General features: G+C 43.3%; 1 protein-coding gene, 1 long non-coding RNA gene and 1 pseudogene across 3 annotated transcripts in view; 2 read left to right on the top strand and 1 right to left on the bottom strand.

Annotated features, from left to right (window-relative positions):
• The window catches only part of LOC143998238 (uncharacterized), a 6,920-nt gene extending 2,521 nt beyond the window's left edge, over positions 1 to 4,399 (top strand). The window contains exon 2 of the long non-coding RNA XR_013277799.1: positions 3,796 to 4,399. This is a non-coding gene — a long non-coding RNA (uncharacterized LOC143998238). The remainder of the gene's footprint in view (positions 1 to 3,795) is intronic.
• Positions 4,400 to 43,416: 39,017 nt separating this feature from the next.
• On the top strand, positions 43,417 to 44,088 carry LOC143996475 (cofilin-1 pseudogene; annotated as a pseudogene).
• A 13,900-nt stretch (positions 44,089 to 57,988) lies between these two features.
• Positions 57,989 to 128,669, bottom strand: LOC143996474 (acyl-CoA dehydrogenase family member 11-like). Of its 2 annotated transcripts, XM_077491533.1 has the most exons (9): positions 128,367 to 128,665; positions 96,908 to 97,007; positions 93,108 to 93,233; positions 92,820 to 92,981; positions 90,072 to 90,236; positions 74,466 to 74,607; positions 62,086 to 62,207; positions 60,338 to 60,444; positions 57,989 to 58,567 (listed from the first exon to the last, which is right to left on the bottom strand). In XM_077491533.1, exons 1-9 carry the CDS (start codon positions 128,504 to 128,506, stop codon positions 58,561 to 58,563), a joined length of 1,071 nt encoding a protein of 356 aa, XP_077347659.1. In that variant the 5' UTR covers positions 128,507 to 128,665; the 3' UTR covers positions 57,989 to 58,560. The 2 variants fall into 2 exon arrangements, with proteins under 2 accessions (XP_077347659.1, XP_077347660.1); XM_077491534.1 differs by lacking the exon at positions 90,072 to 90,236 and having other exon boundaries at positions 128,367 to 128,669.
• Between the last annotated feature and the right edge of the window lie 3,569 nt (positions 128,670 to 132,238).

The raw sequence follows: 132,238 nt of genomic DNA, 5'->3' as shown, positions 1-132,238 counted from the left end.
AAATGGTGCATTTTATAAACAGCTATATAGATCAGATCAAAATGTGGAGGAAAGTGGGACAGAAGGACTGTTCCAAATCAGGGATAGTTGGGAGGGGAGATATGCTGTTAATAAACCTTGACTAAACAAAGCCATTCTAGTAAGCCAGTGCAGAGGCAGGAGGCCATATTGGAAACTGGCAGCTGCCTTTTATTTCAGTCATCTTTAATAACACATATTAGTTGTGGTGTTTAGTGTAATGGTAGAAGTCGCATTAAGTGATAATACATATGAATGACTGGCGTGTGTAACCCCTCAAACAGGAATTAGAAGTGACTAACGCCTCAGACAGAGGAGCAGTGCGCACTGCCTGGGACTCCTATTCCTGGGTGCAGAGTAGGGATGCCACATCATCCCTTTAATCCAGGACACATATGAATTACACAGATTCAGAGGCTGATTTAACCACTTAAGGACCAAGCCTCTTTCTGAGATTTGTTGTTTACAAGTTAAAAAATGTTTTTTTTTGCTAGAAAATTACTTAAAACCCCCAAACATTCTAACAACCTAGAGAATAACATGGCAGTCATTGCAATACTTTCTGTCACACTGTATTTGAGCAGCGGTCTTACAAGCGCACTTTTTTGGGAAAAAATAAAAAAAAATGTAATTACAAAATAAGACAACAGTAAAGTTAGCCCAATTTTTTTCATATTGTGAAAGATAATGTTACGCTGAGTAAATTGATACCTAACATGTCACGCTTCAAAATTGCACCCGCTCGTGGAATGGTGACAAACTTTTACCCTTAAAAATCTCCATAGGCGACGTTTGAAAAATTCTACAGGTTGCATGTTTTGAGTTACAGAGAAGGTCTAGGGCTAGAATTATTGCTGTCACTCTCAATCGCAGCGATACCTCACGTGTGGTTTGAACACCATTTTCATATGCCGGCACTACTCAAGTATGCGTTGCCTTCTGCACGCAAGCTCGTCTGGACGATGTAAGATAAAAAAAACAAACATTTTCTTATTTATTTTACCTTTTATTTTTACACTTAAAAAAAATAAATAAATCATGTAAACATCCCTTGTAATTGAAAAAAGCATGACAGCACCTCTTAAATATGAGATCTGGGGTCAAAAATACCTCAGATCTCATATTTAGACTAAAATGCAATAAAAAAAAAAAGTTTTGACTTCGCTTCCGCCCAACAATTGTATGGACAAGGGTGGGGGCCATCTTCCCCTCACTTGTCTCCATATTGAGCCAGAAAGAGGACACAATCGCCTCCACCGCTGCCGACGGTTCTGGTAAGCGGCGGAGGGCACCGGATCGCGGCAGGAGTGGGGGGCCCCTATCCTGCCACTGATAAAAGTGATCTTGCGGCAAATCTGCCACAGAGACCACTTTTATCTTGTAGTGGACAGTCCGCTGTAAATGAAAAACTGCGGCGGGCGGTTTGTAATTGGTTAATGCAGATAAGGCACCAAGTGAATTTAATTACCACCCTAATCAGCTACAGAACCTATGTGTAATTAATGTGTGTCCTGGATTAAAGGGATGATGTGCCAACCCTAGTGCAGAAGTTTGTTTAGGAAGACACACAGCATCACCTAGCAGTAAACTACAGAACCCAGCAGTGGCAGGGGAGCTCAGTGTGTGGAGGAGAAGTAAGCAGAGATTGCTTCCAGCAGGTAGGTGGAGGAGCTGCAGATCTGGATCAGAGAGCTGGGAGAGGAGCTGAGGAGAATGCAGAACAAGCTGGACACAGACAGGAGCAAGATACACAAGATGAGTGCTGAAGTGGGACACCATACAGGGACACCACCAGCTCGGAGATTTTTTTTTATTATTATTTATTTATTTTATTTTACCCCTCTCACCCTGAGATTCGTTGGAGGGGGGGGGGGGGGTTCATCTCTCTCACCATAAAATCCGGGGAGTCACACTTTTTTTTCCCCCCCTACGCTTACCTTTTAGATCCAGAAAGTCACCCTGTTTTTAGTCCTCCCACCATGAGATCCAGGGATCCCTCATATTTTTTTTCTTTTTTCTACCGCTTTCTCTCTGAAATCCAGGGTATTCCCCTATATGTTTTTTTTTCTATTCCCACCTTGAGATCATGGGGTCACCCTGTTTTTTATTCCTTTCACCCTTAAATCTGGGGGCCCCTCTGTTATTATTTATCACTTTTTAGGTCCCTTTCACACTTGTATGACTTTTCCTGCAACTTTGGACATCAGAGTCACATGACAAGTCATACCCCATGATTCCCAATGATAATCATTCATATCTGTGCGACTTCAAGTTGCACTGACTTCAAATTAATCCCTGTACTACAAAGCAAATGTTTAATATATCCCGGAGTAGAGACATAATCGTTCAACATAACATATGACTCTAGAGCAATAAATCTCAAGGCTAACATGAACTGCTTGTAGCGATAGCGAACACCTTTGGTTTATACCACAGATAGATAATGGCTACGCCTCTAACCCTGAGTTCCAGGGGTTCCCTCGTTTTGTTTTTTTACCCTTAAATCCTGGAAGGGGGGGGGGGGTGATCATCTGTGGGGTTTTTTCCCCCCTCTCACCCTAAGATCCAGAGAGTCCTTCTGTTTTTTACTCACCTCCTCTCTCTTTTTCCCCTTCTCACTCTTCGATTCAAGGTGGCTACCCTGTTTTTTTTTTTGTTTTTTTTTTGCCATTCTGGGCCTTAAAACCTGAAGGTCACCCTGTTTGTTTTTTTGTTTTTTGTTTTGTTTTTTACCCCTTTCACAAGGAGATTAGGGAGGCATATCAGAGATCATCTGTGGGTTTTTTTCCCCCCTCTCACCCTAAGATCCAGAGAGTCCCTCTGTTTTTTACTCCTCTCCTCTCTCTTTTTCCCCTTCTCACTCTTCGATTTAAGGTGGTTACCCTGTTTTTTTTTTTTACATTCTGGGCCTTAAAACCTGAAGGTCACCCTGTTTTTTTTTTGTTTTTTTTTTGTTTTGTTTTTTACCCCTTTCACAAGGAGATTAGGGAGGCATATTTTTTTTATCCCTCATCCTAAGATCAAGGGAGTCTCTATATGTTTATTATTTTATTTTTTTGCCCCTCTCACTCTTTGATTCACGCTGGGTTCACACTGGTGCAATGCCAGACATTGCATGTGATTTGCACTGCATGCCTTTGCACATCACATGCGATGTCTGTGCGGTACGAATTCCGCCATACACTTTGTATGCCTGAAATTGCATTGCATTCGGACCACAATTTTTTATTTTTTGGTCCACACTGGAATCGGATCACATGGGTGTTCAGACCCATGCGATCTGATTCCACAGTTAGCACTGCGTCTTGCAAACCGATTTGGGGTGTCATTAAGTTTATATTGACACCCGCAGCGGCTCGCAGAGAGCAGTGAGAACTGCCTGTGATTCAGATGTGATGCGGGAACCCGCACAGGAATTACTGTGGTTCCTGCATCGCACCAGTGTGAACCAAACCTAAGATCCCATACACGCTATTCGATTTTCTGCAGATTTTTGTCTTCAGATTTACTAAAACCATAAAATATGAGGTCAAACCTTAATTCTGCATACACACGAGCGGACTTCTCGTCGGACTGAACTCCGAAGGGCTTTTCAATGGAGTTCCGACAGAGTTCCGCTGAAACAGACTTGCCTACACACGATCACACCAAAGTCTGACCATCTATTACACAGTGACGTACACCAGGTCTGATGAGACTATAAAACGGAAGTTCAATAGCTCATGTGCCGCCCTTTGGGCTCCTTCTGCTAATTTCATGTTTACCTTGTGTTAGTAGATGTTTGGTGAGAGATGATTCAAGAATGGCCAGATGTCGGATGGAGGAGTCTTTGCCCAGTCGGAGTTCTACCAGCGTCTCCAGAGAGGTGGCCTGGGATTGCCACCTGATGCGGATAGCGTGGAAGGACTCCCCTTTGTCTTCATTGCGGATGAAGCCTTCGGTCTGGGTGAGCACCTGATGAGGCCATTTCCCCAAAGGACCCTCACCGTGGAGAGGAGGGTTTTTAACTACCAGCTGGCCAAAGCAAGAAGAGTTGTGGAGAATGCCTTTGTGATAATGGCCAGCCGGTTACGCCTGTTTCTGACAGCCATACTTCTAGCGGAATACAAACTTAATCATATTGTCCTAACATGCTGCATCCTGCACAATTTTTTTAAGAAAAAAATCAAGAAATGATCCTGCATTAGTTGGGCCTGAGGCCAGACTTCCAGAGAATCCTCTGACGGGCCTGGATACTGGCCGTACTGGCTTGGCCCCTCAAAGCGCCCGTGAAGTTTGGGATAAATATGTAAATTATTTTTTAGATAGGGGGGCCATTGCAATGCCAGACAATGTCAATTTTTTTATGAATAAAGAAAAAAGATCAGATAAAATCTAGAAATGTATCTATTGCTTGCTTTTCTTTTTGGCTGTAACCTAGGTTCTCCTAGTGCACTTGTAGTGCCAAGTGTATTTTCCTTTAGTAAGTAAGCCCCATTGTCACTGTCAACACCAAATAACTTACAAAACTGGTATTGAGCATTGAAAGAAGCCACACATTGTTGATTAGCAAACTTTTTAATCTGTGCACATTCAAATGTGCGTTTATAAAAAAAAAAGTAAAAATATATATATTTTAAAAAAAAACATATTTATTTATTTTTATTTTAAAAAACTTTTTTTTTTTACAAACAGGCATTTTTCAAACATACACAATTCTGGAACTTACAAAGTTCAACATTGAAAAACTGAAGGAAATATCAGTCATTATAGTGTCAAAAATGTTTTGATATTGCCTTCATCGGATGGGGTGATGTCACCCCTGTAAAAGCCAAATTTTGAAGATGCACACAAATTGGGATTCCAAATGGGTAATGTCAACATGTGCTATCTCCCATCATGGGGGATCAATGGATGTGTTTTGTGAGTGCAATCCCTTCCTCTCACCTACTAGCGTTATGAGGAAGGGGTTGCACCCACAAAACGCATACATTGAGATCCCCCGATGGCAGATAGCACATGTTGACACACCGTGTGCATCTTCAAAATTTGGCTTTTAAAATTTTTAAATCTTAAAAACAGATTCTAGTCCTTTAAAAAACAAATGAAGAACATGATCGATTTTATTTTAGGGGAAAAGGGATTCGATTCTCCCCAAATTATTGATCATGTTCTTCATTTCCTGCTGCATATTGTCCAGCCGATTGCGCATGATGTCCAGGCTATTGCACATGGCATCAATCTCCCTATTCCAGCCCATGATCTGGCCAATCAGTCTTTGGGCGCTGTCACTTGTAAATGGTTCCCCTTCCACAACCAGCTCACCTCAGCCACTTCTTCCACCTCTCCTTCCTCCACATCCTGGGGGGGGGGGGGGCGCTGGTGCTTGAAATGGTTCTGCCGCTTCCCCTTCCACAACCAGCACATCACCTAAAATGATGAAAAAAACATATATTTAGAAATATGCAGGCATACATAGATCCATAGATTACCTGAAGCTGGGGTGTCATACACTCGCCTGGTGGGGTGCACATCTCGCCTCCTTCGTCCACTTCCTCCATATCCTCTGGGGGTGGTGGTGCTAACTTTCCATTCAGGCCAGCGAGGTCGGGGGTCCCTGGCAGGGCTCAAGTCCTGTGAGAACGCATGGGAACGGAGTTCCTGTACTTTTTCCACAACAGGAACTCAGTTCCCGTTAGCAGATGCATCCTGCAAGACTTTGGAGTATGCGAGCTGTGTGGCAGGTGCTACACCAGCAGCTGCCGACACAGCTTGCAATAGTAAGTGCCGCACACCAGGGGTGGACTGACCATTCAGGCATTGCCAGTAGGGGGCCCCATGACAGCTTCCTCTTTGATCTACCTGTCAATCACAGCTAGCTGATGGGTAGATCAGGTCCCTGCTGCTAAGAGATTGTATTTTGTCAGACCTCTCATGATGCACTCCACCCTACCAGCCCCTCATGATTTTCTGTCTCCTCATCCTCCACCCGTCTCCTGCATATTTGCTCTGTGTGTCCCGCTGAATCCCCCCCCTCCTCTAAATTCAGTGCCATATGATGAGAGGAGGAGCACAGCTATTCTGCTCATAGGACATGCAGGGAGAGAGGTGAGCTGAGGGAGGAACATCAGTATGGGGTGGTAAGCTGAGCACAATACCTGGCAAAGTTTAATGCCAGTAGGGAAGTTTATGTGAAATATGTGAAGGGTTGGAATAGCAGCGAGTGTGTGTTGGTGCCCTGCAGTTTGCAGCCCCCCAAGCTAACATACATCTCCTAAGCAGGAACACATCACTATCTCCCCAAGCATTCTGTCCAGATAATGTGCAGTTAATTTATGACCTTTCCGTTTAACCCTGTGTTATCCAAACTCTGTTCAATGAAAAGTGTAAACTCACCACATAAATACACTATATACAAAATAAATTTCCCCAATAAAGATCAGAACATTATGTTCACATTTGCATGGAAGCACAATTAAATGAATGCTGATTATTCAGAGAATTACCGTATTTATGTTTATTGAGGTTTTTTTTTGTTGTTTTTTTTTATGTACTAACAGTTTAGCTTCATACACACAATACGAAAATTGGATGAAAAATACCACTTTTAAAGTGTTCGTGCAAATGAGCGTATATTTTTTTGGGGGGGGAGTGTATCTTGGGTGGGAGTTCCGCCAGGACTTGACCCCTGGTCCCTGGGATCCTGCTGTCTGAGTCTTTTCTCCCCTATGAGAATGAAACAAAAGATATACTTAGCACACAGATATTTGAGTCCAGAAATAGCAATATGAAACATTTCTTAGAAGTGGTGTACAATTATCTGTTTGGGAAGAGATCCAAGCTGAAGACATGATTAAAATTCCCTTTTAAACAAACTGCAATACTTACTTTTTTTGGCCAAGTTTCACAGATGGAGACACCCCAAGTATCCCCTGGAACCCCTGTGCGGGTTACCTTAAAAAAAATTCTCTGGTGTCCCACACTACTGCTCCTGAGTCCAGATGTGTAAACAGCTGCCAAGTGTCCTCTCCTTACATTCCACTGAATGAAGTTTGCTATTCATTCTAGTTTAAAAGACATCTAGACAACAATGTCCTAAACTTCTTTTAATAAGACAAATTACCAAGACCAAAATGTTGTTTAAACCCTATATCAACTAAATACACTGTATAATTTTTCAAACGATGTTTCCTATGAACGCTTACTGTGTCCACAAACATGAAAGTAGCCATTTAAAACTGTACAACAGTAAAGAAAATCACATGGAGCAGCATGCAAGTTAATAATCAGAATAGGAACATGCGACAAATACTTTTTTGAATCACTTTCTTTACTCTTCTCTACTGATCCAGCACCCTCAGTTTAAGGTCAGACCAGCATTTCCTCGATTGGTCTTTGGAGCGGCATACCCCAAAATTCTGCTGCAGGGTCTTTGCAACTTTGGACATGATTTTGGCCTTGCGCAAATTTGGCTGGGTGTACAGTCCATGCTTCCCATCATAATCCTACCTCCGCAAGATTCACCATCTCCACCATCTCTTCAAAGGCCATATTGGAGGCCTTAAATCTATTCTTCCCGGATCGGGACGTTTCGGGCTCCGGGCGTTCCTCGTTACTTGAAGAATTAACCAGCTGTGTCTCTGCCATGTAGCTCCTACTATGCACCGTAGAGAGAAGGGGTTTGGAATATTCGTGAAAAGAACGTATGGGGCGGGCGACACAGGTGGAGTTTCACACATGCGCGCTGTATATAAAGCTAACACGCATATGTGTGCGGAGGAAATAGGAGCGGAAGTTGTGAGCAACCGAAACAAAGTTCATTTTTATGCAAATTTTCGAACATCAGTGGCCTATACTGCTTATAGATTGAGACCTATATTGGGATAAGATTATGAGAGTTTGGGCTAACATTAGTGTTTTTGTCTTGTGTATTGTCTTACAGAAAAAAGAATAATAAGAAGTTTAAGGACCCTGAATTCATGTCACAATTTATTGACAAGTACAGGGAGATGAGAAATCTGTGGGAGGTCAAGCACAGTTTCCCTCTGGGTGTGTTCTCCCTCCAGTGTCCCCCTGTGTGTGTGCTCTCCCTTCAGTGTCCCCCTGTTTGTGTGTTGTATCCCCCTGTGTGTGCGTTCTCCCTCCAGTGTCCCCCTGTGTGTGCATTCTCCCTCCAGTGTCCCCCTGTGTGTGTGTGTGTGTGCGTTCTCCCTCCAGTGTCCCCCTGTGTGTGTGCTCTCCCTCCAGTGTCCCCCTGTGTGTGTGCTTGCCCTCCAGTGTCCCCCTGTGTGTGTGTGTGTCAGTTCTCCCACCAGTGTCTCCCTGTGTGTGTGTGTGTGTGCGCGTATTCCCTATAGTGTCCCACTGTGTGTGTGTGTGCGCTCTTCCTCCAGTGTCCCCCTGTGTGTTCTCCCTCCAGTGTCCCCCTGTGTGTTCTCCCTCCAGTGTCCCCCTGTGTGCGTGTGCTCTCCTTCCAGTGTTCCCCTGTGTGTGTTCTCCCTCCAGTGTCCCCCTGTGTGTGTGTGCGCTCTTCCTCCAGTGTCTCCCTGTGTGTTTTCCCTCCAGTGTCCCCCTGTGTGTGTGTGTGTGTGTGTGCTCTCCCTCCAGTATCCCCCTGTGTGTGTGCTCTCTCCAGTGCCCCCCTTTGTGTGTGTGTGCGCTCTTTCTCCAGTGTTCCCCTGTGTGTGTGTTCTCCCCCCTCCAGTGTCCCCCATTGTGCTCTCCCCCCCCGTGTCTCCCTGTGCAGGTGTGGTTTGAGTGTGGGGACACATGGGGCCCCCAAATGCGGGGGTCAGAATGATACTCTTTTATATGTATTAACATTGAATTTGCAAGTCATGAGCTGAAAATTGTGTGTTCCTTTTTTATACACTGGATGAGCTCAGCCAGGAGGAAGTTTTGGAAAGTGGCAGGAGGAGGCCAGGTCCAGCGTTAGCCAGGAGGTGGCCAGGTCCAGTAGGAGCCTCACCCAATCGCAGGTGCCTCCCCTCCGCCTTCATACAAAAAGGCCCAGAAAGGGGATGGTGACAGAGGAGGCATCATTGCGCCTCATTAGAGAAGCTACAAATGTCCTAAGGAGCTCCCCCGAACCTGAAGAGCCCTATGGCTGCTATACAGCCAGCAGATTGCTCGAATTGAAGAAGGGCCAATGCCTCTTCTGTGAAAAAATTATTTCTGATGCCCTTCAGGGGCTGAGGGGCGAGTTAACTGCCAACAGCCAAATATATGAGCAAGCCCCTCCTCCTGCCACAAGTCCACCACCAAAGCCACAGCCTCCAAGGAAGACTGCAGGGAAGGGTGCAGTGAAGAGAAGAAAGTGATGACCTGGCTTCAGTCTGGTCTGACAGAAGACGCAGGCTGGTGTAGTACCACAGCCCGGAGATATATATGTCATCTGCTGTGAGTCTTGATCTCTGGGATTCCTGGATCAGATTGTGCTCCCTGTTATATGGACTCCTCAAGATCCCAATTTTCTTTTCCACAGCCAAAAGGCTTCACAAATTCCTAAAGTTTCTCCACCGTTGTCTTCATCATTATTTTGTTAACCAGAATAAATGGATATTTTATTTTATGAAAATACTTGCCTAGGTGTTTTTATTCAAATATATTTTTAAAAGACAATGTCAAATTAACAAGGCACACCAACCTCCTTGAGGTTCCAAAAAAATAAAATAAAATAATATATATATATATATATATATATATATATATATATATATATATATATATATGTAACTAGACACACAAAAAGAACATGAAAAAAAGGTTATTTTGGTAACTTGACACACAAAAAAAACAAAAATAAAATATAATGTTATTTTGTTAACTTGACACACAAAAAATAAAACATTATTAATGTTATTGTGGTAACTTGACACAAAAAAAAAAAAAAAATATGGAGATCAATAGAAAATAATTTTTAAATAATCATTAAAAAAAAGATCTTGATGAAATCCAAAATAATAAAAGATGACTCCAAAAAAAATTTGGAAAACATTATTATGGAGATCAAGCTTTTAAAAAATACAATATCATTCATGAGATCAGGAGAAATAATCCAGAAATCTGTTTGTGAGAACAGTGTGAGAACAGTGTGTGAATATGAGCAGCAAAACAACTTTGTTCTTCTAGCATTATAAAGAAGGCAATAATGTGCTGCATTTATAAACGATCACAGAATTTGCAGAGTGAGGAATGTGCTAGCTCCAATATGAACTCTAGTTTTACCAGACTGAGCGCTTCCGTCTCATACTTGCTTCAGAGCATGCGTCGTTTTTGGTCCGTCCGAACAGCATACAGACGAGCAGATTTCTCCAAAGCAACTGGTTTGAAACATGTTCTGATTTTTAGACAGCAGAGATCCGATGAAGCCCACACATGATCGGATTGTCCGGCGCACACAATGCATTACAGTGGAAGAGAGCTTTGTGTCGGAATAGAAGAAGAGAAGAAGAAGATGACGACGAAGAAGAAGAAGACTGGGCCAACACTAGTATAAGAGCTGGAAGAAGATAGCGGAGGAGCCCGGCAGAAGGCACCGGAGAGCGGGAGAAGACACCGTAGAGTGGGAGAAGAGAGCAGAGAAGTCAGAAGAGACCCCCGAAGTCGGAAGAATATCCCCGCAGCTGCCTAATAAATTACTTTAAAGACCTGTGTAGTGTGGTTTTTTTTATTGGCACTTTTTCCCCCCAGGAGAATGGGTAGGGGTCTGACGTACCCCATAGTCATTTGCATAGGTTGGGGGGGATGGGATCTGGGGGCCCCCTTATTAAAGGGGGCCCCCATATTCTGATAAGCCACCCGCCCGCAGACCCCAACAACCAACGGCCAGGGTTGTTGGGAAGGGGCCCTTGTCCTAATCGGCACCCACCCCCCATGTTGAGGTCATGCGGCCTGGTATGGCTCAGGAGGGGGGGGCGCTCGCTCGTCCCCACCCCCTTTCCTGACTGGCCAGGCTGGTGCTCGGATAAGGGTCTGGTATGGATTTTTTTTTTCGGCATGGGAGTTCCCCTTAAAACCCATATCAGACCGGAGTGCCCGGTATGCCCAGGAAGGGGGAACCCATGGCGGGTTTTATCTAAAAAAAAAAAAAATTGGTGTGGAGTTCCCTCTAATTATTTGGTAATCAATGTCGCATCCCTGCTGGGGCAAAGTTGGATCGACAGTCGCATGACTGTCTTGCCAAAATCATGGCTGCGAAATCACGGGAAAATCGCACGACTTGGAGTAGCACAAGTGTGAAAGGGGCCTTAATTTGTTTTTATTGACAGCACTTTTCTTGGACAGCAGATGTGAGGCTCAGACAAGTGCTCTCACTATTTAAGCAGGGAGAATAAGGAGAACAAGAGTGGTAGCGGCAGGAGGAGAACAAGAGTAGTAGCGGTAGGCATAGGGAATGAATACAGGTTCAGATAGAGAAGAGAAGAATGAGATTGGCAGCAGGTGAGGATAGATTAATGATAGCAGGAGGGCATAGCAGATGGGTGATAACTACTGGGCTTTGCTGGAACACCCATAAATTGGGCTTTATACAGGGGTGGGAGTCACAGCCCAAAATATAGGACATAAAGGAGTGCTTTTCTGTAAAATATTTAGACATATTGTTATTCGTCCTGAGACTTTTTTTTTTTTTAATGATTAAAGACTTATTCAACACTTTAGATGACTGAGGGCTGTTTCACACCACAAAAACACACTCCAGATCTGTTCCAGATGTGTTTTTTTTTTGTTTTTTTAACATGTTCCTGTGCAGTTTTGATGCACTCCAGGTGCTTTTTTTTCTTTTTTCCTGGTTATCGCTGTACTGGGGTCTGGTGCATTTTTTTATGTGTTCCAGTGCATTCCGGTGTGTTTTTGATTTTTTTTTTACCACATTCCAGTACAATCCATTGCATGTACATAAGTATTCACAGCCTTTGCGCAATACTTTGTTAAAGCACATTTGGCACCAATTACAGCCTCAAGTCTTTTTTTTTTGAGTATGATGCTACAAGCTTGGCACACCTATTTTTGGGCAGTTTCTCTAATTCTTTGCAGGACCTCTAAAGCGCCATCCAGTTTGATGGGAAGCATCGGTGCACAGCCATTTGCACATCTCTGGAGAGATCTGAAATCAGGTTCAACTCTGGGCTCTGGATGGGCCACTCCTTTGTTATCTTGGCTGTATGCTTAGGGTCGTTGTCTTGTTGGAAGATGAATCTTCACCCCAGTCTGGTTTTCATCAAGGATGTCTCTGTACATTGCTGCATTCATCTTTTCCTGACTCCCAGTTCCTGCTGCTGAAAAACATTCCCACAGCATGATGCTGCATGATGCTGCCACCACTATGCTTCACTGTAGGGATGGTATTGGCTAGGTGATGATACAAAGAAGGGGAAGGCGCACTGACCTAGTGCATTACCATAAAACAGCTTTATTTAAAATTGAATCAAATAGCAAAATGGCTACTCACAAACGAGTATTGATCACAGGCAAAATCAATACAATAAATCCATCGCACCAAACGTTTGGCGACTCCAGACCAGATGTCCGAGGAATTTGATGAGTACCTCTACGGAAATGGCTAACGCGTTTCGGGAGTGACCCCCTTTCTTCAGAGCCAAAGAGGGCTATGGTCTCTCGCTGGAGGCTGCCAGTAAATATATATAAAAAGGCCTCTAAGCCCATGAGGTAGAAAAGGTCAGAAAACTCCACCCCAGGTCAGGCAGGTCAGAAAGCTCCACCCCCCCCCCCCCAAAAAAAAAAAAAAATTAAATAAATAAAAAAAAAAAAATAATAATAATAAAAATAAAAATAAATAAAAAAATAAATAAAAAAGGGAGGGAGAGAGGCGACTGCAAGTGTCGCATCTTATGCGGAAACGCACGCGTGTGCTCATGCACACGTGTGTGGATATACATATGTACTCCTGTTCAATAGAATAATACTAACCGCCACATACGATAGAGATTTTTTGTGTTAATATCTGCCACATAGAAATTACTGATGATCTTAGTGGTACACTCGAGGGGGAAGGTGCTACACCGAATTTCATTTTATTTTATTTTATTGAAATACATTTAGTGCTGTACACAACCTGTATGTGTGCAAAGGTGATGTCCTCGTGGACGCTATCTGCTGGCTGGAGCGCACCTGGTTTCTTGTAGCAGGAAGTGCGGGTGGATATGCGTTCCACCCGCAACTTCCGGGCGCACCAGCATGGGCACTTCCGCTCACGCCGACTGGAGCGCACTTGGTCCCATGTGACAGGAAGTGCGAACGGATATGCGTTCCATCCGCAACATCCGGGCGCCCCAGCGTGAGTACTTCCGCTCAGGCGCACAAAGTGGACGTCCGAGCACGGGCGTCCATTGGCGTGACCTGGTCCACTCACGCTTCGGCGTCTAGCCAGACCCCTGAAGCGCAAGCTGGAACCAGGACCCGGAAACACAGGCGCAGAGGAACCCGCCCACAATCCAACCTCCCGTGCGAGCGCTAACCTCCTTGCTGGGACAGTCAAGGAGGTTAATAATAATATTAATAATAAAAAAAAAAAAAAAAAAAAAAAATTATATATATGTAAAAGTGGGAAACAAAAAAAAAAAAAAGGGGAGGGGGGTGTTACAGGGAATTACCAAATGCCACACCTACTCTCCAGCGAGAAGCCATACGCCCTAGTGAATGTACTACAGTTATAGAGTGGGAACAAATGACAAGGCATTTTTAAATACAAAAAATAAATAAAAAAAATATATATATATATATGTTAAAATTAAGAGTTGCAAAAAAGGATTTTTTTTTTCCATTCATTCATAAAAATTTATTCAATTTGCATTAAAAAAAAAAAAAAAATCTATCAATAATTAATTAAACACTAGTCTTATTTGCTCGATATATAGACGATATCCTCATTATCTGGAATGGCAGTGATGACGATTTAGAAGGATTCCTGACGCATTGTGCCAATAACCCCTTCGGAATCACATTCACGCATGTGTTGGATGAGATATCCTTGGTATTCCTAGACCTAGAACTGCGAGCTGACGAAGAAGGACAGATTTACTCCAAAACTCATTTCAAACCAAGTTCTGGGAATTCATACCTTCATGCCTATAGCCACCACCACCCAAGATGGATCCGAAACGTCCCTTTTGGTCAATTTTGCAGACTCAAGCGAACTTGCACTCTCAAACAAGATTATGAGACACAGAGCCTCATCCTTAAAAACAAATTTCGAGAAAAGGGATACAAGGAGAAGTACATCGATGAAGCCTACTCAAAGTATTTGCTATTGTACGACAAGACGGGCGAAGAAGTACAGACAACTACATCCCATAATTACAAACATCCTCAGATGAGTTTCTGTACTAGGTTCAACAATAGGGCCCCAGCAATACAGAGGATCCTTAAGAAAAACTGGAGGATACTTGAATCTGATCCTATCATGAAAACTAGCCTCCCCCCATGCCCGAATGTAGTCTTCAGGAGACCAAAAGATCTAAGGAGCATTATTGCCCCAAGTAGGGTGAAGAAGACCAAAACTAGAGGCCTAAACAGTATCTGGACTACAATATTTGATCAAAAGGGCAGCTACAAATGCGGGAGCACAAATTGTGCCAATTGTACGTATATGTGCCACAGGAAAAGAGACGTAATAGGCACTGATAACAAAGTCCACAAGGTTAAGCAGTTTATTAATTGTGGGACCACTTATGTCATCTATGGCATTCTGTGCCCCTGTGGCCTCCTCTATGTTGGCCGTACTTCACGCCAAATGCGAACAAGAATGAACGAACATAGAAGTAGCATTCAGACAGAAAAGGATAAGTATTCCTTACCAAGACATTTTAAAGAGACTCACGCCAGTAATGTGGATGGCATGAAGGTTTTCGGGATTGAAGCTATGCCAAACGATGTGGATAACGGTAAAAAACATCAGCTACTCTGCAATAGAGAGGCCTACTGGATATTCTGTCTAGGAACTATGGCCCCCAAAGGCCTTAATGAAGAAATTGAATTGCACAACCTGCTGTAAGATGGATAGCCCTCGCTAGCTGGGTGGGTGGGTAAGGCCCTATGTAGTTTAGGCAACTGTATAATTTAATACAATTTAATTTAATTTTAGTTTTAATTTCATTTTCAATTTATTCTATTTTATTTTATTTATTTAATTGTCTTTATTCTAATCAAATTCAATTTAATCCCTTTAACCTTATCTTGGCTACATGTGGCCCATTTGATCGGCTCTTGAGGGCAATATATTCCCGTTGAGGCAGCATCCATACTTAAATGATGGTAGACCCAGTTTTAGGTATAAGACCTGGTTACTCATTATGTATATGTATATATGTGTTTATATATGGCTTATCATGTATGTTCACTACATTACTATATACTATATATTTATATGTATATATATATTTTTAAATATATCCTTTTTTTATTTTTAGATATATATACATATACTTTTAATCCATCGTTTCTATCAACTATGCGATCAACTAGTTCTAATGCATTTCTCTCTTTTTTGTGTTTAATTAATTATTGATAGATTTTTTTTTTTTTTTTTTAATGCAAATTGAATTAATTTTTATGAATGAATGGAAAAAAAAATTCCTTTTTTGCAACTCTTAATTTTAACATATATATATATATTTTTTATTTATTTTTTGTATTTAAAAATGCCTTGTCATTTGTTCCCACTCTATAACTGTAGTACATTCACTAGGGCGTATGGCTTCTCGCTGGAGAGTAGGTGTGGCATTTGGTAATTCCCTGTAACACCCCCCTCCCCTTTTTTTTTTTTTTTTTTTTTATTATTAATATTATTATTAACCTCCTTGACTGTCCCAGCAAGGAGGTTAGCGCTCGCACGGGAGGTTGGATTGTGGGCGGGTTCCTCTGCGCCTGTGTTTCCGGGTCCTGGTTCCAGCTTGCGCTTCAGGGGTCTGGCTAGACGCCGAAGCGTGAGTGGACCAGGTCACGCCAATGGACGCCCGTGCTCGGACGTCCACTTTGTGCGCCTGAGCGGAAGTACTCACGCTGGGGCGCCCGGATGTTGCGGATGGAACGCATATCCGTTCGCACTTCCTGTCACATGGGACCAAGTGCGCTCCAGTCGGCGTGAGCGGAAGTGCCCATGCTGGTGCGCCCGGAAGTTGCGGGTGGAACGCATATCCACCCGCACTTCCTGCTACAAGAAACCAGGTGCGCTCCAGCCAGCAGATAGCGTCCACGAGGACATCACCTTTGCACACATACAGGTTGTGTACAGCACTAAATGTATTTCAATAAAATAAAATAAAATGAAATTCGGTGTAGCACCTTCCCCCTCGAGTGTACCACTAAGATCATCAGTAATTTCTATGTGGCAGATATTAACACAAAAAATCTCTATCGTATGTGGCGGTTAGTATTATTCTATTGAACAGGAGTACATATGTATATCCACACACGTGTGCATGAGCACACGCGTGCGTTTCCGCATAAGATGCGACACTTGCAGTCGCCTCTCTCCCTCCCTTTTTTATTTATTTTTTTATTTATTTTTATTTTTATTATTTTTTTTTTATTATTTATTTATTTATTTAATTTTTTTTTTTTTTTTTTTTTTGGGGGGGGGGGGTGGAGCTTTCTGACCTGCCTGACCTGGGGTGGAGTTTTCTGACCTTTTCTACCTCATGGGCTTAGAGGCCTTTTTATATATATTTACTGGCAGCCTCCAGCGAGAGACCATAGCCCTCTTTGGCTCTGAAGAAAGGGGGTCACTCCCGAAACGCGTTAGCCATTTCCGTAGAGGTACTCATCAAATTCCTCGGACATCTGGTCTGGAGTCGCCAAACGTTTGGTGCGATGGATTTATTGTATTGATTTTGCCTGTGATCAATACTCGTTTGTGAGTAGCCATTTTGCTATTTGATTCAATTTTAAATAAAGCTGTTTTATGGTAATGCACTAGGTCAGTGCGCCTTCCCCTTCTTTGTATTCTCTCTTTTTAGTATTTGAACACCCAATGTTCTAAAGGAGGGCTGCAAGACGTAGTGACTACACCATTTTCAAACTGTCTATATCACATCTAAAGACCAAGAAACCAGAGCGCAGGAGAATTTGCTGTTTTTGTATTGGCTAGGTGATGAGCAGTGCCTGGTTTCCACCAGACAGGACGCTTGCCATGTAGGCTAAAGAGTTCAATCTTTGTTTCATCAGACCAGAGAATTGTGTTTCTCATGGTTTGAGAGTCCTTCAGGTGTCTTGGCAAACTCCAGGCAGGCTGTCATGTGCCTTTTACTTAGGAGTGTCTTCCGTCTGGCCACTCTACCATGCAGGCCTGATTTGCAGAGTGCTGCAGAGATGGTTGTTCTTCTGGAAGGTTCTCCTCTCTCCACAGAGAAATGCTGGCGCTCTGTCAGAGTGACCTTCGGGTACTGGGTCACCACCCTGACTAAGGGCTCTTTCACACGGGGCAGATCAGTGATGATCCGCCCCGTGGACATCTGCTTGCTCAGCGGGGATCGCTCCGTCAATCCCCGCTGAGCAGGAAGATGACAGGTCTGATGACGGATGTAAAAGTAGGTTTTTCCTCCGTCACACTTTTTCGGATCAGAGTGGGTCGGATCTCAGCGGACATGTCACCGCTGACATCCGACGCTCCATAGACCTCTATGGAGCATCCGTTCAGGTCCGCCTGAAAAACTGACAGGCCCTTCTCCCCTGATTGCTCAATTTGGCCAGGCAACCCACTCTAGGAACAATCCTGGTGGTTCCAAACCTCCTTTCATTTATTGATTATGGAGGCCACTGTGCTCATTGGAACCTTCAATGCTGCACTATTCCCCAGATCTAAGCCTCAATACAATGCTGTCTCAGGGGTCTAGAGACAATTTCTTGGACTTCATGGCTTGGTTTGTGCTCTGACATGCACTGTTAACTGTTGGACCTTTATATAGACAGGTGTGTGCCTTTCCAAATCGAATCAACTGAATTTATCACAGGTGGACTCCATTCAAGTTGTAGAAACATCTCAGGGATGATCAGTGGAAATAGGATTTACCTGAGCTCATTTTTGCGTGTCACGGCAAAGACTGAATATTTATGCACATGTGATTTTTTTTTTTTATAAGTTTGCAAAGGTTTCAAACAAACTTCTTTCACATTGTCATTATGGGGTATTGTTTGTCAAATTGTAAGAAAAATAATAAATTTAGTCCATTTTGGATCGAGGCTGTAACATACCAAAATGTGGAAAAAGTGAAGCGCTGAGAATACTTTCCGGATGCAGTGTGTGTGTGTATGTATATGTGTATGTGTATGTGTGTGTGTGTGTGTGTGTATATATATATATAATATATTGTGAGGGGGTTAGCTCGGTGGCGGCTGTGTGTGACCCCCTGGATGGGTCCACAATGAAAAATCAGGCACAGCAGACATCGTTGTAGGTAAAAAACAAAAACAAAGGTGCGGTTTATTTATGTTACGTGCCATGCAAAATATAACAGCAAAACAAAAAGAAACATGAAAAGAAATCCTGGTCAGCTTGACCAGTTAATACACACGTAGATTCCCTGTCTAACAACTGGGTGCAGCCTTGTGCTGCCCTAGTCCCTATCTCTCTGTTGTAGAAGTTTGCCACATAGGCGTTAACGCACAGAACAGAACAGAACAGAACAGAACAGAACAGAACCCACACTCCCCAGCCTACACAAACACAGAACTGGTTCCAGGATGGAGCATCTACCTCAGCATGCTGGGGTTTTTTGTAGAGGTCTTAATGAGCCCACTTACTTCAGCTGGGCTCATTAACTCTTCCCCCGTAGGACTCCCAGCACTCCCTCTAGTGGTATAAGTTGGCATAAAGCCTGAATCTAGGGCATATATATTTTCCATCCTGGATTCAACCAGGTGATTTTGCCTGCTGTCACATACTCCCCCTTCTTGTTTCAACCTTGGGGTTGTAAAAAAAGCAGTCAGGCACGCATGAAAAAGCATCCACATTCCCCATTTTAACACCAGGGCGATGATTAACTGTAAAGTTGAATTCTTGTAGGGCCAAGATCCACCTATTTACCCTTCTATTGGTCTCCTTGTTTTGAGCCATCCAGTTCAAATGAGCGTGATCAGTCACCACGTCAAAGTGCTTACCTAGCAGATAGTACCGAAGGGAATCTAGAGCCCACTTCACCGCTAAACATTCCTTCTCAATCGTGGCGTAATTTACCTCATGGGACTTCAACTTCCTGCTGAGGTAAATGACTAGGTGCTCTTCCCCATTCCAGATCTGGGACAACACTGCTCCTAACCAAATGTCTGATGCATCAGTTTATACAACAAAGTCCTTAGAGAAGTCTGGTGAGTACAACAATGGCTGGCTACATAAGGCTGTTTTTAAGGACTGGAATGCTGCTTCATCCTCTGGGGACCATTTAACCATGACAGATTCTTTCCCCTTTGTCAGGTTAGTTAGGGGCTCAGCCTGGAAAGCAAAATGGGGAATGAATCTCCAATAATAGCCAGCGATTCCCAGAAATTCTCATACCTGCTTCTTGCTGTTGGGACGTGGCCAACTCTGTATGGCCTCGGCTTTATTGACTTGGGGTTTTATCACTCACCTCCCAATAATGTACCCCAGATATTTGGCCTCCTCCTGTCCAATGGTATACTTCTTTGGATTGGCCATAAACCCAGCTTCTTGGATAGAGTCTAAGACTGCTTGCACTTTTGGCCAGACCCAATCTGTGCTATGGATAATCACATCATCCAGGTAAGCTGCAGCATACTTTTGGTGGGGCCTCAGAATCTTGTCCATTTTCTGCTGGAATATTGCCGATGCATTCTATAACCCAAGCAGCATTCTCTTATATTGGAACGCCCCATCTGGGGTTACAAACGCAGTTTTCTCTTTGGCCAACTTGGCCAGGGGAATTTGCCAATACCCTTTGGTGAGATCAAGAGTTGCCATGTATCGGGCTGTTCCCAGCCGGTCGATTAACTCATCTATACGTGGCATGGGGTAGGTGTAAAATTTTGTAATTTTATTCAATTGTCGAAAATCGTTACAAAACCACCACCTACCATCAGGTTTGGGCACTAGTACGATAGAACTGGACCAGTCACTCTGGGACTCATCTATCACACCCAATTCCAGCATCCTTTGAACCTCCCCACGTATTGCCTCTTGTCGGGCCACTGGTATTCTATAAGGTTTTAGTTTTACCCTTTCTCCTGGCGGGGTGATAATGTCATGCTCTACGCCAGATGTTTGTCCCGGTAGCTCAGGAAAAATCTATTTTTTTTGCGAAGTACTAACTCTTTAACCTTCTGCTGTTGGGGTTTCGATAAGGTGACTGTGATACCCAACCTCAGGAACTAAGCAATCAGACTGGGCCAGTGACAAATTCTCTGTGACTAGGGATTACCTATCCCTCCAGTCTTTCAGCAGATTGACACGATATACCTGTTCTGGCTTTCGCCTTCCTGGCTGTCTGACTCTGTAGTTCACCTCACTCCTTTTTTCAATTATTTTGTATGGACCTTGCCATTTGGCCAGGAATTAGCTTTCAACCGTTGGGACTAGCACCAATACCTTATCCCCCGGGGAAAAAGTACAGGTCTTGGCCCCATGGTTGCCCCACGGTTGTACACTCTCTGCTGTGCTAACTGCGTTTGAGCCAAATGTTCCCTTACGATTGGCATTACCTGTGCAATTATTTCTTGCATCAGGGTGACATGCTCAATTACACTCCTGTGGGGAGAACTCAAATTTTTCCAAGTTTCCTTGACGATATCCAGCAGCCCTCTTGAGTGTCTCCCATAGAGTAACTCAAAGGGTGAGAAACCCATAGAGGATTGGGGTACCTCCCTAATGGCAAACATCAAATAGGGTATTAGACAGTCCCAATTCTTCCCATCTCTTCCACCACCTTCTTTAACATTTGTTTTAGGGTTTTGCTGGATCTTTTAACCAACCCATCTGTTTGGGGGTGATAAACAGATGTACGTAATTGTGTCACTTTGAACAACTTGCATAGTTCTTTCATAACCCGGGATATAAAGGGTGTACCTTGGTCCGTAAGCAGTTCCTTACAAATACCCACGCAGCTAAAAACTAGAGATAGCTCTTTGGCTATGGTTTTGGCCGAGGTATTTTGAAGAGGAATCGATTCTGGATAACGGGTGGTATAGTCCAATATAACCAAAATGTACTGGTGCCCCCTAGAGGACTTCATTATCGGACCTACCAAATCCATTGTGATCCTCTCAAAGGGGACCTCAATGATAGGAAGAGGTACCAACGGGTTACGGAAATGTGGCATAGGTGCCGACAGGAGGAACAATAATTTTCTGTTTCCTTCATGAAACCAGGCCAATAGAGTCTCTCCAATACTCTCTCTCTGGGCCAATTCTAACACAAACTTCCTGTAAGGTTTGGGCACCACAAGTTGCTCATTGGTTTCTTCTGCACTTTGAGCCACTCGATGCAGCAGGTCCCTTTCCACAGTGAAGTGTAAGTCTTGTCTGGGTTCACTAACTCGCCATCTATTTTCACCACATTTTCCTGTGCCTTTATTAGGGTGGGGTCTTTTAACTGTTCTGTGGCAAAATTTTCCCTGTGAACCTCAAGATCCGGAAACTCCACAGACGGCATGTTTTCATCTGAGGATGTTGCCTCCTCCCCAGTTTCTCAAGTTTCTCCCGCTAATACCGACAATGAAAATTCTGGAGATTCCTCACCACTCTCAGAGGAATTCTGGTCATCATCTTCCTAGTCTATAGGGGCACAAGTGGGGGGCTCAGGACAATCCCAGAACTTTTCAAAATCCCTTTCCACAATGGCATCGTATGGTAAATGAGACACTAACCTCACCTGATGAGAGAGGTTACATTTGTGTGTCTCAAAAAACACTGAAGTTACAGGATACTCTCGGGTGTCCCCATGCACACAAATTACAGCCACCTTGTTATTCCCAGAGACCTCTGTAGTAACAAATTCATTTATCAATGCCACCAGGCTACGTGAATCCAGCAACACATCAACATTTCTACCATTAATACACATTTTACATAAATGTTTCTCAGGTCCCGAATGGCAGTGCATGCAACTGTTGCAAAAGCGACTGACGTCTCTCCCTTATAAAGTCACATTGCATAGGTTCATCCACAACTGGGAAATTGGCTGCAATATATCCCTCTTGCCGTCAGCGGTAGCAAATAATCTTTTTTGCTGCCTTTTGCAGCCTTGGCTTCCTGGGATGCTCCCTCCAGACATTAGGTATAACTCCCACCCTCTTACTCTCTCACTCTCTCCATCCTCACCCCTTGGAGTCATCTTACCTGCCACTGGGGATGGCTTGGTTTTAGGGTGGAAAGTCCGTGAGTCCCTGGAAGAGGCGGTCAGGTTCTCTGTAGCCAACTACCTCTCAACCAGATCCACAAGCTTATCTGCAGTTTCTGGGTCTCCATGGCTTACCCACTTTTGGATGGCAGTAGGAAGAGCTCTCAGGAAACGATCCATAACAACACGTTCCACAATCTTTGCTTGGTCAGGCTCTAGGTTGTAATAAGCTTTCTGCGATTCCCCAGTTAACAGAGGGACCACCAGTCAAACCCACTGCTCCTTAGGCCACTTTCCCTTTCAGCAATCCTTTCAAATGTGGTCAAAAATACCTCTGGATCATCCTCTCCAGTCATTTTTGTCAGTAAACAGTGGAACCACTTGCCTCACTGGTCTGCGGACGTTGCTGCATTAATGTCTTCATTTGTTGTTGGAGACTCTGATCTTGCTTCTGTAACAGGTCTATGAAGCGGGCCTCAGATTGCTGCTGGGCTTGTTGCTGAGCTTCCAGACTCTGCTGGTGAGCTTGCTGTTAGGCTATGTTGTTGAACTGCAAGGCTCTTTTGCAAAGCCGCATTTGTCTGCTGCTGATTTGCATTTGCTAGAGCCAGCTGTCTCAGTATCTCCTTCATGCTGGCCTTAAGAAAAAAAAAAAACTGCCTGCATTCTCCACCAACTGTGAGGGGGTTAGCTTGGCAGCGGGTGTGTGTGACCCCCTGGATGGGTTCACAACAGAAAATCAGGCACAGCAGACAGCGTTGTAGGTAAAAAAAAAAAAACAAGGTGCGATTTATTTATGCTACATGCAGTGCAAAATATAACAACAAAACAAAAAGAAACATGAAAAGAAATCCTGGTCAGCTTGACCGCTTACTACACACGTAGATTCCCTGTCTAACAACCAGATGCAGCCTCGTGCTACCCCAGTCCCTATCTGTTGTAGAAGTTTGCCACACAGGTGTTAACTCACCGCACAGAACAGAACAGAACAGAACAGAACAGAACAGAACAGATGCCACACTCCCCAGCCTACACAAACACAGAACTGGTTCCAGGATGGAGCATCTACCTAAGCATACTGTTTTTTTTTGTAGAGGTCTTAAAGCGGGAGTCCGCCGGGACTCCGCGTTTTTTTTTTTTTTTTTTTTAAAGCCAGCAGCTACAAATACTGCAGCTGCTGACTTTTAAAATAGTGACACTTACCTGTCCAGCGCGCCCGCGATGTCAGCACCCGAAGCCGATCTCTAGATCGTCTCTCGGGTCCTGCCGTCGCCATCTTGGGTATGGGAATCAGGAAATGGAGCCTTTCGGCTTCATTTCCCGGTTCCCTACTGCGCATGCGCGAGTTGCGCTGCGCAATAAGGACGGTCCCCGCTGCCTCTGGGATCTGTGTGTTTCCCAGCAGGCAGCGGGGCACTTGCGGAAAGGGGCGGGCACTTGCAGAAAGGGGCGTAATCTACGCCCCTTTCCGCAGAGAGCTATCCCGGAAGTGGGTGCAGATACCTGTACTGTACAGGTATCTGCACCCCCCTCCCCCCTGAAAGGTGCCAATTGTGGCGCCGGAGGGGGGGAGGGTTCCGATGAGCGGAATGTCCACTTTAGGGTGGACCTCCGCTTTAATGAGCCCACTTACTTCAGCTGGGCTCATTAACTCTTCCCCTGTAGGACTCCCAGCACTCCCTCTAGTGGTATAAGTTGGCATAAAGCCTGAATCTAAGGCATATACATTTTCCATCCTGGATGCAACCAGGTGATTTTACCTGCCTGCTGTCACAATATATATATATATATATATATATATAAATATATATAAATTAGGGTTGCCACTTCATCCCTTTAAAACTGAACACATTAATTACACTGGTTCTATGGCTGATTAAGGTGGTAATTAAACTCAATTGGTGCCTTATCTGCATTAAATTTGCCTCAGATCATGTGTACTTCATCTGTGTTCAGGTTTAAAGGGATGAGGTGGCAACCCTAATAAAAAAAATATATATAAAGAAGGGCGGTATGGTGGACTGAATTTATGGGAGGAGCCCGGAGGGTATTTATACAGCCCACTTGCCCATGCTCTTTGTTGGTTCAGTGTGTGATACTACACGTCACTGAGCGGATTCTTCCCAGCTCATCTCATGTTCGTCAGTCTTTGCATTTGATCGCAAGTGCATTGCGTCTTCTCTGTACATTGTCTTCGACGGCGGTTGCCACTCACTGTCGCAGGTAGTATTCAAACCTTTTCGTATCATGTGCAATCTTGCAATTCATTATGCTTCCTATCCTGCATCCCTTTCGTAAAAAGACTGCCTCCAAATTGTTGTTGCTCATGTCCCAACATCATTCGGCACAGGTGTAGTACATCCATTAGTTCCTTCTGCCAAACATACAAGTGATTTGTAAATCCAAGCCTCCGAGCCACTGTGGGTCATTGTCTGATATCACTCGCCATCAGTGGTGGCTGTTGCTCAAAAGTTTGGGGGCACAAACAAACTGAAAAATACTGAAACCCCCCCATCAATTACAGCCACTTGTGCCTGTCATATGCAGCCACTTGTGTGCCCGTCAAATGTAGCCACTTTTGCCCATCATATGCAGCTCTGGCAGCACCTCCAAATCATCGCAGCCCCCCCCACAGATGCCCACACTGGACCACCAGGGATGCCATCGGGACCACCAGGGATAACAGCAATGGATAGATGGCCAGGGATGACCAGGGATGCAATCCATGGCCACGAGGGATGCCAGTCATTGCCAACTATTATTGGCTGCCAGATGTCTCCTCATCAGTGATGCCCAGCAGTGCCACCCATCAGTGTCCATCTGTGCCCATCCGTGCCACCCATGAGTGCCCATCATTCCTGCCTATGAGTGCCCATCAGTCCCGCCTATCAATGCCCATCAGTGCTGCATACCAGTGCCACCTCATTGGTACCACTTCATCAGTGCCCGTCAGTGCAGCCTTGTCAGTGAAGGAGAAAACGTACTTATTTACAAAATTTTATAACAGAAACAAAAAGGGCCTGGTATGCACTGGGGGAGGACCCTACGACATTTTTTCCTTGAATTTTGGAATTCCATAACATAATATTATTGAATAAGTACATACCATGCATTTGAAGAGTTAAAATATGGAATAAACCAAACTGATGTGCATTGGTAAATAATGCTGCTGAGTACAATGCACACTTTCAGGAGATAATGCTGCCAGTGGAATTTGAACTCATGGCTTGAACCTTTGAGGGAAGCAGGGCATATCACTATGCTACAGAGCTGAGCACATACCTACAGAGAAAATATATTTACTAATGTTTGATTCTATACAATAATGTTTTGCATTTCAGGCATTAATATTTTAGTAACAGCCATGCTCATGCTGATGTGGCATTGGCTAATAGGCATTTGCCTCTTTTCAGCATATGCTGCTGAGTCTAATGCAAGCTTTCAGTAGGTGATACCATCTGTGTGATTTTCAGCCATTTGAGCACAATTATATTCAGAACATACGTTTACTAGTGTTTGATGGTGGGACTACTTTATATTCTAGGTATAATAGTACTCAGCACAGTGACTTAGGCCCCTCTCACACTTGTGCGACATGAAAGTTGCGAGATTTTGATGCAACTGTAAGCAATGCCTGTGTAATCTTGAGGTCTATGGACGCAGGAGTCGCAGGGAAAGGTGCGCAATTTTCCCGCAATTTTGCATCAGCAATTTTGCCACGATTCCAGAGAATGCCTGTGTAAACTTGAGGTCACATCAAAGTCAGTATAAAGTAGTACAGGGATTACGTTGAAGTCACACAGATATGAATGGTACACATTGAAAATCATGGGGTATGACTTGTCATGCGACTCTGATGTCCAAAGTCGCACAAGTGTGACTCGGCCCAACTTTGCAAGCGATTTCAGAGACATTAGTGAGCTTTACTGCACAGATGTCTAGTTAAATCACATAGGTCATAACTGTCCCTGATTTGGAATAAAGTCTCTCTGTCTCTCTTTGCTCCTCATTTGTCCCTCATTTTGTTCTGATTTGTATAGTTGTATATAAAATGCACTTTTTATCTTTCAAAAAGGGTTTCCCGGCGCTAAACCTTTCATCTAATTTCTAAATTGCTTTGCTTGTGAATTTCCAAAGCCAATCTAAAGGAATATTATTGCTAAAAAAAAAAAACACTAAGAGGTTTAACTGATATTTTTTTTTAAATCATTTTCCTTTAAGAAGGTGTTTTAGGAGGTGTGTCCTACGCCTACCTACTTTTGCTAATAGGTGGCCCTTATGCCCATCTCAAAAAGTTGGGAGGTAAGAAATCGCCCTCTGAAGTCACCCAAAGTAGTGCAGGAACTACTAATCATTGTGGCGTTGCACCAATTCGGACAGTTCCATTGCTGACAGTAGGCGGCGATTTGGCCTGCAATTTGACATGTCAATTCAGAGCTATGTGAACATGGGTGAAGTTGCATAGATATTAGAGCTGCACGATTTGGGCCAAAATGAGAATTACAGTTTTTTTTGCTAGAATAAAAAGATCACGATTCTCGCAATGTAAAGTCTTTCACATTATCCCCAAATTGGGCTAACTTTACTGGTTAGTGTTTTTTTTTTTTTTTTTTAATTCATCAAAGTAATTTTTTCCAAAAATTTTGCATTTGAAAGACCGCTGCGCAAATACAGCGTGACATAAAATATTGCAACAACTACCATTTTATTCACTAGGGTCTCTAATAAAAAATATATACATAATGTTTGGGGATTCTAAGTAATTTTCTAGCAAAAAAAAAATGATTTCAACTTAAAACCAACAAATGTCAGAAAAAGGTTTAGTGTTTAACCACTTTCAGACCGGACCAATTTGCTGTTCAAAGACCAGACCACTTTTTGCGATTTGGCACTGCGTAGCTTTAACTGACAATTGCGCGGTCGTGCAACGTGGCTCCCAAACAAAAGTGACGTCCTTTTTTTCTCCCAAATAGAGCTTTCTTTTGGTGGTATTTGATCACCCCTGCGGTTTTTATTTTTTGTGCTATAAACAAAAATAGAGCGACGATTTTGAAAAAAACGCATTATTTTTTACTTTTTGTTATAATAAATATCCCCCAAAAATTAATAAAAAAACATTTTTTTCCCTCAGTTTAGGCCGATACGTATTCTTCTACATATTTTTGGTAAAAAAAATTGCAATAAGCGATTATTGATTGGTTTGCGCAAAAGTTATAGCATTTACAAAATAGGGATAGTTTTATAGCATTTTTATTAATATTTATTTTTTATTTTTTTATACTAGTAATGGCGGCGATCAGCGATTTTTTTATTGTGACTGCGACATTGTGGGGGACCCATCGGACATTTTTGGGACCATTGTCATTTATACAGTAATCACTGCTATATAAATGCAGCGATTCCTGTGTAAATGACACTGGCAGTGAAGGGGTTAACCAGTGGGTGGCAGTGTAGGGGTTAAGTGTTCCTAGGGGTGTGTTACTAACTGTGGGGGGGGGGTTGGGCTTTCGTTTAGTGAACACTGATCTCTGCTCCAATCACATGGAGCAGAGATCAGCGTCACTAGTTGCTAGGCAGAATGGAGAAATGCTGTTTACAACGGCATTTCTTCATTTGGCCGCTCCGTGAGACGATCGCGGGGATGCCCGCGGCGATCGAGTCCGCGGGTCCCGCGACCGGACTCACGGGGGTCCCGACCAGCGTGGGAGCGCGCTGCCGGCGGCGCGCTCCCGATGGCAGGGCGGCAAATTTAAAGGGACGTACATGTACGCCCATTTGCCTGCCCGTGCCATTCTGTCGACGTACATCGTCGTGCGCTGGTCGGCAAGTGGTTAAAGTGGTTGTAAACCCTTACAACCAACTTTGACCTACATGTAAGCCTAGATTAAGGCTTACCTGCAGGTTCAAGAAATATCCCCTAAACCTACACAGTTTAGGAGATATTTGCCAAAAGACAGGCACCGCTGTCTACGGCACATGTGCCATAGACATCGGCGCGCAGGCTCAGTGAGCGTGCCGCTGTCAACGGCGATATGCCGCGAGTGGTGGCTCCCGTGCGCATGCGCGGGAGTGACGTCATTGCGGCTCCACCGAATGACAGCGGCGGAGCAGCGAGACCCACCGAGAAGATGGATGCTCCGGACGACAGGGGATGGTTAAACATTCCTCACTTACACATAAGTCTATTTAATTTACAAATTGTTACAATGTTCTAGTTAAGTTGACTGATAAAGAATGTTCTAATTTTTGGCAGGCTGCCTGGTATTTCTCTTTCTTTCTTTTGATGGCTGTGGCTTCAGAAGATCAGAGAGAATTCTTTGCATAGGAAGAATCAGGAAACGCTTTTTTTTCAAGATCGCAAAGGGGAGAAAAATTGTGATAACAATTCTTGATGATTAATCGTGCAGCTCTAATAAATATGAACATAAATCATGGGGGACAACTTTTCATGTGACTCTGAGTTCCAAAGCTGCACGAAAAGTCACCCAAGTGTGAAAGTTATCTAATGAGATTAATTGATAACACCTTTGAATAAGGCCCCATTTGCACTCGTGCGACCTTAAAATTGCACAGCTTTGCCATGACTTGAAGCAATGTCTGTGTAATCTTGCTGTATATGGACCTCAAATCGCACCAGAATCATACCAAGGTAGTGCAGGGACGAATTTGCCACACTTTCAGGATGCACTAGTGACAATAGGGCCAAATTCAAAGGTGTTATCCTTGAATCTCATTTACACTGCTGCGACCTGAAAGTCACACTATTTTGCTGCCACTTTGCCACTTCAACTTGGCCCCAACTTCTGGGAATGCCTGTGTAATATTGCGCCCTATGTACCTCAAGTCACACCAAAGTAGTACAGGGACTACTTTGCAGTTGGTGCGACTTAAAGTAGCACAGATATGAATGGTTACCATTGAGAATCATGGGGTACTTCAACTCAGGGTGTCCAAATTTGCTGGAAAATTCACCCAACTGTGAAGCAAGTCATATATATTTTAATTAACCACTTTCAGACCGGACCATTTTGCTGGTAAATGACCAGAGGTCTTTTTACACTTTGGCACTGCGCTGCTTTAACTGGTAATTGCGCGGTCATGCAATGTTGTACCCAAACAAAATTTGCGTCCTTTTCTTCCCACAAATAGAGCTTTCTTTTGATGGTATTTGATTGCCTCTGCGATTTTTATTTTTTGCGATATAAACGTAAAAAGACCGCAAATTTTGAAAAAAAATGATATTTTCTACTTTTTGTTATTAGAAAAATCCAATAAACTCAATTTTAGTCATACATTTAGGCCAAAATGTATTCAGCCACATGTCTTTGGTAAAAAAAAAGTCAATAATTGTATATTTATTGGTTTGCGCAAAAGTTGTCACATCTACAAACTAAGGTACGTTTTCTGGAATTTACGCAGCTTTTAGTTTACGACTGCCTATCTCATTTCTTGAGGTGCTAAAATGGCAGGGCAGTACAAAACCCCCCCAAATGACCCCATTTTGGAAAGTAGACCCCCTAAGGAAATTGATAAGAGGCATGTTGAGCCCATTGAATATTTTATTTTTTTGCCTCAAGCGATTGAATAATGACAAAAAAAAATTTTTTTTTTTTTTTTTACACAAAGTTGTCACTAAATGATATATTGCTCACACATGCTATGGGCGTATGTGAAATGACACCCCAAAATAAATTCTGCTGCTTCTCCTGAGTACGGGGATACCACATATGTGGGACTTTTTGGGAGCCTAGCCGCGTACGGGGCCCCGAAAACCAAGCACCGCCTTCAGGCTTTCTAAGGGCGTAAATTTTTGAGTTCACTTCTCACTACCTATTACAGTTTTGAAGGCCATAAAATGCCAAGATGGCACAAAACCCCCACAAATGACCCCATTTTAGAAAGTAGATACCCCAAGCTATTTGCTGAGAGGCATGTTGAGTTCATGGAATATTTTATATTTTGCCACAAGTTGCGGGAAAATTACAAACTTTTTTTTTTTTTTTTTTTTTTTCACAAAGTTGTCACTAAATGATATATTGCTCACGCATGCCATGGGCATATGTGAAATGACCCCCCAAAATAAATTCTGCTGCTTCTCCTGAGTACGGGGATACCACATATGTGGGACTTTTTGGGAGCCTAGCCGCGTACGGGGCCCCGAAAACCAAGCACCGCCTTCAGGCTTTCTAAGGGCGTAAATATTTGACTTCACTCCTCACTACCTATTACAGTTTTGAAGGCCATAAAATGCCAAGATGGCACAAAACCCCCACAAATGACCCCATTTTAGAAAGTAGACACCCCAAGCTATTTGCTGAGAGGCATGTTGAGTCCATGGAATATTTTATATTTTGCCACAAGTTGCGGGAAAATTACAAACTTTTTTTTTTTTTTTTTTTTTTCACAAAGTTGTCACTAAATGATATATTGCTCACGCATGCCATGGGCATATGTGAAATGACACCCCAAAATAAATTCTGCTGCTTCTCCTGAGTACGGGGATACCACATATGTGGGACTTTTTGGGAGCCTAGCCGCGTACGGGGCCCCGAAAACCAAGCACCGCCTTCAGGCTTTCTAAGGGCGTTACAGTTTTGAAGGCCATAAAATGCCAAGATGGCACAAACCCCCCCCAAATGACCCCATTTTGGAAAGTAGACACCCCTAAATTTAGGGGTACACTAGTGAGACTAGGTAATAAATGGCGGGTGCCCTGAAACTATAAAAAAATAACTAACCAACCAGCGTCACCTGTAACAGTTATATGGTGATCACTGGTGAAAGGGTTAACTAGGGGGCAATCAGGGGGCTTTATGCGGTAGTATATGGGGGTCCCTGGCGCTATAAAAAGCTGCGGCGAACCTAAATACCTACCTGCCTAACTAGCGTCACCTGTGACACTAATACAGCGATCAGAAAAACGATCGCTTATTAGGCTGGGTTCACACTGGAGCGATGCGGGAACGCCACGAATGCGCGGCGGGTTCCCGCATCGCATGCCTCCCGGCGGCAGTTCACACTGCCCTATGCGAACTGCTGGGAGTGTCAGTGAAATGTTACTGACACCCCCAGATCAGTTCGCATATCGCAGTGCGATCTGCAAACTCGGATCGCATGGTGTGAACACCCATGCGATCCGATTCTGCTGCGGGCCAAAAAAAGGGTCCCGTGCGAATTTGCGGCGGGTGCGGCGGGTGTGGCGGGTGCGGCGGGTGCGGCGAATGGCTGAACTCGAATCGCACAGAGATCGGATGTGATTTGCACTGCAGTGCGGTGCGAATCACATCCGTTCTCAAACCGCTGCAATCTGAACCCAGCCTTAGTGACACTGGCGACGGGGGGTGATCACGGGGTTAAACCTTTATTGGGGGGGTTAGGGGGGTACCTTAGAACTAAAGGGGGCTAACCCTAACTGCCCTAACAGTTATTAGTCACAAATGACACCCGCCGGGTGATCAGGGGGTTAAACCTTTATTAGGTAATAAATGGCGGGTGCCCTGAAACTATAAAAAAATAACTAACCAACCAGCGTCACCTGTAACAGTTATATGGTGATCACTGGTGAAAGGGTTAACTAGGGGGCAATCAGGGGGCTTTATGCGGTAGTATATGGGGGTCCCTGGCGCTATAAAAAGCTGCGGCGAACCTAAATACCTACCTGCCTAACTAGCGTCACCTGTGACACTAATACGGCGATCAGAAAAATGATCGCTTATTAGGCTGGGTTCACACTGGAGCGATGCGGAAACGCCGCGAATCCGCGGCGGGTTCCCGCATCGCATGCCTCCCGGCGGCAGTTCACACTGCCCTATGCGAACTGCTGGGAGTGTCAGTGAAATGTTACTGACACCCCCAGATCAGTTCGCATATCGCAGTGCGATCTGCAAACTCGGATCGCATGGTGTGAACACCCATGCGATCCGATTCTGCTGCGGGCCAAAAAAAGGGTCCCGTGCGAATTTGCGGCGGGTGCGGCGGGTGTGGCGGGTGCGGCGGGTGCGGCGAATGGCTGAACTCGAATCGCACAGAGATCGGATGTGATTTGCACTGCAGTGCGGTGCGAATCACATTCGTTCTCATAAACCGCTGCAATGTGAACCCAGCCTTAGTGACACTGGCGACGGGGGGTGATCACGGGGTTAAACCTTTATTGGGGGGGTTAGGGGGGTACATTAGAACTAAAGGGGGCTAACTCTAACTGCCCTAACAGTTATTACAGTCACAAATGACACCAATGCAAAAAAAAAAAAAAAAAAAAATGACATTGGTGTCACTGTGACTGGGGGGCAGGGGTAATTGGGGGGGTGATCGGGGGGTAAAGGGGGGGTGTGAGTGTGCCTGGCATGTTCTACTGTGTGTGTAGAGTGTTGGTGCAACTCACCGATCCGCTCTCCTCCGTGTCGGAACGGAAAATACCGACACGGAGGAGAGAATACATCACTTCCTCTCCTGTGTTTACATTACAGGAGAGGAAGTGATGTCACCGGGGATTTCCATTCGTCGAGAGCGATCGCGAGGGGGTGGCCATGAATGAATGGCCGCCCCCTCATCCCGGATCGCTCTCGAAGAAATGCCGACCGCCGCAGGCACCGGGGGGGGGCCCGATCGGGCCCCCCACCCGCGGGCAGGCAGGGACTTATATATACGCCCATATGCCTGCCCGTGCCATTCTGCCGACGTATATCGTCGTGCGGCGGTCGGCAAGTGGTTAAAGGAGCTCTCATTTATACTTGCATAGTCCTTACTGATTTACATCAGCAGAACAAATGCAAGAAGTGATGTGTGCACATGGGACGGAAGCAAATGTGTGGTGATGCCAAACAAATCAATGAACCCCACCCACACCAAATCTAACTACCACATCCACCCCCACATCGAGTAAGTACATCTCCTACACTTACCCAGAAAACAAGCAGCACCTCCTCTTTGCTAAAGAGAGACCTCACTATCTCTATCTAGATGGAGATCCTGACCAGCACAGGAACTTCCAGGTGCATACAATGACTCATTTCCAGGCCAGAAGGAGAAACCACGCTCTTTTGATTGTAGGTTCGAATATTTGATCACAACCACGATTAGCATTTTTTTTCCATTTATTTGCAGATATGCAAATCTGTATTTCTACATATGATATTTGAAGGTAAACTTAAGGGAGTTTGATAAGAAATGGTGTCCCTGCGATAACAGCAGGTGAATTACAAAGACAAAAGGCCCAGATTGAGCTCTGGTTCACACTGACAGCGGGGGGGAAGAGTTCAGCTGAACTCACAATTTCATTCCCACATGTCAGTCCCGACTGTGGAGGGGAATATCAGACATCTGTGCAGGTTTCTGCACTGATATAAATACAAATTGCACACCAATTACAACAGTGCAGTTGCCACTAATTTGACATGTCAAATCGCACCAACGTGAACCAGAGCTGACACATTCAAACACTGCCTATTCACCAGCTGAATTCATTACCTGCAATTCTCCACAGCTGTTATATATAAAGATTCAAACTATATCACTTCAGGTGTGCTGAAGCCTAGGTTTACATTGGAGCAATTTGTCAAGCGATTTGAGACCTCAAATTGCATGACAATTCACAGTCTATTAGTGGCAATGGCACTGTTCCAATCAATGTGACACGATTTTGCGGTGCTGCACCAATTTGCTAAAGTAGTTCCTGTGCAACTTTTGCTGCTTTCAGGTGTGACTTCAATAGAAATCCGTATGAAGCCACACATAGGTCTATCAAGTACCACCTGAAATCACGCTGACATTGCTACTTTGAAATTGGGCTACTTCAAGTGTAGCCCGATTGCAAAGTAGCATCAATGTGAACCAGGGCAAAGACTATTTTTTTTGGTGCACTAATACATATAGAAATGATAAGATATTGCACTTCCCCAAAACCACCACCCCCAAAACTAAAAGAAAAAAAAAAAAAAAACACACACACACACACACACACACACACACACACACACACAATGATGTACTTTTATTTTGCCAGCAGAAAAAAAATTATGTACATTTACTAGCTTCAAAAAAAATAATAATAATTCTACAGGATATATGGTGCTACATTTAGCAAAACATTTAGCAATTTGATTTTAAGGGCCCTGTTCATAGGAGCTTACAATCTAAAATGTGTCAAAACCTTAGAGTGGACACAGCTTTACTTTCAGTGTATAAAGGGCAAAACATCACATTTTTAGCTGCAAGATTATAGAAATATACTTAGTCATTCTTAAAAAGAATTCCAACAGAATATTAAAAAAGCCACTTATTAAAAACATAACACCCACCACCCCACAAGCCATACATACATTGGTGACCATGTTCTGCTGGAAGATGCATTTCTGTGTACATGATTAAGCAATGAGATCAAAAGAGTAGAAGGTCAGCAAATGCTCCCAAACCATGTTTGCATGGTCAGACAGGAACAATACACACACATTGACAGCATGGCCACAAAAAGCCACTTTTGATGGAAAAACTGCACAAGAATTTCAGCAAACAACCCTAGTTGGGCATTTGTCAATCTGCGCAATATGTTTCCCACACCATCCATCACAGTAAAAAAAAAAAAAAACCCTGACCTTCTCGGGCCAAACAAACCCCCCTACTGCAGCCCCTTATATAAGAGAGGTTGTATTGTTAGCACACTGACACACGCCCACAAGTATCTTTCAATCTGTCTCTTCGTGTATGTCTAAAGTGATTGCACCTGATGGGCAGGAACACATAATACTATTTGCACCTGTGTTAGCCCTTGGTTATGTGCATCAAATCTCCAACTACAGGCCAAAGATCAAAGTGTATTTGCATCCACAAAGCAACAGTTTTCTAAGCATATGTACCTGTGCAGTGTAAACCCTACAATTTTAAATGTTCAAGTCCCTGGGCATGATTAGTGCTAACAAACATTGGAGGTTATTTACGAAAGGCAAATACACTTTGTACTACAAGTGCAAACTACAAGTGCAAAGTGCCCTTGGAAATGCAGTCGCTGTAGATCCGAGGGGGACATGCAAGGAAAATAAAAAACAGCATTTTAGCTTGTACATGATTGGATGAAAAATAAGCAGAGCTCGATCCAATAGACTAGGCAGGCACCTTTTCTGGGGGGTGTGGCTAAGCGAATGGCAGCGTGAAGTGAACGCTGACTCTTCCCCTCCAGCGTCCCGCTTGATAAGCCGATGGCAGCCGGTTTGTGAACCCTTGCTCCCGCTATGCTCTTGCTGTGATCCCGCAGTTTCCCGCTGAATGGTCCCGCTGTGTTCCCGCTGTGCTCCCGCTGTATGCCGCTGTATGCCCGCTGAGCTCCCGCTGGATGGTCCTGCAGTGTTCCCGCTGTATGTCCACTGTGTTCCCGCTGAATGGTCCCGCTTGAGAAGCCGAAGGTAGCCAGTCTGTGAACTCTTGCCCCCGCTGTGTCCCCGCTGTGTCCCCGCTGTGTGTCCGCTGTGTTTCCCGCTGTGTTTCCCGCTGTGTGCCCGCTGTGCTCCCGCTGTGTGCTCGCTGTGCTCCCTCTGTATGCCCGCTGAGCTCCCGCTGGATGGTCCATTGTGTCCCTGCTGGACGGTCCTGCTGAGCTGGTATTTTGCTGCGCTGTGTCATGTTGTGTTGCCCCCCTGCTGGGATTTGATCAATCCGAAGCAGAAGTTGGTATTGGCGGCGAGGCAGGGGAGCAGAGGAGACGAAGGAGACAGAGGAACAGCTGTGAGAGAGAGTGGAGGCAGAGGTGGACGTAAGTGTTAATTAATATATGAGGCTAACCCTGGGAGCAACAGGACTGGTTGTGCAGCTACTATGCAATTAGTGTGTCACCTCTCTGCCTAGATCCATCCATCCATCCATTCATCCCTCCCATCTCTCCCCACTCATCCCGTCCACGGTAAAGACCAAAGCTCTGGAAAGACTTTGAGAATTTTGAGAAGTTAAGTGGATGGACAGAACTTATAGGTTTTTTTTTTTTTCTTTAAAAAAAAAATTTTTTTACATGAAAGTATATGGTGAGGTGAGCCTATGGTAAACTGTTGGAGAAGTGTTCAATTCACACTATTTTATATATTGAATTAAGAACTGTATTCTGAGAGGAATTTTGAGTGAAATTCACGGTGATCCTCCGTTAAAGAAACAGCTGGAGAGGGAGAGTGTTTTTTTTTTTTTCTTCTCTCACTCCCCTTATTATTGATTTCTAAAAGCTGGAAGTTGCTTCCTTATTGGGATGAACAGCATTAGGAAAAGGAGAGAGGAAAAAACTGTGCAAAAGGAGTCAGTCCAACAGGAGATTAAAGGCTTCTTTCCACACACATGAGCAGCTACAGCCCGGGCATCCACTTTAGAGACTAGGGAGACAGCTGGTATCGAGATCCCAATGGCAGCATCCCGGATGAGTCTCCCACTATCTCCGAACGCTGCGACGGATATAAATCAGGCGCAGGCAGGGCCTGTACCTGGGTTAGAGGTGGGATGCCGGGAAATATTGGAGGAACCCATAGGGGATATGGATTTAAGATCAGTAATGCAAGCTCTCCCAACTCATCAAGAAATAGAGGCCCTGAGAACAATTATGCAGGCTCTCCCAACGCGCCAAGAAATTGAGGCCCTGGTGTCCAGATTGGGGGAGGGACACAGAAGGGAGATGCAATCAATACGGTTAGAGGTACAAGCTTTAACAGCAAGGGTAAATGTGGAAACATCAGCCTTTAACAGTATAGAGGAGAGGGTCTAAACTAGAAAGAGAGCAGATAGTGCAGACATCCAGTGTACAATTAAAATTTGAAGCAGCAGAAGATCGAAGCAGGAGAAATAATCATAGATTTAGAGGCATCCCAGAAAGTATTGAGGATGAGCACCTACACAGGACTGTTGTTTCTATATGTCATAACCTGGGGGTTAAAATGGCCCCAGGAGAAATCAAATTTGACAGACTTCACAGAGCTCCAGGCCCACGCGCAACAGACTTGTCCAGACCGAGAGATGTAATTGGGTGTTTACGCAGATATGCTCATAGGGTGATGATCAGTCGGAAAGCATAGGATGTAGGCCCGATAGTTTATGAGGGTGCCAAGATCAGTATTTTACCGGACTTATCAAAAGCTACTTTACAGTGGAGGGCTCAATTGCGGCCAATTCTGGAGAAAATAAAATCTTCGGGGGGTACCTATCGATGGGGATATCCAATTTCCCTGACGGTTAAAAGGGATCAACATCTTTTGTGATTTCATCTCCACAGGATTTACCTGCTTTATTCTCTTTCCTGGAATCCGATTGGTGTGAGGTGCAAGATTGGCTTCAACCTATAAAGAAAAGACGATCAAAAGAGGGGGCTTTAAAAACTGGTGGTGAAAAAGTTTTGATGGGTAGTAAAGAAGCAACCGCACAGCAAATAGTTGATGCAGGCTCTTTACCTTAGGTCAACGGGTTACAAGAGAATTAGGGTCACGTATATATACTGGGTGGTTCCCCTTCTAATGTTAAGGGCCAAGGTTCAGTATGGACCCTGGATAATTTAATTTAATCTCATTACTTGGCATAATATATATATATATATAAGATGATATAAAATAATATGCATATGATATGTTATCCTCCCCCTTCCAAATTATTATTATTATTTTTTTATTTATTTTTTTCTTGCACAAACATTAGTTAATAAAATACATTTTGGTGTTTTTTTATCACATAATAAAATATGGAGATTTGATATTATGGATCTAGGGTTCACATGGAGTTGGTTTGTTATAGGATTGGGAGGTAGTGAGGTAGGGGGGGTGGGGATTTAGGAGGGTAAGCGGGTGGATGGAGGGTTGATATAAAAGTTGTTATTATTATCACTGTTTTTGGGTTCATACGAGCCTGGTCTGTTATTGGACTGGGGGGGTAAAATGGTAGGGGTATGAGGGTTGGGGTGGGGATTTAGGTGGGTGGGTAGGTGGAAGGGGGGTGAAATAAAGATTGTAATTATAATATACACTATAAAGGATACACTAAAAATATACAATTATTTTGGCTTAAGGGGATAACGATAGAGATAATTCAATAGATAATAGATAATTTAATATAAATTATTATTATTATTATTTTTTTTTGTTGAGGAGAGGAAAGGGGGTCTTAGTCCCTATATAGTAGGGTATGATTCGTGGTCTAGAAAGAGGAAAAAGGGAGAAAAAGGGAAGACATTTTTGTATTTTTTTTTTTTCGGGGGACTATAGATGGACTTGAACCGGAATACATGTCAAGGATACGGGAGAATTATATATATTGTGTATTGTATAATTTTGAACAGAAGGAGAGGGAACTGATGAGTAAAAATTAGGATTAAATTACTGTAGTTGCTGGAGTTGATGTGAATATAAAGGGATTTTCTGGAGGGGAAGTAGCGTTGTATGCGCTCCGTATTTGCTAGCCACCCGCCCATACCTTACACCTACGGGAAACTGAGAACCCATAGGTAGGTGTGTGGGAAATTATTCCCCATAGGGGGTCCTTTTTCTCCTTTTTTTTTTTCCTTAGCCCAGACAAGATGGAGGGATTACGTATAACATCACTTAATACCAGAGGACTTAATGTTCCTGAAAAACGTAAAATGTTACTAAATGATTTAAAACGTTCCAAAATTGATATTGGCATGGTACAAGAAACACATTTGAAGGAGGGAAAATTTCCCTACCTTCAAAATAGAAATTTTTCAAATGTGTATCATGCCATAAATCAAGAGGCTAAAACCAAGGGAGTGGCTATTTTAATATCTAATCGAATATCGTGGTCCCTGTTGGACAAGTGTCAAGAACCAGGGGAGAGATATTTATTCCTTAAGGGGCTTATAGGAAAGGTTAAAGTAACTCTTGCTACAGTTTACGCCTCAAACACACATCAAGATGGATTCTTGAATAAAGCTTTATCAAAATTTATGGAATTTAAGGATGGGATTCTCATTATTGGGGGGGACTTTAATGTCCCTCTAGATCCCAAATTAGATACTTCAAATGGTACATCGTCCGTTTCTGAAATAATTAGGAAAAATATCCTCCGTAAAGTAAACGAACTTCAATTGGTTGATGTATGGAGGGCTTTCCATGCAGATGAAAGGGATTATACATTCTTCTCAAATCCCCATCAACGGTATTCACGCATCGATTTCTTTTTGCAATCTCAGCAAACATTATCGTTAGTACAGGACATACGTATAGGAAACATAACATGGTCTAACCATGCGCCAGTCACGATTAATATTCTCTTGAAGGAAGCTACATATAAAACAGACTGGAACTGGAAATTGAATGAAAGTCTTTTACAACGTCCTGAAATCCGAGAAGAGATGGTTAAAGAAATCGATTCGTATTTTAAAATTAATGATAATGGAGAGACCAAAATGGGGATCGTGTGGGAAGCCCATAAAGTAGTAATTAGAGGAATTCTAATAAAACATGGATCCCATATAAAGAGAGCAAGAGAAGAGGAAACAGGTAGATTATTGGAGAAGATAAGGGAGATAGAGATACAACATAAGAGGTCAATGGAGAAGGATATGGGGATAGAACTAGCACATTTAAGAAGACAGTTATCTGATCTCCTCCGGTATAAGGCAAGGGCTATTTTACAACAAGAAAGGAGAGTAATATATGAATCAGGAGATAAATGTGGTAAAGTGTTAGCAAGGAAATTAAAAAAGCAACGACTCCGCTCATATATACCCTATATTAGAACAAAAGGAAATCTTAAATCCTTATTACCGAAAGATATTGCAGAGGAATTCAGACAATATTATACTTCATTGTATAATCTTCCAGTTCCCTCCCACTCCTCTTCATCATTAGAGGAATATCTCAAATCTTCACATTTAGCGAGATTTTCATCTTCAGCGCAAAGAAAACTTGAGTTACCAATAACAACAGAAGAAGTAATCTCGGCAATAAAGATGTTGAGGCAAGGAAGGGCTCCTGGCCCAGATGGATTTACTCTGCAATATTTTAAAAGTTTTCACTTGCAACTTGTCCCCTATATGGTTAAAACATTTAATATACAAGGAAAAACCGTGCCTCCACCTGCAGAAGCGTTAAGGGCACATATTGTACTTATTCCAAAAGAAGGAAAGGATCTATCAATATGTAGTAGCTATCGTCCAATATCATTACTAAACACGGATTATAAAATATTTACAAAGATACTTGCATCTCGCCTAGAACCGTTTATGAAGCAGTTGGTTCATTTGGACCAAGTGGGGTTTGTCCCCACACGTGAAGCTAGAGATAGTACAATTAAGGTCCTGAATTTAATTCAATATGTAAACCATAGGAAGTTGCCGAGTATCTTTGTCAATACAGATGCAGAAAAGGCCTTTGATAGGGTCAATTGGCCCTTTATGTTAGGAGTTTTAAAACAAATGGGCCTTGGGGATCGAATGTTGGACTGGATAGCAGGAATATACTCAAAGCCACAAGCATTGGTGAAGGTTAATGGGATAAACTCTGAAATCTTCCCAATATCTAATGGGATGCGTCAGGGATGTCCCCTGTCACCTCTTTTATTTGCATTGTCACTAGAACCTTTGTTAAATAGAATTAGACGGAACCCCGATATTAAAGGTATTTCTATAGCGGATCAGGAATATAAACTTTCAGCATATGCCGATGATTTATTATTCTCACTTTCTAATCCACAAATATCATTACCCAATTGATTAGGGGAAATTGTGCTCACAAATGCACTTCTGGAAGAATGATCAAACATTCCCATAGACACACTAAACCTTGTGGACAGCCTTCCCAGAAGCTGTTATAGCTGCAAAGGGTGGGCCAAATCAAATTTTAACCCTACGGACTAAGACTGGGCTGCCATTAAAGTTCATGTGTGTGTAAAGGCAGGTGTCCCAAAACCTTTGGCTAAATAGTGTATCTGGCAAGATTTACAATGGTGGTGGAACCCGCCTACACATAAATACTACATTTAGACATAGTTTCAGGACCTGGGAGATGAGACAACTGCTCTACATGAAGCAGCATGTTGGGGATTTGAGCCCAGGCACTCAGGGATGCTAAGCAGAAGTTCTAACTCACTAAGCCACAGAGCTGCCACATGTGGTAACTTCCTACACATAAATATACATAAATACTGCATTTCTTTGGACAGGTGAAGGAATTACATTACTCAAGAGTTATTCTTCTTGATTTATTCTGTGATATTTGGTGGTTCTTGATGGGTGGGTGTAGAATAGTGATGTTACCCTCACATTTTTGGGAATTACATTTCAAAGTCTGATGTTGGTACACATATCACATTTTTTGGGCTCAAATTATGAATATTTGGAAATAATAAAAAGCACAGAAAATTGTGATTCATTTTAAATTTGTATTAGCAAGGTATTGTTTGTGCTTTGTGAAGACACCTGAGTCAGTTTGGGTAAAGATTGTTGTGAGATGGAGAGTAACAAGTGAAAGTGACAGAGAAAAATATATTTTACTAAAACATCAAAACATTCCACATTCTAGCATTAAAAACAAAAATTAAAAAAAAAAAAAAAAAAAAAAAACTAAATATTTTATATAGTAGCAACAATGTTGCAAAGGAAATTTCATTTCAGAGAAAGATATATTTCATCTCAACATTAAAAGTTTTTTCATTGTGAAAGTTACAATTGTTCCGTTAGAATCAATGGTTAAAACTTGCATTGGACTATAATAGAGCAGATTTTCACTTCCAAAAAATGCTCTCTAATTAGCGCTCATTTCGGTATTTACTATAGCGCCAGGTAAAAAAGACATTGGAGCTAAAACGAGAGCTATTTGCAGGTCTTAGATATGTCCTAAACCTACACATCCTAAGGAGGTGGCCCTCCATTCCCTGGTCGTGGTCCGGGCTCTAAGGGTATATCTGTCTGCCACGGCTCCCTTCCGGAAGTCTGACTCTCTATTTGTTTCGGTAGGTCTGAAAAAAGGGATAGCGGTCTCGTCACCACCATTTCCAGGTGGATCAGACAGAAGGGGCAGGTGCCCCCCTTTCCTGTCATGGCCCATTCCACCAGGGCAATTGGGACCTCTTGGGCTTTCCGACATCAAGCGTCAGTCGCTCAGGTGTTTGAGGCGGCAACTTGGTCGTCCATTCACACTTTACATAGTTCTACAAAGTGGATGTAAGCGCATCGTCTGATGTCTGCTTTGGCTGCAAAGTTTTGCAGGCGGCTGTGTAATGTTGCAATTTTACACTCTTTCTTACCTTTTTGTATATTAATGCACTTTGCTGCATTTGTTGACCGCAAGTTCTGATGCAGTTAGTTCAAATGGTGACTCCCCTGTTAGGGAGCACCGCTGGTTGTGGGTGAATTTATGTTGCTGTTCCCACCCCTCGTTATGACACTGCTTAGGGACGTCCCTACGGTCAATATTACTGGAGCTGTGTCCATCAGTGAACAAAAAGAGAAAATAGGATTGTTGTACTCAACGTAAAATCCTTTTCTCTGAAGTTCATTGACGCACACAGCACTCTCCCCTCCTATTGTTTTACATTATACTGCTTGTTGACATACTGAGCTGCAGGAAGCAGGCTGAGGGGTTATTACCAGAGGGACCCCCCCCCCCCGGGTGGAACTGTAAAATTCTTTTGTTTTTCACATGTATTACATGTTCTGCCTAGTCCTCTCCTGAAGGTGGTGTAATAACCCTACGGTCAAGATTACTGGAGCTGTGTCCGTCAATGAACTTCAGAGAAAAGGATTTAACGTTGAGTATAAAAATCCTATTTTCTCTTTCATCTCAGCATCCTCACCCTCGTCTAGACCTTTGCGGCCGCTCAATCTCGTCTCAGCAACCCAACACCCGTTCAGACCCTTGCAGCCATCTAAAATCGTCTCAGCAACCTCTCACTCCTTGAGACCCTTGCAACCACGCAATTTCATCATAAAAAAACAAAAAACCTCATACTCATCAAGACCCTTGCAATCAAGCAATATCATCCCAGTTCATTTTGGTGTGCGTCTGTCAAGCAGCTGCACGGCCTTTCTCAGCGGAGAGTCAGTGACACCAGCTGTCTTTTCTTCACATCTCCTATTCCATCTTCACTTCATTCAGCCACCTCTACCCCGAGTGAAAGATGGCCTCAGGTGTGTGTTAAAGTCCTTATAATATTCAATGCTATGAAGCTGCACAAATCTTTAGAAGATAAAAGTAAGCGTATTAAGGCAGTCCTATTTTGCTTAAGTACTGACAAGAAAATGATTATCCCGGAAGAAGGCAAGGAGATCTTGGTTGGAGATGTTTCCGAGACTGCTGACCCTTACAAGTGCTTTGTGGAAATGCTACCACCAAATGACTGCCGATATGCCCTCTATGACTGCTGCTATGAGACAAAGGAGAGCAAGAAAGAGGAGCTAATCTTTATATTCTGGGCACCTGATTGTGCTCCATTGAAAAGCAAAATGATATATGCCAGTTCTAAAGATGCAATCAAGAAGAAATTTACAGGCATCAAACATGAATATCAGGTAAACTGCCTTGCTGAAATAAAGGATCGTAGTTGCCTTGCTGATAGACTTGGAGGTAGCAACACCTCTGTAATCTCTGTCGAAGGATTGCCCTTGTGAAGACCTCATTGCCTCCCTTCCCAATGTCTGTGCCACTTCATAAAGGGGCTTCCATGTAACCATAATCCCTGACAGTCTCCTGTTCCCAGTCCTTGAAAGCCTTCTTGAAGAAGAGAAATGTTCATTCTACAGGCAGCCTTCTAGAAGCCATTTACCTGCATACATGAATCCAGTATAGTTTTTTTTTTTTTTTTAAGTTATTTAATTTTTATTTACAGAGGTAGCTTTCTTTCTAGCCACATTCTGTTCTTTTTCTGTGCTTGTCGAGTTATTTTGCCAAATGCAGCCTGGCATTTATTAAACACTCCCACATTCCTGTATCTACAAGACGACAATTCGGCTTTGACCTAGATGACCAAAAATGTTTGGATCAAACTGCTGCCCCTAGCACTTTGTGGCTGATCATATTTTTACCTTTTATGTAGAGATGGCTTCATTGTACTGTTGTGTAAATTGAGTGCACCTCAATAGTCCACTTTCAGCATTCCTTATTTTATCTGGCATCTGCAAGGTAAATTAGTATTTTTTGCTGAATAATGTAACTTAAGCCTACAACTTTTTTTTTTTTAACTTGTAAACATAGCACACCTGTTTGCCCCGACCCAGCATTCCATATTTCATTTTAAAAATGGATGGCCACATTTAGTGTATTTTGCCAATTCCCTCAATGCTGTGACCCTCATCTGTTTTTAGGGTCTTATGGATGGGTTGTAGACATTTAGGTGGCTGAAGCCTTTCTCTTCACCTCTACAGTTCTTCCCATCAAAATTACATGTTCATTGCAGTCTCAACTTCCTTTTGTTTTGCGTTACTAATATGGAAGTCATATTGGCAGATAAGCATTAATAAAATAACAAAAGTAAAAAAAAAAAAAACAATATCGTCCCAAATAATCCGTGTATGCAAGCCTTAACCACTTCAGCTCCGGAAGATTTGGCTGCTCAATGACCAGGCTATTTTTTGTGATACGGCACTGCATCGATTTAACTGACAAGTGTGTGGTCGTGCAACGCTGTACCCAAATAAAATTGAAGTTCTTTCTTTCCTCACAAATAGAGCTTTCATTTGGTGGTATTTGATCATCTCTGTGGTTTTAATTTTTTGTGCTATAAACAAAAAAAGTGTCACTTTTTGCTATAATAAATATCCCATTTTTTTTTTTTTTATAAAATGTTTTCCTCAGTTTAGGCCAATATGTAATTTTCTACATTCTTTTGGTAATAAAAATCGCAATAAGCGTATATTGTTTGGTTTTTGCAAACGTTATAGCATCTACAAAATGTAGGATAGATTTATGACATTTTATTATTATTCTTTTTACTAGTAATGGCAGTGATCTGTGATTTTTATCGTAACTGCAACATTATGGCTGACAGATCGAACACTTATGACACATTTTTGGGACCATTGACAAATACAGCAATCAGTGCTATAAAAATGCACTAATTACTGTGTGAATGTCACTGGCAAGGAAGGGTTACATTACCCACTAATCAAATAGTAATCAAAAACTAATCTAATAGTAGGACCCACTAATCATGGGGTACTTTGTCGCAGTAAGTGGGCTTAAGCACCATGTACCAATACAGTGTGACCAAATACCCATATTTTTTGATAATGTTTTTTGAAAATGTCTAGGTGTTTTAACCACTAGATGTCCTGCTGTTTACTTCCGTGATGCGCGCTCCCACGAGCGCACATTGGGGAAATTCTGTGCTGGCCGTGTCCCTTGGACACAGCCAGTCACAGATCGCTGTAAATGGCCAATCACAGTGGCCGTTTACAGAGCGATCGCCATGTCGAATGAGAGATGATCTCATATGTAAGCATATGGGATTATCTCTCATCTCCGGCTCTCCCTCCTCACACAGACAGCGTGTGAGGAGGGAGAGATGAACGCTGCAGCGGCAGTGAGTAAAAAGTGCCCACAATGTCACTGCCGTCTGACCCCAGTGCCAGCTGTCCCCAGTGCCACCTGTCCCCAGTGCCACCTGTCATCAGTGCCATCTGTCCCCAGTGCACCTGTCAGTGCCATCTGTCATCAGTGCCACATATAAGTGCCATCTGTCATCAGGGCCACACCAGTGCCACATGTCATCAGTGCCACATAGTGCCATCTGTCATCAGTGCCACATCAGTGTCACGTGTCATCAGTGCCGCATATTAGTGCGATCTGTCTGTTAAGCCCTGGTTTACACTGATTTGATTCTGATGCATTCCATAACTCATTGATTTGCATGTCAAGTGAGATAACGTGGCTTTCTATGGAGGTCATTCACACCTATGCTTTCCAAACATGATGCGATTTCCAATTGGGTGCTGTGTGTATTTGGTGCGATGCAGTTTGTTTTTGCACACCTTAGATTTGAATGGATATAGCAGTGAAAATGCATAGATGTTCAAATGCAGTGCCATTTTGGCTTGAGATACAGTACACCTGTACACCTGGAGCTCCTGATGATGTCAGTGTGACAAAACCGGTAGGGCGTGGCCATAAGGACATTACCTTTCTTCAGTAAACCGCAGCGGCCGGCGGTGGGAGTTTCTTATACACTGCAAGCACACCAGTTGTAATATGTGAGTAATTTTCCTCTTGTAATAAATATATTATAAAGACATACTGCACTATGGTTTTCCCTCTTTTTCTATGACCCATATGAATAAGGGCTTTCACCGTGGATGAAACACCACTGTGGAGGCAACTTTGCCCCAGTGGGGGTAAGGATCTGGTGAGCACAATAGAACTTAATTTCACCAAAGCGCACCGGGAAGTTGCTCTGGAATTTGCACATGTCACCACTTGGAAATTAAAACTTTGGCCGGGAATTGTTTTGCATAATATAAAGCATCTGTCTATATTGCCTCACTTATAGGAAAGGAAATTGGAAGTTTTGAACTTTTTGCACATTACAATTCACCTGCTTGTTATTTTTTTTATTATATATATTTTTTATTTTTTTGGTACAATCACTGGCACGGGTTATAAAAGTTGACTGATGATTTATAACGTTTAGAATGGCACATGAATATATATATATATATATATATATATATATATATATATATATATATATATATATATATATATATATATATATATATATATATATATATATATATATAATATATATTTTTTTTTTTTTTTTTTACAGAAGGTGCACTTGAAATTTATACTAGTAAGGGGCCCTTGCAATAAAGGGCATGCACATATTAATCATTTAATCATTTCAAAATGTTAGCCAATTCACAGCACTAATGGTTATAGGACTTTGTAAGTTGAAACTTATTATTGATTTAAAGGTACAGCGCCGATTCTACCCAATTTTCTTTTCATATCTCAATAGGCCTCAACCAACTGGGGGGGGGCATATTAAGTAGAGGCAGCTCTTACCCATCATTATTACAGCATTATCCCACTATCATTCCATAACGCAATCTCATCTTTTCTTCTCTAAATTCCCTTATCCCCTGAAGTTTTAGTCCCGTGCTATGTCCCCATATCTCAGTGTAAAGTTATATTGCTGCTGCCCAGCTCTGCCTATTTGCCATGTACAGATGACTCACCTGCAGACCCTGTGTTTATATGTAAATAACTTGCATTGATATGTAAATAGCGACGGCATTAGTATGTAAATAGTTTCGGACCGCAGCAATAATATGTAAATATAAGAGGCATTCATTTTTATATTATCATTTTCCATGTCCCCCTGAGGTCATATCCACCATCATTTCTGCTGAATGCTGCCCACTGGGAAGGTAAAGGAGCACGCTCGAAACACCTGCCTACAACTATAGTCATTAAGTCTAACATCAGCCTATTCTACAAAGGTAAACAAATTGGAGGTGGAACCCTTTTTCAAAATAACATGGTGTCACAGAACCCTGAATTTTGGTGCATGTACATCTCAGCCGATGCATGAGGGTGTCATTAACAATTAATGGCACTGCTGTGTATCTGCTAAAGCAGTAGTCATCAACCCTGTCCTCAGGGCCCACAAACAGGCCAGGTTTTATGTATTACCTTGGGGAGATGTAGACTAGAATACTGCAATCACTGAGCAGCAAAGTATATCACCTGTCATGTATTTCAGTTATCTTGAAAACCTGGCCTGTTAGTGGGCCCTGAGGACAGGGTTGATGACCACTGTGCTAAAGGGCATCATGTTTCTGTGGGGCCAGGAAAGCAATTTGGCATGTATTTCCGAGACACACAAATGTGAACACAGGCTAAATGTCTCAGTTAAATTGGTGGTCAGTGTAAATCTTCTCATTACATTGGGGCTTGGTGTACAATCCTTTAATTCACACTAGTGACCACTGACCAGTGTGGATTGGTGGTCAGTGTAAATACCCCTTACACTGCTGGCCACTTTAGTGGCTGTTGATGTAAAATCCCCCCATTACAAGTTGTGTTTCCCACTAATGTCCTCATTGGGCTGGGATAGTGGAGAAAGTAATTGATGTTTATAATGTAAGTCCAATGCACTTTATTACTGAGATACAGTATCTCACAAAAGTGAGTACACCCCTCACATTTTTGTAAATATTTTATTATATCTTTTCATGTGACAACACTGAAGAAATTACACTTTGCTACAATGTAAAGTACTGAGCGTACAGCTTGTATAATAGTCTAAATTTACTGCCCCCTCAAAATAATTCAACACAGCCATTAATGTCTAAAACACTGGCAACAAAAGTGAGTACACCCCTAAGTAAAAATGTCCAAATTCGGCCCAATTAGCCATTTCCCTCCCCAGTGTCATGTGACTCATTAGTGTTACAAGGTCTTAGGTGTGAAAGGGGAGCAGGTGTGATAAATTTGGTGTCATTGCTCTCAATCTCTCATACTGGTCACTGGAAGTTCAACATGGCGCCTCATGGCAAAGATCTCGCTGTGGATCTGAAAAAAAATTTTTGTTGCTTTACATAAAGATGGCCTAGGCAATAAGATGATTGCCAAGATCCTGAAACTGAGCTGCAGCATGGTGGCCAAGACCATACAGCGGTTTAACAGTACAGGTTCCACTCAGAACAGGCCTTGCCATATTTGACTAAAGAAGTTGAGTGCACATGCTCAGCGTCATATCCAGAGGTTTTCTTTGGGAAATAGACGTATGAGTGCTGCCAGCATTGCTGCGGAGGTTGAAGGGGTGGAGTGTCAGCCTGTTAGTGCTCAGACCACGCTGTACACTGCAACAAATTGGTTTGCATGGCTGTCGTCCAAGAAGGAAGCCTCTTCTAAAGATATGCGCAAGAAAGCCTGCAAACAGTTTGCTGAAGTCAAGCAGCCAAGTGTGTCTTTCCTACAGTCAAGCATGGTGATGGGAGTGTCATGGTCTGCAACTGCATGAATGCTACAGTTCATTGAGGGAACAGTGAATGCCAACATGTACTATGACATACTGAAGCAGAGCATGATCCCCTCTCTTTGGAGTCTGGACCGCAGGGCAGTATTCCAACATAACGACCCCAAACACCTCCAAGATGACCACTGCCTTGCTAAAGAAGCTGAGAGTAAAAGTGATGGACTGGCCAAGCATGCCTCCACACCTAAACCCTACTGTGCATCTGCGGGACATTCTCAAATGGAAGGTGGAGGAGCGCAAGGTCTCTAACATCCACCAGCTCAGTGATGTCGTCATGGAGGAGTGGAAAAGGACTCCGGTGGCAATCTGTGAAGCTCTGGTGAACTCCATGCCCAAGAGGGTTAAGGCAGTGCTGGAAAATAATTGTGTTCACACAAAATATTGACACTTTGGGCCAAATTTGGACATTTTCACTTAGGGGTGTACTCACTTTTGTTGCCAGCGGTTTAGACTTTAATGGTTGTGTGTTGAGTTATTTTGAGGAGACAGCAAATTTACACTATTATACAAGCTGTAAACTCACTACTTTACATTGTCGCAAAGTGTAATTTCTTCAGTGTTGTCACATAAAGATAGAATAAAATATTTCCAAAAATGTGAGGGGTGTACTCACTTTTGAGAGGTACTGTATATCCCATAAGGGTTTCATATTATCGCTGTTTAAAGCCTTAGGGCCTAGAAATGTGCCTTAGACAGACCAGTGGATCTGACCCTGAGAAGGCTCTTGGATCCACGTCTCTATTATACAACCACCTTTTAAATGTTTGTACCTCTTTGTTATTGGTATGCGTCTATAGAAAATACCAACCTTAGATTGTCTTTCTAGGTGTTCCTAGACCAGTAATGGCGAACCTTGGCACTCCAGATGTTTTGGATCTACAGTTCCCATGATGCACAACTACACTGCAGAGTGCATGAGCATCATGGGAAATGCAGTTTCAAAACATCTGGGGTGCCAAGGTTCGACATCACTGTCCTAGACCATTTGTTACTCCCCCTCACCGCCTCCCTTCCTATAGATGTCTTAAGTAGTTAAATTGTTGAACAATTGGAGAGTGACAAGGACTGTTTGCCACGCTCCTGTCTTCTTTTCTAATGTTAATTTTTATTTTATAAAAGACTTCCAATAAAAACAATTGAAACTAAAAAAATCCTCCACTACATTGGTTGTCAGTGTAAATTCTTCATAACATTGGTGATCAGTGTACATTTCCCTTTAAATTGTTGGTGAGTGCAGAATTTCCTTTACAGTTGTGGTCAGTGTAAATCATCCTTTAATTTGGTGGTTAGTGTAACTGTAAATCCCCTTGCTAACATTGGTGGTCGGTGTAGAAGTGTCACCTTAAATTGTTTGTCAGTACAAATCTCCTCAACAATGATTGTCAGTGCAAATTCCCCCTTACATGGAGGTCATTGTATATTCCCCTTTACACTGGAAGTTGGTGTAAATGCTCTAATTACATTGGTGTCAGTGTAGCAATCCCACTTTTCTATTGGGTGGCGTAAAATCCCTCGTTACATGGTAAACAGTGCAAATTCCTCCTCACATTGATGGTCAGTGTAAATCCCCCCACATTGGTGGTTATTGTAAATTCCCCATTACATTGGTAGAATCCCTCACTATATACTTGTCAAAGAAGCAGAAGTCATGTGCTGTAACCTCTAGAAAATAAACAGTGAGCCATAATGTGTGCTGTAACCTCTAGCAGCCAGTCAGTGAGCGGTAATGATACACTGTAAGCTCTGGCAACCAATTTCAGCCTGATCTGATTCAGTAAACTGATTTTGAGTCTAGCTGCTATTTGTTGTATGTCTCAAAGCATGTGAAGAGTGAAATTGCATGGAAGAGGGGGCCCAAGAATATGTTTTCCCAGGGTCCAGTAGATATTAACCTCTTGCTGCCTGCGCTATAGCTGAATGACGGGCACAGCGCGGACCTGACTTTACCCTTTGCGCGCTCCCAGCGTGTGCCCTGCAGGGCGCTCGCTGCACGCGCTGTGATCGCAGAGTCACTGAGACTCGGTTGATCACCGATCCAAATAAGGGGTCAATCCTGGCCCCTTACCAAGTGATCAGCTGTCAGCCAATGACAGCTGATCACATGATCTAAACAAAAGCTCGGTAATAATTTTTTTTTTCTCCTCATGCTGACATCGTGAAGAGAAAAAAAAAAGCCGATCACTGGTTTATGTTCAAGGGACATCAGTCCCAAAGAGGAAGGAGGCACATTTGCCTCCTCTGTGCACACCAGTACCCCCACTAGTGCCACCTGCCAGTGCCCATTAGTGCCACCTATCAATGTCCGCCAGTGTTGCCAATCAGTACCACCTAGCAGTGCTGCCCATCACTGCCACCCATCAGTACCCATCACTGCCACCTATCGGTGCCCATCAGTGCCGCCTCATCTGTGTACATCAATGAAGGAGAAAAATGACCTGATTGCAAATTTTTATTACAAAATATATATATATATATATATATATATATATATATATATATATATAATTTTTTTTTTATTTTTTTTTTTAAATTCGGTCTTTTTACATTTTTTTTTACAAAAAATAAAAAACGCAGAGGTGATCAAATACCACCAAAAGAAAACTCTATTTGTGGGGAAAAAATGATAAAAATTCAAACTGTGTTTGTATGACCGCGCAATTGTCATTCAAAGTGCATCAGCGCTGAAAGCTGAAAATTGGTCTGGACAGGAGGGGGGTTTAAGTGCCCAGTAAGCAAGTGGTTAAAGACGGCTCTGAAAGGATTGTTTCCATCAATGAATATAAAGACTCTAAGGTGAATCTACAGTCACATATTTTTCATGTTTCCTGTGTCAGCATGAAGAAGATATTGTGGTTTATATTCTGTATGTGAAAAATTGTGTAGTGCAAGCTAGAAATAAAGAAACAGCTGGCTCTCAGCCCTTCATTCTCTGTACTTAAAGGGGTTGTAAAGGTAAATTTTTTATTTTCTACATAGGTTCCTTTAAGCTACTGCATTGTTGGTTCACTTATCTTTTCCTTCGATTTCCCTTCTAAATGTTTTTTTTTGTTTGTTTTCTTTGTCTGAATTTCTCACTTCCTGTTCCTCCCCAGTAAGCTGTTCAGTAAGCTGTTCTGGCTGACTAACCACCAGCTCAGATGATGGTGAGAAGTTTACTGAGGAGAAACAGGAAGTGAGATATTCAGACAAGGAAAAAAAACATTTAGAAGGGAAATCAAAGGAAAAGGTAAGTGAACCAACAATGCACTAGCTTAAAGGAAACTATGTAGAAAATAAAAAAATTACCTTTACAACCCCTTTAATTGCTTGTACTCTTTGTTCCTCAGTGGCTCACTGGTTGATCATTTCCTGCTTGTCAGTCAAGCCCACAGCCAGTCCTTTTTGGCCATTTAAACTGCCTGGTTCATTTCGTCAATGCCTTCGCCTTGGTCAATATACAGTACCTACACAGAAGTGATTTAGCTTAAAACTATCAGTTAATAACAATTAATACCAAGTTCTTTGTAAAGCAATTATGAATATAAACCTGTACTACATTCCACCCCTTGATTTATAAGGAACTTAGATCATAGACATAATCTTCAACCTTACGTATAGGTAAAGCCTCAATAGTAGATGTTATACATTTTACTAATACAGATAAAAATAATCTTAACTATAATGAAAGTTTATATTGCTAATAAAATAATCCATGCAATATACATGTAGCGCTGGTATCCTTGTCTACTAAATTATATTAGCATTTATAATGAAAGTCTATGGACGTTTCTATGGCTTAGGGTTTAGCGCCATCTAGCGGCCAAACACTGAGAGTGGACTTGAATGATTTTTGCTTTCACAAAGCACTGAGCTAATTACAGGAAGTGACTGTTTTTTACTTCTGAAGAGTTGACCTTTTTACCCAGGATGCCGAGTGACCTACCCATGGACACCCTCTCTGACAGTGCATGCTGGGTAGGACATAAATGGAGCCCGAGGGCCATCTTAGGTCTCTGGAGAATGCATGGACTGCCTATGAGGACTTGTGAGGAGGCCTCCCGGAGGAATCGGCCTACTGCCATTACGGATCGCAACCCTGCTCGATTGTGTAAGTGACCTGACGGTGCCAGAGACACTCGTTTGAGTATCGGAATACCGGGTCCACCTATTGGAATGGGGCAGAGTAACGGAGCCAGCTGATATAGAAGCAAGCTGCAAACACCAGACCAGAGCTACCATACAGAGCTTCCAATCCAGTTGGTGAGCGGGTTGCGGCCCACAGGTTATTAACTTTTGCACCTAGTCAGACTTATACACAGGCCTCACTGGGATCCATAGTCCTACGGAGGAGGAGTAAAGCAACTGACACTAGGCAGGCATAAGGCCTATCTGCTATTGCATCTAAAGTCTTGTATCATAGTTACAGAAGCAACACCAGGATTATCTTTTACTCAACTTTAATTACTTTACCCCTTGGATTACAAATTATAAGATATTACAATAGCTAGCACAGTGTTTCTCAACTCCAGTCCTCAAGGCGCCCCAACAGGTCATGTTTTCAGGATTTCCCTCAGATGAAATGGCTGTGGTAATTGCTAAGGCAGTGAAACTGGTCAAATCACCTGTGCAAAATAATGGAAAACCTGAAAACATGACCTGTTGGTGCGCCTTGAGGACTGGAGTTGAGAAACACTGAGCTAGCAGAAGACAAGAAGACTAAAGACTGAGTACTTTTAATGAGATCTCACAAATAGCTATAAAAAGTAGGGGAAGCCCCCTTGTGTTTATATTGTTTATAATTGTTTTTACCAAAAGTTGGGATGATAGCACAATTACTGTAATCACCCAATTTGCAAATATATACAGTAAAATATATCTTGGTTTAAGAGGTAGTAAACCCGCTGAATTTTTTTTTCTGACCTGCAAGGGAAAAAGGCACAATGAGCTAGTATGCACAGCATACTAGCTCATTATGAAATACTTACCTTCGAACGAGGCCCCGATATCTCTGACGATCCACGGCGAGGGAGCTGATCTGTTCCCTCGGCATGTCTTCTGGGTATCGCGGCTCCAGCGCTGTGATTGCCTGGAGCTGCGATATTGTCACTCCCGCTCGTGCGTGCGGGAGATTTCTTTCCGGTGTCTGCCAGGCTTTCAGCCGAAAATCCCCTGTGCGCATGCTCTGCTGCAGTCAGCGCCGCATAACGAGGGTAATATCTCCTAAACCACACAGGTTTAGGAGATATTTTTTTTTACTTACAGGTAAGCCTTATTATAGGCTTACCTGTAGGTAAAAGTTAAACAGTTAACAGTATACAACCACTTTAAGTACCCCGTTGTGTGGAGTATTGTTTTCTCCCAGCAGGTGGAGCCAGTGGATCCTGGGGTGACATTGCAGGTATATTGTGTTATTTTATATTGTACTGTATTGTATTGCACCACAGCTGTGTCAAGGGGACTGAGCCAAGTTATCAGGGTTTATTAGAGTGCAGGCCCAAATCAAACCAGCAGCTCCTTCGGGGGTCAGTGCTACATACATAACCACTTGTTGCCCCCATTGACCAAGCCAAGCAAATATTCCATCATTAGAGATAGAATGAAGTTTACCAACAGCTTTTCGGGCCTCTAATTAATAGTTAATTCTGACTCAATGGGGTTGATTTACTAAAACTGGAGAGTGAAAAATCTGGTGCACCTTTACATGGTAGCCAATCAGCTTCTAACTTCAGCTTGTTCAATTAATCTTTGGAGATAAAACATGGAAGCTGATTGGTTTCTATGCACAGGTGCACCAGGTTTTGAACTCTACAGTTTTAGTAAATCAACCCCAATGTTTCCACTACTATCTGAAATATGAAGTATTTCCACTACTATCTGAAACAATACTCATCCCCCAATTAAGACATATACCCCTCCTTTTGACAGCAATAATAAAATCTAGAGCAGCTCTGTTTTGTAGTACCACCAATCTCATTTGTCTAACCTCTTCTGTAAGAGCATCAATACTATCAAATGTTTTACACTACCCTTGCAACTCCATACTGAGAAAGAATAATCATAGCCAATCTATCTCCTTAAGTTACATCTCACGCCTTGGGTATATCTTGTATTTCTGAGGAACCTATGCTCATGTTCCAGCTCCTTACCCTCCCAGACGGATTATTAAAAACTATACAAACTTTTGGTACTATATGTCCAATATAGCAGCCATTTATAAGCATTCAGACCACATATAAAATAGAATTGATAGAGAAATGGAGTACAAGTAGTTTGGTGAATATCTGCTTGTGTTTGATTTTTAGACAGATTTACACAGCTAATAAGGGCACTATCTTTGGCCACACACACATGTGGATAATAGAAGAATCGAAGAGCGGGATAAGACCCCGAAGTCGGAAGAAGACCCCCGGACAGCAACGGAGAAGAAGAAAGCCGGGCTCCTTCGCTAGTAAAAGAGCTAGTAAAACAACATTATTTTAAAACCTCTACACCTCTAAAATTAAAACATTATTTTTTTTTTCTCTTAAATTTGTAATTGCAATTTTCCTAACCTTTTAAATCTACTTGACTATCTGATCAGATTCCTCAGGAGAGGAAATTTTGGTACCCTTTAAATACATGCAATTTAGTAGTGACGTCACATTTTCCCACATATAATTCCAATTAAACAGTGCATTTGGAATGGGCTTAATATGTGCCCAACACATTCCATAAACTTTCCAATAGTTCTTGGAAATCTCTCAACAACCAAAAAATAAACCTGTAATAAACATACTGTAAATCTTTGACCATATTGAAGTTTTCTTTTCCCTAATATACAAAATGTCCCTATTATACAAACCTGTTTTTCAACCATGAGCTCTATTATTTAAAACAAACCATTGATTTCCAGGCAACTTGTCTAGAAAAAAAAGGATCTCTAGCCCTAATGTGGGTGTCCCTCCTCAAGGCAATAACGGAACACATAAAAAAGGGCATCTTCCCTTTCCTTTCTTTACAATAAGAGATGCTGCCTTGCTCTAAAAAGGATTTTCTGTATCCCTATAGAAATTCCTTAATCTGTAAAGGAGGTCCAGGTACTGGGCAAACGTCTAAATCCTCTTGTAAGTAACCCAAATCTACTAAGGTTTGGGGTTCAGGATGTGCCACTTTATCAAGGAACATAGAACCTTGAGGTGTGATACCAATTGCCCCCTGATATTCTAGAACACTGACATTTGGTGACAACATTCTACTAAAAAAAGTAGGATAAAAAAAACTAAAAATATTATCTTAAACAGCTTCTAGCATTCTCAGCTGAAGAGGGAAATACATAGAATTCCTTAAAGCGGGAGTAAACCTGCAAGGCAAAGGTATAATGAGCTAGTATGCAGCGCATATTAGCTCATTATGAAATACTCACCTTAGAACGAGGTGCTGGTATCTCGCCCGATCCATGCCGAGGGAGCTGACATCTTGCCTCAGCGTGTCTTCAGGGTATCACGGCTCCGGGCCTTTGAGTGGCCGAAGCCGCAATACGTCACTCCCGCGCATGCAGTTCTGCCGGACCTTCAGTCGGGTCTTAAACGCGCATGTACCGCATTATGTCAGCAGCTGCATTAAACGTAAATATCTCCTAAACCGTACAGATATTAATTTAACCTACAGGTAAGCCTTATTGTAAGCTTACCTGTAGGTAAAAGTAAAAAAAAAAAAAAAAACTATACAACCGCTTTAACTCACGGCCATCTAAATTTATTAAGGGGGTTACAATAATCCCAATCATGGGTGTACTTGCATGGGGTACATTTGTAAATTGATACAGTTGAGTATATAAAAACATAAATAAATATTATCAACCCTTGTTTAGAAATCACAGCCAAGGGTTGAGGCTTCTGTTTTATAACTAAATTACTTTATTTTCTCTGTAATTTCTGAATATTTTTTCTCTTGGCTGTTTGTTTCTTACTACAAATACATTTTTCCTAACAATACAATGTAAACCTAGTTTTCATTGCAAAAAAAACACTTCCTTTTTATGCATCCTTTAAGCAGAAAGCAAATTATTCGAACGAGCAAACCTATGTATCTTTGACAGTGCATCTCTTCTATGCCCAGGAAAACTGGCACTAAAATATCCCCGTGAAAACTTTTCAACTACGGCTTGAAGTTGCACACCCAAAAATATTCCTTGAGACCATTCCATAGCTTCACCCTTAAGGCGGTCATAAAGAGACACATTAATACATCTACTTTAAAATTACTATTTGCAAGCACTTATACTCCATATACAACTATATTCATCAAGGGGGTGAGAGGGAGACCTCTGGGATCCCGTTACTATTACCTTGCTAGGCTTTAAATTCTCCACGTGCTCCTCAGCTCTTGATATACTGATACTTTTGCCTATTGGATGGAGTGTCTAAAGTAAACAGCACAGACAATATGTATCTAAGGGCAGCTTGTCAGCTTGTCAGCCATCCCTTTTGAAGCAACTGCCACTCACAGTATGCATCTGGGCAGCCTGCAGTGTCCGGTCCTCCTCCTGAGCAAATGGAGAGGACATATGCACTTTGGCAGCTGCTATCCAGTCCTCTTCATATCCCTTAACCCAATTTAAATCCGTAAAAGGAGGGCAACTAAAAAAGTGGTCTCTACCTATCTCACTTTAACTGACACCACTGAACTGTAGGGATTCAATTCTAGCATCGGCCTCCCTCTTGCCTTGCCTTGGCTCAGGACCCTGGAAGTTCTGTTTAAATCAGACACAGACGCACACTGGAATGAAGAACAGAGATTTGTTTATTTTGGGTTGTACAAGAGATGATGAGATGAGAGTTATTAATTATTTTCCACCAATAAGGGGTACATGTTTGGATGACATATTCCCTTTATAATAAGGGAGAAGACCTCCTTATTCATTTTAAACAATCATAGAGATACACATATTAGAACATATTAATTCTCATGACTTATAAAATAGTCTTAAGCTAAAATTTTCCATCAAACAGCTTCCTTTAGCTGTCTCACTACTAGGCTATTCTTGAATTTATAAATTCCTCATTTAAGTTAAATTTTTACCAATGCATATTTTCAAATATGATTAGAACAAACAAATGTGATTACAACAAACATCTTCAAAACAGACCTTTAAGTAGCACTCCACAGCCTGAAATATTATTCATCATTATAGTAAACAACTATTTAACCCCTATAAAAGGGGTTTATTCCATAAAACAAGTTAACAAGCTGCTTGTCCAGGGTGATGTAATCCTGGATTCAAGATCCGGGTTTGTATATCTTTTATCCAATGCATTTTCGAGGGCTGACCTGATTCGTCAGGGCCTCAGATCCTGTCAAAGACTGTAACAACATGTACAAGATATGACAATCAATGTTTCATGTAGCAAAATCACAAATTCATTTCTTTACACACACAGCATCTACATTTGTTATAAGAAAAAATGTACATATTTTCTACATTCATTGCAACATTCCACATAGTGGGGCAAATGATATTTCATAGTACAAATCAATATATTCTAAAAGGTATATATCGCAAAAATTACCTATATAGTATTACATCAGAGGGTAGTGGCAAGTAGCCTGTGGGAAGCCTGTGGGGAACATCTCCAAAACCCCAAAAAGGAAACACCCACATAGGAGCAAGGACGATACCATATATCTGGATGCTTCCATGACATGCTTCCAGGTCGTGGAACACAATATTCATGATGATGGTGCGGCCCAGGGACAGCGATTTTTCCACAGGCCGCAAGCCGCACGATAATCCCACCCTCTACCACTGGCTGGATCCTCCCTATGTATCATCACAAATCTTACTCAGATTTCTATCATTGTCTCTCAAGGGATGATACTTCCTTAGGGTGCATATTGATTCACACTTTCCCCCCATACAGGACGTTTTTGACACTGCTCACAGAAACGTAGGCAGCAGCGGGAGCCATTGCCAGCTCATGCTGTCAATCAAATGCTATGAAGAGGGCGCGGAGGGCAGTGTTAATTTTAGTCTTAGGACTAAAATGAAATTGTAGGTTTAGTCCCATTTTAGTCTTCTGCAATTGTTTTAGTCGTATTTAGTCGACTAAATCTCCAGTACATTTTAGTCGACTAAAATGTCCTACGTTTTAGTCGACTAGAATCTCCAGTAAGTTTTAGTAATTGCAATTTAGTTTTAGTTATAGTCTTTTGACTAAAATGGCATTTTAGTTTTAGTCTCATTTTAGTCTTTTGACTAAAATGGCTTTTAGTGTTTTAGTAATCTCAAGTGTTTTAGTTTTAGTCATATTTTAGTCGACTAAAATAGTATTCATTTAGTCGACTAAAATGTTTTAGTCATTTTTAGACAACCAAAATGTTTTAGTTGTTTTAGTCGACTAAATTAACACTGGCGGGGGGCTATGATGTGCTGTGTTTATCTATGGACCAAGCCCACACATCTGCCTCCATAGCAAGCTTTTTGTTATGGGGGCAGACACAGAAGGGACCCCATAAGAGGAGGTTCAAGGCCACCCTGTGCAATACCATTACAGAGAGAAGGTAAGTATAAGATGTTTACTTTCATTTAATAATTTGCCTTTGAAACACTTTAAAGAGGAACTGCAATCTGCTCACGTAATTAGTAATAAAAACATCTTTGCCATTCTGAAGCTTCCCTCCAACCACTTTGCATATTATTTTATATATACTATGATTCTGTACTTGCCAAATATGCTGCAGAAATCTCACTCCACTAAGTCTGACTGCAGCCATTTAACTGTGGGCAGCTGATGCTGCTGCCTGTTCACTTCCTGGATTTACACAGAGGCACACCTCCAGCTCTGCAGCTTTCATTGGCCCCCTTATGACTCACCCCCCTCCCTTCCTGGAAAACTCTCACAAGAGTAAGAGAGAGAGCGAGAGAGAGAGAGCTGTGCATGATGTCATAAGCCTATGCTAATGACCAGACAAGAAACAGGAAGTTGGCTGTATAAGGTATTTACTGGCAGAAAAAAATGTTTTACTATCCAACGTTAAAAACAACAAGGGCAGAAGATTTAATAGATGGAAAAATGACTGAAGGTCCACTTTAAATACAAATTTGGTATATTGTAAGGCAAGAAGGAATCTTACCATTTAGCTAATATGAGTCCCTTTTCAGCCAGAGGTTTAACCATATTAGCAAAGATGATGGTATCCTCCTCTCTGGAATGCCCACGAAGAGACCTTGCATGAATCTCCTACATAACAAAACAATTATGTTAAGAGCTATATAAATATCAAGAAGTTATTAGAATTAAGTAAACCTGAGCAAGCTAAACACAGTGGATGGTGACGTAATATGCAAAATCTCGACCTGTTATGTAAAAATCCAGCCTGACCCAGCCCCTACCACCTCCCTATCAGTCAATGAGCTCTCTTGTAGAGAAATAAGTAGGCTAATAAGGGGAGAGGGGAGAAGCTAGGCCAACTTTTATGAGGAAAAGCCAAGAGCCGCATATATTTTCAGCTCACTATAACTCTGGATATACTGATTCCAAACAAGAAGATAAAACTTTACCTGGCAAAATGAAAATATATTAAGACTTTTTTTTAACTTATCAATACACATTAATCCTTTAACTTTTTTTTTATCACTGATCATGCTTATGAGTGACTTGTTCCCATCATGTCCATCGATTTGCATAGAACAAAAGCAGACTCAATGCGAGAGTACATAAAAAGATCCCAACATAACACTGAGTTGGGGGGCACTGCATAAAAATGCAGCATATCTGAATTTTTTAGCAGTGCAATGAATGATATGTAGCACCCTGATATTTAGGCAGGGTTGCTAGTAAATGTATTTGCCAAGTGATATGTCAATTAATTTCACCCCAATTCTGGATTTGCTGCACTTCTCTATTCTGTCACTAGATGGCCAGGTATCTGGTGGCATTAGATACTACAAGGGCATTGCAAGGACAGATTAGGAATGAATGGGATGTCTCAGCCAATGGGCAGGGATTTTCTTGGGTCCCTTGGCCTGCTGGGAGAGCCTATTTATTTGGGTGGAGTCAGGTGATTGAGGTTCTGTGCTACCTGGACAGCTGTCTGGATGGATGTGTGGCATGTTATCCCGCCCAGAGACCTGAGACCTAAGTATATATATATATATATGAAAATGTATCCATTTTGATGTACTGACGGTAGACAGTCCAAGGTATTTAGTAAGAGGCTTGGCAAGTTTGTGTTTTTTCACAATTTTTTTTTTGTTTTGTTTTTACATACTGTCACCGCTGCAGTACAGCGCCATCATAACTGGTGTGGGGTTGATCAGAGACACTGGTGACAGTATGTAAAGAAAGAAAAAAAAAACACAGACCAGAGCAATAAAATGTTACCATAGTAACACTGTACTACTCTGGGGAAGTGATCAGGATAGTTTTTTTAGTTTTTTTACACATTATTGCTTATACCGATTAATTTTTGCTAGTATAAGCAACCATTTTTACTGAATGAAATCAATTAATTCAGTGTGTATTGTTGTGATTACCCACAGCTAATTACAGATGGGCTGTGATGGGCTGTGATTGGCCCTGTCTGTACCATGTGATCACTGTGACAAACACAATTGTACACAATACATGGCATGAAAGGAAGTCATCCAATGTTTACAATTGTCATGTGATCTGCTGTGATTGGTTACAGAGAACACGTGGTACCGGGCAGCAAGATAGTACAGTGATCAGTCACAGCCGGTGACAGATCGTGTCGCAGCGTGGCTTCACGGCCCAGCGTGAGGAGCGTTCCAGAAGGACGTCATATGACGTCAACCCATTTGACAACAGACTGGGTGGGAAATGCTTAAACACATGAGATAAAGTGGTTCACTCTGTTACCTGTACTAATCCAACAATCTTAAAGCAGTTAAGTGCAAGAAAAAAGTTCCAGTCATGCACTGGCGAATCCACACCTCGACGCCGGCAATAAATGCTCATCAGATCCTCATAGGGTGGTATTCCTAACAAATAAAGAACACATGTAGCCGTTTAGGATTACAGCTAACTTTTCACCTTTCACACAAGAACAGAAAAAAAAAGATGTGCATTTGATTGGGAGTCCGGGATTGGTAACCAGCCTGTAATATAAATTATAATTTAGCCGACTTTAATATTTATATCACTTTAAACACTTCTGTCATCTGGTCCTTATACACGCTCATCAGGAATCTCAGGTAAAAAGTCACAACAGTTCACAAATATAAAAGGTCCTTTATATTAAATCAAAATGCTTACCATTGTATGCACAATATACAGTACATATCTGCAGCTCAACATAGAAGTATGTTAGCAGATATGGGGTAAGGATTTTTTTTGTACTCACCATAAATTATTTTCTCCACTGGGGGACACATATTATTGTTTTTTTGTAGTCGATGTCCAGTTACAAAGTTAAGGTGTTTTCTTAGGGAAGGTTTATTATTATTATTTATTACGGGTATCTATATAGAGCCAACAATTTCAGCAGTGCTTCACATATATTGTACATTTACATCAGTCCCTGCCCTCAAGGAGCTTACACTCTAACATCCCCAATTCACACATACACTCACATATTAGGACCAATTTAGAAAGGATTCAAAACTACCAGCATGTTCTCAGAGTGTGGGAGAAAACTGGAATACACAGAAGAAACTCAGAAGAAGAAGCACAGGGAGAATGTGAAAACTCCATGTAGATAGTGTCCTAACCTTAAAGTGTCCTAACCTTAAACCTTAAAATCCAGAGTTTTTTTTTTTTACTTTAATGGTTTACCTGCTTAAAGGTAAAAAGCCTTCCATTAGTTGATCCCCCCCCCCCCCACCTATATACTTACCTGTATCGATCCAGTGCTGTGCCCATCTGAAACAGCTCTGGTTCTCTCTCTCCCCTCTAACAGGCTCAGAGACAGCAGCAGGGGCCATTGGCTTCTGCCAATAAAATGCTGTGAGGAGGGATGGGGGGGTGGGGCCGAGCTGCGCTGTGTGTGTATGTGTGCATGTAGACAAACACAGTCTGGCTCGGGAATGAGCCCCTGGGTGTGCCACCATAGGAAGCAGCTTCCTATTGGTGTGCACTGGGAAGAGGATCCCCTTAAATTTTTCACTCTGTTATATTGCAGCCATTTGCTAAAATCATTTAAGTTCATTTTGTTCCTCATTAATGTACACACAGCACCCCATATTGACAGAAAAACACAGAATTGTTGACATTTTTTGCAGATTTATTAAAAAAGAAAAACTGAAATATCACATGGTCCTAAGTATTCAGACCCTTTGCTCAGTATTTAGTAGAAGCACCCTTTTGATCTAATACAGCCATGAGTCTTTTGGGGAAAGATGCAACAAGTTTGTCACACCTGGATTTGGGGATCCTCTGCCATTCCTCCTTGCAAATCCTCTCCAGTTCTGTCAGGTTGGTGGACAGCCATTTTTAGGTCTCTCCAGAGATGCTCAATTGGGTTTAAGTCAGGGCTCTGGCTGGACCATTCAAGAACAGTCACAGAGTTGTTGTGAAGCCACTCCTTCGTTATTTTAGCTGTGTACTTAGGGTCATCGTCTTGTTGGAAGGTAAACTTTCGGTCCAGTCTGAGTTCCTGAGCACTCTGGAGAAGGTTTTCATCCAGGATATCCCTGTACTTGGCCGCATTCATCTTTCCCTCGATTGCAACCAGTCGTCCTGTCCCTGCAGCTGAAAAACACCCCCACAGCATGATGCTGCCAACACCATGCTTCACTGTTGGGACTGTATTGGACAGGTGATGAGCAGTGCCTGGTTTGCTCCACACATATCGCTTAGAATTAAGGCCAAAAAGTTCTATCTTGGTCTTATCAAAACAGAGAATCTTATTTCTCACCATCTTGGAGTCCTTCAGGTGTTTTTTTTTTTTAGCAAACTCCATGCGGGCTTTCATGCGTCTTGCACTGAGGAGAGGCTTCCGTTGCGCCACTCTGCCATAAAGCCCTGACTGGTGGAGGGCTGCAGTGATGGTTGGCTTTCTAAAACTTTCTCCCATCTCCTGACTACATCTCTGGAGCTCAGCCACAGTGATCTTTCGGTTCTTCTTTACCTCTCTCACCAAGGCTCTTCTCCCCCAATAGCTCAGTTTTGCCAAACGGCCAGCTCTAAGAAGGGTTCTGGTCGTCCCAAACGTCTTCCATTTAAGGATTATGGAGGCCACTGTGCTCTTAGGAACCTTAAGTGCAGCAAAAATTTTTGTAACCTTGGCCAGATCTGTGCCTTGCCACAATTCTGTCTCTTCAGGCAGTTCCTTTGACCTCATGATTCTAATTTGCTCTGACATGCACTGTGAGCTGTAAGGTCTTATATAGACAGGTGTGTGGCTTTCCTAATCAAGTCCAATCGGTATAATCAAACACAGCTGGACTCAAATGAAGGTGAAGAACCATCTCAAGGATGATCAGAAGAGATGGACAGCACCTGAGTTAAATATAGTGCCACAGCAAAGGGTCTGAATACTTAGGACCATGTGATATTTCAGTTTTTCTTTTTTAATAAATCTGAAAAAATGTCAACAATTCTGTGTTTTTCTGTCAATATGGGGTGCTGTGTGTACATTAATGAGGAAAAAAAATGACCTTAAATGATTTTAGCAAATGGCTGCAATATAAACAGAGAATTAAAAATTTTAGTAGATCTGAATACTTTCCATCCCCACTATATATATATATATATATATATATATATATATATATATATTATTTTTTTTTATTTATTTTTTTCGTACATCATGGGACACAGAGCCACAGTAATTACTGTATGGGTTATATGGCACCTTCAGGTGATGGACACTGGCACACCCTAGACAGGAAGTTAAATTCCCCATATAACCCCACCCCTTACCAGCAGTTTTGTACCAAAGCAATACACGTGTAACCAGAAAAAGGGGAGGGACGACTGTGTCCAGTGATGTAGTCCAAGAAAAGGATTTTACAGGTAACCTGTTATAAAAATCCTATTTTCTTTATCGTACATCACAGGACACAGAGCCACAGTAATTAGTGCATGGGATGTCCCAGAGCAATGCTATCTGAGGGGAGGGGACACCAAAAAAAGTAGGGTGCAATCAGACCTGAGGACCTATACTACTGCCTGCAGAACACTGCGCCCAAAGGCGATATCCTCACGACTTCTTACATCCACCTGATAGAATCTGGTGAATGTATGGACTGAAGACCAAGTTGTGGCCTTGCAGATTTGAGCCATGGAGGCTTGGTGATGCACTGCCCACGAAGCACCAACATCCTTGGTGGATTGCACTTTGATTTGAAAAGGTGGAACTTCCTCTTCAAACCATAAGCTTTACAGGCTGTACAACCACTAGATGGAGATTTGCGCTTTGCACTCAAGTTCCCAACCTCCCAGGAGATCACAGCTTTGTCCTTCAGCTGACTGCAAACACAAAGTAACGGAATCCTACGAGGCTACAAAATCACTTTATTTTTGCCATGTTCATAGCTACAAGTTTCTGTCTTTATTATGCACGTTATGTGTTCTTAAAAATGGGGATTGTACCGTTTATGCACAATTTCTGAAAGAATTCACAATGAAAAAGTAAAAGATGTGTAGATTACACAGTATGTAAAATTTCCCACCATTTTAAAACAATGAATCCCACCTCCAGCTTGACACTCCTCTGATTCTTTAATCACTTCAATACAGGACATTTATATACCCTTCCTTCCCAGACCAATTTTTAGCTTTCAGTGCTCTCACACTTTGAATGCCAATTAATCAGTCGTGCAACACTGTACCCAAAAAAATGTTTTATTGTTTTTTTCATACATATAGAGCTTTCTTTTGTTGGTATTTAATCACCACTGGGTTTTTTATTTTTTTCGACATTAGTGAAAAAAAAGACCGAAAATTTTGAAAAAAAAACCCTTTTTTTTTAGTTTCTATGATAACTTTTTGCAAATAAGTAATTTTTGTTCATAAATTTGGGCCAAATTTATACGGCTACATCTCTTTGGTAAAAAATAACTCAAATTAGTGGATATTATTTAGTCTCTGTGAAAGTTATAGAGTCTACAAGCTATAGTGCAAATCATTGAAAATGTATCACATCTGATCACACCTGATGCACTGATGGCCTATCTCATTTCTTGAGGCCCTGAAATGTCAGAAAAGTACAAATACCCCCCTTTTTGAAAAGTAAACAGTCCAGGGTATTTAGCAAGAGGCATGGTGAGTTTTTTTGAAGTTGTACTTTTTTTCCCACAATTCTTGGGAAAATTAAGAATTTTATATTTTATTTTTATTTTTTCACAAAATTGTCATAATAAGTTATTTCTCACACACAGCCTATGCATACTTCAAATTACACCCCAAAATACATTCTGCTACTCCTGAGTATGGTGATACCACATGTGTGTGACTTTTACACAGCCTGGCCACACAGAGAGGTCCAACATGTAGGGAGCACCGTCAGGGGTTCTAGAAGCATAAAATTACACCTCTAATTTCCTAACCACCTATTACATTTGTGAAGTCTCTGGAGCCCCAGGACAGTGGTATTGCCCACTAAATGACCCCATTTTGGAAAGCAGACACCCCAATGTCTATTCTATGAGGCATAATGAGTCTTTTGAATGGTTCATTTTTTTCCAAAAGTCTTCGGAAAATGTAGAAAGAAAATTAACTTATTTTTTTTTTTTTACACAAAGTGGTCAGTTTATAAGATATTTCTAACTCAAAGCATGTACATAGCAAAAATGACACCCCAAAATACATTCTGCGACTCCTCCTGAGTATGGCAATACCCCATGTGTGTGACTTTTACACAGCCTGGCTACATAGAGAGGCCTAGCATGCAGGGAGTACCATAAGTTGTTCTAGGAGCATAAATTACACGTTTAATTTCCCCCCTAATAAACTTTTGAAGGCCCTGGAGCACCAGGGAAATGGAATTACGCACAAAATGACCGCATTTTGGAACGCAAACACCCCAACGTCTATTCTATGAGGCATAATGAGTCTTTTGAATGATTCATTTTTTTTACACAAGTCTTCAGAAAATGTGGAAAGAAAATTAATCTTTTTTTAACACATAGTATGTATATAGCAAAAATTACACCCCAAAACACATTCTGCTACTCTTCCTGAGTATGGCGATACCACACGTGTGAGACTTTTACACAGCCAGTCCACATACAGAGGCCCAACATTAAAGTAGTACGTTCAGGCATTCTAGGAGCATAAATTACACATCTCATTTCATTCCTACCTATCACACTTTTGAAGGTATAGGAGCACCAGGACAGTGGAATTACCCACAAAATGACCCCAGTTTGGAAAGCAAAGACCCCAACATATATTCTATGAGGCATGGGCTGCAGGTAGGTACTCTCATGGGCTGGTGACAGGTACTTGGGTACTCTGATCGGCTCGAGATAGATACTCGGGTACTCTGATGGCCTGGTGACAGGTACTCGGACGCTCTGATGGTCTGATGACAGGTACTCGGGCACGCCGATGGCCTGGTAACAGGTACTCGGGTAATCTGATGGGCTACAGATAGGTATTCGGATACTCTGATGGGCTGTGACAGGTACTCAGGTACTTGTGTACTCAGATGAACTGTGACGGGTACTCGGGTACTCAGATGGACTGTGACAGGTACTCGGGTGCTCAGATGAACTGTGACTGGTACTCGGGTGCTCAGATGAACTGTGTCTGGTACTCTCGGGTACTCAGATGGACTGTGCCTGGTACTCTTGGGTACTCAGATGGACTGTGCCTGGTACTCTTGGGTACTCAGATGGACTGTGCCTGGTACTCTCGGGTACTCAGATGGACTGTGCCTGGTACTCTCGGGTATTCAGATGCACTGTGCCTGGTACTCTCGGGTACTCAGATGGACTGTGACAGGTATTTTGGTACTCAGATGAACTGTGACTGCTACTCGGGTACTCAGATGGACTGTGACAGGTACCTGGGTAGTCAGATGGATTGTGACAGGTACTCGGATGAACTGTGACCAGTACTCGAGTAATTGGATGGACTGTGACAGGTACCCGTGTACTCAGATGGACTGTGACAGGTACCCGGGTACTCAGATGGACTGTGACAGGTACTCAGATGGGCTGTGACAGGTACTCAGATGGGCTGTGACAGGTACTCAGATACTCAAATATACTGACAGGTACTCAGGTATTCAGATGGGCTGTGACAGGTACTCAGGTACTCAGATGGGCTGTGACAGGTACTCAGGTACTCAGATGGGCTGTGACAGGTACTCAGATACTCAGATGGGCTGTGACAGGTACTCAGATGGGCTGTGACAGGTACTAAGGTACTTGGGTACTCAGATGGGATGACAGGTACTCAGGTACTCGGGTACTCAGATGGGTTGTGACAGGTACTCAGGTACTCGGGTACTCAGATGGGTTGTGACAGGTATTCGGATACTCAGATGGACTGTGACAGGTACTCAGGTACTCGGATGGGCTGTGACAGGCACTCAGGTACTCTGATGGGTGGTGACAGGTACTTTGATGAGTGATGACAGGTACTCTTTATTGGGGGGGCAATCAGTGTGTTTTGGTGTATACTGTAAGCGGTAACCATATGTTAACACAATCTCCTGGCTGGAGAGGCTGGAGGAGGAGAACCCGGTAACATCTCGTTACCGCGGTTTGTTTACATTCTGTGACCAGCTGTGATTGGACACAGCCGGTCATGTGGTAAAGAGCCAATTTCATTGGCTCTTTACTGCGATCGGGTTTGGGCTGAGTCAGGGTGACAAGCCGCATCCCCGATCGGCGCTCTGTGCGTGCCCTAGGGGCATGCACGAGGGCAATGCATGTGACCGGTTGTGATTGGACACAGCAGGTCACATGGTAAAGAGCCATTTGTTATTGGCTCTTTACCCGGATCAGGGATGGGCTGTGTCCGAGGGACACACCTCATCCATGATCACCGCTCTGAGGGCCCCCAGGGGCCCGCAGGAGCGGCGAGATACCGAGGACATCATATGACGCCCGCCCAGGATGGGAGATCCCATCTGCGGACGTCATATGACTATGGCCCGGTATTGAAGTGGTTAAGCCAAGATAAATACTAGGTATAAGCTGTTACCCTGGGTAAAACTTCTACAATTCTCTCTCTTCAATCTAAGGACTTTTTTGTTAGACACTATGGGGTTGATTTACCTGTAGAGTACAAAATCTGGCGCAGCTCCGCAAAGAAACCAATCAGCTTCCAGGTTTTTTTTTGGCAAAGCCTAATCAGTTTGCGGACCAGCCACTGTAAATATACGGCAGTAGGTCGACTCGATAGCGGTCCGTGCATGTGACAATGAAAATGACAGATGCTTAGCTTTCATGCTGAACCTAAGGATCCTTTCACACTGGTGGTAATGCTTACACACCCTCTAAAAAGTGTTCCACCACAGATCGCTTTTCAGAGGGTGATATAGCAGAAGCTGACAGGCATTCATGAGGTACTATTGCTGCCTTTTGACACCTTTTTTTATTTTTTCCTTTCCACTGTCAAATGGAAATTTTACATTTCAGCACAATGGTGAGACAAGCGTTTGGTTTTTGCAGTGTGGCCCCATTGGTTTCAATGGGCGATATTGATAGGTAGTGCTTCCTGTCAAGCTCTGCAGTGGTATTAAAGCAAATACAAAAGATTTAATAAATTTCCCCTCAGTTTTCACCTGGTGATCAGGCCAGTAACACCTCCTCTATTAGAGTGTTCCCACTCTGGATGGATGAGCACAGGGAGGTGCCTTTGGACAGTAGCATTGTCAGTCTTGGGCATGGGGAGTGTTCGCTGTACTAACCGATTTAAATACACTAACAAATTGAAGCCAAACTCCAACTACTACTGTATAAGCAGTTACAGCAACAGTTTTAAATAAATAAATAAAAGCTGATCATTGTCAGCACCCCTACTAGTGTTGAATGGTTTGTCTCATCTCTGTAACTGAAACAAACATTCAGATGGAGAGCTTCCTCTTTTGAAAAACAAGAGACTTACTGGCTGGATTACCAGCTAAAAATAGAAGAAAGCCTCAAAAAGAAAACGAATGCAGTCCTTACATATAAGAATTGGTAAGTTGTAACATAACAAAATGTTTGATTTTGGATTTATTACCACTCTAAAACTGCAATGGCTGCAGCATGTGTACAGCCCTGTCAGGCTGTAATTTTAGTATTCAGGTGGTGGGCAGCCAGGGGGAGGCAGTAAATATGAAAGAGCCCAAAAATTCAATCAGTCCATGTGTTGCCACCTGGAATGTATTCAGATGAAAAATTCTCAACTCTTAGTGCTGTCGCACTGTATGAGAATCACGTGTTCATGCAACCCAAATTACGTTTTTATATATTTTTTAAACAGATAGAGCTTTCTTTTGGTAGTATTTAATCACCAGTTTTTTTTTTTGCTAAACAAATGAAAAAATACCAAAAAAAAAAAAAAAAGTTTTTTTCTTAAGTTATGTTTTAAAAGTTTGCAAATACCATATGTACCCGAGTATAGGCCGACCTCAATATAAGCCGAGGCCCCTAATTTTACCACAAAAAATTGGGAAAACGTATTGACTCGAGTATAAGCCTAGGGTGGGAAATGCAGCCTGCCAGTGCCCATCATGTACAGCCTATGTGTGCCCATGACATACAGCCTACCAGTGCCCATCAGGTACAGCCTACCAGTGCCCATCAGGTACAGCCTACCAGTGCCTGGTAATGAGATGTCACAATGTCACGCTGTGAGTCAGAGCTGGATCTGAATCACTGTGCAGCTGTGTTAACGATGTCCCGCCTCCTATGACACATGGCACAATGATTCCCAGCATTGGATCAGTGTGCGGCCTATCACAAGAGATGGTCTAGGAGGCGGGACGTTGTTACAGTGGCTGCATGACGATTCAGATCTCTGACACACAGCATGGGAGGGAGGGTAAACTGCCAGGGGCTTCGGGCGGATACATGTGTGGCACCCAGCGTGACGGCCCCGCCCTTTTTTCAGCATTTTTTTTCTTAAGTGGGACAATCACTCGAGAATAAGCGGGGGGGTTCAGCCAAAAAAAAATGTGCTCAAAACTTGGCTTATACTTGAGTATATAAGGTAAGTCATTTTTCTTCTTTCTTCTTGATGTGCGCTGATGAGGCTGCACTGCTCTGTGTAAACAATGTGCTGACAGGTTAACGCCTCTCCTTTCCTCATATAGACACAGCATGGGAGGAAACGCCTGCCGATAACCGGAAAGTCTGTTTACATGTGATCAACTGTGATTGGATCTGTGATCAGCTGGTCAAGGGGGGCACGCAAAAGGCTGGGTTCTGGGAGGTCGTCCATGGATAGCCTCCCAGAACTGGAAGCTCGTGATGTAGCCCTCTGTTGGCTGTAGCGTGGGCAGGAAGTAGTTTATACAAAAATATATGTCCTTACAAAATACAGAGAAGATTCTAGCACATTGCAGTTACACTGCTCACCAGTGGCCACTTTTTTTTGGGGGGGGGGGGGGGGGCACAAAAATTAAACTGTTAGTAATGCAGGACTGTAAATAGCCATCAGGAGATTATGCATCATTACTGCTCGATAAAACTGTACCTGTATCAATTGCACCTCACTGTGCTCATCAATTGCAGCCTCACTGTGCCCATCACAGAAGACCAATTACATCCACATTTCAAGTAAAATAAAATAAAACCGCTTAAAAAAAGGTGTCCTTATCAGAGCCCCCTTTTAAATCAGATGTCCCAATCAGAGTGCCCCTTTACAACAGGGGTCCCTATCAGCATCCCCCTATAAATCAGGTTTCCTCATCAGAGTCCCCCTCTTTACATCATGTGTCCCCATTAGAGTTCTATTTTACATCAGATTTCAGCATCGGAGCCCCCCCCCCCCTTTACATTAGATGTCACTAGAGTCCTCCTTTACATTAGATGTCACCATCAGAGCCCCCCACTATACATTAGATGTCACCATCAGAGTCCTCCTTTACATTAGATGAACCATCAGAGCCCCCCTTTAAATTAGAAGTCCTCATCAGAGCCCCCCTTTACATTAGATGCCCCCCCCCCCGTACTCACAGTTGTCTGTCTTCCACTTTCGGACCAGCCGGGATGAGTCAGAGAGACCGGAAGTGAAGGCACAGGACCCGCCAATCACACATCACAGCAGGCAACAATGCTATAGAGGGAGCGTTCAGGGCGCAGAGTTTAGCACCCAGAGGACTTTCTAAAGGAAGCCGATAGAGCAACTTGTTTGGAATCACGTGATTGCAAACACGTAATGCTTCCCATAGCTGTGTGTCCGGTGCCCTGCACTCACTTACTGTAAAGGGCCATTATTTTATTTTTATTTTTTTCAGTGATTGCAGCACGTTAGGCTTCCCATACACCTGTGTGTCCGGCATCCCGCGCACACTTAAAGGGCCAGTATTCTTTTTTTTTTTTAATGGGCGGGCCACCACTGCTGCTCACCTGAGCAAACATAATGATATCACCACTAAGCTCTCACTGAAGCATTCCATCTCAAGGGATGTCATTCAGTGGTGCTCTGGTGTTTAGGAAGGCTAAAGATTCCAATCCAAGAGGGTGCCACCTTCACTTACTATTCTTATTAATCATGATGCCTACACATAAACCCAGGCATTATCCATTAAATATCAAAAGGACTCCCCTCACATTTATAAACAAAAAAATAAATAAATTCATATTTAAAAATTGAAACATGTCATGTCATGTTTTATGTCAAAGGGTATGTTCACAACAGACACTGCATTGTAATGCAGCAACTGGTGTGCGGTGTGGTCTGGCTAAGATCAGTGCAGCAATGATGATTCGTTTTTTTAAAGGAACTTTATTGCGATGTCACACAGACATCTCATAAAGTTTACTTGCTGGCCACGTACTGTAAAGCAGTGGAGTGTCTCGCGCTGGACTAAAAAAGGGTATTGCATTTAGGTGCATGATGTCACATTACTGCTGTGATATGATCACTTAAATAAACGTTTGGACACTATTATGAATGTAGCGCAGAGTACACGCTATGTTTGTAAATTTAGTTTTTCTAAGACCATAGTTGGGTCTTGGGGTTAAATTATGTAAATTGGGATTCTGGTATCAGATTGACTGGACTGTATTATGTTCTGACTGGTCATAGGTGCATGTATCATCTCTGACAGGCATTGGAAAGCAGTCTGGTTGAACGCATTAGGTACCAATCTCTCTCTCGGAGCCAATCAGTGGGTGCGTTGTTTCGCTGTGTATTCTGGGAGAGGGTACTTAAGGTGCGGAGGTCATGTAGTTCTGGGTTCCGGTCCAGAAGTATGTTCGGACTCCATGGTCCTGATCCTCCTGACCAGCCCCCCGGGAGTCCTCATGGCCTGGGGTGCAGATCCATCTGTTTCCGAGTCTTGAGACTAGCTAGTCCGAGGCGCAGTAACTGGAAGGAGGATTTCAAGGTGGTCGGGTGCTGTCTCGGGTTTGGAGAGGCCCAGCAACTCGAAATGCAACCAGGGGAGGACTCTTTAGAAGAGGGCCATGCACGAGGCTGGCTGCTTGGTGAGAGCCTGGAAGCTGAGCTGAAAGGACACTAAGTAAATTCTTACGGTATCGTCGGACCGGCTGCAAGATTCTGGTACTGTAAGAAAGTTCCTAATTTCATCCTTCGGTTACAACTAAGTTCCTGTGAGAGACTTTCTGTGTTCATATAAAGTTTTACAACCAAGTCTGTGGCAGAGACATTGCTAAGTTTGAATCACTTGTCGGCTGCTAAATCCATAAACCAGGATTTATCCGACAGCTGAAGTATTTAGTAGCTATTCCCTGGATCAGCTAGAGAGAGACATTTCAAGTGTCAGCAGTTTCCAAACAAGTACCTGAGCTTTCCTACCCATATCCTCTATTCCCAACTGAGAGACTGTGTTTTGTTCAACGTTTTATGCAAATAAAAATTCATCAAAAGGGATTCAAGTATCGGTCTCTGCAGTTATTGGGCCATCAACCTCGGGAACCCCTAGACAAGAACAACGAGGTGGAGAATGTAAACGGTAAGCCCAGCAAAATCAGCCGCTCCTTCAGGGGTTAGTGCTACATGAAGTACCATGGTGTGCTGGTGAAATATGAATCGGCCTTTTTTCTTTTTTTTATTTATTTTTTTTTAAGTATTGGAACCACAGGCAGCCAGACAACTAGCATTTTTAAAGGTGGTCAGCAATGGTAACTCCCATATTTCTGTCAGTTCGGGTTGCCTTCAATTCCTACCTTCAATATCACCAAGGGATTTGTCACCACCATAAATGGGTTCTTCACTAGGCCAAAAATAAACGATAAGAAAGTAAGCCAAGTCCGATATAGGATTTCCAATTGTGGACAGTTCCCAGTCCAGGACAGCGATCACACGAGCCTAAAAGACAGTAAAGTTTACTTTTAAACACCACGAAAGAAGCCAGAAAACCATAACACAGTAAATGTGATGTTTGTAGTCTGTACTAAAACACAGCTAAACACGCGTAACCTTTTTTTATAAATTGAACTAGTTTCCTATATATCAAAATTTCTGTTTATTTATTTACGCATATATCTGCTGCAAGAAATAAATCAGGAAAAAATTGTTCCATAGAAGGCTCACACAGGGTGCCATCCTACCCTGTTTCCCCCGAAAATAAGACCTAGTGTGATTGTCGGTGATGGCTGCAATATAAGCCCTATCCCCCAAATAATCCCTACCCTGAAAATAAGAACTACAAGGACTTTAACTAGGGCTTATTTGGGGGGCAGGGCTTATATTACAGCCATCACGACAATCACGCTAGGTCTTATTTTCGGGGAAACAGGGTATGATCCCCATGACAGCTCCAAAGTCCTCGGAATTGTCTATTTGTGGAGCTATATTCCGCCATGGAGGGAGACTGGGAGAAAGAGGGAGGAGAGAGAAATGAAAAGCCCTCACCATACATATTGGTCATCTTAAATCCTCCTTAACAAAAAGAGATGCTATACAAAAGTAAAGCACATTCATGAATGAGGGCTTTAATCTGGAACCACTAATAAAGTATGGAAAAAACAAGTGTTAAATAATGTAGGAAGAACGTCCCTGATTGCAACGCACTCCTGAGCCATGATCAATACACACTCCTAAGCCCTGTACTCTGCCCAGCAGAATATGCACCCCTGAGCCCTGTATTCTTTACCTTTAAAATGACAGCTAAACTTTATCAAAATGTTTGTGATGTTATCCTTTGATTTTTTACCATTGTGTCATACAGCTGATCTGAAGGTGTGGAAAACTGTAATCATAATTTAGAATACACATGCTTATCTACTATCATATATTCAACACTTTCATTTCAAAAGGGGAGCATACATTTGATCTATTGGGGGCATACTTTAAATTGGTACTACATTTGACCACTGCTGGGGAGAGTGTACAAGACGAGATGAAGGTTAATAATTTGATTTTTAACAATGTTTCTGCCAAAATCACCCCTTGTCAGGGCTGGGCTCAGCCCTTCCTTCTCTGAGAGGGCCACTCAGCTGTTGGCAAATTGCCAGCTCCTATCTCTCCACAGTGACTCACCTGTTGATGATTTCCTGCTCATCAGTCCTGCCTACTTAACCAGCCCAGATGATCTCTGCCTTCGCCTTAGTCAACATTACAGAGACTCCTGCATTCCTGTTAAAGACTTGCTTGGCTGACATTTCTTCTGGCTCCAGATCCTGCTTGCTGTTCCACTGACTCCTGGCTTCCTGACTTTCTGGCTTGTCTGACTATCTGTTCCGGTTACCAAACATTGGCTATGTTTTGAGTACGTTTATTCTATTTACTTTTATTATTAAACAAGTGTGATTTAACTGTACTTCTGTCTCGGTCTGATTCATGGTTTCTGACAGTAAGTAAAGGCCATGAATTCAGAAGATGCAGTCAATCCACTTGTCGGTAATATTTTTTCCAGATTGGATGAGCAGGATCACTGCATGGATCAGTTTGCCATGCTGTTACAACCGCTCCTGAGTCACACGGCTCACCTGGAATCTCCCACTGTGGCTGTTCCGGTACAACCTGTGTTTCAGGCCATCCCTGCTGCTGCTCCAATCTCTGTGCAGTCACCTGCCTCGAGTATTACCTCTATAAAGGAGGTATGTCTAGCTCTGCTCTGCTTCCCCAGCGATTTGGGGGCGATCCAGTCCAATGCAGAAGGTTTCTCAACCAGGTTGAGATATACTTTGAGATGCTGCCCCAGGTGTTTCCCAAGGACAGAAGCAAAGTAGGTTTTGTGATATCTTAGAGAGAGCCTTGACCTGGGCAAACCCTCTATAGGAGATGAAACGTACGTGCTTGCCTTCCAGCGGGTGGGGGGGTCCGATCGGACTCCCTCCGGCTGGCTGCGGCAGTCAGTTTCGCTTCAGGAGCGATCCATCCCCTCTCGATCGCTCCTGGCGAATGAGAAGCTTCCCCCGCCTGTGTAGTATAAACACAGGCAGGAGGAAGTGATGTCACACTCCTCGGGGCGGTCTTTTTGACCGGACTACGAGGAGAGGACATAGTAAGTGTGCACCAACACTACACTGACACGTAGGTACACAAATCACCCCCTGATCACCCCCCCTCCCAGTCATAGTGTCACTGATTGCAGTGATCATTTATTTACTGATCACTGCATTTAGTGTCAGTTGTGACTGTAAAAAGTGTCAGGGCAGTTAGTGTTAGGTCCAGGGTAGCCCCCTACCCCCCCAATAAAGGTTTAACCCCCTGATTGCCCCTAGAGTTAACCCTTTCACCCCCTTTTGCCAGTGTCACTAAGCAATCGTTTTTCTGATCGCTGCATTAGTGTCACTGATGCCACTAGGTAGCTAGTTATTTTTTAGGTTCACCGCCAGGTTTTTATAGCGTTAGGTACTCCCATATACTACCTAATAAAGATTTTAACCCCCTGATTGCACCTAGAGTTAACCCTTTCTGATCTGATCAGATCTATACTAGCGTCCCCAGCAGTTTAGGGTTCCAAAAAAACGCATTGTTAGCGGGATCAGCCCAGATACCTGCTAGCACCTGCGTTTTGTCCCTCCGCCCAGTCCACCCAAGTGCAGTATCGATCGATCGCTGTCACTTACAAAACACTAAACACATAACTGCAGCATTTGCAGAGTCAGGCCTGATCCCTGCGATCGCTAACAGTTTTTTTTGGTATCGTTTTATATTTAAATCCTGAAGGCGGTGCTTGGTTTTCGGGGTCCTGTACGTGGCTAGGCTCCCAAAAAGTCCCCCACATGTGGTATCCCCGTACTCAGGAGAAGCAGCAGAATTTATTTTGGGGTGTAATTTCACATATGCCCATAGCATGTGTGAGCAATATATCATTTAGTGACAACTTTGTGCAAAAAAAAAAAAATTTGTAATATTCCCGCAACTTGTGGCAAAATATAAAATATTCCATGGACTCAACATGCCTCTCAGTAAATAGCTTGGGGTGTCTACTTTCCAAAATGGGTTCATTTGGGGGGGGGTTGTGCTATTTTGGCATTTTATGGCCTTCGAAACTGTGATAGGTAGTGCGGAGTGAAATCAAAAATTTGCACCCTTAGAAATCCTGAAGGCAGTGATTGGTTTTCGGGGTGCCGTACGCGGATAGGCTCCCAAAAAGTCCCACATATGTGGTATCCCCATACTCAGGAGAAGCAGAAGAACATATTTTGGGGTGAAATTCCACATATAACTATGGCACGCTTCCAGGCCTGTCCCTGGAGGGGGCAGAGTTGCAGGTGTTCTCGGATTTAGCTGCAGAAACGTTGAGAAGGAGACTGCTAAAACCCCTAACTCAACAGATGACTACGCTAGGTATACCTTATCAATGGGACTTCCCAGCCTGCTTGAAGGGAAAAAAAGATGGTCATTCCGCAGTGCTGCGCTTTCCGGAGGAGCTGAGAGACTTTTGTGAAAAGTTAGATATACCCCCTCCCATATTACCAGGGTGGGAAGAAGATATTAAGGAAGACAGACCCACACAAAGGAAGCTAAGATGGACAAGGGGGAGAGGGGTGGAGCCTAATGAGGGGGATACATCTAGAAGATAGACTAAGAGGGTAAGAAGAGAGTGTAGGATGCGGAGGGTTGGGGGGGTAGCTGGGTGGGGGGTGGGGCGGGGAGTGGGGGGAGGCTTTTAGAGGTCTACCGGTGTGAGCCCCTGAGGTAAATATGGGAAGGATTAGACACCAAGGGGAAAAGTGTCGAGCCCATATGAACAACGCAGAAAGGGGGGATCTCTGAACAACCTGTTTAGGTAGAGCGTTGCGGAGGGGGGGTTGGGAGGGGGAGGAGGGTGGTGGGGATGGGGTTTTTTTTTTTTTTGTCCGACCCGATCTGTCCCCCAGCAAAAATGCCCTCTGGGTCGGTGTAAGTCTATAGGTCTCCAAGAGAAATAAGTAAAAAATGGCTCTTATTAATGTAATAACATACAATGTGAGGGGCTTAAATACAAGGGAAAAAAGATACAAAATTAATGAAGAATTGCATTTTATGAGGGGGAATGTAATTTGTTTACAGGAGACATATATAACCAACAACTCGGGCATAAAATTGGCCTCAGTGCAATTCCCATCCTGGTACTATGGGGATTCACCATCGCCCCATTCAAGAGGAGTAGCCATTGGTTTTGATAGGCTATCAAGGTTTGAAATTCAGGATCGTTTAACCGACCCAGAGGGCAGGTATTTATTTATAAAAGGAAAATTGGGGGTGATGCAATGTACTATAGTAAATGTGTATGCACCAAACAGAAACCCAGATAAATTTTTAAGGAAAATATTAACAAAACCTGAGGAATTTAGAGAGGGCAAAGTGGTATTAGCAGGTGATCTGAATTGGTGCTTAGACCCAAGGATGGATAGCTCGGGGGGAGTTATAAGAGTGTCGGAACAGAGATATAAGTTGGTATACAAAGCATTGACAAACGCCCAGCTTGTAGACTCCTGGAAGATCAGTCACCAAAAAGAGCGCGATTATACTCACTGCTCGGCAGTGCACAAAACCTTTGCAAGACTGGATTACGTTTTTATAGAACATCAATTAGTGGCCAACTTGAAAAACTTGGAAATCAAGCCCATTACTTTATCAGACCATGCCCCTATAATAGCTCAATTAAAAATACAGGATGATAAAGGGAAGGAGAGAACTTGGAGGATGAACGATTCCCTCATTCAAGAACAGGATGTTAGCAGACAAATTGAAAAGGAGCTGAGGGATTTTTTTGAGCTTAATGAGACGGATGAAATCTCTAGAGCGACCCTCTGGGAGACCCATAAAACAGTAATCAGAGGCAGGTTGATTGGGATTGGAGCAGGAATAAAGAAGGAAAGGCAGAAAAGGAAGGTCCAACTATATAGTGAGATTGAACAGCTAGAACGGAAAACAAGACCTAGAGGGATCCAGGAGAGTCAGGACTTACAAAAAAAAAAAAAGGGAGTTGTAAGAGCACTTAGAGCAAGAAAGGAGAACAGTGTTCTATAGAATAAATAGGGAGAGATACCAGTGGGGGAACAGGTCAGGCAAGTGGCTGGCAAAAAGAGTAAAGGAACAGAAAAATATCACTTTTATACCCAAAATTCGAGATAAGAAGGGGGAGCTGAAGTTTGCCACCCCAGAAATCGCAGAGAATTTTCATTCTTATTATAGTACTCTCTATGAGATAGGAGGAAGTGGTAGTAAGGGAGGAAAAAGGAAGGAAGCCATATGGGAGTATCTTAGGAATCTCGATTTCCCAAGAGGGGTGAGGGAGGAGATGGAGGCCCTAGAGGCTCCCATCTCGATAAGGGAAGTCGAGAGAGCAATTAAGGAAATACCACTGGGGGGCAGCCCTGGCCCGGATGGATACTCCAGTCTGTACTACAAGAGATTTCAGAGTCTCTTGGCACCAAAACTTTAATGCAGTTGGAGAGGGACAGGGCTTCCGCAAAGAGGCACTCCTTGCCCACATCGCCTTAATTTTGAAGGAGGGTAAAGACCCGGCTGCCCTAGAGAGTTATCGCCCGATAGCTCTACTGAACACTGATATAAAAATCTATGCAAAAATAATAGCTGACAGACTGAAAGTACTCCTCCCTGCATGGGTCCACACCGATCAGGTGGGATTCGTGCAGGGACGGGAGGGAAGGGATAACTCTGTGAAATCCATCATTCTGATCCAAGAGGCAATTAAAGGGAAGACTCCAACAGTCCTCATGTCAGTTGATGCCGAAAAGGCTTTTGATAGAGTAGACTGGGAGTTCATGCACGAGACCCTAAACTACATGGGGTTAGGGGAAAGAATGATGAGATGGATCAAGGCGTTGTACACCCAGCCGACCGCTAGAATAAGAGTTAATGGATCCCTGTCTCGTTCCCTTGAGTTATTCAACGGGACGAGACAGGGATGCCCTCTGTCACCGATGTTGTTCGTGCTGAGCCTCGAACCCCTCATGGTAGCAATTCGTAGGAATCAGGATATTCAAGGAATTCGGGTCGGAGGGATAGAATACAAGCTATCTGCCTTCACAGACGATGTACTATTATATATAGTCAACCCTAGAACATCGATCCCGCTGGTTCTGAAAGAATTAGACCATTACGGAAAATTATCAAACTTCAAAATAAACCTCACAAAGACAGAAATATTAAATTTGAACTTAACCGACGTAGAGCAGAGTACCCTTTAAGCCTACCTTTCAAATGGTGTAAGGGAGAATTGAACTATTTAGGGATAAAATTAACGGCACAAAGGTATGGGCTTTATGAGGCAAATTATATCCCCCTTTTAAACAAAATTAAAGGGCTAATGAAAAATATGAGGCATAAAGCAGTATCTTGGATGGGCAGAGTAAATGTAATAAAAATGTTTATATTGCCAATTGTAAATTACACATTCCAAATGATACCTGTCCCGGTCCCAATGAGTTTCTTCAGGAAATTAAAATCGTTGGCCATGTCATTTATATGGCCCCTGAAACGACCGCGTATAGCATACAAAGTTTTAGTGAAGGAAAAAGAAAGGGGAGGAGTAGCACTACCAGAATTCAAAAAATACTACGAGGCTATAATAATATCAAGAGTAGCAGATTGGATATACAATCAGAAAGAAAAGAGTTGGGTGGACCTGGAAATTAGACTGAGTGGGACGTGTTTGGCAAAAATGATATGGATACCACCTCATCAGTGGAACTTAGGAGTAGACACGAGCACTTTAACTAGATACACATTAAGAATATGGGATAAAATTAATAGGGTACACAATTGGACTCACAATTCACCATTAATGTCACTTTTGGACACAAATTATTTTTTGCCAGGCAAGGAGGAGCGGCTGTATTTTAGTAGATGGGCAAGTAAAGAGGAAATAAAACTAGGAGAAGTAATTAAGGGGAATAGGGTATACACATATAGGGAACTCACACAAGAGTGGGGGCACAAACCGTTAGATAAATGGAGACATGCTCAATTATCACACTTCACCCAAAGTTTGCCACAGCCGCTATGGGGATCAGAGAGTTTGAGACCACTGGAGAATTTATTGAAGGAAAGAAAGTGTTTAGTTAAAAGAGTATTGAAAATATATAAAATATTAAGACGTGAAGCTGATTCAGAACTACCGACATATTTAGGGAAATGGGAAGAGGAACTAGGACCACTTACGTATGAAGACCATAGGATAAAAATACTTAAAATGACACATTTAATATCAAGAGAAGTCCGCATGATAGAAATGTCCTATAAATTAATATCGAGATGGTACATGACTCCCCAAAGAATGCAGAGGTTCACAGGGGCAGAGCAGGCAATGTGCTGGAGGGAGTGTTCAGAGCAGGGCTCCTTAAAACATATTTGGTGGGACTGCCCTAAAATAACCCCTTTTTAGGGACAAAATAGTAGAAATTATATGCTTGGTGACACGAAAGAATATCAAGAAAAGCCCTTGGACATGCCTATTTCATGACACTGAGCTAGGAGTAATGTAATACAGAAGCACGATAGTCCCGCATCTATTGAATGGAGCCAAAGCGCTGATCCCACGCTATTGGAAATCTATACAGACCCCAAAAATAACGGAATGGGTGCAGAGGGTGGAGCAAATTAGGGTAATGGAAGAATCGTTATATAATTACAAGATACAGAGGGAGAAGGTCATGGGGATTGGCAACAATGGCTGACATTCTTGGAGAGGGGGGGGACTGCCATGCTATAATTGAGGGACAAGGGGACATAGAGGGGGGTGACTGAGAGGGGGGAGAGAGGGGGGCAGACCTCCCCACTCCTTTTTTTTTGGTTGCCCTAGGGTTAAGGGAGGGGGGGGGGAGAGGGAAATGGAATTTGATGGAAGAAAAAAGAGACTTGTATAAGTAATTTGATGTATTGTCTGTATCAATATGAAATTGATAAACAAAGAAAGAAAGGAAAGGAAAAAAAAAAGAAGAAAGGAAGGGAAGGGGAAGGAAAAGGAAAGAAAAAGAAAAGAAAGATTGCCATAATGATGTTAAGGAGAACAAGCGGAGTTCTGAGCGTCAAGCTGATTAGAATCCGCTAGAATAAAGTAACTGACAGATGGCAGAAAAAAATAAAATAAAAAACTATGGCACGTGTGAGCAATATATCATTTAGTGACAACTTTTTGTAAACTTTTTTTTTTTTTGTGTCATTATTCAATCACTTGGGACAAAAAAAAATATTCAATGGGCTCAACATGCCTCTCAGCAATTTCCTTGGGGTGTCTACTTTCCAAAATGGGGTCATTTGGGGTGGGGGGTTGTACTGCCCTGCCATTTTAGCACCTCAAGAAATGATAGGCAGTCATAAATTAAAAGCTGTGTAAATTCCAGAAAATTTACTCTAGTTTGTAGACGCTATAACTTTTACGCAAACCAATAAATATACGCTTATTGACATTTTTTTTACTAAAGACGTGGCTGAATACATTTTGGCCTAAATGTATGACTAAAATTGAGTTTATTCGATTTTTCTTATAACAAAAAGTAGAAAATATCTTATTTTTTCAAAATTTTCTGTCTTTTTCCTTTTATATCGTAAAAAATAAAAATCGCAGAGGCAATCAAATACCATCAAAAGAAAGCTCTATTTGTGGGAAGAAAAGGACGCAAATTTCATTTGGGTACAACATTGCATGACCGCGCAATTACCAGTTAAAGCAGTGCAGTGCAAAATTGTAAAAAGACCTCTGGTCCTTAGGCTGGTGAGGGGTGTACTCACTTTTGTGAGATACTGTACCTACGCACACACACTAAACTGTCTGCACAGCACTAACTAACCTGCCTAATCTAGCTCAAGTTCTCCTCTCCACGTTATTATCACACTGTACACAGTCACCATGTAAGCAGCCTTATATAGTGTGAGCGTGGACTTAGTCCCCAAAGCCATGATTGGCCAAAGGCACACTGACTTTGGCCAATCATGGCTCTCACAGCAGATTGCGCTGTGATTGGCCAAAGCATGCAGATCAGGTGCACGCATTGGCCAATCAGCAGCCGTCAATGCACTGTGATCTCGCAATGCATTATGGGGCGTCCTGCAGAGCTCGAACTTCCCACGAACGCCCCATTTGTTCGGTTTGTTTGTGAACAAACGAACACCCGATGTTCCAGTCAAATTTAATTTCAACTGGAACATCGGGGACCATCCCTAGTATAGATGAGTGTAATAAAAGACTTATTACAGGTTAAATGTAAGTACATGGGTTCTTAGGTGGAATAATGGTTGATATAACATGCAGTTGTTAGCCCTTAAAGTGACCATCACATTTTATTGATAATAATAATCAAATAAATTCCAACATGACTAAAATTATATGATTGCTAATATGAGTACATCCACCCATACATTTTATTGGCATATTAAATTAATTAAAAATCACAGATAAAACAGTTCAAATCAAACTCTACACTGAGGCCCCCTGGAATGAATGTATTGAGGGTATATATCCATCTGGATTCTTTCTGACTGATGGTTCTAACTTCATGACTTCCCCTTCAGGCTTTATTATATTTTCTTATGCCCCAAAATTTTAGGTGGCTAGTGTCTTTGTCATGTACTTGTGCGGAGTGTTTAGAGATGTTGTGATATTATAACTATACTACGCTGACAAAGTGACAAATTCAATGACAACAAGGGCATACATTTTATAGTATACTACAGAATAGCTGAAAAAATAAATAGCATGCCATTCCATTTCAAATCATATTTTCATCAGTTCAGTTGTATAAAATCTTTTTGCTAAAAGTCTGATGTACTGCAGTGTAGACAGACAGACATTTAAAGAGGAAGTAAACCCTGATGGGTTTACTTCCTCTTTGATTCTCTGCAAAGGTAAATCATAATGGACATAGTAGTCCATTATGTGTCACTTACCTGACACAGGAGCCAGCGAAGTCACCGCTGTCCCCTGTAGTTCCGAGCGTCCATCTTCTTGGTGGGTCTCTCCGTGGGTCTCGCTGCTCCGGCGCTGTGATTTGCCGGAGCAGCGACGGCGTCACTCCCGCACATGCGCACGGGAGCCAACACTCGCTGCATATCGCCGCGATCTGCGGCTTACCCAGTGCGCCTGCGCACTGTTGTCTACGGCGCATGCGCCGTAGACAGCGGTGGCTGTCTTCAGGTAAATATCTCCTAAACCGTATAGGTTTAGGAGATATTTCTTGGACCTACAGGTAAGCCTTAATCTAGGCTTACCTATAGGTCAAAGTGGTAAGTAATACATGTTGTTTGACTGCTATAGACAGAAAGATCATCATTTCAGTACTATAGTAAAATAGATAATACTACTAGTTGGATTGTTTCTGTCAGTTTAAGTAAGGCGAAAGGCAATGCTTACCAGCAAATAGTAGTAATGGTAGCCACCCAGGAGGGACAGTGCCCACTCTTGTACTTGAGTATGCTATGTGCAGCCCTCTATGAAGCCGTCTCTCGGGCCCCAGCAGCGTCTCTCAGGTCCCAGCAGCATCTCACAAGCACGAGTAGCGTCCGCGGGGAAGGTGCCAGCGTCTCAGCAGGGAACATGCTTATGAGCATGGCGTCTTAACCTCGAGGAACGTGCACGCTGCCTTCACAATGAGTGACGTCACCCGCTGGTTCTCCCACTGCTACTGCGCATGCACGATTTTCAGCGCCATTATCGGCAAGAGTTCTGTTTCAGCAAAATGCCGAAAAGCCCATTTTCGGCCAATATGTTTAGGCATCCCTAATGTGAATGTTTTGTTGGACAGTGTTTCAGTGACATTTCTCACAATTTTGTCTTGCAGGGTGGGAGCTTGTTTAGATACGATAGTTGGTTTGTTTGCTAGTACTTTGTTTAGATGTTTATCGGCTTTTAATATATGGCAGTATCTTTCAATCATTTTTTTTTACTTATGCGGGGCATTGTAGTCCAAGATTAATGGACTTCCTTTCATTGGTTTTTCTTTCTTCTTATTGCCCCGTAACATATTACCGCTTTCCATCCTTCCTACTAACTGAATTTGATCAATTATGAATTTGTTAGTGTATCCTTTATCAATGAATCTTCTTGGTATCATTTCTGCTTGAATCATATAGTCAAATTTTGAGAAGTTTCTCCTCAGTCTCATCAGTTAACCTCTTGGGATGTTGTAAAGTCATGTAACCCATGGCTTTACAACATCCCAAGAGGTCAGCAAATAACTGTTCCTGTCTACTTTCTTGAAGTAGGTCTTGGTTATCAAGTTGTTCTTACCAATCCTAATCTCTAGGTCCAGGTAGTTATTTTTTTCATTACTAACATTCCACGTAAGTTGTATGTTTTTATCATACTTAGCTCCCAGCTGTTTTTTGCTCGTAGTAACTTTGGTTATACTAAAAAAAAAAAGTTTTTCAAACAAAATATTTAATTATATATTTTTCTCTGTTTGCATACTAATCTGCTATATTCTCTAAGAAGCCACTTAACTGCTGCACATGCTTGGTGGTGCTCTATAATGATACATGAAAAAGATGATGATACTTGAAAAAGTATTCATACCTTTGAAATGTTCCATGTTTTGTCATGCTACAGCCAAAAATGTGAATTTACTTTATGTGATAGACCAACACAAAGTGCCACATAATTGTAAAGTGGAAGGAAAATTATAAATGGTTTTCAATTTTTTTTTTACAAATATTTGAAAAGTGTGGCATGCCCCCTTTACTCTGATACCCCTAACTAAAATCTAGAGGAACCACTGCCTTCAGAAGTCAATTAATTAGTAAATAGAGTCCACCTGTGTATAATTTAATCTCAGTATAAATTAGCTGTTCTGTGAAGCCCTCAGAAGGTTTACTAGATAACTTTAGTGAACAAACAGCATCATGAAGGCCAAGGAACACACCAGACAAGTCAGAGATACAATTTGTGGAGAAGTTTAAAGCAGGGTTAAGTTATAAAAAAATATCCCAAATCTCACTGACCACTGTTCCATCCATCATTTGAAAATAGAAGACTATGGCACAACTGCAAACCTACCAAGACCTGACTGTCCATCTAAACTGACAGGCTGGGCAAGGAGAGCAAGGTAACTCTGGAGGAGCTGCAAAGTTCCACAGCTCAGGTGGGAGAATCTGTCCACAGGACAACTATTAGTCGTGCACTCCACAAATCTGTCTTTCATGGAAGAGTGGCAAAAGGGAAGCCATTGTTGAAAGAAAGCCATAAGAAGTCCTGTTTCAGTTTGCAATGTGGGGGACACAGCAAACATGTGGAAGAAGGTGCTCTAGTCAGATGAGACCAACATTTTATTTTTTGGTCTAAAAAGCAAAACGCTATGTGTGTTGGAAAACTAACACTGTACATCACCCTGAACACACCGTCCTCCCCATGAAACATAGTGGTAGTGCTTTTCTTCAGCAGGGACATTGAAGCTGGTCAGAGTTGATGGGAAGATGAATGAAGCTAAATATAGGGAAATCTTTTAAGAAAACGTGTTAGAGTCTGCCAAAAAATTGATACTGGTTCACCTTCCAGCAGGACAACGACCCAAAACATACAGCCAGAGCTACAATGGAATGGTTTAGATCAAAGCATATTCATGTGTTAGAATGGCCCAGTCAAAGTCCAGACCTGAATCCATTTGAGAATCTGTGGCAAGACTTGAAAATTGCTGTTTAGACGCTCTCCATCCAATCGGACAGAGCTTGAGCTATTTTGCAAAGAAGAATGGGCAAAAATGTCACTCTAGATGTGCAAAGCTGGTAGCGAATAACCCAAAAAGACTTGCAGTGAAAGGTGGTTCTACAAATGATTGACTCTGGGGGGCTGAATACAAAGGCACGCCACGCCTTTAACATATTTATTTGTAAAAAATGGTGAAAACCATTATCATTTTCCTTCTACTACAATTATGTGCCGTTTTATATTGGTCTATCACATAAAATCCCCCAAAAATATATTTAAATTTTTTAGTTGTAATAATGACAAAATGTGGAAAATTTTAAGGGGTATGAATACTTTTTCAAGGCACTGTATATATATATATAATGAGGAGACATCCGCAGTAGCTAGTAGGGTTTTGCCTTGGAGGACTGGGACATTTTTTATTTGTTGTAGTATGTGTTTATTATCTTTTATGTAGGCTTTTGTTCCTTGCATTGCTGGTTGTATTCTTGCTGTAGACTATTAGTCTTCCTGGCGGATTTTGGCATTCCTTATGTATTTTTGGTACTATGTAGATGATGGGTATTCTGCATGCTCCCTGTATAAAGTATTTTGCTTCTTTTTTGTTTAATATTTCTTTCTTCATTCCTAGATGTACCATTTTCTCCAGTTCCTGGGGTTGCTCATGTCTACTGTTTCTGTTGTGATCGAAGTGTTGATATGGTGTGGTCATCTGTGGTTCCTGTAGTCTTAAAGTCCTTTCGGGTGTAGAGTATGTCAATGGTAGTTCATTTTCCTCAATCTTAGTTTGCCACTTAAAAACTTGATCTGCTTTGCAATCCGCCACATCTCTGATATTTTTGGTCCATCTTCCTTTGTTGAACTTCAACCAGAACCAATATATTTGAAAAAGGGAATCAAGGAACTCACAGAAAGAAAAGACACCAGAATACGTCCCACAGACAAGGTTAGGAATATATGACGGGATTTGTAGTTTCACCACAGCTGGAGGGTCGAGGTTGCATACCCCTGATCTACATAGTACCAAAAATACATAAGGATGGCCAAAATCCACCAGGAAGATCAATAGTCAATAGGCTCTCTAATGCCACGTACACATGGTCGGACTTTCCGCCAGAAAAAGTCAGACGGAATCTTTTCATCGAATATTCCGATTCTGTGTAGGCCTCATCTGGCTTTTTTTTCAAAAATTCTGACGGACCTAGAAATAGAACATGTTTTAAATATTTCCAACGGAATCAATTCCTTTCGGGAAAAACGCTCATCTGTAAGCTGTTCCGACGGACCAAAAATGACGCATGCTCTGAAGCAAGTACGAGACGGCAGCTATTGGCTACTGGCTATTGAACTTCCTTTTCTAGTCCCATTGTACGTGTTGCACATCACCACATTCTAGACGCTCAGACTTTGGTGTGTAGGCAAGACAGTTTCAGAGGAACTCCGTCAGAACTCCGTTTATTCTGACGGAAAAAACGGTCGTTGTACGTGGAATAACAGAAAGAATAGGCCATTTCATTGATAACTTCAGCCAACCAGCAATACAAGGAACAAAAGCCTAAATAAAAGATACTAAACACATACTACAACAAATAGAAAATGTCCCAGTCCTCCAAGGCAGAACCCTAATAGCAACTGCGGATGTCTCATCATTATATACTATTATACAGCAGCACCAAGCATGTGGCTTCTTAGAGAATGTAGCAGATCAATATGCAAATAGAGAAAATATGTTATATTTGATAAACATTTATTTAGTATAAATAAAGTTACTACAAGCAATAAACAGGGATAGCCATGGGAGCTAAGTTTGCACACAGCGTTGCCAATGCATTCATGGCACAATGGGAGGAAGAAGCGATACACCGAAATTGACCCACACAACTTATATTATATAAAAGTTTTATAGATGATCTAATTCTTTTATGGAATGGTAACCAGGAATCATTGGAAGAATTTTGTATTAAATTAAACAAGAATGATAAAAATATACAACTTACGTGGAATATTAGTAATGAAAAATTGACTTCCTGGACCTAGAGATTAGAATTGATAAGAACAAATGAGAGCTGTCATCCATTTGAATCTGAGGAGATCAGAGTGGAGATTGGGTTGATCATCTGCATAAAGCTTGAAGTGATTTAATCACCCATGCGATTAAAATCTACAATCTGGTGAGCCTCATTCTATAAGGGTGTTGAGTGGCACTTGTGCATTTTGGTGAAGGATTTGCGGTGTTCAAAAATCTCCATTTTATGAAGAGTTGCACTATTTTCACAATTGATTCTTTGTTGAGATTTATGATGGACAATTATTTTTGATTTTATTATGGGCACTTTTGAATCAGTCATTTTTATTGTTTTTTGCGCTACTGTGATTGTGTAGTTTGACACTACATTCTTTTTCACCTTTTGTTTTATGCACTTTATATGTTATGATATATTTCATAGGATATGAAATGTATATGATTTGTTGATACACATTATATATTTGAGTTTGCGCAACACTTCACACACAATATTTGCATAATATACTGTTTAATGCAAAGCACTGCAGCACATAGAAATGCATACTATATGTACAATATACATAAATAAAATAAAGAAAAGGGGGAAGAACACTGCAAAACTATTCAAAAACACATGCGGTACAGTGTTAATAACCCCTAATACCTAACTATGTACTACCGTTTAATACCCTGGTACAGGGCTCTATTTACTACAAAATAATTTACCTCAGTGGGATGGAATATGATATTGTCGATCCTAAAATCACCATGGACAATGCACTCTTCATTGTCTTTGCTTGGCAAATTATTCATAAGCCAGTCAGCTAACTGGCTCATTTCTGGGATATCAGTGTGTGCAGCCTGGTCATACTGCTTCTTCCATGTGGTTACCTGAAATGGATTTACAGAAAGTAAGCCGTGTAACATACAATAGCGTTACATCCAGCTCTTGGAATAGTGCATTTGCTGAATGTTAAAATCAGGTATACAATAAGAGTAAAGTAACCAGAAAAGCACCTACCTACTGTATATCCACCACTGTTAAAGCCTAACTTTTACCAATGCTGGGACAAGGACCCAAGGTGAAAAGGCCCCTCTTCCCCCATAAGCTATGAACTACTTCAGCAACACAGTAATAGTCACATTACTTCACAGTCCCTAGACAGCAAGCGATCCATTCGCTGGAATGTGGGCAGACAGCCAATTTCATCTTACTGGCAGCCAATTTCATCCTGATGATATGGCCACTTGTCCTGCACTGATTACAGACCCAATGACATCAATGAGAAGGGTGGCAAAAAGATCAGTGGGAGACTGGCATAAAAAAGTGACCTCAGTGAACGGTCATCATTACCAGAACCAACAGAGAGGAGGATTGCAGGACCGTGGAGTAACATCAGTAATACTCTGCAGTAACCCATCCCCTTACAAAAATGTATAATAGGTCAGAGGGTGGAAGGAAATGTTGATTATTTTTATTAGATGGAGAAAGGCTTTAAATTAAGACCTTGAACTGACATTGCATGAAAAAAATATTAGATTAAGTGTACAATCTATGTACACTTACCACTTTGTAAAGTAAATTAAACATGTAAAAATATTACTTGCGTTATGTTTTTACATAGCGAGCTTGTCTCAACCTAATGAATGTTGTTGGTTTAATTGTTCTTTCATAGAATTTATTATTGTATATGAATATTTCATAATTACTATTTCCAGCCAGCAGATGGGCTGCTTTTCACTTGTGTACCTGACTAACTTTACAAGCTTTGCTGAGAAAACAAAAAACAAAAACTACAACTACAACTACAACACACTAATGTACGAGTCAAAGGAATGACTCCACATCCCTCACTGTAATTTTTATATCTCAGTATAGAGCCTGAATTAGAGAAAGCTAGCGTCAAAGGTATAAAAAAAACTGTAGATTCCCTAAAACCACCGACTACAAGTATTAAGCGCTCCTGAATACAAATTAATAACTAGCAACTATAATACATATAAATATGTCCAATTTAAGGAAAAAAATATATTTATTTATAGTGTCAAAGGTACTGTACTTTTTTTTTTTTAAATACACACACATTTATATAAACCAGAAAAAAATATCTATTTAAAAACCTGTAAGCTTAAAGAGTAAGTTTACCTTTGTAAAATGTTACACCTATATTCAGGATGTAACATGTTAAAGATGAAGTGGCCTCCGTTTCCCCTGTTCCATTTTGACAGCTAGCAGAGGATCTTCTCCCCCCACTAACTGTCACAATCTTAATAAAAACGTGGCTGTGCAGGGCTCCGCCAGCCCAGCCGTGTTTTTCATTTACACTTACAGTATATACAAACAGAAAATTGCCACGCTAAAATGAAAAAGAAATAAAGTCCCATACGTGTTACAGTCCAATTAGAAGTGATCTAATCCAATAATGAAACTAGTAGATCACTCCAAGAAGAATGTGAGGGATTAAGTGTTTAACATATATATATATATATATAAAAACAAAAAAAACACCTTCATATTGAATATTGTTTAAAAAGGTATAACCCCCAGGTGTGTCTCCACCATATAATATAAGATGGCCACTTACTAGAGCAGGGATATGCAATTAGCGGACCTCCAGCTGTTGCAGAACTACAAGTCCCATGAGGCATAGCAAGTATAAAACTTGTAGTTTTGCAACAGCTGGAGGTCCGCTAATTGCATATCCCTGTACTAGAGGAAATGGACTTAGATTATAAGAATCATGAGTGCAGTATGATAGAATATCCTTAAGATGGGAGTCATCAACCCTCTTTCCTTTGCAGCAAAATGGGAGACCTCTATGGCTTTTCTTTGGTGTCCAATGGGAACACTCACATAGGGAATAATCGATGGTTCACTGGCAAATTATGCATGTAAGATGAATCACAGAAACTAGAGTGAAACTGTATAAAATTAATTGAAGATAAAAAGATACCAACTACTTACATAGAGGCAGTTAAAAACAAACATATGTGCAATGTATATCTATCCCGGGATTTAAGCCAACAGCCTCGTGGGATCTGTGGGCATGGTAACTTCACAAGCATAGAAATTTTTTTTATGAAAGATCACGTCATTGGCACATGTCCCATGTATATATGCTCATTTTTAACTGCCTCTTTGTAAGTTGGTATCTTGTATCTCTAATAAACTTTACATGGTTTCACACTATGGGAGTTTCTTTGATTTATCTTACATGCCTGAATTGCTGATGAACCATCGATTATTCCTTATGCGAGTGTTCCCATTGGACACCAAAGAAAAGCAAAAGGGGTCTCCTGCTTCGCTGCAAAGGAAAAAGGGTTGATGACTCCTATCATAAAGGAGAAGTCCAGCCTGAGCTTTTTAGGCTGACAAATACATTCACCTCTTTTTTCAGAATACCACATGAACGAGTGTATGCAAAAGTGTGAGGGGTCCTTATAGCATTTATTTATTATGTAAGCGCCTCTCACCTCTCTCTGGCAGTATCCTTTTCCTTGGCCATACCCTGTAAGATTTAGCTTGTGTATGTTATATGAATGGAGCCTGGAGAGTGTTTCAATGATAGCAACAAACAGTGCTGATCTCTCTTCAGGGTGGACGTTAACAAGAAAGACATCTCGGAAAATACGACCCTGTAAAAAGTAACAATCGCTTTATGAAGTTGCAAAAAATGGACTAATAGCACACATGCACTTAACAATAGCAGCACTTTGTGAAACCAAGTAAAACAACATTAATACTTGTGTGACTTGGCTAACCTCCACATGTGCCATCACATAGAATTCAGTTCCAATCACTGTCATATCATTACAGTATAATAAAGTCTTCGGTACCGGGAATCCAGCGGCAAATAAAGCTGTTTGAACTTCATATGCACGTTCGATCTAAAAAACAAAACATAATGTCAGTCTTGGTTTTATGCAGAATCATTAGCACAATCATTTAAAGCAAAGGGACAGTAAGAACATATACAGGCAGCATGACATTATCTTAGAGGAACTGATCTCTGGAAGTGGTGTTCAAAAAACAGTCAAAGGACTAATCACTGGTATTGTGTGTGGTCTCCATGCAGCCAATCTTTCCCCCCATTACTGACCTAAAATTCCTTGTTCTGCACTGTATCTCTGTGTAGAGGATGGCACTTTAGTAGCGGAAGGGCTTTTTTTCCTCATGTCAGAGTCTCCAGAAAGGAGAACAGTGAGCAACACAGTAGTAATATCACCAAAACTCATGAGGCTAGCAGTCAGAGGCAGTTGTGCCCTAGATCTCACAGGACAGATATACAGTTGTAAGGCTGTATACACAGGAGTGCCTAGGTACCCTCACAAACAGTACCAGGAGGTACACTGATATTTTTCAGGAGGAAATCAAGGCAAAGTATATATTTTTTTGGGTACTGTGTAGGCACAAATATATATATATATATATATATATATATATATATATATATATATATATATATATATATATATATCTTTTTTTTTTTTTTTTTTTTTGCAACATTTGGCCAGTGGAGCAATGCAAAAATAAACGTGTTCAGTTTTCTAGTACTCGCCACATGGAGTAACAACCTGACAGTAGTTGCTGAGCTGCAATAGAGGCTGCTCAGCAACTTTAAAGGTTCACTTTAAAGTTATGCTTTAAAGTGAACCTGTGGGTTATCACTGCAAACTCTGACTGGTAAGTAATTATTGATATAAAACTTTCACACATTTATTTGCTTGCTGTTCTTTTTTTCTCAGCCATATAAATATCTGTAAATTCTCCCTTTAGTAGCAAGACACTACGAAGATAAACCAGGCTGAATGACTACAGAGATCAAATCCATTTCATCACATATCCACCTACACTAGAAGTAGAACATTTTGGCACTCCATCTGTTGAGAAATTACAAATCCCATCATGATGTAGTCATGCAACACCTCATTGGACTTGTAATTTGACAACAGCTTGAGTTCCGAGGTTGCCTACCCCGACATAGACATTGGAACTAATCTGCTACACCAATAATGGCCGTTCAAGTGGAAAAGAGAATGTTCTACTAAAGAAATTAGCACTGTTCACTTAGCAAATGAGAAAGTCTCTTAACTTAGTAAATAAGCTGAAGCTGTGTTTCTTTTTTCCATTATCCAATTATTTGGTAAAAAAATGTAACCCCCCCTACCCCCACATGTATTGATGAGAGAGAGGTGACAGCAGAGAGGGGGCGGCACTCCTGCGCCCTATATGGACCCACTGCCACTGGTAAGGAGACTGAACCTAACTACCAAAACTGCATGAAACTCGATTTTTTTTCCTATTATATAGCAATAGCAAATGTCTAGCCAATCTCCCAATGTTCAAAAACTACCAAATACTTTCAGCAATTTGTTCTGGATCATTTAAAGTATATTTGCAGTTTTAGGTAGAAAGGTTAGCAGTTTTTATTGCACTTTATGACCCTCTTGGAGACAATAAGGAGATGGAGAGCCATGTCAACATGTGATACTTACCTCCACTGTGCAGTTCGCTTTGCACAGAGTGGCCCCGATCCTGCTGTTCTGGGGTCCCAAAGTGGCTGTCTCGGCTCCTCCCCGCTAAAGCTAACCCCCTCTGGGAAGTTCTTTCCCGAGGGGGTTAGCTTGCAGGCACACTCCCGTGTCATACAGTTGCCGTCCATAGACGCCAAGTGTATGACTCGTCCCGCCCCCCCCCCCCCCCCGGTGGCCGCGTCATTGGATCTGATTGACAGCAAGGCGAGCCAATAGCTCAATCTATCTAATCAATGGCCAGACTCAGTGGAGAAGAGGACGCCGGGGGACGCACACAGCAGCTGAATGGGCTCAGGTAAATAAAATGGGGGGGGCTGGGGGTCCCATGACAGCGAGGTGTTTTTTCACCTTAATGCATAGGATGCATTAAGGTGAAAAAACACGAACCTTTACAACGAGTTTAAAAAAGAAGAAAGGGATTTTTATTTTATTTTAGAATCATACTTACCTAGGTGTCTGCAGCATCGGTCCGATGATCTAAGACTGTGAACCGAGCGATCAAACAATCCCGGTCCCTCGGTTCTGAAAACTCTTTGAGCAGAGAGCTGGTTACTGTCAGTCATCACTGTCTGCTCTGACCTGCAGCACTCACTGGAGTACTGAGCTGTGGAGGGGGCAGGAGTGGCCGGCTCAGGCTCTCAGCGGCTCGCTGAGAGCGAGCTGGGTGCCAGTCCAGGCATGTGGGTGGATCCTGACAGCTTTGGCTGTACTTCTCCTTTAACCACTTCCCGTCATATGACGTCCTTCAGAATAACAGCCGGCGCTCCCGTGGGGGCACACGTCACGGCGATCGGTTGTGCGGTGTGTCAGTCTAACACACCACAACACTGATCTTGGCGAGTCCGATCACGGCTGATCACAGTGTAAACAGGAAGAGCCGTTTATAGGCTTTTCCTCACTCGCATCTGACACGAGTAGAGGGGAGCTGATCAGCGGCTCTGACAGGGGGTCTGCGCTGATTATCAGAGCAACCTCCCCAAGGATGCCCACACTGGACCACCAGGGATGCTACCCTGGACTACCAGGGATGTAGGTCAGTTCCCAGACAGATGCCAATCGGTGCCCATCAGCAATGCCTGCCAGTGCCAACAGTGATGCCTGCCAGTGCCACCCATCAGTGTTCATCAGTGTCACCTCATCAGTGAAGGAGAAAACTTACTTATTTGTTTACAAAATTTTATAAACAGAAACAAACAAATAAAAATATTTTTTTCTTTTTAAATTTAAGTCTTTTTTTATTTTTTATTTGTTTAGCAAAAAAAATGCAGAGGTGATCAAATACCACCAAGAGAAAGCTCCATTTGTGGGAACAAAATGATAACAATTTTGTTTGGGTACAGTGTAGCATGACCATGCATTTAACAAGTGACAGCTCTGAAAGCTGAACATTGGCTTGGGCAGGAAGGGGAAGGGGGGGGGGGGGGGAGTGCCTGGTATTGAAGTGGTTAAAGTGGAGCTTCAGTCAGTTCTGGATAAATTAAAAGTCAGCAGCTACAAAAACTGTAGCTTCCGACTTTTAATAAACAGACACGCATCTGTCCAGGGATCCAGCTCTATCCTCAACTGAGCCAGTTCCTCATCAGTCTTCGGTCCCCAGCGCCAGCCTATTAAGCTTGGGAAGCTGGTTGTAACTCCTTGTGGCTTCACAGCCAGCTGCCCACTGTGCATATGCAAGCCATGCTGCACTTTGTGAATGGTCCCACAGCCTCCTGGGACCTGTGACGTGTCCCAGAATTTTACAGGCATGGGGGGGTAAAAGTTCCAGTGGATCTGCAATGGCAATCCGACCCGAAATGGGAGTGGTTGCCTGTCAAAACCAGGTACCCCACTCCCATAAATAATGTATTTCAAATATGGCAGAGGAGGGAGGTAGGAGGAGGAAGAAGAGAAGAACTTCCCCATTTGTGTGAAGTTCCACTTTAAGTCTATGCTTAGTTTGATGGGGAGATAAAGAAAAGTCTACTATGAGTTTGAGAAAACAGGCTATAATAAAAAAAGGTTCGAAACATCTACAAACTCTACCTTACCAGATTATCTCCTGGTATAACTGGATGATGAGGTTTCTTTCGAAGAACAAATTTATTTGGACCCTTCTGTAGAAAAAACATAGCTCTGGACTGGCCTGATCTATAAAATAAATGAAACGTTTATTATTTATTATGCATAGTATATGGCAGTGTTTTCCAAAAAACAAGATGTGAGCCACTGCTGGTATTCATTATTAAAGATGAGCTTGGGTGTGTTTGCATGCTTTTCCAAACTTACGTGACCAATCCCGTCAGAAATATGTCACTTTTATATGTGAGGCTAGGGGGACAGAATGCCCCCCCCCCACAGGAGACTGGGCCATAATAGATGACAACTTCCTGGTGGACTTGTGCACGTGGGTTCTGAAGACTATGGGGTTAATTTATTAAAGCTAAAAAGTGCAAAATCAGGCTCACTTCTGCATAGAAACCAATGAGCTTCTAACCCCAGCTTGTTCAATTAAGCTTTGGTAATAAAACATGGAAGCTCATTGTTTTTTTTTTGCACTTCCCAGCTTTAGTAAATAAACCCCTATGTGTGAGATTTATAGGCAGAAGGGTTTTTTTTTTTGTTTGTTTTTTTGTTTTTTTGATTTTTTTTATTGCAATAGTTTTTTATTGATTTTGAAAGCAATAAAATTAAAAGAACCAAGTCAAAAACAGCATAGTGGACGCAGCCCCCATAAACACCAATAAGGTGTAATTTGAATATACTGTAAGTCACAATGATAAAAATAGTTCTGAAAGAAAGAACAGAAATAAAATAAAAAAACACAACACAACAGAACAGTTCAAGGTACATTTGCATTCAAGTATTACCAGCAGCAAAATATAAAGATGGGCTTTAAAAGTTTTTTCTTTTAAGTTTTGGATGGCATATGGAAGGGTTAAAACTCCTTTTAGGTCATTTCTGCCATAGGGTAATTTCCCATTGGGGAGATTTGCCTTTACTTCCTGTCCCATAGAAACACCAGGAAGTGAAAGGAAATCTCTCCAAAATCTTAGACGGTTGTGTCCTGATTTGGCCAGGACAATCACCGATTTTCAAACACCTTGTCCTGGGATGCATCCCAGAAATCCAGGCCAATCACAGACTGTGACAGGCGGTGCCTGCAGATGACAGACAATGCGTTTCACATTCTGTTACACATGCGGGTCAGAGAACCCTACCCCTACCTCCTCCCCTAGCAGCTGATAAGGCAGAGCTCAGGGAATCACTCAATGCCACAGGTGCAGAATGGCACTGTGTTTCACATCATGACACACATGCTGGGGACAGAGATCCTCCCCCAGTAACTGATCAAGGCACTCTAGGACTCACTCAGGAGTGAGAACAGCACAGCTAGATGAAATAGTTCCACAGCAGATGGCGAGGCTTGCAAGAACTACTCAGTGTGTAACGGGCCAGCAGAGTAAGGGCTTGCATGGGGTGAATGCCAGCAGTCAAAACTGAGCGCAGATGTCAGGGGTGGGCAGGACCGGAGCTCCTGTCAAACACCAGCCAATGGGATGGGGACAGGGCATGCCTCTACATGTTAATGGGGTTCTACCCCCTTTCTCAAGCAGTCCAATCCAGGGAAAGGCAAGGATTTATACAAAAGCAGCAATAGGAAGCTGGAAGCTGACAATAGCAGAATGGATTTAGCAGAACAAAAGGTGTATGGGAACAAGTGAATTAGAGTGCTGCTACATGTGTATTTCACAAAGGAATATGTAAACAAGGCAGAAAAATGGATAGAAAATAAAGTTCAAACTAAGACACAAATGCATGCTGATCTGCCTTTACCCCAGATAAATGTATACATACCTCCACCCTTAACTGAAATCCAGGGAACTATAGCATCTCCGTCACCATACAATGGTCACACTTTATTCCTCTTTCACTGAAGCATGCAGTATACTTCAGTGGAGGAGTAATTCTGAACATTGTATGGTGGTGGAGATGCTGAGGTTTCCTAGATTTAATTTAAGGGTAAGGGTGTGCATGCTTCAGTGGAGGAAGAATGAATTGCAGATTGAATTGAGTCCCTGAATTCTGGACTGTACGTCATTTATGAACTGGGATACTCGTAAAACCAAACCTTAGTATGTAAAGCCCTGCAAAAATGGTAGGCGCTATATACTGTATATGCCTGTAATAAATATTGTAATGATATGCTTCTCCATGAAGCCTAAGTTGAATATAGAAGAGAACCCTGAGGCAGCACCTTATATAGTACCAATACCTAAGTAGGTGGCGTGGCAACAATCTGAACAAAGTGCCTGTAGTGCGCTATACTCTCATACTGAGAGACTGCACCTGTCCTATAGACTGTATGTTGGCCAATAGGCAGGCCATTCGCCCTAACCATCTAACTATACACACCTGTGGGAACTCTGTAGGAACTAGAAGTATTTCATCTCTGTCCTATATTTGGCGTTCTACATTACAGAGAATCAGTTGCAATCTTACAGTGATTTGGCTCCTGTCCTGAGCATTAACGCTGCAGTGAATGTGCTGGGAAGCATCAATGCTGTAGTATACACACTGGGAAGTGGTGGAATGAAGCCTGTCTGTATTGATGGACAGTGTTCAATATTTTATTATGTGATGCACTAACACCAGCACTCATTCATGGTGCTGCTGATTCTGCTGAATCAGCTGTGTGAATGTTGGCTGGCGAGTTTGTATGAGGTACTGAGCTCAGCTGAGTGCTTTTAATTTGTGACAACGTTTGTCTTATATTTTAAATTTGGTGCCCTGGAGGATTTTCGGTCAATAACAGCAGACATTATTGCTGTATAAATTTGTTATCTATAATAAAGTATTTTTGTACTTTTATAATCACAACAGTTGGTTCATTAATACCTTCTTCTTGAGTGACCACTCTTGACCCTCTGTTTTTTTTATATTCTTGTGAACCCCACCTATATTAAATGAATGCCCCCGCCCCCCCCCCCCCCCCCCCAAAGTACATGCTCCACCTACAGTGGCTTTCTGGACACACAGAAAAAAAGGTGTCCCTAAAAACTTTTTTTTCAAATGTTAGCAACTATGGCATTATGTAGCGTGTTAACATTTCTTGTGTTAAAATGGATGTAAACCTGATTTATGAAATTTGAGCTGGACACATATCTGGAGTGTTTTCTTATCTCTCTTCAAAGCACTAAGTCCCATGGCTTTCTCCTCGTCTGTTATCAGCATTATAACTTCTGACAAGTTCTCAGTCAACTGGGATAAAACCAGCCTGAATTTTGTGTCAAGGGAGGTTGCTATATATGGATTAGCAGAAAACTGAACTATTCACAAAACTCTGCAGCTCTGCAAGTCTCTGCCTATGTGGAGTGGGGATGTGTGCACCTTTCCTCCAATCAGCTGTCTTGGCTGTATGCCCAGACTTCACTTCCAGTACTGAACAGAAAGAGAAAATCTCCTAACACAATCTGCACTTTCTAAAGGATATAGCAAGCTGAAGACAGTAGATATGCATGTAAAGCGTATGTAGGGAGATTTGTTTCATCCCTGTGTATCATCTGAGGCTGCTCGCTTCACTGGGTATATCTCAGGGTTTATATCAACTTTAAGGCTGCCTATTGAAATGGATAGGCTGAGACTTCCAGTTCCAGCGCTGCATGTAGCTGGGTTTCCTCTCAGCTCCCGCAAACACGATCCCTAAATCGGCTTTGAAATACCTGCCCGACCCCCTCTTGCCGCCTGCAGCATACTTGGGTGCCCCCCCAACAAACCGATCAGTTCCTAGGAATACTGGCACAGGCTCTTAATTGGTCGCAACGATCCACCCGGCCTGACCGCTAAATTGAGGCCCCGGTCTCGGCCTACACGGACCATGCCAACCAACTTCAGGGCCTGGAAGCACTGGCCAAAACCCCCCCTGCCGTCTACTGCCTCACCGGGTGTCCCCCCACCCTCAAACGGAACTGTTTGGGCCCCGGAACCAGCGCAATAGAGCACTGGCTGCAACGCCTTACCCGTCATAACCGTAAAATTGAGGCCCTGGCCTCAGCCTTCATGGACGGCGTCTTCCAGTTCAGGGCCTAGAAACACCACCCGGACCCCCTCCTGCCACCTGCCGCCCCATCGGGTGTCCCCCCAGCCTCACGTGGACCATTAAGGGGTGTAGCACCGGTGCAACCGCACAAACGGCGGTATCACTCCTCCCAGCATTGCCACAAATTGAGGCCCCGGTCTCAGCCTTCAAATCCAGTAGGAGCTAGGCATACAGGACTGGCCTGATCCTCCCCAAACACACTGCGGCCTCCCTGGGGGTTCTCCACTATGGACCGCTTTGTGGAGAAGACCGGCACTTGCTTACACACAGCCGAAACAAATCACTCAGCCCAGTCCCAAATCGAGATCCTGGCTTCGGCCTCTCCGGACAACATGGCAGACGTACCAGCTATGGAGGTGAGCACCCACATTCCATCTCCCTCCTCGCTTCAGTCGTCCCTCTCCCCTCATGGCGCTTCACCATCCTCAACTCTGGGGGACAGCAATACTGACCGTATAGCCCAGGCTGTAGCTGCTCTCCTGTCCCCCCTGATAACCTCCTCAGTGGAAAAGGTGGTGGACGCGGGGATGAGGCAAATCAAAGCGCATCTAGGGGAACATTCTACTAGAATTGATGAGGTTGAACACCGCCTTTCAAGTTTGGAGGAAGAAGTATATTAGGCGCAAGCCACCGAACAAGCACAGGACAAAACAAATCAATATATGTTCCAAAAACTGGACGATTTAGAAAACAGATCCAGAAGGAGTAATCTGAGATGTGGGGGGGTACCAGAATCTTTACAATCGTCAGACCTCATGGAATTCTGTGCCAGATGCATCCCAGAGGCGCTGGGTCTTCCTGGCCCATGCAAGGTTGAACGGGCCCACCGCATGGGAACCTTTGCCCCTGACCAAAAATCTCCCCACCCGATTAACAAAGTACCTCAATTAAAATAACAAGACCACCATCCTACAAAAGTTCAGGCACACTCAATCTCTCCAAATTGATGGTATCAAAATCTTGATCTTCGCAGACTATTCCTTGGAGGTCTCAAAAAATAGGAAGTTATTCCAGCACATCTGTACATAATTGTCCCAGCGACAGATAAAATTCACGTTGACATTCCCCGTGACTCTCCATCTCAAAGCCCCCAATGGGGACTAGCTGTCCTTTTAGGACACCTCAGAAGCGGAAGACTTCCTGCATTCACTACGTTTTGACGCATACACGGAATCCCCGCACAAAGCCTCTCCAAACAACCGCCTTCTGGACCAGCGAAGCCCGAGGAAAGACTCCCCGAAACGCTTCAGATCGCCTGGACCTGTCCACCGCAACTTCCCGCGCTGACACGAAATTTCATAGTCCGTCATGCTTCTCTTATGGTCCCAAACTGCTTGCTACATAACACCTCTGCCTGTTTCAACTACCAACTCAGGTATTTGACTCATTAATTAAGTGACTGTCATTTTTACTACTGCTTATGTTATTGGTATCTCTCACTTTCCATTCCTTATTATTCTGGTATATCTCCTATAGCCTCACTGTGTAAGCCCTCCTCCTAATCCCATGCCCATGTGCGGCCAGTCACCATGGATAAAGGCACTGAGTCATCAAGGGCGTGCAACCACCACAGCATCTGGATCCTTAGGGAGAGCTGGCTTTCGCAGGGACTCTATGCGGAAAAAAGAGAAGTTCTTTCATTATTTTGTGATGGTTTTGTTACTTGCTCCTGCCTTCCCCGTTTCCCCCCCTCCTCTAATCTCTCTCTTCAACCACACCCTTCAAACATCACTCAGGCAACACCACTACCTCACAGTCAGTCCACCCTGGTCCACACAGATAATTCCTTCCTTCTCCTCAGGTCTCCACAAGCTGTGTACAGTAAACCCTCCCTTAACACACACACACACACAAAATCACCCACATGAAAGTCCCCTCCTGGTACGTGAAAGGACTGATATTGCTCTGCTCCAGGAGACTCACCTAACTCCCCCTGACTTCCAACGAATGAAAAAACTCTGGGTGGGCACTGTCCTGGGCTCAAGTGCACTAAATCGCAAAGCAGGAGTTATCATTCTGATCCACAAAAACCTCCCCTGCAAAGTGTTAACAGTAGACACTGACAGCCAGGGCTGCTTTATCTCCATAAACATAAAATTAGGAAATAAAGAACTGATGATATCCAACATATATGCCCCGAACAATCCCGGTAAGCAATTTCTGTGAGATGTCCATCTGGTTGCTACGTTCCCCGCACTTACCACATATAGTTGGGGGAGATTTTAACACTACCCTGCACCCATCAGAAGATAGATCTCACCCCAAATGACTGCGACCACCACCTGCGTCCTATTACCATACACACTTTGCATACACTATGGGCTCCCTTTCCCTTCAAGATGTTTGGCGACTCCTCTCGGAAGAATTCTGCCTCTATAAAGGCACAAGACAGGGCTGTCCTCTTTCCCCTCTTCTTTTTAACATTGCACTAGACCCCGTCTCTCGCTGCCATTTTTACTTTTTTGACACTTTTTTTGATGAATGAGTAGGGGTACAACGTACCCCATACCCATTCACATGGGGGGGCTTCCAGATTCCAATAAGCACCCTCCCCATGTTGAGAGCATGTGGCCTGATACGGTTCAACCCTCCCCCCTTTTCCTGTGGCCTGCCAGATTGTGTGCTCGGATAAAGGTCTGGTATGGATTTTTGCAGGGAACCCCCATGCCATTTTTTTTGGCACGGGGTTCCATTTACGATTCATACCAGACCTGAAGGGCCTGGTAATGGACTGGGGGGGGGGGGGGGGGTGTCACACTTTTTTTTCCAATGATTTTTATCTATATTGCCGGGAGCTGACAATACATTACAGCCGTGAGCAGTTTTAAATTACATTTTTTCCTTTAGAAATGTAAATTTGCTTCTCTCATTCATTAAACTATGTACGGCCGCTATGTAAGCTGCCTTATATATAATGTGGGGTGTGGACTTAGCCACCTGAGCCATGATTGACCAAAGGCATCCTGCCTTTGGCCATTCAAGGCTCTCACAGCAGAGTGTGCTGTGATTGGCCAAAGAATGCAAGTCAGGTGCATGCTTTGGCCAATCAGCAGCCGCCAATGCACTGCGATCTCGCAGTGCATTATGGAGTGTTCCGCGGGCGCTCAAACTTCAATTTCCAATGCCCCATAATGTTCGGAATTCGGTGAACGGGTGAACACAAGCTGTTCGAGTGAAACTTACGTTCGACTCGAGCCACAGGCTCATCCCTACCCATGATCTCACTGTGAAGAGGAAGGAAGAGGTCCATTTAACCAAGGATTCATCCACATCATGCAGGTAGAACAGTGAGTCATCCGCATAAAGTGAAATTTTCTCCTCCAGAGGGCCAACCCGAAGTCCCTCAATGCATCAGGATTCCCGAACCAAGATTGCCAATGGTTCCAGTGCTAGTGAGAATAAACTAGGGGTTAAAGGGTATCCCTGACGAGTTCCCCTCTGAAGGAGAAAATAATCAGAGAAAGTATAATTTGTGTGGATTCTCATCCTAGGGGACATATATAACATACCCTGCCATTGCAGAAATCTAGGCCCAAAGCCGAACCTCCTCAGAACCTCCCAGAGATACTCCCACTCCACTGAGTCAAAAGCTTTTTCCTTGTCCAGTGAAGCTATGACTCTCGTACCCCGTTACTATGGGAAGTTGCCAAGTTAAGAAATAAGCGGCAAATGTCAGTTCCCTTGCCAGGCATGAATCCTGTCTGGTCCACGTGAATACGTTTTTCGATCACTTTGGCAAGGCGAAGGGGCAATATCTTGGCCAACAATTTGGCCTTTAGGAAGTGGACTCCTCTATATCTTTACCTGGCTTGGGGACCAAACCTGGAAGGGAGTCTAGAGAAGCAAACTGAGTCAAAAGGGATGTAAGCCTGGGAGCCAGTGGGTCTTGGTAGGTAGAATAGAATTCAATTGGAATTGCAGTTGCCTCAGAGACTGCACAGACCTCCATTGTCTCACGGTGTACTCCCCTCTAGCCCAAGATTTAAAAGCATCCCACACTACTAGGGGGCTGGCCAAGTCTGTATTCTGTAGCCAAAAATTACAAAGTGTCTCCGGGAACAAGTCCTGAATCTCAGGGTCTGCGATCCAATACTTGGACAACCGCCACACCCTCTGGCCCACCACCAGGGACAGCTGAACTACAAAGCATACTCGACCGTGGTCCGAGACACCCCTGGAAAGAATCTCAGCAGAGACTACCCCCCGAAGGAGAGTTGGGGAGGCAAAGAACAGTTGTATGCGGGACAACGTCAGGTATGTAGTTGAGAGACACATGTATTCCCTATCCGAGGGATGAAAATATCTTCACACATCAGTCAGGGAAAAGGAAGACACCCGGTGGGCCAATCCAGTCGACAGGGTTCCAGAAGGTGAAAGCCTATCCAGGTCCCAGGATATTACCATATTGAAATCACCAGCAATCAATACATTATCAATGGTGGGGGGGGGGGGGGGGGGGGGCGCAGGTAAACACCAGCAATTACATATGGAACATTCGAAATCAAGGCATGCATGATGACATATCTGCCGCCGGATTCAGTGTATACATCCATAAATTGAAAGGGCAAGATTCTATACACTACATAGCTAACACCTCAAGCGAAGTTGGAGTATGAGGAGTGATAATGTGCCTGGACCCAAGCCCTCTTCAAACTCAGGATTTTGGACCCTATTAAATGGGTTTCCAGCAAAATACATGTCTGCAGGAGAAGTTTCCATAGATAGTTGAACACTAGAGATAGATCAATGGCTGAGTTGAGGCCTCTAGTGTTCCATGATACTACTGTGAAATTAGCCATAGTATAAACAGGAATAAAATAAGGAGATGTACATTTTTATCAGGGTAATAAGTCAAACGTTGCCCACGCGTAAGAAGTAATAGACAACGCCAAGGACCTTGCAGCAAGGAGCAGCATCCCTCCTGTATATTGTGTACATTGGATGAACTAAGTAATAAAAGATCAACATAATACAAATAAAAGCAAAAAGAAAAAGAAAAGTGAACAAGTCCAACCATGGTCAGCAACGAACAACCATCCCCATGCCCCACCCCATGCATCCCAAAACACTGAGAGGCACTTGAGTCCCAAACCCAAAGCCCGTACGGCCAAAAAACTATGTGTAGGCCATGGTATCAGTCAGGGGGCTATACCAAGTCTTATAGATGTTGCATAGGAAGTTGGTATAAAAGGTACAAACCGGAAACAAAAAAAGAAATGCTGGAGTAGTATAGGTATATTGTGGAACATCACCTGGAACCGCCAGGGGCACTTTGCTTAAAGTCAGTTGCAACAGGAATGTAACGATATCATAGGGAACAGTAAAGTAGTTAGTTCGTCTAATGCCGCGTACACATGATCGGAATTATCGTCGGAAAAAGCTCTGATGGTTTTCCCAATGGAATTCAGCTCAAGCTGTCTTGCCTACACACAGTTATACCAAATTCCGGTTTATAACGCGGTGACATACAACATGTACAACGCGACTAGAAAAAGGAAGTTCAATAGCCAGTAGCCAATAGCTTCTGTCTCGTAGTTGAATCTGAGCATGCGTGATTTTTGGCGTGTCGGAATTGCATACACACGATCGGAATTACCGATAGAAAGTTTTTACGTCGGGAAAATTGAGAACATGCTTTACATTTTTGGCTGGGGGGAATTCGGACAGCTAAATTCCGATGGAGCATACACACGGTAGCATTTTCCGATGAAAAGCTCTCATCGGTCTTTTTCTGGCCGGAATTCCGATCACGTGTACGCGGCATTAGGGTGAACAGCAGCCCGGGTTTAAAATAATATTAGAGGGGTGTTAACTCCTACACCCTCCAGTTCCTTGCCAGTGACAGTAGTCAAAAGTCACAGGAGTAATAAAAACAGTAAGTCAGCCACAGGGGAACAATAAAAAAAAAAATGTAAAAAGTGGACCGGGCCTGAAATAAAGAAATGCTGAGCGCTCATGGTTACCATCCTCTCTATGGAGGCAGTGCCTCCAGCCATACGGTAGTATCCTTGGGATTTGTGAAGAATCTCATGGTTTCACTGTCCACCACCTGCAGCTTTGCTGGAAAGAAGATGCTGTATTTAATACCCTTTGCCTGCATAGCAGCATCAAAGGAGCGGCGCTGCCTCTGGGTCTCCATAGTGTAATCCAAGAACAGCAGGGGCTTAGCATTACAATAGGGCAGCTTCCTCGCCACCCGAGTGGCTCTGAGCAATTCATCCCGGTCACGAAAATTAAGCAGCCAAAGAATGAAGGCATGGGGGTGGCACCCCTTCAAGGCCAGGTCTAGGCCGCACCTGGTGAGCTCTCTCCACTGTGAAATATGGGGATAGCTGGGCCACAGGGAGGAGGGTGCGTAACAGTTCCTCTGTGAAGGTAGCAGGACTTCCTCAGGGAGCCCCATGATCCAGAGATTTTTCTGTGGGCTACGATTTTCCACATCCTCGGGCCCTTATTCTAGGACCTTTATTCTATATCCATATGGCTGACGCGTTTCTGTGCAGTCGCTAGCCGAGTACGGATTTTATCAAGATCAGTCCCACATCCAGCTGAACCGTCTCAATCTTAGAGGTTAAGGGGGTCTGGCAGATGATCGCCACCATCAGCTCCAGAATGCAGGGCAGTGTGGAGTCAGCAACCTCCTTATGGTCTGTCTGCGACGCCATATTCCAATGGCGCGCCAAAGGCCCCAAGGCACAGGATATGGGGCTAATTTCTAGTGACTCGCACAAGGGGAACCTCAGCGACTTGGCCTTTTTTTGGTGCCCAGGGGGTTTAGGAGGGATCCAGAATCCACAGATTTCCCCAGAGGAAAAATCCCATCCAGGAACGGATAGCAGCACGAATCTCTATTCAGCATAGCTCTTAAAGCATGTCTGCTGACTGAGTAGGCAAATTGCCTTGGCTGGGAGCCAGGCCTGTGTTGAATCTGGGTCAGCGATTAATGGTTTAGGGAGGCTGGATGACTCATTCAGACAGCTCTTCTGGTGCCTCCCCCTTTTTTCTGGAACCTTTCAAAAAAGGGTTGGAAGGGAGTACTGAGGAGGCTTTTGGTGGCCCTCGAGGGTGCCCCCTAGTCTGGGGGGTGACCTCAACTCTGGAGCTCTGGTTCTGGAAGAATCACTCTAAAACACACAGAGGAAACACTTCCTGGGGGCACGGGAGCAAGGAGAGAGGACAGTAGGGGCAGGTCAGCATGTCTGGGGGATCTCCATAGAGTCAACGGGGTGGGCTGGTGAGTGTCAGTCTGGGGAGAGTTAGCCTGTAGGGCTAGCGAGAGGGGAAGCTGCAGCCAGGCGGGTTGGCAGTCCCTGAAGAGGTGGTGCTGGGATCAGTGACCCCAGATCTCTCAATAAAGAGGACCTGTCATGCTTATTTCTATTACAAGGGATGTTTGCATACATAAATAATGGTTTGGGGGTTCCAAGTTGTTGTTTTTTTGTTTGTTTTTTCGCAAAAAATACAGATTTTTACTTGTAAACAACAGATATCAAAAAAGCCAGGGTCAGCAAGAGGATAAGAAAAAAATAAAATAAGAAAAACCTGTTTCCTATTTTATTTTTCTTTCAGCAGCTTAGTAGATGCACCCCACTTATTCTTATGTGGTAGTGCAATACATGTTTAAACTTTAAAGAGTAACTCCACTTTTGTGGGGAAAAAAAATAGCGAATATGACACTAGTCACACAAAATTACCCTTCCTTTTCAATCTGCAGCACTGTAATTCTCTGTAAAATGCAATGCAATATGGCTACTTGGAGGAATTCTGTACACAGATGGTGTACAGAACAGCCCCCATTTATTTAATTTTCTGCTTATGCGATTGGCTCATGGATATTTCCAGAAGTCTGCACTAAGATAAAAGTCAGATTTTTGGCATACCCTCCAAAAAAAAAAAATTTTCATTGTTGATGAGATACTCCCAAAAGAGAAATCACACCTAAAGGGATACAGACCCTGCAACTTTCCTCACTGGAGCCTTGCAGGTGACTGATAATTATAAAGACACTCCCATACAGATTCACTGAGCACCAGTGTCAGCCCGTCAGCATGTGATTAGAGCCAGAGGCTCTAATAGGCTTCACAAAAGGGTGGGCTTGGGGTGCAGAGCACTACGCTCCAAGCCCACCCAGTTGTGCGACAATAGCAAATGAATATTCACTATTGTCACACTGATCCTCCCCCCAGCCACTCAGGAAGCGGGTCCTGAGACCTGTCACCCAATTGGCTGAAAGGACAGTCGATCCTATTGGATGCCTAGGAGGAGGAGAGAGGAGACGCATGGTGGAAGCCGCCGTGATGCAGAGGAGGAGGAGATGCTGCCCGTAGGAGTGCTGCCTGCAACCTAGATGAGGTAAGTGCAGGTCTGTATAACCGAATGACCAATTGCGGTGGGGGGGCGGTTGGGAAGGGGGGGTGCCGCCGACCGGGTGCTTTTTTTTGTTTTTTTGCCACTCCCCCCACAGAAAAAAAACTCCACCAGCCACCATTGCTGAGCACATGGATACAGACAAACTTCTATATCTTCAGATTAACAAAAAGGTAGGAATCTGCAACAAAGTGTGTTAAAAATCCTTGCAATGTATATAGATCACCCAGAGGGGAATGTGTTTTTCTCAACAAATGTGGCGTTAATCTTTAACCACTTGCCTACTGGCCACTTTTACCCCCTTTCTGCCCATGCCAATTTTCAGCTTATAGTGCTGTCGCACTATCACACAGTCATTCAACACTGTACCCATATTACATTTTTTGAATTTTTTTGACACAAATAGAGCTTACTGTTTGTGGTATTTAATCACCTCTGGGTTTTTATTTTTTGCTAAACAAACGAAAAAATCTTTATAGTTAAAACTTTGCAAACAGGTAATTTTTCACTTTCATTAATGTGCACTGATGAGGCGGCATTGAGATGTGGCATTGATGGGCACTGATAGGCGACACTGATAAGGAGACACTGGTGGGCACTGTTTGGATTGCACTAATAGTCAGGATACTCATAATAAGTGCCCCGATTATCAGTGCACATGTTCCTAACACAAGCTACCGGCTTGTGTTTACATCCTGTGATCAGCTGACAGTTGATCACTTGGCAAAGAGCCGCCGTGATTGGTCCTTTACCCTGATCCGTGGTCAGCTGAACCTGAAGGATTTGGCAATCGCAGTGCACCCAGTGCTGTGCCAGGCAGCGTGGTCACGGGAGGATGTTCATGGATGCCTGGCCGGCATTGGAAGCCCATGCTGTAGCCGTCTTTCGGGTATAGCGTGGGCGGCAAGCGGTTAATATGCTATTATTATAGACTGATGATGGAATCGTGGTGCAAATTTAGAAAAAGGCCAGCAGAGGGTGCCAAAGAGATAATGATAATGAGTGTAATGTGTGGAGCTACGTAGGAAAGGGCGGATGATTTGAAAGCTACCAATCCTCCAACCCAATAGATAGTGTAAAAGTTGAAAAATAAAATAAAACAACAGCTACCAGCTGTGAAATAACACAAAATATATATATGTATAGTGCATCGCTATAAATAATGTGCAAACATAGTTATACCACTGATATAAAAAAACTAATTCAAACATCCAAAAAACAGACAAATGGCTCTTTAAAACTGCAGTGCAAAAACTTTGTGCAAAAAAGAATTTCCTCTGTGCAAAAATGTACCTCTGTAAATAATATACTGTACAGATCCGCAATATTGTGATACAAAATAATCCTTAACCTTCATTTAATGTCACTGTCCATAGTCCTTTTCACTCACAATGTGCCATATCCACCATTTAAAATGTACCCTTACCCTAATACAGTAGATTATAAGCCTTTAAGACTTTTCCTTAGCCTTATGTATCGATCCTTGCTGGATTACTTGTCAGCATGCCCCACACTTCTCAATCTGTATATACCTATCCCTGGCTTGATAGCTCAATATGGTCATGCAAAATAATAAGGATATGCAATAGTGCTTTACCATTTTAAAACCTTTTATTAATAAAACATGTGCCAAATGAACACCCACATTAACATCATGAATATACAGCGCAACAGTGGTGAGGATCATACCTCCCAACTTTTTGAGGTGGGAATGAGGGACACTTATTAGCAAAAGTACGTTGGTATAGGACACGCCCCCTGCCATGCCCCCTTAAAAGGAGAATTATACAAAAAAGTTATTAATTAAACCCACAAGTTCTTTTTCTACCACTACCATTTCTTTATATTGGCTTCTGAAACTTATAAATGCAGCAATTTAGAAAGTGGATGAAAGGTTTAGCACTGGGAAACACTTCTTAAAAGATAAAAAGTGCATTTTATATAAAACTATATAGATCAGACGAAAATGAGGGACAAGTGAGGAGGAAAGAGTAGGGTGACCAGACGTCCCCGTTTTCCAGGGACAGTCCCCATTTTCCGACTACGATCCCCGGACCTCGTTTGTCCCCAGTTTTGCTAGTCGGTATTTGGGCAACCAGGCTGCGGCAGGTTCTCGGTGGACGGGGGCGTTTCCCGGTGGACGGGGGCCCACGAGAGATAGCATATGCAGAGCTGTGTAGACTGTAGAGGAGGAGCTGGAGCGGCTCCAGCCTGCCTATGCTGTGCTAGTGTAGTTAGTAGCATAGCCTCCACTCCTCCTCAGCTGAAAAATCCATCACATGACAGGACTCTTCCAGCATCCCGCCCCTCTCCTCCTACCTCTGCTCCCTCCTCCAATCGCGCTCCTGGCAGAATAGGGGAGAGGACAGAGTACAGCGTTCCTCCCCTTCCCTCCAGTCCTGCAAGGCACTATGAGAATTGTAGTCAAGAAGTAGTACAGAGTGAATGGCCACAAGCAGGTCAGTTTGTATGCTAGCAGCTAGCAATAAAAATGTCCTCCTTTACTGGTAAACACTGACAGGCAGCACTCATGGGCACTCATGTGGCGCTATATATGGTTATAAAAAAAAATGTAATATATATGATAGTCAATTGTGCAAAAACCATACAATTATTGTCCAATTAGAGCTGTGTATATCAAAATTGTCCAAAAAAACTGCGTTTGTGAATCCAATGAAACATACAGGAGCTCAGTCCACAAATGACATCTGCTGTAAGGTTGCTTTCACACTGGGGTAGGGACGGAGTCAGTGGTAAAGAGTGCCGCTATTTTTGCATATATATATAATATATAATCTGCATATATAATTTGAGGAATATATGCTTATAAAATCGTTTACTATTTGGCAAAAAAAAAAAAATTCCCCGGATTTCATTTTGAAAATCTGGTCACCTTAGGAAAGAGGGAAAGAGGGACTTTGTTCCAAAGCAGGGACAATCCCTCCAAATCAGGGACAGTTGGGAGCTATGGTCAGGATAGTTATTGCTGCCTGTTCTGCATTAGTGACAATACACTATCCTACAACTCTCGTAATCTTGTCTGCGTCAGACCCTCTGGTCCCTCCTACATGTTTTGTCATACCTCGTGACTTCCTCAGGGAGATATGATAGGCTGACGCTATTCCAATCATATATATAGTCCCAGAATCCACCATTTTCTCGTAGCCTATTATCATAGATGCAGTCGCAATTTTCCCTTGGTTTGTTTACATCTGTGGGTCCACCATACTCTAATGCCACGTACACACGATCAGACTATCTGCCAGACAATCCACCCGTGTGTGGGCTCCGGCGGACTTTTTCTTTCCAAAAGTCTGGCAGGCTTAGAAAGAAGTTTTGACTCAAAGATGGCCAGGGTTGTCGGGCTTCCCCAAAGCACCCCCCATGTTGAGGGCACAAGGCCTGGTATGGCTCAGGAGGAGGGGGCCACTCGCTCGTCCCCACCCCCTTTCCTGAACGGCCGGGCTGCGTGCTCGGATAAGGGTCTGATATGGACTTTGGGGGGGGGGGCACGCCTTTTTTCGGCGTAGGGCTTTCCCTTTAAGTCCATAGCACGTGACGGGGACAGCGAGGTGTCAATCTCTCTGATTGGAGGCATCAAATTGGCCTGCATGGATGCTGTCCCAGTAGGATGCACAAGAAAGCCGCAAACAGTTTGCTGAAGACGAGCATACTAAAGACATGCATTACTGGAACCATGTCCTATGGCCTGATGAGTAGGGATGAGCCGAACACCCCCCGGTTCGGTTCGCACCAGAACTTTCGAACGGACCCCAAATTCGTACGAACTTTAGAACCCCATTGAAGTCTATGGGACTCAGACGTTCTAAATTAAAAGTGCTAATTTTAACGGCTAATGTGCAAGATACTGTCCTAAAAAGGGTTTGGGGACCTGGCTCCTGCCCCAGGGGACATGGGTCAATGCCTAAAATGTTTTTAAAAATGGCCGTTTTGGCGGAAGCACTGATTTTAATGACGATTAAAGTGAAATAAAAAGTGAAATATTCCTTTAAATATGGTGCCTGGGGGGTGTCTGTAGTATGCCTGTGAAGTGCCACGTGTTTCCCGTGTTTAGAACAGTCCCTCCACAAAATGACATTAACCACCTCGCGCCCGCCCTATAGCCGAATGACGGCCGTAGAGCAGGCGCTTTAGTCCGGGAGGCCGTCCCTGGACGTCCTAATGTTTACTTCCGCAATACGCGCCGCCGCAGGCGCGCATCGCGGAAATTCTGTGTTCGCCGTGTCCCCCGGGGACAGGCAAACACAGATCGCTGTAAACGGCCAATCACAGCGGCCGTTTACAGCGCGATCGGCGTCTCCAATGGGAGATGATCTCATATGTAAGCATATGAGATCATCTCTCAGCGCCGCTCTCCCTCCTCACACAGACAGAGTGTGAGAGGGGAGAGATGAACGGCTGCAGCGGCAGCCGTTCTGCTTTGAGTTGATAAAAAAAAAAAGTGCCATCCTCCCCCAGCAGTGCCATCCTCCCCCAGCAGTGCCATCCTCCCCCAGCAGTGTCATCTGCCCCCAGCAGTGCCATCCGCCCCAGTGCAATCCGCCCCAGTGCCATCCACCCAGTGCTACCTGCCCCCAGTGCCACCTGTTGTCAGTGCCATTTGTCCCCAGTGCCATCTGTCATCAGTGCCACGTATAAGTGCCATCTGTCATCAGTGCCACGTGTCATCAGTGCCACATAGTGCCATCTGTAATCAGTGCCACGTATTAGTGCCATCTGTCTTCAGTGCCACGTATCAGTGCCATTTGTCTTCAGTGCCACCTGTCAGTGTCACGTGCCATCTGTTGTCAGTGTCACGTGTCATCAATGCCACTTATCAGTGCCATCTGTCATCAGTGTCAAGCGTCATGTATTAGTGCCATCTGTCATCGGTGGCACGTATTAGTGCCATGTATTAGTGCCATCTGTCATCAGTGCCACGTATTAGTGCCACGTGTCTTCAGTGCCACGTACTAGTGCCACGTGTCATCAGTGCCACGTATAAGTGGCACGTGTCATCAGTGCCACATATTAGTGCCATCTGTCATCAGTGCCACATATTAGTGCCATCTGTCATCAGTGCCACGTGTCATCAGTGCCACGTATAAGTGTCATCATTACCACGTATCAGTGCCATCTGTCATCAGTGTCACGTGTCATTGTCCTGGTGCTTCAAAAGTGTAATAAATAGTCAACAAGTTAGATGTGTAATTTATGTTCCTAGAACACATGATGGCGCTACCTGCATGTTGGGCCTCTCTATGTGGCCAGGCTGTGAAAAAGTCCCACACATGTGGTATTGTAATACTCAGGAGGAGTAGCAGAATTTTTTGGGGGGGGGTGTCATTTGTGGTATACACATGCCATGTGAGAGAAATAACCTATTACAATTACAATTTTGTGGAGAAAAAAAAATGAAAAATCTTAATTTTGCAAAGAATTGTGGGAAAAAATGACAACATCAAAAAGCTCACTATGCCTCTTACTATATACCTTGGAATGTCTACTTTCCAAAAAGGGGTCATTTGGGGGGTATTTGTACTTTCCTGACTTGTTCGGGTCGCAAGAAATGAGATAGGCCACCAGTACATCAGATGTAATCAATTTTGTGCGATTCGCACCACAGCTTGTAGACTCTCTAACTTTCACAAAGACCAAATAATATCCACTAATTTGGGTTATTTTTACCAAAGATATGTAGCAGTATAAATTGTGGCCAAAATTTATGAAGAAAAATTAATAATTTGCATAATTCTGTCACAGAAACAAAGAAATATGCGTTTTTTTTCTAAATTTTCAGTCTTTTTTCATTTATAGCGCAAAAAATAAAAACCCCAGAGGTGATCAAATACCACCAAAAGAAAGCTCTATTTGTGGGAAAAAAAGGACAAAAAGTTCATTTGGGTACAGTGTTGCATGACTGAGTAATTGTCATTCAAAGTGTGAGAGCACCGAAAGCTGAAAATTGGTCTGGGCAGGAAGGGTGTTTAACCACTTTCAGACCGGACCATTTTGCTGGTAAATGACCAGAGGTCTTTTTACAATTTGGCACTGCGCTGCTTTAACTGGTAATTGCGCGGTCATGCAATGTTGTACCCAAACAAAATTTGCGTCCTTTTCTTCCCACAAATAGAGCTTTCTTTTGATGGTATTTGATTGCCTCTGCGATTTTTATTTTTTGCGATATAAACGTAAAAAGACCGCAAATTTTGAAAAAAAATGATATTTTCTACTTTTTGTTATTAGAAAAATCCAATAAACTCAATTTTAGTCATAAATTTAGGCCAAAATGTATTCAGCCACATGTCTTTGGTAAAAAAAAAGTAAATAATTGTATATTTATTGGTTTGCGCAAAAGTTGTCACATCTACAAACTAAGGTACGTTTTCTGGAATTTACGCAGCTTTTAGTTTACGACTGCCTATCTCATTTCTTGAGGTGCTAAAATGGCAGGGCAGTACAAAACCCCCCCAAATGACCCAATTTTGGAAAGTAGACCCCCTAAGGAAATTGATAAGTGGCATGTTGAGCCCATTGAATATTTTATTTTTTTGCCTCAAGCGATTGAATAATGACAATGACTTTTTACACAAAGTTGTCACTAAATGATATATTGCTCACACATGCTATGGGCATATGTGAAATGACACCCCAAAATAAATTCTGCTGCTTCTCCTGAGTACGGGGATACCACATATGTGGGACTTTTTGGGAGCCTAGCCGCGTACGGGGCCCCGAAAACCAAGCACCGCCTTCAGGCTTTCTAAGGGCGTAAATTTTTGATTTCACTTCTCACTACCTATTACAGTTTTGAAGGCCATAAAATGCCAAGATGGCACAAAACCCCCACAAATGACCCCATTTTAGAAAGTAGACACCCCAAGCTATTTGCTGAGAGGCATTTTGAGTCCATGGAATATTTTATATTTTGCCACAAGTTGCAGGAAAATTACAAACTTTAATTTTTTTTTTTTTTTTCACAAAGTTGTCACTAAATGATATATTGCTCACGCATGCTATGGGCATATGTGAAATGACACCCCAAAATAAATTCTGCTGCTTCTCCTGAGTACGGGGATACCACATATGTGGGACTTTTTGGGAGCCTAGCCGCGTACGGGGCCCCGAAAACCAAGAACCGCCTTCAGGTTTTCTAAGGGCGTAAATATTTGACTTCACTCCTCACTACCTATTACAGTTTTGAAGGCCATAAAATGCCAAGATGGCACAAAACCCCCACAAATGACCCCATTTTAGAAAGTAGACACCCCAAGCTATTTGCTGAGAGGCATTTTGAGTCCATGGAATATTTTATATTTTGCCACAAGTTGCGGGAAAATTACAAACTTTAATTTTTTTTTATTTTTTTTTCACAAAGTTGTCACTAAATGATATATTGCTCACGCATGCTATGGGCATATGTGAAATGACACCCCAAAATAAATTCTGCTGCTTCTCCTGAGTACGGGGATACCACATATGTGGGACTTTTTGGGAGCCTAGCCGCGTACGGGGCCCCGAAATCCAAGCACCGCCTTCAGGCTTTCTAAGGGCGTAAATTTTTGATTTCACTTCTCACTACCTATTACAGTTTTGAAGGCCATAAAATGCCAAGATGGCACAAAACCCCCACAAATGACCCCATTTTAGAAAGTAGACACCCCAAGCTATTTGCTGAGAGGCATTTTGAGTCCATGGAATATTTTATATTTTGCCACAAGTTGCGGGAAAATTACAAACTTTAATTTTTTTTTTTTTTTTTCACAAAGTTGTCACTAAATGATATATTGCTCACGCATGCTATGGGCATATGTGAAATGACACCCCAAAATAAATTCTGCTGCTTCTCCTGAGTACGGGGATACCACATATGTGGGACTTTTTGGGAGCCTAGCCGCGTACGGGGCCCCGAAAACCAAGAACCGCCTTCAGGTTTTCTAAGGGCGTAAATATTTGACTTCACTCCTCACTACCTATTACAGTTTTGAAGGCCATAAAATGCCAAGATGGCACAAAACCCCCACAAATGACCCCATTTTAGAAAGTAGACACCCCAAGCTATTTGCTGAGAGGCATTTTGAGTCCATGGAATATTTTATATTTTGCCACAAGTTGCGGGAAAATTACAAACTTTAATTTTTTTTTATTTTTTTTTCACAAAGTTGTCACTAAATGATATATTGCTCACGCATGCTATGGGCATATGTGAAATGACACCCCAAAATAAATTCTGCTGCTTCTCCTGAGTACGGGGATACCACATATGTGGGACTTTTTGGGAGCCTAGCCGTGTACGGGGCCCCGAAAACCAAGCACCGCCTTCAGGCTTTCTAAGGGCGTACATTTTTGATTTCACTTCTCACTACCTATTACAGTTTTGAAGGCCATAAAATGCCAAGATGGCACAAAACCCCCACAAATGACCCCATTTTAGAAAGTAGACACCCCAAACTATTTGCTGAGAGGCATGTTGAGTCCATGGAATATTTTATATTTTGCCACAAGTTGCGGGAAAATTACAAACTTTTTTTTTTTTTTTCACAAAGTTGTCACTAAATGATATATTGCTCACGCATGCCATGGGCATATGTGAAATGACACCCCAACATAAATTCTGCTGCTTCTCCTGAGTACGGGGATACCACATATGTGGGACTTTTTGGGAGCCTAGCTGCGTACGTGGCCCCGAAAACCAAGCACCGCCTTCAGGCTTTCTAAGGGCGTTACAGTTTTGAAGGCCATAAAATGCCAAGATGGCACAAACCCCCCCCAAATGACCCCATTTTGGAAAGTAGACACCCCTAAATTTAGGGGTACACTAGTGAGACTAGGTAATAAATGGCGGGTGCCCTGAAACTATAAAAAAATAACTAACCAACCAGCGTCACCTGTAACAGTTATATGGTGATCACTGGTGAAAGGGTTAACTAGGGGGCAATCAGGGGGCTTTATGCAGTAGTATATGGGGGTCCCTGGCGCTATAAAAAGCTGCGGCGAACCTAAATACCTACCTGCCTAACTAGCGTCACCTGTGACACTAATACAGCGATCAGAAAAACGATCGCTTATTAGGCTGGGTTCACACTGGAGCGATGCAGGAACGCCACGAATCCGCGGCGGGTTCCCGCATCACATGCCTCCCGGGGCAGTTCACACTGCCCTATGCGAACTGCTGGGAGTGTCAGTGAAATGTTAATGACACCCCCAGATCAGTTCGCATATCGCAGTGCGATCTGCAAACTCGGATCGCATGGTGTGAACACCCATGCGATCCGATTCTGCTGCAGACCAAAAAAAGGGTCCCGTGCGAGTTTGCGGCGGGTGCGACACGAATTCAGCCATACTATCTGTATGGCTGAACTCGAATCGCACAGAGATCGGATGTGATTTGCACTGCAGTGCGGTGCGAATCACATCCGTTCTCATAAACCGCTGCAATGTGAACCCAGCCTTAGTGACACTGGCGACGGGGGGTGATCACGGGGTTAAACCTTTATTGGGGGGGTTAGGGGGGTACCTTAGAACTAAAGGGGGCTAACCCTAACTGCCCTAACAGTTATTACAGTCACAAATGACACCCGCCGGGTGATCAGGGGGTTAAACCTTTATTAGGTAATAAATGGCGGGTGCCCTGAAACTATAAAAAAATAACTAACCAACCAGCGTCACCTGTAACAGTTATATGGTGATCACTGGTGAAAGGGTTAACTAGGGGGCAATCAGGGGGCTTTATGCGGTAGTATATGGGGGTCCCTGGCGCTATAAAAAGCTGCGGCGAACCTAAATACCTACTTGCCTAACTAGCGTCACCTGTGACACTAATACAGCGATCAGAAAAACGATCGCTTATTAGGCTGGGTTCACACTGGAGCGATGCGGGAACGCCACGAATCCGCGGCGGGTTCCCGCATCGCATGCCTCCCGGCGGCAGTTCACACTGCCCTATGTGAACTGCTGGGAGTGTCAGTGAAATGTTAATGACACCCCCAGATCAGTTCGCATATCGCAGTGCGATCTGCAAACTCGGATCGCATGGTGTGAATACCCATGCGATCCGATTCTGCTGCGGGCCAAAAAAAGGGTCCCGTGCGAATTTGCGGCGGGTGCGGCGGGTGCGATGCGAATTCAGCCATACTATCTGTATGGCTGAACTCGAATTGCACAGAGATCGGATGTGATTTGCACTGCAGTGCGGTGCGAATCACATTCGTTCTCATAAACCGCTGCAATGTGAACCCAGCCTTAGTGACACTGGCGACGGGGGGTGATCATGGGGTTAAACCTTTATTGGGGGGGTTAGGGGGGTACATTAGAACTAAATGGGGCTAACCCTAACTGCCCTAACAGTTATTACAGTCACAAATGACACCAATGCAAAAAAAAAAAAAAAATGACATTGGTGTCACTGTGACTGGGGGGCAGGGGTAATTGGGGGGGTGATCGGGGGGTGTGAGTGTGCCTGGCATGTTCTACTGTGTAGTGTCGTGTTGGTCCAACTCAACGATCCTCTCTCCTCGGTGTCGGAACGAAAAATACCGACACGGAGGAGAGATTACATCACTTCCTCTCCTGTGTTTACATTACAGGAGAGGAAGTGATGTCACGGAGGATTTTCATTCGTCGGGAGCGATCACGAGGGGGTGGCCATGAATGAATGGCCGTCCCCTCATCCGGGATCGCTCCCGAACGAATACCGACCACCGCAGGCACCGGGCGGGGGCCCGATCGGGCCCCCGACCCGCGGGAAGGCAAGGACGTACATGTAAGCCCTTATGCCTGCCCGTGCCATTCTGTCGACGTACATCGTCGTGCGGCGGACGGGAAGTGGTTAAGTGCCCAGTAAGCAAGTGGTTAAACGGAAATAACACCATTTAAAACTGCTTGCGGTTTTAATGTTATATCTGGTTCCTGCAATATGGTTGAAAATCATTGAGAAAAATGGCATGGGTAGCCCTCCCTGCCCATTACCAGCCCCTTTGGGTCTTGTACGCATATTAAGGGGAACCCAGTACCCATATTAAAAAAAGGAAATGCATGTGGCCCCCAGGCCCTATATACTCAGAACAGCAGTATACAGGCGGTGCAAACAAGACAGGGACTGTGTAGGTTTGTTGTGTTAAGTTGAATCTGTTTGTAATTTTCAAGTGGTACATTTTTAAAGTGTAGCTCCAGTCAAAAAAACTATTTTTAAGCTTTTTGGAAAACATAGGGAAGAGTTATCACCCCTGTATAATTTGTTTTGTCATCCATCTTTTTTCATCTCACTTGCTGTTGTCTCCTTCCGTTTGCAAGTAGGAGATGTTTGTAAGTTGGATGTTTGAAAGTAGGGGCCTGCCCTATATGCTCTGCAGAAATGGCGGAACAAGGTGTTGGTTTTGCCACAACATTGTAAGCCCTCAAAGTGACTCTTGGTGGGCGCTGGAGCGCCCTGCTGTGAACGATTATATCAAGAATTGTAATTACATGCCATTGATGAACAGTGGTAGAAAAATTGACCTTTGGTGGTTTTGGTGCTGGTGCCACAACACTATAAGTCCTCACAGTTACTCTGGGTGGGTACAGGAACGGGCCCTCCTGTGAAATATTATATCAAGAATTGTAATTACATGTCCCTGTTAAACAGGGGCAGAAAAATTGGGCCTTAGGCACTGGTGCTGGTGCCACGACATTGCAACCTCTCCCATATACTCTTGTTTTATTGCAGGAATTAGCCCTGCTGCAAAGCATTGCATCAAAAATTGTAATTAAACGCCCCTGTTAAACAGGGGCAGAAAAATTGGGCTGATGGCATCACCCAGAGCCAGAAATGTTCTTCCAACATATCAGCGGAGGAGGAAGAGGATAGACAATCAACATAACAGGACAGTCACTCAGCATCAGCATAGGCAGTCTTGAAGGGATGTGATATTTCAAAAAAAATTATTCGGTTACATCAGCTTCAGGTGCTTGGTAGCTGTGGGTGATCCAAGACTGATTTATCTTGATGAAGGTCATTCGATCAACTGATTTGGTGGACAGGCGCACCCTGTGATCGGTAACAAAGCCACCACTAGCACTGAAGGTGTGTTCCGAAAGAACGCTGGATGCAGGACAGGCCAGTAGCTCAATTGCATACTGTGCAAGCTCTGGCCAGTGATCCATCCTCAAGACCCAGTAAGCCAGAGGATTTTCGGTGGGAAAGGTGTCCAAGTCTGACCTTGCCCCTAGGTATTCCTGCACCATGTAAATCAGACGCTGGCGATGGTTGCTGGAACCGATCATACCTTGGGGCTGCGGACTAAAAAATTGTCTGAAAGCATCAGTCAGACGGCCACCTTCTCCACCGCTCCTTCTGACCGATGCCTCAGCAACACGTTGTCCATGACCAGGAGTTTGTAACCTCCCAGTCTCTGGGAACGCGTTGCACAGACCTTTCTGCAAGGCCTCCCGGAGATGTCTCATCCTCTGCTCCCTCTGCGATGGCAAGATAAGGTCGGCAACCTTACCCTTGTACCGTGGATCAAGGAGAGTGGCCAGCCAGTAATGGTCCCTCTCCTTGATCCGAAGAATACGAGGATCCTTCCGCAGGCTTTGCAGGATCAGGGAGGCCATGCAGCATAGGTTAGCTGAGGCATTCGGTCCGGAGTCCTCTGGGTCACTAAGGACAACATGTTCCGCAGCTACCTCCTCCCAGCCACGTACAAGTCCACGTGTTTCTTGGGACTGTAAATCATCCCTACAAGACTGCTGCTGCTGCTGCTGCTGATGCTGAGTGCCAGCCTCCACCTCCATGCTGACACAATCATCCTCCTCCTCCTCTTCCTCCTCCTCATCCTCTTCCTGTGTGATGGGTGGCACAGCAGGAACACTGTCTGGATAAAAGGGGCCTTGAGAGGCAAGGAAGTCCTCCTCTTCCTGCCTCTGTTCTGCCTCAAGGGCCCTGTCCATTATTCCACACAGCGTATGCTCCAAGAGGTGGACAAGAGGTACAGTGTCACTGATGCATGCACTGTCACTGCTCACCATCCTTGTGGCCTCCTCAAACGGTGACAGGACAGTGCATGCATCCCTGATCATGCCCCACTGGCGGGGTGAGAAAAACCGAGCTCCCCTGACCTTGTCCTGGTGCCGTAGTCACACAGGTACTCATTGATGGCCCTCTGCTGCGTGTGCAGCCGCTGCAGCATGGCCAACGTTGAGTTCCACCTGGTGGGCATGTCACATATAAGGCGGTTCTTGGGCAGGGTCAACTCCTTTTGAAGCTCAGCCAGCCGAGCACAGGCATTAAATGATCGGCGGAAATGCACACATACTTTCCTGGCCTGCTTCAGAACATCCTGTAAGCCAGGGTACCTGCCCAAGAACCGCTGCACCACCAGGTTAAGGACGTGAGCTACACAGGGCACATGGGTCAGTTGTCCCTGTCAGAGGGCGGAGAGGAGGTTGGTGCCATTGTCGCAAACCACCATTCCTGGCTTAAGCTGGTGTGGCGTCAACCACCTCTCGGCCTGCCCCTGCAGAGCTGACAAAACATCCGCCCCAGTGTGGCTCCTGTCCCCCAAACAAACCAGCACAAGCACGGCATGGCATCGTTTTGCCTGCGTACTTGCGTAGCCCCTGGAACGCCTACGGAGCACCGCTGGTTCTGAGGACAGAGCACTGGAAGAGGCCATGGAGGAAGAAGAAGAGGAGGGGGTGGAGGAGAGAGGTGTGTCACAACCAATAGTAGCATTTTGGAGGCGTGGTGGCGAAACAACCTCCAACACTACTGCACCTTGTCCTGCATCCTTCCCAGCTGCCAGAAGAGTGACCCAATGGGTCGTGAAAGATAGGTAACGTCCCTGTCCATGCCTGCTGGACCATGAGTCAGCGGTAATATGCATCTTACCGCTGACCGCCCTGTCCAGAGAGGCAAGGACATTGCCTTCCACATGCCGGTAGAGAGCTGTAATCGCCTTCCGTGAGAAAAAGTGGTGTTTGGGGACCTGCCACTGAGGAACCGCACATTGTACAAACTCACGGAAGGGGGCCGAGTCTACCAACTGAAAAGGCAGCAGTTGAAGTGCTAGCAATTTAGCCAAGCTAGCATTCAACCGCTGGGCATGTGGATGGCTGGGAGTGAACTTCTTTCGCCGGTCCAGCAGCTGGGGCAGGGACATTTGCCTGCTATAATCGGACGTGGGTGTATCGCTAGCAGAGTGCCCGGAAGCACTTGGCTGTGACACACCTAATTCTACACCTTCATTCCTCTCAGAGCAGGTTTCAGAGAGGACTGAAGGTCTAGTGGGGTTGGAGATGCCAGCTGATGAGGAGCAAGGAGAGGTCCGCTTTGTTCTTTGGTGTGGGTCTTTGAGGTACGCTTGGCAACGAGCTGCATGGCAGGTCAACATATGTCTGGTCAAGCATGTGGTGCCCAAGCGGCTGATGTTTTGGCCACGCGAGATACGCTTGAGACATATGTTGTAAATAGCAGCGGTGAGATCTGATGCACTCGTCTCAAAAAAGGCCCACACCAAAGAACTTTTAGAATAACGCGCAGAGGCAGCGCTCTGCACAGGTGGAGCTCTGCAGTGTGATTCAGTCGGTGTGCTGCCCCTAAGCTGGCCCCCGGAGGGCATCCTGCCTCGTTGGACATGTGCCTCCTCCTCCTCCTCCTCCTCTCTCCTACCAGGCACCCACGTGGAGTCAGTGCCCTCATCATCCCCTCCCTCTTCATCGCTGTAGCAAACCTGGCAATATGCTGCAGCTTGTGGAACATGACTGCCAGATTGCTGTCCTTCTTGAGCATCCCCTCTCTCTCCATTCACGCTACTGCCTTCCTCTAGCTGAGTGTCATCATCAGAGGCTACAAAACACTGGGCATCCTCCTGGAGCATGTCCCCAACACTGTGCTCAAAGAGTTCAGGAGACTCCTCAGGAGGACGTGGTGGGTCTAGGGAAGGAGTCACTGATGATGACATTGAGACGAGGGAAGACGATGCATTGGCAGCTGCTTTGCTAGTACCCTGAGACTGGGTGAGAGAGGATGAGGAGGATGAAGAGGGCTTGGTCATCCACTTTACCAAGTCGTTGGCATGTTGCGGTTCAACATGTCCAGCTGCCGAAAAGAAGGACAAGCGTGTCCCATGGCCACGTGCTGATGACAATGCACCGCTTCCACGACCAGCACTGTTGTCTCTAGACACAGAGCCTGCTTTCCCTCTTTTATCGGCTCGCGCCTGTCTGCCTCTCCTTGCTGGCCTTCCAGACATGGTAATGGCCTGAAGGGAGTTGGGTAAAACAGCAGTTGGGTAGTGTATATTGTTCTGGAGGCACACAACACCCACTAACTCCTGCAGATGCCTTTATTATAGAACACCAGAGATAAAGGGATATACTGTAATGGAGTCACACAACACCCACTAAGCCCTGCAGATGCCTTTATTATAGAACACCAGAGATAAAGGGGTATACTGTAAAGGAGTCACACAACACCCACTAAGCCCTGCAGATGGCTCTATTAGAGAACAGCAATAAAGGGTAGATACAGGTGTATATTGTGCTGGAGGCACAAAACACCCACTAACTCCTGCAGATGCCTTTTTTATAGAACACCAGAGATAAAGGGGTATATACAGATGTATACTGTGCTGTGCTGGAGGCACACACAACTTCCAATAACTCCTGCAGATGGCAAGTGGGCTCAAATAGAGAAGAGCTATGTAGGTGGATATAGCGGTGTGTACAGGGTACAGAGCATGCAGACAGCATGCACAAGCTCCTAACACTAATGACTGCAAGCTCTATTATAAAAGATAGATCACTAGCTATATAGGTTTATATGAATATAGCGGTGTATACTGCGGTCAGAGCACACAGACAACAACCACTACAGAAGGGCAAGATCGAAAATCGGCCGATAACGATCGGTGTATACTGTGTTGAAGGTACACAGAACACCCACTAACTGCTTCAGACGCCAACACACTACACAAGGCCGCCGCGCTGGCGGCCTTATATAGTGTGGGGCGTGTACTACACAGCCTGAGCCATGATTGGCCACAGGCATCCTGCCTGTGGCCAATCATGGCTCTCCTCGCTGCTGGCGCTGTGATTGGCCAAGCATGCGGGGGTCACAGTGCATGCTTGGCCAATCATGAGCCAGCAATGCACTGCGATGACGCAGTGCATTGTGGGCCATGAGCGCCACACGAATTTGGCGCGAACGGCCCATAACGTTTGGAATTCGCCGAACGGGCGAACAGCCGATGTTCGAGTCGAACGTATGTTCGACTCGAACACGAAGCTCATCCCTACTGATGAGTCCAAGATAAACTTATTTGGTTCAGATGGTGTCAAGCATGTGGCAGCAACCAGGTGAGGAGTACAAAGACAAGTGTGTCTTGCCTACAATCAAGCATGGTGGTGGGAGTGTCATGCTTTGGGTCTGCATGAGTGCTGCTGGCACTGGGGAGCTACAGTTCATTGAGGAAACCAAGAATGCCAACATGTACTGTGACATACTGAAGCAGAGCATGATCCCCTCCATTCAGAGACTGGGCCGCAGGGCAGTATTCCAACATGATAACGACCCCAAGCACACCTCCAAGACGATCACTGCCTTGCTAAAGAAGCAGAGGGTAAAGGTGATAGACTGGCCAAGCATGTCTCCAGACCTAAACCCTATTGAGCATCTGTGGGGCATCCTCAAATTGGAAGGTGGAGGAGCTCAGGGTCTATAAAATCCACCAGCTCTGTGATATCATCATAGAGGAGTGGAAGAGGACTCCAGTGGCAACCTGTGAAGCTCTGGTGAACTCCATGCCCAAGAGGGTTAAGACAGTGCTGGAAAATAATGGTGGCCACACAAAATATTGACACTTTGGGCCCAATTTGGACATTTTCACTTAGGAGTGTACTCCCTTTTGTTGCCAGCAGTTTAGACATTACTAGCTGTGTGTTGAGTTATTTTGAGAGGACAGCAAATTTACACTGTTATACAAGCTGTACACTCACTACTTTACATTGTAGCAAAGTGTCATTTCTTCAGTGTTGTCACATGAAAAGATAAAATAAAATATTTACAAAAATGTGAGGGGTGTACTCACTTTTGTGCCATACTGGGGTTTATTTACTAAAGGCAAATCCAGTTTGCACTGCAAGTGCACTTGAAAGTGCACTTGGAAGTGCAGTCACTCTAAATCTAAGGGGTAGATCTGAAATGAGGGGGAAGATCTGCTGATTTTATCATCCAATCATGTGCTAGCTAAAATGCTGTTTTTATTTTCCTTGCACGTCCCCCCCGGATCTACAACGACTTTACTTCCAAGTGCACTTTAAGTCAGTAACAGCCAGTGAGCCACTCAGGAGGGGGGTAGGGCCAAGCCACAACTCCGTGTGTGAATGCACACAGAGCCGTGGCTCCAGAGTCTGCCTACTTGGGGGCACCTGGCAGGAGGGAGGAGCCAGGAGCTGCTCTGTGCAAAACCACTGTACAGAGCTGGTAAGTATAACATGTTTGTTATTTTTTTTAAAAAAGGCTTTAATATCACTTTAATTTAAATTTTCTTTTCCTTTCCTTTTTGTCACTGAAAACATGCAGCTGAAGAAAGCTATGACAAATATATTTTCGTCAACTAAATAAACACTCAAATGAAAGGGATAAAGATTTCCTGGAGGACAGAATGTGGAGGATACAGAATTGCTGGAGGACAGAATGAGGGGAATGAAGAATTGCTGGAGGACAGAATGAGGGGGATAAAGAATTGCTAAAGGACCAAATGAGGGGGCTGAATAGTTGCTGGAAGGCAGAATGAGGGGGGGGGGTGAAGAGTTGCTGGAAGGCAGAATGAGGGGTTGAAGAGTTACTGTAAGGCAGAATGAGGGGGGTGAAGAATTGCTGGAAGGCAGAATGAAGGGGGTGAAGAGTTGCTGGAAGGCAGAATGAGGGGGGTGAAGAGTTGCTGGAAGGCAGAATGAGGGGGGTGAAGAGTTGCTGGAAGGCAGAATGAGGGGGATGAAGAGTTGCTGGAAGGCAGAATGAGGGGGATGAAGAGTTACTGGAAGGCAGAATGAGGGGAATGAAGAATTTCTTTAAGGCAGAATGAGGGGAATGAAGAATTGCTGAAGGACAGATAGTGGTAATAAAAAATTGCTGAAGGACAGAATGAGGGGGATGAAGAATTGCTGGGGGGCAAAATGTGAACATAAAGAATTGCTGGAAGACACAGGGTGTGTATGATTCAGGGCCAGATCACACCACATGCAGTCCAGTGCATTTTTTTTCTTCATCAAAAACACATGGAAAAGTAGGTTATATGGTATTCAATGGCATAGTTCACACCAGTGCTGTCAGTTCCAGAAAAAAAAAAGTAGAACATGATGCATTTTTCCTGCACTGGAATGCAGTAAAATTCTTTAAAAATGAACCAGGATGCACTGGAACAAATCAAAAAACACACTGGACCCCCAGTGAAAAAAATAAAAAGCATCTGGATTGCATCTGGAAATGCATCGAAACTCACCGAACGTGCCAAAAAATGTGTTAACATACATGCAAAAATGCACGCAGGATGGATCTGGAGTGCGTGTTTTTGGTGTGAACCGGCCCCACCTGAAGTCCAGCGCATTTTTGTTCTGCATCAAAAATACATGGAAAGTAGGCCATATGGTTTCCAATGGCATAGTTCAGTTCCAGAAAAAAAAATAGAAAATGCTGCATTTTTCCCGCACTGGAACGCAGTAAAACACATCAAATACGCACTGAAACGCATCAAAAATGCACTGGAACCTAGTATAGTGAGTAAAAAAACAGGAAAGGAAGAAATAAAGCACCTGAAATGCAGAAACACATCAAAAATATGCATGCAGAAACGCATCCCAGAACGGATCTGGAGTGCGTTTTGTGGCGTGAACTAGCCCTAAGAGTTCTTGAAGGACTTCATTGTGGGGAATGAATACTGCTGACCTCCGCCCTCTCTATTAATGAGCTGACACACTTATGTGCAGAATTTGCCCAATTCTATGACAGACTGATCAGTCCAGGGGTACAAGGAGCAGGTCCTTACACCTCCTCTCGTCCTTACCTGTACTGCCTGACGGTGAGGGCTTCCCCTGGTTTGGAGCTGAAGCCCGGCAGGTGGGTACTCAGGTATTCATCCAATTTCTGCTCATCAAACCTGTGTTTAGCCATCACTTCACTGGTTATAGTATCCAGCTCCGCCATCTCACACCTCAACTAAGTTGTCTTCTTCTGTTAAATGCTTATAGTAACTCTAACAACTTCTGGAGCAGAGAAACAATTTCCAGTTTCCTCTGCAATAAAGTCATAGTCAATATGGCTAAGACCACTTTCAGATGGAGGGAACAGGTTCCACAAGCCTTCAGATTTAGCCAATACCCAGAGGCAGAATAAAGACAATTGTAATTGGTATCAGGTATCTGTTACTGCCCTAAAGTTGCATAACAAGAATGTACAGTACGTACATCAAAATAGATATTGTCCATCTGTGAAATATTTGGTTAGTCAGTGCCGCAATGTAATCTTCAATATCTCATATGATATATAACATGCTCTAGCCTAATGAAAACAGAATCCTTAAATTAAATAAACTATTACAGCAACAGGCAAGTAGAAAGGAACTTTACATTTGTTGGTTCATGTAAAATGATTTTCAGTTTATAAGTCGTAACAAACAGTAATGCCCTGTACATACGGTCGGACTTTCCGTCAGAAAATGTGCGATCGCATCTTGTTGTCGGAAAATCCGATCGTGTGTGTGGACTCCATCTGACTTTTTCCGTCGGAATTTCCGACACACAAAGTTTGAGAGCAGGATCTAAAATTTTCCGACAACAAAATCCGATCGTTTAAATTCCGATCGGGTGTAGATAATTCCGATGGACAAAGAGCCACGCATGCTCAGAATAATTTGCGAGATGAAAGCTATTGGCTGCTGCCCTCTTTAAACTCCAATTGCACCTGTTCTACGTCACCGCGTTCTGAACTATCAGATTTTCTGACAACTTTGTGCGACCGTATGTACGCCAGACAAGTTTGGGCCAAAATCCGTCTAAAAAAAAATACGACGGATTTTGTTGTTGGAATGTCCGACCGTTTGTACAAGGCATGAGCCTGAGAAATGACCACAATCTATCAGCGCCCTTCACACATGTGTGCCTGAATGCTGTGCATTAATGTCACACCTTAATGTGTTTTGTGTTAAAGTGATTCTAAACACTAAAGGTCTTTTGTATAGTTACATTTTTCACTTTGACCTACAGGTAAACCTATAATAAGGCTTACCTGTAGGTAAAAACAATATCTCCTAAACATGTACGGTTTAGGAGATATTCCCCTCGCAATGAGCCACTGACTACAGCGGGGATTCACAGCTGAAAGTCCACCAGAAGCCAGACCTTGCTGGAAAGAAAACTCCCCCGTGCATGCATGGGAGTGACGACATCACGGCTCCGGCCACTCACAGCGTCGGAGCCGCAATACCCGGAAGACACGCTGAACATGTCAGCTCCCTTGGCGTGGACCGAGTGAGATGCCGGAGCCTCGTTCTAAGGTAAGTATTTCATAATGAGCTAGTATGAGGTGCATACTAGCTCATTATGCCTTTTCCCTTACAGGTGTAAAGAAAAAAAAAAGTCAGCGGGTTTACTCACGCTTAATGCACCCCTGCACATTAAAGAGGCATTAAACCATTGATTAGGCAGTACAACTGGCCCCCCTGTATCGGGCCCAGGCCCCATCCATTCAAAAGAGGGGCCTGGGCACCTGCTGAGCAGTAGAGCTGGCTGTATTGCCTTATTGCTGACATTGATCCTCTTGTGGCTTCCCCTGCAGTGTTGCCAGCTTCTCCTCTTCTCCTTCACTGATCAGTTAAAAGTATATCTGCCCCTACTCCCCTTCCAAAGCTCTGACCACCCCCACCCTCCTGCTGTTTGGGCCCCCCTGTGAACCTCCCTTTCTCCTGCTGTCTGTTTCCCCTGTGTACCTTTTCCTTTACAGTGCTGCCGACTTTCCTCTCCCTCCTGATGGCAGCTGCTGAGGGCACACAGGGATCATTTTAGGGTGAAAAACGGGGGCCGGTAAATAGGTCATATGTATTAGCCTTGTCCTTTCCTGAAAGAACACAGTAAGTGATTGGTACCGATCGCTCCTGTGTTCATTCATCACTGAAGCATCTTTTGCTATGCTTCAGTTTGTGAATGAACAGGAAACCTCTAAACCAGGGGTCTCAAATTGGCGGCCCCCCAGCTGTTGCAAAACTACAAGTCCCAGGTCATTGCAGGGCTGACAGTTACAAGCATGACTCCCACAGGCAGAGGCATGATGGGACTTGTAGTTTTGCAACAGCTGGAGCCGCCACTTTGAGACCCCTGCAGAGTCTAAACGCTCTGTATTCATTCCTCTGTGCATCTGAGTCTGTAGAAAAGGGGATGTCCTCATTCCTTTTCTCTGTTCCAAAAGTGAATCACCACCAAAGCAGTTAAAAAATACATCAATGCCACCACCTCAAGCATGTAGAGGAACATGCTCCAATGCAGCAAAATGAACGGAATGGGGGTCATGTTGATTTGCAATATGCCTATTAAGGGCCGAAACTAGTAGGGAAAAATTTGTCCTGCTATTTACCATCCTTTTAGTGGTCATTAAAAAATTGTTATATTTTTGATATGTGATCAAATGCTTTGTATTCATGGCTCCCTTTTTAAACCACATTTTTGTATAATTGTATAAATAAAAGTCTTTTTATACATTAAAAAATGTAAAGGGGATTTGGGACTTTTAGATGAAGCAATTGTATAGTATAGACAAACTGTAAATTAATGATATTTAAATATTTATTAAATTGAAGACATTCATCTAGAATCATAAAGAATATAATTTATTTCATATACATTTATACTGCACATAAGGCCTGAACATCATGAGTAAGATAATATAATCAAAACGATATAAGATCAAAGTCAAATAAATAAATAAATAAATAAAGAAGGAGAAAATAATACTAAAAAATGTATAATTGCTATGGCGAGAAAATGCCACAGCGACAGATCCAAAACTGGCATATGCACCCACAGGACCTATACAGATCTATTGACTAATCTAAGGACCATATCATGAAATGTTGCTAAAAGCTGGGTAGGGATCAATCCATATGGAATACAACTGTGTCATCAAGTATAGCTCGACGCGTTTCGTGGATTTTTCCACTCGTCAGGAGCAAATGTACCAGAGATTCCTATAAAAGTATATAAGATATGTCAATATATAAAATACAAATTATACCAGATATTATATGTCAATAGATGGCTCACCAAACACACTCACCAACCCAAACTGTATACGCAGCGCATGGTGACCGGCGCAGGGCAGGCCACGGATATACATCCCAACACGGGAGCTGAGGCGGCATAATATAGAGGTGCAGCATCAGATGAACAGAGGAAGTGTGCAGTGTGGATAGCCAATTTAGTATGGCCGGACGTGATGATATGTCATCAGTGGAACAGGGGTATCTGTGAACAGAATATTATGCTAATTATGTGTGTGGGTGCATAACAAAAGTGTAATATGAGTGAATTATTGGTGTGGTAAACTCAATGTGACTACACAAAGAGTAATTACCGTAATGTATGAAATAAGAATAAATAAATAAATAAAAAATTAGATGAGTAAAAAAGATGCAATAATGAAATGATTAGTGAAGAAATAGTAAAGTGTGAAAATAAATGGTGAAAATGTATGAATGTGGAGACATAAAAAAAAAACCACCAATGAAAAAAGGAAAGGCAAAAAGGTGAAAGTAAAAGACAGGGCATAAACAAAAAAAAAAAAAAAACCCCATACCGAGATGCTGCACCGAAGCACAACCAGCAGAAAGATACATTGGATGTGCTGTACCCCCAGACGGAGACCGGTCCGATAAACGGCCAGCTCAGA

The sequence above is a fragment of the Lithobates pipiens genome, unplaced genomic scaffold (genome assembly GCF_037356315.1).
Source record: "Lithobates pipiens isolate NorthernLeopardFrog02 unplaced genomic scaffold, aLitPip1_a1.2 Scaffold_19, whole genome shotgun sequence".
NCBI classification, from domain to species: domain Eukaryota; kingdom Metazoa; phylum Chordata; class Amphibia; order Anura; family Ranidae; genus Lithobates; species Lithobates pipiens.
Note: the sequence above shows the minus strand (reverse complement) of the source record. Positions and strands in the feature narration are given on the sequence as shown.

Bases quoted from the DNA above. Each gene is read 5' to 3' on its own strand.
- LOC143996474 (XM_077491533.1), bottom strand. From the start codon at position 128,506: ATGGCGGAGCTGGATACTATAACCAGTGAAGTGATGGCTAAACACAGG. The intron at 92,982-93,107 runs GTTAGCCAAGTC...TACTTTTTACAG, and splicing joins ATGTGATGGCACATGTGGAG to GGTCGTATTTTCCGAGATGT. The intron at 90,237-92,819 runs GTGAGAGGCGCT...AATCCATTTCAG, and splicing joins AAGGATACTGCCAGAGAGAG to GTAACCACATGGAAGAAGCA.